Source organism: Sceloporus occidentalis, unplaced genomic scaffold, assembly GCF_023333645.1.
Source record: "Sceloporus occidentalis isolate IW3139 unplaced genomic scaffold, rSceOcc1.0.p SCAF_5, whole genome shotgun sequence".
NCBI lineage: Eukaryota > Metazoa > Chordata > Lepidosauria > Squamata > Phrynosomatidae > Sceloporus > Sceloporus occidentalis.
In genome coordinates, this window is record NW_028316985.1 from 125832266 (window position 1) to 125940067 (window position 107802).

Here is a 107802-nt window from a genome sequence, read left to right on the forward strand (position 1 = left end):
GAGCTCATTATCACAGTGAAAAAAACATTAAAGTTTTGTCAATATAGATACCAGGTTTTGACCAATGTTGGCTGGTTGTTGGTTCCCATGCATTGGTGAATCCTCTTTGGGCTTTAGTCTAAAGTTTAAACAAGTTGTCTGTCATGTTGAACTCTTGTCTTCAAAATACATTTAGCACTTTGGATAGCTTCTTTAAAATTTGGACTATATCCTGCATGGATTTCCCTTCTCACTGCCTTGAAAGCCATCAAACACCATTGGCTCTGACTGAAGATATTGGAAAGTAGTGATGCTACTTAACCCAGGTTCTAGGCTCTAGCCTTTTATACATACCTTTTATTCTAGAATGCTTTCTAATTCTCAATCCTTTCCCACTTGGAAATATTGTACTTAAAGGCAGATCCCCTCATGTGTATCATTAATACTTTGTGTTCATCTGGAAAGTCTGGGGTATGTGATTGTTGTAGGACCATCCTTTTTTTCTGGGTTACTCTGATCTTGCCGCGGTGAGTGTAGCGTTATCAAGAGTTGCTGCAGACTGGGAAACTGCACTGCAGCTACAGAATATGTACCAAGTTTCCTGCTAGTGTAGACAAGCCCTAAGACCACTTACTTGAAATCTAGAGTTTTGTAATATCCAAATCTATCTATTACAGGCAACTAACATTTGCAGTACATTTTTATTCAGCAAAATCAAGGTTTCCTTGAATTACCCAGTAACTTTAATTACAACCTCAAATTAGACTCTTGTAATCTGGTCCCTATAGTAATTTATGAGAGCTGCCTCACCACATTTGAAAGTATTATAGGAATTTAGCAGAACGGGCCATAGACCACACCATGTGATTTTGGTAAAAACTTTATGTATGAAGCAATTTTGCATCCTAGATGGACTGGAGTTAGGATTATTGTCAGTCTTAAATTTGGCAGCGCACATCTTGAAAGCAAGCTTCAGTGAACTCGGGAAGATTTACTTTAAACTGATTGGGCTGAAAAATGTGTTACTTTGTTTTTGCTGTTCACTTCTGAAAAGCTTTTTCTATTGACATTTATATGGCAAGATCCCTAGGGCAGGTGTTCCCCCCCCAGTTACACAGGACACTGATGGTCTTCTATAAATCATAACCCAACATACTGTGTTGTATCGTCTCAGTGCACATTAGTGAAATGTGTTATGTGGGCATGAAATCATTACCACAGGGTGTCACTAGAGATAATGAAGTAATGTGCACAAGACACAAGAAGCACAGAGAGTGTCTGATATGAAACTGAAACACCACCTGCTCTGTCAAATGATCTCATTTTCAGTCTAGAAGTATGTCTCTGGCTGCACTCCAGGGTGGGGCTCATTTCTGAATATAGAAGAGTGACCCATTCGCAACAGCAGATCCAATCATAACATTCTCTTTCCCAGCATGCTAATTTATGATATTTGAGCTAACAAGAAGAAAAGAGAACCACAGTGCCAGTTTAAATGTAAATTGTTTTCGCTGCAACAGACTAAATGAAATAGCTTCCTCTCTAGAAATGGTTACAGACCAGAATTAAGTTAGTGAATTATGAAGACATAAATTGGATTCATGTTATCACAACTTCTTTTTATGCTAATTGCATATCTGACCCATGTAACCACCTAAATTCCCCTCAAATTCACCTTATAAGCAACACAGCACCCACGACAACACAGCCATTTCCATGTTATGGAAGAATGAGGGAATATGCATAGATATATAGAGCTATTTTATGTAGCTGGGCATGCATCAAGAACAACATCTCAGAATGCTCACAAAAAGCCATTGAGGTCTCTGCAGATGCTTGTTGTAGAGCGTCCAGCTGCAGAAAAAGAGCTGTTCACACACACTCTCATTGTGTGCTCTTCAACAACATAGAAATGACAGTGTTGGGTGGGGGGCTGCACTATAAGTACCTAAAGTGAGTTTTGAGATGCTAACATTGGAAAACATAAACAAGAGGACATAGTTATGTGATAAATATTTCTTCTGATGCACGATAACAACCCATTCCAACCCCTATATTTGGGGGCAATTGTATGTTGGAGAATATCTATGGAAAGGGCATTGGCCTGATGACTCCATAGTAACCTCATGTATTAACTGCTGACTGGGAGCAATGGCATCCTCAACTCATATTGTGAGAGGTCTCTAAGAAGAAATGTAGGTAACATTTACATTAAAGGTAGGAAACATATAGCCTTCCAGATGTTGCTGAACTATATTTCTCTCCATTAGTTATACTGCCTAGGACTAGGGGGAAGGGGCTGCATGATTCTTACCTCTGAGTTACATCATCCAGACCCACTGGAAGTGGACATTTGGGAAACTCTAGCAGTGTCAATCTGGATCACAACATTACAATGGATATACTGTATATCACTATTTCCCCCCTAAAAAAACATAGACCACTCCTTTCAGTTGTCACCAACAGTGTATCATATTATCCATTTTTATTGATATTAATATATGATCATTTCTACCCTGGCTGTCCAATGCATATGCCTTGTTAAGTGCAGCCTATAACATTTCTGAATGGGTTCTTATCCTACGTAGGTCCTATGCAGAACATAAGGGTTCTTCATAGAAATATCACAGACCTATTGTGCAATTCTGAGAGGCAGGATGGTGTGGTTTGAGTGTTGGACTGAAACTTTGGAAATCAGGTTTCAGTTTTCTGCTCAACCATGGACACCCACTGGGAGACCTTGGGCAAGTCACAAACTCTCAGCCCCAAAATGACGCGAAGGTAAATGACAACTATACTGTGCATTTCATAACCTTGCATTCTGTTGACTTTTTCACATAGTTCTGATTTTAGACAGGGGTAGGAACTATGAATTTCACCTCCGGATGTTGAATGCATTACCTAGAATTCCACACCACTGGCTGTGTTGGCTAGGAGTCACAGTCCAATACCATCTGGAGGACTGCATGATTCTTGCCCCTACTTTCAAGAGAAAGATGTTTGCATATACAGAAAGCAGGATAGTAGTTGGTAAGAATATCCAACCCAGGCTAAGGAAACCCAGAAACAAACTGCTACATTTCCAAGAAGTTTACTTGGTGTGGCCTATGTTACCCCAATTATCTTAGGAGAAAAGCAAAATAATGCATAAGACCATCGTGTGACGTGACACAATGTGTAGAAAAGGGCTGCTGGATTAATCATATCCCTGAGGTTGCACAGTCTCTCTTTGCTCCTCCATCAACACCCATATGTTAGGTGTAGATGTGGTAACCCCAGGAAAAAGCATTTGCTTGTAGGCATTTCACATATGGCAAAATCCTAACTATGCAACTGATGCAGAAAGCCATGAGGCAGAAATTTGTCAGTGTCTTATGCATGGGTAAATCCTTCTACAGAAGTGGTGGGACATTTTTGTCTGATGTGGAAGGTCTCCATTCAATTCAAAGTTGCAGAAGTAGAGTTGCCATTGTGCACACAGGTGTACATGAGCATGTAGACATCCATATGCATTTGGGTGGGTATTCATAGAATCATAGAGTTGGAAGAGACCACAAGGGCTATTCAGTCCAACCCCCTGCCATGCAGGAAATCTCAATCAAAACATTCCCGGCAGATGCTATCCAGCCTCTGTTTGAAGACCTCCAAGGAGGGAGACTCCACTAGCACAAAAGTTGTGTGGCATAATCAAAAGTTGTGTGCCACTCTACAAGTGGAGGTTTACACTATGCAGCTCCAATGTGGGATCTAAGCCCATGTGCGTAGGCTATCATATTCAAACATCTATGCCTTAGGTATGGTCATGAGGGAAAGGGCTAAGGAGCTGTGTAAACTGGAGGGTGCCATTGGCATGGCCCTGCAGACCCTTTCTATGCACAAAGCCCCTTGACACAATTCACATGTCGAGGCTGATGTAATAGAAAGTCAACGAAATATATTGTATTTATCTTATGGGATCAGTTATGGCCTACAAAAGCTTGTTACCATAAATCGGTTTTCTGTTAAAGATGCCCCAAGACTGTGGCATTTTATAGAAATGCCTGAATTCATACTATTTAGCTCAGCTCAGATGTTTTTCAAACTCACCACCACCAGATGGCCTTCTAACACCTGGTTTTTGCTCCATCCTGTCTTCTCTACGTTTCAAAGCCATTTCTTTCTCTGTACCTGGCAAGTAAATGTGATATAGTACAATAAAACTCATAGAAGTTATGACATGTCTTTTCAGCAGAATCTTCTTTAACAAATATCAAGCTTTGTGCTGCTGCTTGAGTGTGAGTATATTTATGTGTATGATATCCCCTAACAGTATTGTACTCCTGCCAAACTAGCCAGTAGAATATTACATCTGCAGACTTTACTAGTACACTCGTCCCTCCACATTTGCACCTTTGACTTTTGCGGATTTGATTATTCATGGATTTTATTAATATGCTCTCTCTAGGAATATCTAGCTTGTCCAGTGCAACTCTATGGGCAAATTTAACCAAAACACACACTGAAGGACCTAGAGATTCCTAGAAAGAACAATCCACTAGGCATCTGTAGGTCCTCCAGCACACTTCTACAGTCAATGTCTGACAGATGTTGACCAGAGTTGCACTGGAGGAGCTAGAGATTCCTAGAGAGGTGTTCTCACAGGGGAGCCTGTGCCCCTAAGCCCTGTGAAAGTGGTGGGATGAGTGTATACTCAAAACTCTATCACAGTAAAATCTGGTTTATAGATTTGTACATGTACATACATATTAAAAATATGTTTGCAGACTCAAAATAGGCAACTATAGTCCAAAACACACTGCAGAAACAATCCATTTTCAGACCGCTTTAACTGCCCTGGCTGAGTGCTAGGGAATTCTGGCAATTCTGTAGTTTTCTGATATCCCAGCTACAGAGAATCAGCACTCTGTAAATTCCCCCTTCTGCTTCTAAGTAGCAAAATAAATGCTCACTGAATTTGATGCTGAAAATAACACTGTACAATAAGTCTATTTATAAATAAGACTTTCACTAAGTCATCTTCTACCCTTATGACTTTTCTGAAGAAATACTCATGATGTAACAGTGTTTTCTCCAGCAAACATGCAACACATTAATTTAATGTGTGTGCATAGCACTTCAAGTCACCTGGCAAATTATAGCAAACCCATGAATTTCAAAGGCAAGGAATACTCAGAGGTGATTTTGTCAGTTCCATTTGCTGAATGGTATTAATTGGTGGTCTCCTATCCAAGTACTAACCAAGGCTGACCTTGCTTGGCTTCTAAGATTAGACAGGAGCTGGTGCCTTCAGGGTATGTAGGCTCTACATTAATTTCATATGGAAGGGTGTATGTGTATTTAGACTTGATTATACATGAAACATGGGCATGTACTTTATATTAATGTATATCTGAAGCAAACATGTGGAGAGTAGTGTAAATATTGTTCTTTCACCACAATGAACATGTAATGTTCCTTTTCTATCTGACATTGCTATTCTCTCTTCATAAATGTTTGTAGAGAATCCAAACCATGCTGTCACCAAGTCATTGTAGTCCTGAATTATTTATTATTATTATTAACCTTTATTTATGAAGTGCTGTAAATTTACACAGCGCTGTACATACAATCTTTTTAATTAGACGGTTCCCTGCCCTCGGGCTTACAATCTAAAAAGACATGACACAAAAGGAGAAGGGAGTGGTGGAGGGAAAGGGGATGAGTTCCAGCAGTTCCTCTCTACCTCTGAGGCCTGGACCAAGGCAGATGGACTGGAGGGAGGGCTTGGCTTCATAATGGATGGTTAATCTTCTACCAGGAAAAATACATACTCTCAAGTAGGATAATACATATACAGTACATAGCAATACAGGAAATGGTTTGATAAACAGGCACCAAAAGAACAACATCAAATAGTAAGCGACAATTATGCAATGCCTGGGAAGGCTTCTCTGAACAGGATGGTTTTCAACTCTGTTTTGAAGCTGGTTAAAGAAGTGATGGCTCTTGCTTGTGGGGGAAGAAGGTTCCAGGAGTGAGGGGCAGCAAGTGAAAAAGGGCGAATCCAGGATGGGGCAGAGGAAATCCTGGGCTGAGACAGCAGACCTTGACTACCAGAACGGAGGGCCCGAGTGGGAAGGTGAGGAGAAAGAAGGTCTGATAAGTAAGGAGGGGCCAGTCCATGGAGGGCTTTAAATGTTGACAGCAGGAGCTTATACTGAATGCGGAAAGGGAGAGGGAGCCAGTGAAGGGATGCCAACACAGGAGAGATGTGGTCAGAGTGCTGCGTGCAGCTGAATGCTGGACAGAGATTAAAGGACGGAGGTGAGAAAGAGGAAGCCCAGCCAGGAGGACGTTACAGTAATCAAGTCGTGAGATCACTAGGGCATGGACCAGGATCTTGGCAGTAGAGGCAGAGAGATAAGGTCGGATTTAGGAAATATTGTACAAAAAGAATCTACAAGCCTTGGCTGTGGTCTGGATCTGTGGGATACACGACAGAGAGGAATCAAAGATAAAACCAAGACTGCGGGCTTGCTGGACTGGTTGAATAGAAGTGTTGCACACAGAGACAGAAAAAGAGTGTTGAAGGGTGGGCTTAGGAGGAAGGACAAGAAGCTCCGTCTTGGACATGTTGAGCTTCAAGCGCCGATGGCGTATCCGCTGCGAGACAGCTGTGAGACAAGACGAGACTTGCTGTTCAAGTCTTGGAGAAAGGTCAGGGGTGGAAAGATACAACTGGGTGTCATCGGAATACAGGTGGTAGGAAAAACCAAAAGAGCTAATGAGTTTACCTAAGGACAGTGTGTAGAGTGAAAACAGAAGGGGACCCAGAACAGAGCCCTGGGGAACTCCAACAGAAAAGGGAAGTCTGACCTCCTGCAACTACTGCAAAAGATCTGCCAGACAAGTAAGTATCCTATATGTTTGTTCTCAAACCTGATTGGCAAAGATATTCTGCTCCTCCATAAGATGCAACTGCATCTCCATACTGTCCAATGCCAATTGGCATTGTGCAGTTGAGGTTTTGAGGGGCTGCTTTGCCGTTTGTTAAAAGCGTCTTCCACATAGGTTCTAATCCTTTTTATTGCTTCCATTTTAGCCCATAAAGAATAATGAATTCTCTAGTTTTTAGTGCCAGAGAGGGCTACTGGTTATCTTTTAGTATTATTTTTATGTAATTCATTTTATGGTTAAATAGATCACATTTTCTATAGAAGAGACAAAAAAAAAAAAAAATAGAAGAAAAACTGAACCTGCTTCACCACATTATCAGGTGTTAGGTCTGGTTTTACATCAATGATCTAGTCATATTTGATATAATGTGCATATAGCCCTGAATCCAGTTTGACACCACTTTAACTTCAATGGCCCACTGCTATGGAATTCTGGGATTTGTAATTATTGTGGCACCAAAGCTCTCTGCCAGAGAAGGCTAAATGTCTCACAATTCCCAGAATCCATAATTAAAGTGGTGTCAACCTGGTTTATTTCTTCAGTGCAAATGCAGTCACTGATATCACAACAGAATTGCACTGCTGAAAATCAGTTGCTGGGCTTTTTTCTTTTAATGTTTGCATCATCTTTTCTCCTGGAATGGAAGGAGACATTCTGTCCTGCTTACCTGGAATATTGCATCCAGCTCTGGGTACCACAATTCCAAAAGTATGTGGAGAAGCTGGAGCATGTCCAAAGGAGAGTGACTAAAATGGTGAAGGGTCTGGAAGCCATGCCCTATGAGGAACGACTTAGGGAGCTGGGGATGTTTAGCCTGTTTAGAAGAGAAGGTTAAGAGGTGATATGATAGCCCTGTTTAAATATTTGAAGGGATGTCATGTTGAGGAGGGAGCAAGCTTGTTTTCTGCTGCTCCAGAGACTAGGACCTGGAACAATGGATGAAAGCTACAGCAAAAGAGATTCTACCTCAACATTAAGAAGAACTTCCTGACAGTAAGGGCTGTCTGACAGTGGAACACACTCCCTCAGAGTGTAGTGGAATCTCCTTCCTTGGAGGTCTTTAAGCAGAGGCTAGATGGCCATCTGTCAGGGATTCTTTGATTTGGATTTCCTGCAAGGCAGGGGGTTGGACTGGATGGCCCTTGCGGTCTCTTCCAACTCTATTATTCTATGATTCTATGATTCTAATGCTCTATGATGCACTTCCTGCTGAAATTTGAAAATGGCAACAACAAGTCTTGGCAGTGACTGCTAAAACTTGATAGTGGTATGAGAAACTACAATGGTGATGCTGACTCGAAGTGATCCTATATGGCATGCTGCCATGGACAACCCTATCCCAAATTCAGGAGAAGTGAATGAGGCAAGAGATATCAATGTTTTCTTGGCTGAACAAATTAAATAAAAGAACATGAAGCAGCTGTCTGAAAGTGCTTGGATTCAGTCATGTTTATCAAATGGCAGCTGTTATACATGGCACAAAATAAGTCCACCATTCCTCTTAGATGGACCACTATAAAAGCATCTGAGGGGAAATAGCATTAAGGGTACAGAGAGATATTATGTTTTACCAGCAGCAACATCTCACTAGAAACAAGCTATCAAATAACTACTAGTTCTAAGTTACATTTTGTAAACAGCAACACAGTTGCTAAAATCAGCTATGGCAGCATAAACCCAGCCAATCTTGAACATGCTACTCAATAAGGACTGCTGAAAACAGTAAGAAAACCTTTCAAGTAAACATACATAAATGGGCTGTAAATTCCTGGAGGTTGGGCCTTAATACTAAAATTAAATTTAAAAAAGTATATATCTAACACAAGACACTAACCACTTTCATTTCCTATCTAGTTGTGACTTTTGTTATGATTAATAACAGAGTCAAGTACATCTGAATATATTTGTGTTTGTCACATCACCAAAATGCCATATACACCTACATACATTTCCATAGATATATTTTCACCATGTATATATTCTAGTAATTTCCTCTCCCAGGTTTTGATGAAAGCATCAGAATACATACAATAATTATTTAAAATCAAGATTAATTCTGTTGGAAGGAATTTCCTGGTACAATTTCCTTTCTACCATCTCTAGATGTATTGCTTAATGCTTGCCTAGATTTATTTTAACTGCAGCCTAGACTGCAGATTATCAGTTCCTCTTCCTCTTCTTCATTTTCCAAAACAAAGCCACTTTTCCCTGACAGCTTATTAAAGCCACAGCAGACAACCTTTTATGTTTTATACAATGAACAGCACTAGCAAAGTAAATGGAGGTATATGATCCACAAAGCGATTCCCCATTATGTACATGGAGAAAGAAGAAAACATTTGGGAAGGGCTGAGATGACTTGAGAATAACTTGAGTGCACATATCATAAGAGCTGTTTACCAAAAGCTGACACCATTTTGATCTTGTCAGGAAATATAAATATTTAGTCTTGAAGCCTTCTGGCATCATTTATTTCGGACAATGAAAGGGTGACTCAATGAAACTACAGTAGACCACTGTATGAGCAGGTTACTTATCTGTGGACTGGAGCTCATTCAATATTAGTCAATGGTAGCACATACCCATGGTTGCTTTGACTAGGAGTGTGCACATGACCACCTATTGACTAATATAGGCTGCATCCACACTGGAGAAATAAGCCAGTCTGGCACCGCTTTAACTGCTCTGGCTCAAGGCTATGGAATTCTGGGAGTTGGAGTTTGTTGTGGGGTCCAGAGCGCAGCTCTCCGCTCTGGGCCTGCAACAAACTCCAACTCCCAGAATTCCATAGCCTTGAGCCAGAGCAGTTAAAGCGCTGTCAGACCGGGTTATTTCTCCAGTGTGGATGCAGCTATAGACTTGAATTCCTGCATTTTTTCCATCTACAGGGTGGCCTGGAACTGAACTCTCATGGATGGGAAGGGCCCACTGTATTTGATCAGGTGCTCTAATTAATTATGTTGTTTTGCAACATTAGAACCAGGGTGCAGAACAGTTAATATATGTGTCAAAAGGTAGATCTTGGATAATAATACTAAGTAGCAAGCTGAAAATAATTTAGAAACCAAGGTTACTTATAGGGAGACTACAAATCCCTTGTTGGAACAGTTTCACTGGCTACTGATCCATTTCTAAACTGCTGGTTAGGATCTATGAAGCCTTATTATACAGCTTAAGTCCAGACTATATGAAAGCTTATTATCTCTCCATATGAGCTAGTCAAGTCTTATGGTCTTTGGAAAAGACTTTCCTTCTGTCCTATGACTCTCACGGGATTGTCTGGTGAGGACATGGGAGGCAGCCTTATCAGTTGCTGCTCCTAGGCTATTTAACTCTGGTCCAAAACACACTGCAGAAATAATCCAGTTTGAGACTGCTTTAACTGCCCTGGATGAATGCTAGGGGATTCTGGGAACTGTAGTTTTGTGAGACATTTAGCCTTCTTGGCCAGAGAGCTCTGGTGCGACAATAAACTACAGTTCCAATAATGGTGGCACACTGAGAACAGGAATTTTGGGAAGAGATGAACAGGAACTAATCTTTGCACTAGTCTATCAGGATTCTTCCCACTTCTGCCATTATTTTTCAGGTTACTAATTCTCACTGTATAAATTTTGAAATTTTGCATATTAAATAAGCCTTTGGTTTTGATGCATCCATTCAAAAAGAAGAAAAGAGGAAGTGGTAAAGTGACAGAAATGAAAACAGAAGTAAAAACAAAGAGATGAATCAGTCATCAACGTCTGTATTTCACAAACAGGGCATCTAGGCCAGAAGTCATAGTTTGTTTTCTTAAAATAGAAAATGATTGGGCTGCAGAAAGAAATATGCTATGAACCATACAAATCCCAGCTCTACTAAACTGGAAGATGTACCTGCTTTATTGTTGTTGTGGGCTTTTGAGTCGTTTCTGATTTATGGCGACACTAAGGATAATGGATCATAGTTTTCTTGTCAAGATTTGTTCAGAGATTGTGTGTCATTGCCCTGAGGCTGAAAGCATGTGACATGCCCAAAGTCACTCAGAGGGTTTTATGGCCGAGTCTGGAATCGAACCCTCAGTCCAACACTCAAACCCTTATGTCACGCTGTCTCTCTGAAATCACTCTTTAGAAAGACAGATGAAAGTTCTATATGAAAGAAAGAGTACTTGATAAATTATTGCAGTCATTACCTTAGATGGCTTGAAATAATTAAGATAAATTAATAATCAACCATGACTGGTTGGTTGGATGTTTATTTCATGAATTTTCTACACAACCCTTCAGAAGGACATGACCGGAGGTTTGGGTGGCATGGATATGCACAGTACGATAAAGCCAAAATAAATATAGATTTAACAATCATTTTGTGAGATGTGCCTTATTAAGAATATGTAATAGATACAAAGCAAGGTTATGCCCTAAGATACTTTTACAGTCTCACCATAAGAAGCCTTTTATAGGGAAGAAACAACAGCAAAGAATGGTGGGTAACTTACTATGAGCTTTCGTAGTTTGAGCCGGATCAGTTCTTTCTTGGTTGCCTCCCTCCAACCATGGAGCAAAGACAGGGTGGGAAGGGGCTTGGACCAGGGCCCTCATGGTGCCTACAGAAGGAGAGGAAGGAAGGGCACAGAAGAAGAGGATGCTGCCACCATTGTGATGCCCAGCTTGATGCCCAACTCTGACCCTGCAGGAAGCATCAGGTGGGGAGAGGGTGGTGGAAGGAGATAATAATAATAATAATAATAATAATAATAATAATAATAATTTGTATCCCGCCTCTTCCTGTATTAGATCGAGGCGGGAGATGTGGCAGCAGGCAGGAAAGGACACTTGCCTTCTCACCTGAATGCCTTATAGCCCTCTCTGACCTGGCCAGGCTAACTGACACAAACCCCAACTGCTCCCCTCCACCAGCCAGTGTGCCTTTGCCCTCTGCCCGCTGTGGGTGCTGGTCGGGTACTATTACCACCCGGCAGCACCTCCTGCTGGCCAGGTGGAAAAGGGAGGTGATAGTGGTGGGTGCCCACAGGCACCTATCTTTCTGGGGAAGGAGAGGAGTTTGTGCCCCCCTGTCTCCCTTTCCCGCTTGACCAGCAGCCCTGTCAGACTTGAAAAGGGCTGCCAACCAGCAGCCACAGCAGGTGTAAGGCAGAGGCACTATGGCTGGCAGAGGAGGGATGGATAGTGAGCGACTGCCCCACTGGGTTTTCAGGCCCCTCTGAGGTTTCACCCAATGCAGTCTGCACCCCCACTATACACATTTTAGTAAAAAAACCAAAAAACCCTCCCCGATGAACATTTGATTTGCAAAGTGTATAAATTTTTGTTAAAACCTGAGTTGGAAGAGGAACAAGTCAAAAGCTGTATGATAAAACGGGCTCAAAATTTTGGATATTATATACAAATGAAACAGATGTGGAAGATTACTATAATAAAGGACCATGACAGCAAGATTATTGTATGCACAGAAATTGAGAAATATTGCAACCCGAACCAAAAAAAAATCTTTTTAAAATAAGAGTTTTATAATTTTTTTCTCCTTTTTTCATTATATAAAGACTAAATTTAGATAAGATAGCAAAAGCTAGGTTTTGTTTTTAGGTTTCAACTCGGCGGAATACAATATAATGTTAAAATTAGTTAAATACACCAAACTGTGTTGGAAGTACTTGAAGGGACAATTTTAAGATGAAAAATAAGCATGTATGTTGTTTTTTTCTTGTTACTTGTTTTTCCTCTTTGTTTTGTTGCGTTAGTTGTTGGTATTGTTGCTTATGTCCTTATTTGTTTGTTATGTCCCACTGTATATTCAATAAAATAAAATAAAAAAATAAGAGTTTTATCTTTTTAAAATATGTTTTATTCTTTTCATAACTATCTGTTTTAATACTGTAATAATTTAATTCCTTTTTAATGTACTTTTTAAAAAATGTTTTTAATTGTACTGTTTTTAATGCTGTCAAGCCGCTCTGAGTCCCAGTCCTGGGAAAAGAGCGGGATACAAATAAATATAATAAATAAACATTTAAAAAAAGAGTGACAGCTAAAATTGACTTCAGTTAGTTGAAACGGACTTGTTATCTATTTTGACTGGAGAAAAATCATTGGTGACATTTTTGAAGGACTGGGAACTTTTGATTTTAATTTCTTTGCAGAAAAATGATAATAATAATAATAATAATAATGAGTGCACCCGGCTTTCTATATTCATGGATTTAAGCATCCAGGGCTTGAAAAATATATTTTAATAAAATGTACGCACCTTGCAAAGTAAAATGGTGTCCCTTTTATATAAAATGGCCAAACCAAGGTTTGTTGTTTGGAGTGTGTGTGTGTGTGTGTATAAATTCCGAGCAACAAACCTTGATTTGGCCATTTTATATAATGAAACTTACTGGGTGACCTTGGGTGAAAGTCACACTCTCTCAGCCTCAGGGGAAGGCAATGGCAAAACCTCCCCTGAACTAATCTTGCCAAGAAAACCCCATGATAGGGTCTCCATAAGTAAACTTTGGGCAAGTCACACTCTCTCAGCCTCAGAGGATGGCAATGGCAAACCCCTCATGAAGAAACCTTCCAAGAAAACCCCATGATAAAAGGGGGTCACTTTAGGGTCAGGGTGACCAGCCTTCCTCATTTTCCTGTCCTACATTTCCACCTTCTGCCCAGGAGGAGGGATTCCAAAACGTCCTCCATTTCGAGCAGGACTAAGAATCCACATTTCTATGATGAGTGTTTTTATTTAGTCATGGCCTCCATTTATTTCCCCCCCCTCTTGAATGTCCTCCATTTTGTGGTGCCTTGTCCTCCTTGGCAGTGAGGACCTCTGCTGACCCTAAAATGGATCCTAGAGGCTCCTTTTATTTCCCCTTCTCCTCCATTTCTTCCATGAACCCGGAAGAGGCTTTAAAGTGGCGCCATTCTAGAACAGCTTCCGTCAAAACAGCAATGGAGGGAGGAAGTGTGGGCTCATAGAGAGAAAGAGAGAGCTCCAGGACACACTGCAGAAATAATCCAGTTTGAGACCGCTTTAACTGCCCTGGCTCAGGGCTAGGGAGTCCTGGGAACTGTAGTTTATTGTGGTACCAGAGCTACTACTACCTCCGACAGAGAAGGCTCAATGCCTCACAGAACTACAGCTCCCACAATTCCCAGTTTGAGAAATGCCTGGGCTCGATGGCAAGGGAACCCTGGGAATTGTAGTTTATTTTTGGCACCACAGATTTCTGATAGCGAGAAGGCTAAATGCCTCACAAAACTGCAGTTCCCACAATTCCCTAGCTTCGAACCACGGCAGTTAAATTGGATTGTTTCTGCTTTAACTGCAACGCTTTAACTGCCCCAGCTCAAGGCTAGGGAACCCTGGGAACTGTAGTTTTGTGAGACAGCTCTGTCAGAGAGAGCTCTGGTGCCACAATAAACTACAGCTCCCAGGATTCCCTAGCCTTGAGCCGGGGCTGTAAAACCGGTCTCAAACTGGATTATTTCTGCAGTGTGTTTTGGACCGGGGGGGGGAGAGAAATAACCTGGTTTGAGACTGGGGTCCAAAACACACTGAAAAAACAATCCAGTTTGAGACTGCTTTAACTGCCCTGGCTCAGTGGCTAGGGAATCCTGGGAACAGTAGTTTTGTGAGACATTTAGCCTTCTCTGTCCGAGATAGTAGATCTGGTGCCATAATAAACTACAGTTCCCAGGATTCCCTAATCTTGATCCAGGGCAGTTACAGCGGTCTCAAACTGGATCATATCTGCAGTGGGTTTTGAACCAGAGAAGACGTCCAAAAGATACTGCACAAGTCATCCAGTTTGAGACCGGTTTCACTGCCTGGGCTCAATGCTAGGGAATCCTGGGAACTGTAGTTTATTATGGCACCAGAGCTCTCTCCGACAGAGAAGGCTAAATGTCTCATAAAACTCCCAGGATTCCCTTCCATTGAGCCAGAGCAGTTAAAGCAGTCTCAAACTTGATTATTTCTACAGTGTGTATTGGACCAGAAAGGGAGAAAAGACAGGGGTCCTAAAGATACTGCAGAAATCATCCAGTTTGAGTCTGCTTTAATTGCCCTGGCTCAGTGGCTAGGGAATCCTGGGAATTTTAGTTCTGTGAGACATTGAGCCTTGCCACAATAAACTACAGCTCCCAGGGTTCCCTAGCCTTGAGCCAAGGCAGTTAAAGAGGTCTCAAAAAGCTGGATTATTTCTGCTGTGTGTGCTTTGAAGGGGAGAAATAGTCAGGTTTGACTAAGAGCTCCATGCTCTGGAATTCTGGGAATGGTAGTTGTGGCACCAGAGTGAGAGCCTTTCCTGCCTGCCTGCCTTGCTCTTCCTGGAGGGAAGTGAAAATGAAATCGACTTTTCAGAGAAATGATGAAAGCAGCAGCCTTGGTCTGCCAATGAGAGGCTGCAGCAAACTTCCGCACTGCTTTGCCTATTGCCTGCCTGCCTGCCTCCCTCCCTCCCTCCTTCTCTCTCTCTCTCTTGTGGGCTGCTGCTGCCTTGCTGCACAAACAGGGCCCTGGGAAGGAGGTGGTGGAAGGGGGGGATTTCCAAGCCTGGTCTCGCCTTGTTTTGCTTTCGATCTGGCCTCGCAGGAAGAGGAGGAATAACTACACCACTTTGAGTTTTTTTTTGCCACCCTGCTTTTCCTTTCCATTTCTGGTCTCTTGGCAACCCCTGATATAACCTTGAGGAATTTTTACACAGGAGGAGCAGCAGCTTTCCAATTGGTAAGGAAGAAGAACAACAACAAAATAATAATGATGATATCATAATAAATAATAATAATAACAACCTCAATCCAACCTTTGCAACAAAACCCAGATAAAGCAGCCGCAGCAACAACAACAACCATCACTCCAACTCTCTTCTCATTCCCCACCCTCCTAATTCTGCATTTCTCTTTCTCTATCATGAGATTGGGTTTGCAAACCCAAAATGCAAAATAGATAAGGTTGGGTTGTGGGGTCATATGATTTTTTAAAATTATTATTGTTATTATTATTATTATTATTATTATTAGAGGCTGCAAAGAGAAAGTGGCAGGTCTTTTTTATTTTTAATTTCGCTTTTGGTATTTGCAAAGGGAAAGGGAAAGGGAAAGGGAAAGGGATCATCTGCTGGAAGGAAGTGTTGTTTTTCTGTTCTGCTCTGGGCTTTGCTGGAAGGGGCTAAAAATGCTTAAAACAAAGGCAGCATGAAGAGAAGGAGGACATTTGTGTGTGTGTTGTGTTTCTTTCCTTGGAGGTTTTTTATTGGGGGTGGTCAAGGAAGAAAGTGGATCCAGGAAGGAGGCATTAACCCTGGCAGATCTCTTTAAGAAGATCTCCCCTATTTCCTTCAGTGTCTATATGTTTTTATTTATGGGGGATCTCAAAGAAGGAACTTATTTTCCCCCATTTGGACTCTTAGGGGAGAAGCCCATGGAGCTGCAGAGCTGGACACTTGTGGGTTTCGACCCCTGGGATCCCTATATATTTAGGTGAGAGGCTTTTTGGCCCTTCCCTGTCTGAGGGATGGCTTCTTCCCAGGCTTGGTCCTCCTTTTTCCAGGACGAAGCCCTACATTTCCACCTTCTAACCAGGAGGGATCCCCAAATGTCCTCTGCTTTGAGCAAGACTAAGGAGTATGGGTTCAGCTTTCTATGAGTGTTTGAACATTTCTTGGGGTATGTCCTGTATTTTTCCTCAGTGCCCTCCATTTCACAATTTTGAGGACTAGGAAGGATGAGTATTTCGACCTTTTCTTGGGTCATGTCCTGTATTTTTCCTGAACGTCCTCCATTTTCAGACTATGAAGTATGGATTTATATTTCTTAGAGTGTTTCCAGCTTTTCTTGGATCATGTCCTGTGTTTTTCCTACATGCCATCCATTTTGAGGACTAAGAAGCATGACTTTATATTTCTTCAAGTGTTTCGACCTTTTCTTGGGTCATGTCCTGTATTTTTCCTGAATGTCCTTCATTTTGAGGAGTAAGAAGCATGAGTTTATATTTTTGTGAGTGTTTTGACCTTTTCTTTGCTCATACCCTACATTTTTTCCTGGATGTCCTCCATTTTGGCCAGGACTAAGGAGCATGGATTTATATTTATTTCTGTGTTTCAAGCTTTTCTCTTGGGCCACGTCCTACATTTTTCCTAAATGCCCTCCATTTTGAGCAGGATTGAGAAGCATGAGGTTATCTTTCTGTGTTTCCAGGTTTTCTTGGGTCACGTCCTTTATTTTTCCTGAATGTCCTCCGTTTTGAGGACTGAGAAGGATGAATTTGTATTTCTATAAGTGTTTTGACCTTTTCTTGGATTATGTCCTATGTTTTTCCTGAATGCCTTCCATTTTGAACAGGACTAAGGAGCATGGATTTCTCTTCCTGTGAGTGTTTCCACCTTTCCTTGGGTCATGTCACATATTTTGTTCCTGAACATCCTCCACTCTGAGAAACATGGATTTATCTTTTTGTGAGTGGTTCTTATTGGATCATGCCCTCCATTTCCCCTGAATGTCCTCCTCCCTTTTGCAGTGGGGACCTCTGCTCACCCTGCTCTTTTACCATTCCAGGCATGGCTCTTTCCTCTCCTCAGACTTTGCACCCAGCCATGGAGGCTCATAGAGGCTCAGTGGAAGGAAAGGAGGGCCTAGGTGAAGGGGCTGCCCTTTGGGGAGGCAACTGGGCCTTGAGCCTTGGCTTTGAGGTTGGGGAAGGGGTGCCTGCGGGGGAGAAGGAGGCACAGGGCTGGTGCTTGGGGTTACCTTTTATTTCCCTCAGTCACAGGCCTCTTCTTAGGAGGAAGAAAGCAGCGGCCTTGGAGGGAGAGGAGGCAGCTAGAAATTATTCCCCCCCCCCCCCCTTCACCCTCATTTTTAAGCAAGCAGAGCCAGGGTCCAAAACAGAAATAATCCAGTTTGAGACCATTTTAACTGCCCTGGCTCAATGCTGGGGGATCCTGGGAACTAATTTTTTGAGGGACATACTAAAAGAAATGACAGTACTTGTCCATAGGGAAACCATACATGCCTATAGAGAATAATTGAATACTTGCCCTATGTTTCCCTATGGGCAAGTAGTCTGCAATGATTCTCTGTGGGCAAGTATTCCCCAATGATTCTCTATGGGCAGGCATTCCCATATGTTTCCCTATGGGCAACTATTCTCCTGTTTCCCTATGGGCAAGTTCTCCCCTATGTTTCCCTATGGGCAAGTATTCTGCAATGATTCTCTGTGGGCAAGTATTCCCCAATGATTCTCTATAGGCAGGCCTTCCCATATGTTTCCCTATGGGCAACTATTCTCCTGTTTCCCTATGGGCAAGTACTCCCCTATGTTTCCCTATGGGCAAGTATTCCTCTATGTTTCTCTGTGAGCAAGTATGGTTTCTTTATGGGCAAGTACAGTACTGTCATTTGTTTTAGTATGTCCTGTTTTGCAAGACAAGTAGCCTTCTCTGTCAGAGATAGCTCTGGTGCCAAAATAAACTACAATGCCCTAGCTCTGAGCCAGGGCAGTTAAAGCAGTCTCAAACTGGATTATTTCTGCAGTGTGTTTCGGACCCAGCTGTTGGAGAGGAAAAAAATGGAGGACATGGCCAAAGGAAAAGTTCAAAACGCACTCATATACATTTCATGCTTCTTGTGTTGTTGTTGTTGTTGTTGTTGTTGTTGTTGTGTACCTTCAAGTCATTTCTGGCTTGTGGAGGCCAACTTATCATGGGATTTTCTTGGCAAGTTTCTTCAGCAGGGGTTTGCCCTTGTCATCCTTTGAGGCTGAGGGACTGTGACTTGCCCAAAATGGGTTTCAATGGCAAACTCTTGTCTCCAGAGTCAGAGTGCAATGCTCAAAGCATGCTGGTTCTCTCATAGGCTTAGTGCGGAAATAATCTGGCTTGACACCCCTTGGAGTGGCCTGGCTCCATGCTGTGGCATTCCGGGGGTTGTAGTTTGTTGAGGCAACAAGCTACAACCCCCAGAATGCCACAGCATGGAGCCAGGCCACTCCAAGGGGTGTCAAGCCAGATTATTTTGAAAGAGCTAAGTGGAGGGGTGATGTTATGTTACGTTATTCCCTCAGTGTCCCCACCTTGACCCACCCCAAGGCCCCTCTGGCAGCCTCTCCCTCCAACAAGGCAGTTCTCTGTTACACAAGCCTTGATGGCTAGTGCTCACTTCCTTTTCTAGGCACCCAGGCCGGTAATTGTGACGTTGCTTTGCAGCTGGGCCAATCAGGAAGCTCAATGGAAAAGGGGGGGGGGAGCCCTTATGGAGGAAGGGAAAGTTCCCTCCTCATCTTTTTTGCATTTTCTTCCAGGAAGGCAATCTTTGAAGCAGTCAGGGGGCTTTGGGTGGTAGGAGGAAGGGGGGCTCTCTTTTTCTCCCTAGTGCCAGTCGGCCTTTACTCAGGCTCTTGTTGTTGTGTGCCTCCCAGTTGTTTCAGACTTATGGTGACCCTATCATCAGGTTTTCTTGGCAAGTTTCTGCAGAAGGAGTTTGCCATTGCCATCGTCGGAGACTGAGAGAGTGTGACATGCAGAAGTTTATATGGCTACCCTATCATGGGGTTTTCTTGGCAGTTTTCTTCACAAAGGGGTTTGCCATGGCCTTCCTCTGAGGCTGAGAGAGTGCGACTTGCTCAAGATTACTTATGCCAGCCCTATCATGGGGTTTTCTTGCTAAGTTTCTTCAGGAAGGGATTTGCTATTGCCATCTTCTGAGGCTGAGAGAGTGTGACTTGTCCAGGGTTATTTATGGTGACCCTATCATGGGGTTTTCTTGGCAGGTTTCTTCATGAAGTTGTTGTTGTTATTGTTATTTGCAACCTACTTTCCCCTCAAAACTGGGACTCAGAGTGGCTTCACAATATTAAAAAATATATACAGTTAAAACATAGAAAAGTGATACATTGGCCTGTTACAGACTGCCAAAATAAAGCTGCTTCGGGTCTCTTTGGAAGTATGCTATTTAAATGAAGAATGTATTCTAAGAATCCGGAAGCTGCACCAAAAGCTGCACTCCGGTGCTTAGGAATGGAGTGTGGCTTTGGTGCGACCTCTGGACTCTTGGGACCCATGCATCATTTAAATAGCATACCTCCAAAGAGACCCGAAGCAGCTTTATTTTGGCAGTCTGTAACAGGCCATTAAAACAGGATTAAATTGTTACATTGTTTCCCTTGCCATCCTTTGAGGCTGAGGGAGTGTGACTTGCCCAAGGTTACTTATGGCGACCCTAAAGTGACCCTATCATGGGGTTTTCTTGGCAGGTTTCTTCAGAAGGGAGTTGTCATTTACATCTTTTGAGGCTGAGAGAGTGTGACTTGGCCAAGGTTACTTATGGCGACCCTATCGTGTAAAGTTCCCTCCTTTTCTTTTTTTTGCATTTTCTTCCAGGAAGGCAACCAGGGAAGCAGTCAGGGTGCTTTGGGTAGGTGGAGGAAGGGTCTCTCTCTCTCTCTCTTTCTACCTAGTGCCAGCCAGCCTTTACTCAGGCTCCTGTTGTTGTTGTTGTTGTTGTTGTTGTTGTGTGGCTTCCAGTTGTTTCAGACTAATGGCGACCCTATCATGGGGTTTTCTTGGCAAGTTTCTTCAGAAGGGGTTTGCCATGGCCATCCTCTGAGGCTGAGAGATTGTGGCTTGCCCAAGATCACACAGTTTACATGGCCTAGTGGGGAATTGAACCCTGGTCTCCAACGTCACTTAAACCACTACATCACACAGTCATCTTACTTCCACTCTGGGTGACTAGATGTCCTAACTGCAAAGGAGGAAAAGGCAGCAAAAATGCAGTCAAGAAAAATCTCTAGGATGAAATAAAAGCCAAAAACACTCATATAATAATTCATGGCATGTGGTTTATTGACAGCTATATTGTTGTTGTGTACCTTCAAGTCATTTCTGACGTATGGCAGCCCTAAGCCCAACCTGTCATGGGCTGAGAGAGTGTGACTTGCCCAAGGCCACCCAGCCGGTTTCCATGACCCAGCCAGGATTCAAACCCTGGTCTCCCAGAGTCCTAGTTTGGCACTCAAACCACTTACTGTGTTTTTATGTGTGCCATTGTATTTTTTTCTGATCAGCTGATCTTTGTTGGCTTGCAATGTACTTATAAAACTCTGACATGCTTAAAGTTGTACTTTTGTTGCAATAAACCCTTGACTAAATCGACATTTAAATTATTCCTTTCATTTGTCCATTGTGCTGAAATGAAGGAAAAGTCCCTCTTAGCATTTGCACTGTGTCCTCCAGCGACCCATTGCCTATAAATTTCGCTGTCCTTTTCTCCTCAGAAAAACAAACGTGCCAGGAGCTCTGGGTGTGAGTCTTGTCCGCTGCTGCTTCTAGGAAAAAAGAGCAAGGATCCATCATATCCCCCTCTTTGCATCAAGGACAGGCTGCCAAATAGACACATTTCTTGAAGGAGAAGAGCAGGTGTGGTGTTACTCAATGGGCTGTTTAGTCGTGCTCCAAATGCAGGACACTTTGGAATCCTTCCTGGACAGAAGGCTGAAGTGTAGGACATGTCCTGGAAAGGGAGGACATCTGGTTACTCTGGTCCCACTGAATAGCTTGGAACCAGATCATTTGGAGAGAGACTCTTTCTTACTCCAGAGCTTTGCAGTGAGCCCTTGATATTTCCAGGGGTTTGGTTCCAGAATGGATTCTCAAGTCTCACTATATACAATGGGATAGTATAAGAGTTTCCCTTATATAAGATGGCAAAATCAGGTTGTGCTTTTTGGAATTTTAAAAAATATTTTCAAGCCTGGGCTGGTGGGATCCGTGGATGCAGAATTCATTGATAGGGAGGACCGACTGTAATAATAATTATTATTATGTTTATTATGTTTATTTATATCCCACCTTTCCCCAATACAGGGGGGACTCAAGGCGGCTTACAAATCTAAAGCAGTCCAAGTTAAAACCCTATAAAACATGCAAAATACAAGTTTAAAAAACAATTAAACAGTTCATTAGATTAGCAGGACACTATATTGGGAAAGGCTGCACATCCTTTTGGGCCACTGTACTCCCAGCTATAGGCACTTGGGATTAATTTACTTTTGGGAAAACACTGTCATTCCAAAGTGCTAGGATGCCACATGGGTTGTTACCTTTTTTTGTTAACCTAGGGTAGTCCTATCCCTTATTTATGTTTTGCCCACATATAGGGGCTGATTCTAAGAATTTCTAGTAGTTTTCTGTGGGTTTTCCGGGCTGCGTTCTGGAGGAATTTATTTCTGACGTTTTGCCTGCATCTGTGGCTGGCATCTTCAGAGGTTGATGGCATGGAAGTGAGTGGGGTATATATACTGTGTGACCCTTGGTTGGGAAGAAGTGATTTACATGTTAATCTGTGTGTTGGTCTGTTGCTGAATAGCAAGGCCTCAGGGTGGGAGGATATGCAGTAGGATATGTGTGTCTATTTAACTGGCAATCCATTGTCCGCGGGGAAATATCTGGTAGGGTTACTTGTTTGATGGTTAGAAAATTTGTTACTTATACGACTGGCAGGTGACCCTTATTACAAGATGTGACCACCGTCGGTTTAACAGGTTTCTTCTCTCTTTACTTACAGTATACTCTGAGGCTTTTCTTTCATCAGAACTGTCTCTTTAACCCTTGGTCCTTTTACTGTCCCCACTTCCTTTCCTAGTCCACTCACTTAATAAATGTCTCGAGATGGGCTCCCAGTATCCTTATCTATCAAGTGTTTTAATATTATTGGGAGCATGCTTTTGATGTTGTTGTTTATAAATTACTTCAAGCCACTCCTTTGTAAACAAGAATAAATATAAGCTTCATTTACAGACAGAACTTAAGTTAGTATCTTTTCATAGTTGGTTCTCAAATGGTGTGATTACATTGTGTACATCGCTTCACTTGCTACAAACTGTCTTTGCTCCAGTTCTTTCACTGACTTGGTTTCCATTTGAAACTGTGTTTTATTTCTCTACAAGTTTCAATACAAGTTCCCCTTCATCAGGACTATGAACCCTGCAGGCATATGGCTCAATTCACAACATTCCCTCAGAACAAGGGGGGGGGGGTATGAGCCACCCTGAAGTAGCTCGTCACTTCTCACAGGACATGACACATTCCTCCTTTGAATGGCTCTCTCCCCTTTTATAGTCGCTCCTCAGGCAGCCTCCACCTTTGCAGCCAGCCTAAGTGATTGGCAGTGGCAGAAATGCCACTCTCCCAATGACTCTCCACACAAGGGATGCCCCTTGTTGGAGGGCTGGAAAGCTTATCGCTTATACAACTGACAGGTGACCCTGATTACAAGGGATGCCCCCTGGTTAAGGGCTGGAAAGCTTGTTGCTTATAGGACTGGCAGGTGACCGTTATTACAATGGATGCCCCTGTTTGAGGGCTGGAAAGCTTTTCGTTTCATTATAGACTGAACAAGTTGACAAAAAAATTTGTATGTTTGAGTTTGAGCATTTCACAAGAAATATGCGCATCATATAATTTATGGATGTGGTCAATATGTTAATTTTACAAGGAAGCACATAGTTTAGCTGAAATAATTTTTAAGTAAATCAAAAACTTGTTTAATAGCTGCCTCTCAATTGTCAAGGCTGCATATCATGAATTTTGGCTGTCCTTTATTGCTATTTTGGGAAAAAATGTTGACCTCACAACTGTGACAGCCGTTTCTTAGGTGTAGTGGTGCAGAGCGTGGAAGAATCAAAATTTGCACTACAGCTCCCAGAATCTCCTTACCACTAGGGCTGGAGGATTCTGGGAGCTATAGCCCCGAAGAAACTTTTCCCATCTCTGCAATGGCATGTATGGATGCACTGGAGGGCAGGTGTAACATGCAAAGAACCAAGCCTGTGTGCCCTTTTACTATACCACTCAGGCCTTTTGGAGAACTGACAGTAAGCTGCCAAAGATCACAGTGGCCTCCATTCTCTGTGTGTCATTGTCATTTGTCTCCAAATATGTCAGTGCCAGAAACTGCCACTGATTACAGGAAATAATAAAAATCTAATATTGATTACAGTATTTGCCATTATAGTATCTGCATGTATTGTGATTCAGATTTAAGGGATTTAGATGTTCTTATTGCATCTAAGGTCTACCTGTGAGAAAGGAAGCAAAAATGAGTGTGCAAACTCTGAAATTCCCCTCCCACTCCATTGGCGATGGCATCTGTGTAGATAGCAAAAGGCTGAAAGGAAAACCTTGATTTGTGAAATTATTCCTACAAGTTTTTGAATCCTTGAAAACTGACATTTTGAAAAATAAAGGGGAATTTCCATGGATAGAGAACATTGTCTTCTTTAGGTGGGCACCCTGCTGCACCCATAAAGGCAACAAGAATGGGTGAGGGACAGAGTTTAACATACAGTAAGTGCGTATCCCTACTCCCTTCCTTGTGAGTACAGTTTACACATGAGAACTAGTTAAAAGGGGTGCAAATGAGTTTGAGTTGGCGTTCTTCATTTTCAAATGTTATGCCCTGCATTATGATTGCCATCTGCTTTATCTGGGTAAGGCTATGTTGGACACTGAAGATTATTAGGCTATGCCCAAAATAAGTATAAGTTTTAAAAACAGTATATTGCAAAATTGATGTACTGTATATACATTTGTAGTGTGGAGATGGGATAGTGCTGTTTCAAACTGAAACTTAGTCCTGGTTTGTTAGAGGGATGTAAAAAAGATCTGTTCCAAATGCTTCTTAAGGGTTTGTGGAATTCTAAGCTTTGTGGTATCCCACTTGGGATTTAAAGCAAATTATCTTCAATAAAAAGACATTCTTCATATAGATGCATTCATTATGGCAGTGGCCTGGCAATCTAAATTTGAAGAAACGAATATCAGTTAAAATAGCTGTGTGTTCTTTGGGTACACATTCTCATTATAGGAATCCATTGACTCTGGAACCCAATTATTTCAAACAGTTCATTATTATGGAGATGGAAGCAAAATTACTCACTTCATCTTCTTGCCGAAGATAGGTTTGGGCACCCAAACAATTCTCAGTTAATTGTACATTGGGCCATTGGTATCTGCAGAGATTTGGTTTCAGGACCCTCCATGGATAACAGACTCTGTGGATACTTAGGTGCCATTAAATGTAATGACATAGTAAAATGGTGTCCTGCATATAAAAATAGCAAAATCAAGGTATCTTTTTAGCATATTTTCAAGATGTGGATGGTTGAATCTATAGATAAAGAATCTGTCGATATAGAGGGCCATGAATGTTGACTCCAGTGTTTGTTGGGGCAGGAACTGAGCTTGACCTGAAACATACTAATTAGGACACAGGGCAGATTTTGCTTGGAACAGAGTTTCACATAATGCTGCGTATAACTATAGAAAAGGCCCCTTTTAAATAGCTACCTGCCTAAGCTTTGTCAGCAAGAGCACCTGGAAAGTGGCCACTGATCTCAGCTTCTGGCCAAAGTTATACAGGAACAAACAGTTCTTCCTTTTGGTTTCAGACTGTACAATTCAGTATGGCTTACTTTCTGTAATGAAAGCCAATCTGATAAGGTTTGTTTATTTGTTTGTTTTGTGTATCCTATGCTGCTTTTAGAAAGTGCCAGTCAGCTTATGCGAGTCTCCCACTGATGATCAAGTTAAACTTTCCCTAGCTCCACCATTGCTAGGAAAACAAGTATAAACATACACAAAAGGTATATACAGGTATCTTGAATTTTCAGGGCACTGTGCACTGAATTTTGTATAATGAAATCATCTTGCATAACTTTTAACATAATTGTTTTAAGGAGTAACTTTGCCAAACTTTGAGAATGGTAGGGAGTTAAGCTGGGCAAAGAAATTCCACACTCCGACAATGGCATAAACTGGTTAGCTTCCCTTGTTGTGTGTTTGAGATATTACCAAGCATTCTGCTATATATGATGAGACTTGGGCCTGGCAACTTGGTGCTTTTGTATCTCCTACATAGCATAGCTGAGGCCTCTGAAAATTGCAGTCCAAAATAATAATAATAATAATAATAATAATAATAATAATAATAATAATATGTTTTATTTATATACCGCTATTCCAAAGATCATAGCGAAATATCTGGAGATATTCCAGAAATATCTGGAAAATAGAGATCCTGAGCTTAATACATTTTCGTCCTAACACTAAATTGTGACATTGCACTAAACACTAACTAAATTGTGGCATTCCATGGTAAACTCATGGAATACAAGTGCCCTGCAAGTTTAAATGAAATATTTACTGGACTACTCTTAGTGTCTGTAGAGAACTGATAGTATTTCATGATAGAGTCAATGTCCTGATGAAGCAAAATAGCTTCCGACTCCTAATAATGTTTAAGGAATATTCCTGGTCAATGTTTTCTCTATCCAGACTAGGCTATTCACTTTATTCTGTTGAGAAACAGAGAAGTGGTCAGAGGAAGTTGGTAGGTGTTTCAGTTTCTTCTGTAGCTCTCACCGAAATAAATATTTTAAAGAGGGGGAAGAGTAAAAAATAGCTATTTAGTCTGATCTCTTTGCTAATGAATACATTGTTGTTGTTGTTATTCTGCTTCCCCCAGCAGCTCAGTTTGAAAGAAAGATACAATTAAAATCATACAAAAAGAGAGCATTAAAACAGAATTAAACTGCATGCAGTATTAAAACAAGTCAACTTCAGTAAAATAAAAAATGTGATTAAAAAGATAAAAAAAGTTTTTAAAAACAGTACATTGCAGAATTGATGTATACACTTGTAGTGTGGAGGTGGAATAGTACTGTTTCAAACTGAAATTTAATCCTGAATTGTTAGAGTGGTACCTTGACTTAGGTGTCTTAAATCCTACCTTCTATGAGTTTCCCACCTTTATCACCACTACAGTGTTTATTGCTTTTCTGAGACCACTAAAAAGAAACAGTGAAGGTATTTTTGGAAAGCAGGGATGGGAACATCTATCTCCATCATTCTTCACTACTCTCTGTGCTGGTTATGTGTGAAGTGAGTTTCAGTCCAACAACATCTAGAAGTCTGTGTAATGTTATAAAGCGTCTGGAAAGCCCCATTTAACTTGCTGGTTCACACACTGTGTAATTCTGGGTCAAGTTATGGGTTTTACCTCCTTTTGTACCTTCCCTTCTACTCCCAATACATGTTAATCAGAAACTATAATACACCCTTTCCCAAGCAGCTGTCCTCCAGATGTTTTGGACTTAAGTTCACAACACTTGTTCACACTCGCTATGGGCAGCATAGCAATTGTAAACGAATGTTGGTGAATTGTAGCTGATGGAGTTGTAGCTGATGAAAGCTGACAGTTAAAACATCTTCCAGCTACCTTGTTGGGGAAGACTGTTGTAAAAGATGCAGCTATTCTTTAGATAGCCTCAACAGTGTTTAAAAATGGGACATGATGCATGTTTCAGGTTGTCCCATTTTATAGATGGTATTGATTTATTTTGTGAGCTTATTCATTTATTAAATCCCAAGGATAACTCTCAACTAGTGTGCTGTGCAGGGGCCCACAAGCCCACTTGCTATGCACAAAGTGGCATATACCATTCTCCTCACACACATGCCTCAATGGGTATCCTATGAACTAGCCTTCTTCACAGCTTTGCACAAGAAAGGAGACTGAATGTCACTCTGGAGTGCTTCAGAAGCATAGCATGGCAAATATACACAACAACAGCTGTCTTTACAGGCTTGGAGCTATGGGGATAATCTTTTGCCTCCTCTCCAGGTCTAATGGTACATTTACAATGTAAAAATAATGCAGTTTGACACCACTTTAACTGATGTGGCTCCTTTATGCGTAATCCTTTGATTTGTAGTTTTGTGAGGCACCAGCACTCTGTCAGGCCTCTGTCAGAGAAGGCCTTGTAAAACTACAGATCTCATTATTCCATATGATGGAGCTACATCACTTAAAATGGTGTCAAACTGGATTATTTCTACAGTGTAGTTGCATGCTGTGTTGGTGTTAGACCTTTCACAGTGTTATTGGAAACAAAACCTCCAAGACTGCCAAGGGGAGTCAAAATAAAATTATTTTCAGAGGCAAAATGAGAGGTTAGTGAGAAACCCACACCAATGTTCTGGCAGCCAGAAAGGTTTAGTTGGCTACTGAGGACAGCCAAAATGTTGAACCCACTTTGGTCATGGTCAGAAAGGAAGGGAGCTCTAGGCCAACAATATCAAGGATACCGGACTTTTCATCCCTACTCTTCCTTTTATAACTACAGTATCTCTGTGCCCATCAGATTAAAAGCAAGCATTCTGCCTGGGAACAAGATCATGTCATCAGACAAAAGCAACACCCCTCAGTTCATTTCCTCTGTTTTCTTTCTGTAGATGCAGAGGGAATCTGAAGGATGCGTTTGTGTTGTTGTTGTGTGCCTTCCAGTTGTTTCCGACTTATGTCAACCCTATCATGGGAATTTCTTGGCAAGTTTCTTCAGAGGAGGTTTGCCATTGCCATCCTCTGAGGCTGAAACAGTATAACTTGCCCAGGGTCACCTAGTGGGTTTTGTGGTGGAGCAAGGATGTGGTAGCCTGGAATTCCTACCCAGTTGAGATTTTCAACAGGATAATATGTCTGAGCAGGCCCTTATTCTGATGCAGATCTTGGCTTTGCCAACATTGACTAAATACCCTGAACACCGTGTCTTGTTTACACAACAAGGTTCAAACCCCTGAATTGGGTCCGGATGTCTTCATGATGCCCACCCAATTTGGTGTCTCCACCCCCTAACCTACAGTTCCCTAACTCACCTTTTAATGCAGGCTTTCCAGTCTCTTCATAGTGATGACAGAGACTGCCTTCACTGATGCAGTCCTAAACTGTCTGCTGCTGCTTTGGGTGCATCACTCTGGGGTCAAAATGAGGCACCCAGTGTTGTTTGCATGACTGGGTGCCTCATTCTGGCCTCTGAGTGAAGCATTTGCAGTGGTGAGTATCGAGACCTGAGCTACCTACCACTGCTGTTGTGGGTACATCACTCTGAGTTCACTACAAGCTGGGTGCCTTGTTCTGGACTCAGAACAACATGCCTCAGGAACACATAAGTGAAGGCAGTGTCATCACCATGAATAAGGTAAGGACCAGATTCAGGGCCAGAATATTCTGGGGTCATCCTGGAGTATTCTGAAAGGTGTAGATGAGCCCTTAGAACACTGACTATTTGCATCATAGAACACTATGAAATTAGGAGTAGATCAAAAACAGTGCCTAGCTGAAGATAGTAAACTTTTCTTGTGGGTTGGGATCACTTCTACAGAAAAAAAATGAGACAGATATGGGTTGTATTTTTCAACTATTATTTTTATTATACACACATACACAGAGTATATATACAATCAGTAAAAAGAAATTACTTTTATACATGCAAAGCTAATAATTCTACACATTATAGTATACCATGCATCATATATATCACATATCTTGCAGTTTGTTTAATGTATTTTCTTCCAAGTGTTATATCACTGTTGACTTTCTTCCATTGTTGTTTAACTGAACATTGTTTTGTTTAGGACCTGAATTTGCAATCATGTTTTCCGTTATAATAAAATTCACCTTATCCACTTGGTGTTGACTACCTGTAAGCATGAGTAGCTTCATCATAATAGTGCAATAATTATACAGTGGATCCTTGTTATACGCTGGGGTTTGGTTCCAAGATCCCCCGTGTATAACAAAATCCGTGTATGCTCAAGTCCCATTAAGTATAATGACATACCAAAATGGTGTCCCTAATAAAAAATGGAACATCAAGGTAAATTTATACTTTTTTGGAACATTTTCAAACCGTGTATGCTTAAAACCGTGTATAAAAAATCCGTGTATAAGAAGGGCCGACTGTATCTACTACATGAAAGGATGTGTATATACATCCTAATAGTACAATGTTTATATACAGTAGTTATATCTATCTATGCGTATATCTGTTTAAATATATATAAACAGGTAAATATATTTGAGTACCATGTTGTATATTACTAAGTAGAGTGGGAGCAGAAGAATATTAAATACTGTAAGTAAATCTAACATCATAATTTAAATCGGTAGTAAATTATGCACAGAGTAGCTGTTTATGTGTTGAGGTGATGTAGATCATAGGAACTGGTTGTCAAGGTTTTAAAAATGTAAGTAATTAAATTAGATTACGTATGATTAAATTAAAATTGAGTGAGAGAGTTTTCATACAGTTGTTAGGGCATCTTCAAAACATAAAATAGACAATTCGACCAATCTTTCTCCCTCTAAAATCTAGTTAATTCTTTCCAGTTTTCTCCATGGCTATTTAGTTTCTTTGTCCCATATCATTGTTGTTAGTTTGTCTAATTCAGCCATTATGTAGAGTTTCATTAGCCATTCTTCAGGAGTTGGTGTTTCCATTCTTTGCCACTTTTTTACATGTCCAGTTCTTGTAGCAGTCACCATATAGATCAGTATCTTCCAATACTGTTGTATTAATTAGGGTTGTATTAATGGTTAGCTGAACACATAATGAGATTTATGCAACCTGATCTTATGTATGTGGAATAAGACATTTTTGTCTAACTCTGTCTGGTAGCTATTGATTTGTACAATTTCTTGGTTTCAGTCAGAATGGGTTTCTTGACAAAAGTATTGATTCAACCCCGTATTTCCACCTATACAAGTGTCATGCCCTTCAGTATTATTTTTACTGTGCCTGCTGAGGTGTAATTTTAGGAATACTCATAGCATCAAAACTGCATTGATGTCTGTTTTCCTTTACTGGCACAAGAGCTTTAAAAAAACCAACCCAAGATACTAATGGACAAGCATGAGTCATTCTTCCAGTGTTAAACAAGAACAAACTGTGCTCCAAACATATTGTAAAAGTTCTTTATAGTAACGTGCCCTCAGCATCTCTCTCTGTGTGTGGCAGGGAGTTCACACTGCCTACTGCTGTGGTAGTGAATACTTTTTAAAAAACCTCTTCCCAAAGAGTTTTGTTTCTGCTCAGAAATGATTTTTTTTCTTGAATGAAGATAAGGTACAGATTATGCTGGCATTGGTAAGGATACTGGGTACATGGGCTCTGTCCAAAAAGGAAACGAATAGACTGCGCTCCGAAGGAAGAGACTTCTGCATGTCTAAAGTCTTGTGGGATTTATATTTTTCACTTGTTTTGTTTGAACAGGAGGCTTTCATGCCATATCACAAAGTACTTTTCAGAATCCCTAAGTTTCAAAACTCTTTTGTCATATGGAAGGCCACACCCTGTTCAATAAACACAAGGCTACATTTCCCCCTTGGAGCGGCTATTGAAGAATATTTGTAGTTCTTTTTATCCTGGCCATATTCTGTGCCAAGGAATCTCAAATTATGACACTGGAGTAAATGATGCCAAGAATTTAATTCAAAAATAGCCTTTACAGAAAGAAAGAAAGAAAGAAAGAAAGAAAGAAAGAAAGAAAGAAAATCTTTTTTGTAAGGAGTGAAGTATATTAAGGCTATGGTGTGGAGAATGAATATGGGTGGCTTGCAGACGCTCTGACTGTGATTTTATTCTTACCTAGTGGTAAGGTCTCAGGTCTAAATACCTTTAAGGCACCAGATCTCATCTGAACATGGAAGCTAAGCAGAGTCTGACTTGGTTAGTACTTGTATGGGAGACCATAAGGGAAAACCAGGTGCTGTAGGCCATATTTCAGAGGAGGAAACTGGAAAAACACCTCTGAGTATTCCTTGCCTAAGAAAATGCTGTGAAATTCATGGGGTCACCATAAGTGGGTAAGCAACTTGAAGGCACACATACACACAAGGCCTCTTGAACTCAGCAGGTTTTCTTCAGAGAAGACATGCACAGGATTGTGCAGTGAACACCTCCGTTTTCATGTCCTCCTCTCTGAATTTCCAGATGGTTTACAGTGTTAAATCCGTTGCAGCAAAAGCACTAGAAAGTATTGTGCTACCTTATAGATTAGCCAGTTTTTCAGTCAGGTGCAGGAAGTGTGACACTGCAAATTACCGGTAAATGTGCATACACATGTGGCACAGTTGGGCAGGTTAGATGGAGGATATAGACGTTGAAGCCAGGAGGTATTCAAATACAGAAAGCAGAAGCAGTGACAATTATCTTAAGAAGAGTGGCCTTTCACAAAACAGTTCTTGGGCGATAAAAGCTGCATTCTTTCATTGTTAAGTTGACTAAACAGGTAGTGTGATTCTAAAAGCATAACATGTTCAAGACATAGGTAATAAGGATGAACCACTAGATGGACTGAAGTTCAGTTGTTTTATGCTGGATTCTGTCTTTGAGATTCATACATTCAAGAAAGGCTATCTGAAGGCTGTATAAGGCTGAAGTGTTCCCTCATTTTTTGTAAACAGTATCATTTGTGATTTGTGTCAAGATTTTCTTTTGCTTGCAAGGGGGTCTGTTTGCTCTGTCTTGAACACAATAGGGAATTACTGGTAGGCAATCTCCTATATCACTTTGGATGATGATCAGAGATACCTATGTTGTGGATGTTATTAGTTCCTCAAACAGTAATGCCAGAGTAGACATAGGGGCAGAATTGTTATCTAGGTCCACCACAGTCTGGTTCTTGTGTTTGTGTCTCATTTATAGGGTTTGTTGTTGCTGGTCAATATCTATTGTAGATTGGGCAGCAGTCTGTAAAAAATGTAGACCTACCACATAATGTCTGTGAGAGGGATGTTAATTGTTGAATATGGGTTGTAGGTTTGATAGCTTTACCTGGATTCTGTAGGTGACAACAAATTGTACTCTCTTATTTTCTTTCTTAATCTGTCCTGTGATAAATGATTCTGCTATGTGGTCCTGCTATGTGGCCTTTCTGATACATTTTTCCACTTAATGGAATGGATATTGCCTGGTCTAAATCCTTGAATTGTGAGTCCCTCTATGAAGAGATAATGTTGCTTCATGGCTATAGACAAGGGGTGAGACATATGCTGTTCTCTGGATATTGTTGAACTGCCGTTCCCATCAACTTTAGTCAACTGAGCTGACTACATCAGGAAGACTACACATACACATGCTATAGACAACCGATTTTATGGACTGCTCCTGATGGAACATAGAAGGATGTAAGAATGTGAAGCAGTCAGTCAGTTTCCAATGTATGCTTGTTATGAAATTCTAGATGCAGAACTGGATAAAGATATCATATCTGTATTCTGTACAAAGGAGAGGTTTTTGGAAACAGAAACTGAGAAAACAGTGCTCTGTAATTCAGTCATGAATATGTTGGCACCTTTTGGTGCCATACAAGTACACATAGCAATGCCATTGATCTGAATACATGTTTTATCTCCAGAAGTATTTCTGGGTAAGTACAGTGAGGCAGGGTTTGGTGGCAGATATGGGTTATGATATTCACTATGGCTTATAATCTTATTTTTGTGGGGAATGTTGATGAAAAGGGCCTTAATATTATTGGTAGACAAAACAATGTCTTTTGCGAGATCATCAATGGATTTTAGTTTCCTCAAGAATTCAGTGGTAGCCTGAGTGAATTGGAATCATATACAGTAGTCTGAATTTGCAATCCATCAAATCAGACAGCACTATCATAGCAGCAACACCTACTGTTTGTGTAAGATATCAAATTTTGTGCATAGGTTTCAGCTCCATGGAATATAGACATGATTCTGGTTATCTGTTGCAAGTTTGATGTATATGGTCCAGGAATCTCAATCCTGGTACATGACTGAGAACAAAAATGGACCCACCTTGCTAAAGCTAGACAGGACTGGATCTAGTACATACATGAAACAGAGACTGCTTAGAAACTCCATGTAGGCTGTCTTGAATTCAACAGTTGGAAAAAGGTGGAGTTTAAATGGGATAAATGAATAAAATGTATGAGTATCAGTTTGGTCTAACCAGTTGATCTCATAATATTCTACATGAAATGCATGTGTTCTATTCCAATTATTTATAATTTTAACTGATTTTTTTAAAGGTCCATATTTATGTCATAGAATCATAGAATCGTAGAGTTGTATATATTTATTTCAAACTTGATTTTTTTTATCCTTTGGGAATGTGTTATTAGTGGCCAATCTAGTGACTATAAGCAACAACTATGTTAGTAGCTGTATGAATGCATATACTACTAGCTCTGTTGGCATATACCTCATATACTTGTGTATAAGTGCATAAGTCAACCTCATGTATAAGTCGAGGACAGGTTTTGGGGGGGGGAAATGATGGATTTTGATATGACCCATGGATATGTCGAGGGTCAAACTCAGGGGCATGTAACAAAGGATCTAAATGGAGGGGGGGGGAACACCACTTCGCTCTGGACCTCTCCCAAGGGTGACAGTCTGGGCATGCAAAATGTGGACACAAACCTCCAATTTCCCTCCCTTCCCCACAACTTTCCCCAAGGCTGATGGCTTGCAAAAAGGGTACAGACCTCTGATTTCTCTCCTCTCTCTCCTCCCTCCCTTCTCCACAGATTTCCCAAGATTCATGGAGAAGTATTACCATATTGACCCATATATATGTCTATCTAGGATTCTGGAGCCCATTTTTGGACTTAAATTTTTTGATTTATAGACAAGTATATATGGTAATATGGAATTAGGCCTTCTGCATGTTCAAAATGCTGTGTTTGTGATTAATAATTAGTGCTAAAGATTTGTATACCATGCTCCCATGTCTGTCACCAAAAGACAACACTTCTAAAGCATTACACTTCGAATCAAGTAATACTGTCATTTTTGTTCTCTGAACAGCACCTAACACCCAGAAAAAGTGAGGTAATCTGCACATAAATATTAAGAGAAAAGACAAAGCAAAAAAGAAATGTTGGTGGAATAAGCTGCATTACAGAGTACCTGATTCATCACAGGAAAGTCCAGCATACCCTATCAGACAAAATTCCCCTTAGTGATTGTAAATATATGTTTATGGAGTGCAAGATTATGCTTTAAGATCTGATATTATAAGTTACAGTACTGGACTTTTGCTCTCTTTCCCCACCACACATGTGACAGTATCACGGAGCAGTTAAGTTCCCAATGTAATACTTTAAAAAAACCCTCACCAATCTCTGATCGTAAGCACGCTTCAGGATAGCTTCTCCAAAAACTGTGGATCAATGATAGTTTAGTAGTATAAGAAGGAGTTTTTAAGGAACTTTGCTTTCACTTTCTCCTTACCCCTGTGAACTTAGTAATTCCATCTTTTCTTTACTATTTCCAGAAAATCATTATTTGTCATGTTATCCAAACAAAGGTTTGTAGTTGACCCAAAAGCCAGGATCAACTTCCTACTTTGAAATTCTGTTTGGAGGGAACTTTCCCAGTCATCATTTGCCAGTTTAGATGAAAAGGCAAATTGTGCTTGGTTCAGAACAAGAAAGGGAAAACACACACACACATATATGGGGAGGGGAGGATGAAATGCACAAGTTTGATGTTCCCTGCAGTTATTGTTCTCATAGCTCCAAACCACGCTTTCTAAGTCAAATCAGTGACTCACAGGATATAGTAAAATGTTCCTAGTTCTTACATAGATTGTTCTTTGTACCATTGTACCAGTTGCTGTTGCATAATAGTTAAGTTGGGCAATTTGAGGTCCGGGACTGAGGAACATTATCACAACTTGTTGTCACTGCATTTTTCTAATTGGTGCATGGTTCTTAAGCATAGACAGATAGATTCTTATGTCCTCTTAATGCATCACACCTGGGACAAAAGTATGGGCTAGGTAATTGTCTAGCCACTTTTAAACCTTGGCACATAATATTGGTACCTAAATGTTAACATGGCACTCAGTATCTTGAGTATACATAATTCAAACACAAGCAATTATACAGGTTCATCTTCTTGCTATGCCATCATAACATTGCTTCAGTGCTACTTGAACTTCATTCTTTTGTTACATGGATCTGCAAGAGCAAGCTGATGTTTATCATCCTAATGGTTTGTTTGTTATACGAGTACATTTCATAATGGCACAAGTTCTTTTGAGCTGGATAAGTTACTGATATCACAGAAATTAGGGAAGTTTCCTCTTCCTTTGTAATGTGAGAGGCAAGTATAGTCAGAAGTGGTTAGGAAGCTGCTTGTGCTATCTGAACAGGCTTAAAGCTACCCTTGTGCTAGTATAATCCTTTCTGCCAACTGGTATCAGAGATCAGCTAGCAAAGGAATCTTAGCAGCACAACTGCTTTGCTAGCTGGGCTTAGCCTGTAGAAGAGTTGAAGTAGGGGCAGAGAAGCCGTGGAGTGAGAGAAGAGCCAAGGTATGCCAGATCCAAATCTCCTCTAGCATGGTCCCAGTCACTGTGCCAACACAAAGTTAGGGGAGGGCATGGTAATCCTAAATTATTTTTGGCATCTCTTAAGATGAGTGCGGTTTCGATTCAACACAGCTTCATCTGGCCTTTTGTTGGCTAAGCCATCTTTGTCAGAAGTTTACTCTTAGTTACGTATTTTAATGGATTTGGCATTGTGGCAAAAGTTATATAGGCTAAACTTCCTGAGTTAAATTGTTTGTGGATTGCCACATAAATTTTGGAGCACTTTAACATTAAGAAAAAAACTTTTCTTCATGCTGTAATACTTCCAAGAACAGAATTTTAGAGCAAATGTGCATTGCCATTGGTAACTTCCATTTCCACCCAATATCCACACGGTTTGAATGGCTCAATGGATTATTTCCATCCATGGCATCATGGCAAAATGCTGCTATACTTGGGGGGGGGGGGCTGTATATTTTGAAAATGCTGAACTGTATTTTTCAAAATGCCTCTACAATTGCAACTGGATCGTGTCTACTGTATATGTGCGTATAAATTGATCTCATGTATAAATCAAAGGCAGGTTATGGGGCCAAAATTAGGGATTTTGCTATGACCACAAATAGGTTGAGGTCTTGTCCATTAAATCCACTGGGTGATCATGGACAAGTCGCGTATTTTCAGCCTCAGGGGAAGGCAATGGCAAACCTCCTCTGAACAAATCTTGCCTAGAAAACCCTATGATAAGTTCACTTAGGGTCACCATAAGTCAGAAATGACTTAAAGACACACAACACACCAAAAGCGTAGAGGCATGTAAGAGACAAGTCTTTTCCTCTCCTTTTAAAAATGCATAGAGGAAATATACTTAGGAAGTGCTACAGAAGGAGAGGATCTGTTTATTTGAGAGGTTACAGTTGGGTTGTAAATGGCATTGCTGATCTTAGAATGCCTACATCTATATAAATATAGATAGGGAAAGGAATATAAATCAGGAAAAAAGATTGAGAATAATAATAATAATAATAATAATAATAATAATTTGTTTTATTTATATACCGCTATTCCAAAGATCATAGCGGTGAACAGCAATTAAGCTAATTAGCAAGTAAGCTAATTTGCCCCCAACAGTCTGGGTACTCATTTTAGCGACCTCAGAAGGATGCAAGCTTGGGCCCTTTTGCTGGTCTTGAACTCGCAACCTTGTGGTTTTGAGTGAATGGCTGCAGTGGCCTAAAAGGTGGGACAAAAAAGGAGTGGGGAGAAGAGCATAAAAGCAATATACCTCTGTTAGGGAGCAATGCAAAGGCAGTCAGATTTTTTCCTTTGACTCTGTAGTAACAATTTTTTTTTCATTCTCAGTTCACATTTTAGTTGAACTTAAACATTCAGGTGATTGTGGAGTTGTATTTACTGGGAAATTAAGACTTGGCAAACTTCACATTTGATGCTGAGAATAGTCTGGCGTTTGTTTTCCTGGTTTGGCTGAAATGATTGTACTCTGTAACTTATATTTTCTGTGTTTGCCTGTAGAACAAGTTGGTCTTGTGTGTAATGATATTCTTTTGTTTTAGAACTCCTTTAGTTAGAATAAAGCTTTTCTTTAAGTGCTCTGCCTCTTTGCACTCTTTTTCATATGCCTTAGCGTGACTAGTTCTTCACTGGGTTTGAAATACCAGCGGAATTCCCCAGCAGCATCCCAATGATTTGCTAAGGTGTTAAATATTCATTGGGTGATGGCATTACAGTCTTGGTGTTTTTTAGAGAAAACATGTTCTCAAGTGGTCCCATTCAGTTCAGCAAGAGTGGACAGGGACACACAGAGAACCTTCGTAGATCCCACAGGGCTAGCTGGGAAGTTCATACTGCAGGACCGTTGTTTGGTCTGGGTGGGTTTTAGTACACTTTGTGGAGAAGAATGTATGCATATGAAGCTCTGAACATCTTAACAGGTATCTGGAAAAAGGAAAGCAGGCAATGTTCATCTTCACAGAACAGTTAAAAAGAAATTTTGTAGAAGAATGTGGAATTGAAGCAAGTGTATAGGTCTTCTTTACATAACAGTTATACACAGGCACTGGCTTAATGTTTATTTTTATGTTTCAAGAGCTTGGCTGATGTGTCTCAAAGAAGAGTTGCTCAGCTTCACTACTTTCTCTGTAGCACTAATACAGGTACCAGAGCAAGGAAATGGATCTCTATTTGACAAGAACTCTAGAGGTTGCCTAAATTAGGAAAACACATGAAAGTCATCTATTTTATCCCTCTGCATAGTTCAACTGTTTTTTTGGGTGTAACCCTTCCATCCCTCACCTCTTCACAAGCTGCATCAGGTTAGGTGAAAGTGACATTAGGGAAAATATCAAAGTAGCTGGCTGGTACATTTTCCACGATACAACAGAGTTCGCCCAACAAGCCATAAAATATAGGGTTCATTTTCCAGCTCGACCATGAATCCCATGTGGTGACCTTGGGTCTCATGCTCTCAGCCGCCGGGGAAGGCAATGGCAACTCCCTCTGAAGAAACTTGCCAAGGATACACTGTGATAGGGTTGCCATAAGATGGCAATGACTTGAAGGCCCACAACAACAACTACAGACTTACAGGAAATATTTAAGGCAATTTCTTAGAAAAATTAAGGTTGGGCATGTCTTAACGCAGTATGCTTAAACATCTTGGCTAGACAAAATTGAGAACAAGAGAAATATAATTTCTTAAAAACAGAGAGCAGAGGTAATACATTTTAAAATGGCTAAAAAGCCAATTTGCCATTGCCCTTTCCTGATGGCTTTTCAAGACTGGTTGGAAATTGGATCCGTAGTCTCTCAGAGTCATGGTCCAGCATTCAGAGACTTAGTCCTGCACACTACACAATACTCTTACTTCTAAAAAATTAGTTCTTTTTTGTACAACAGACATAATTTACAAAAAAATTAAAGGATATAAAAATCACTGTGCAGAAAGCTCAAAGGAGGAGACCTTTGTTTGTTCTTTGCTTAACTGGGTTGTCTTCCAAACTTTCATGTTAAAATTCAAGTCATACACTTTTGTACCCCACCATTTATCTGTGGTACCAACAGGGAATGCAACAACAATTTTATCAGGTATCATAGCTCTGTCTTCCCATTTTTATTGGAACAAAGAACATGAGAACATTTGTAGAAATTAAGTGCAATGAGGAAAAGCCAAATTTAATGGACAAAAATCACAAATAAAAAGCTGGAATAGATTTAAATGAAGCACCTTTGTTATGGTGGAGTTCTAACTTTTACTATTATTGTAGCAAAACAACTGTAAGATGATATAGAAAATTATATGTATTTCAACCCAAAACATTTTAAAAAAATATTCCTTGACTCTTGCCTGTTTTTCTATCATTTCATGGCCAGACAAGAGCAAGTTCTATAAACCTTTTCTTCTATGAGTATATTTGTAATTGTGCAAATTTTTCAGCATAGAATAATGCAGGTGTTGTGTTATTTTTAAACATTCCATCTGTCCTCTCATCTGTCATCTTCAAGGATGCATTAAATCATGTTACTGTGTCCTATACTGCTTTTTAGTTTCTCAGTTTATAGAAAGTCTAGGTTTTCGTGGGCCTTTTCCTTGTTTACATCACTTCAGAACATAGAACAAAGGGGACATTTGTATTCATGTCCCTCTGGTGGGTTTCCCAAAGGCAAGTGCTTGGGTAAACAGAATGTTTAACTAAATAAATTGAGTAAACTAATGTTTAACTAAATAGGCCTTTAGTCTGATTCAGCATAGCTCTTCATATCTTCTTATGCTATTAGAATATGAGTCCAAAAATAGCACCTGAGCAACAATGACTGGAGCAAAGTATCTTCTGTTAAGCTTTCCATCACCCGAATTTTGAATTGTGCCAAGAGTTGCAATTAATAGGAAAAGCTACCTGCTTCAGAGTTACTGTATATACTCATGTATAAGTCTAGAAATTTAGGTAAAAAAATTGAAAAAAACCTGAGTCGACTTATCCACGGGTCAATGTAAGTACTGTACTTTAACTCTTATTTAAAAGAATGAACCATCCCCTGGTGAAAGCAAGAGTATAATCTGTCCTGGGGGTACTGAACCCTTCTACTCTCTCATCCCTCCAACCTTAAGTGTGAGCACAAATAATTATGTCTGCTGGAATTTTATAAGTTCTTTGGCATTGCTTTGCTTTGCTTCATCCTTTAGATTCTTTGCTATATGCCCCTAAGTTTTACCCTTGACTTATCCATGGGTCATAGCAAAATCCATAATTCTGGTCCCAAAACTTGCCCTCAACTTATACATGAGGTTGACTTATAGTATATAAGTATATATAGTATATATGATATACAGAACACAGTTACAGTGGGGTCTAACAGCATCCACATAGGTGTGATTTACCACTCTTAGCAGGTAGAAAACACTTCTGGTCATGGCCACTACCTTCCAATCCAAGAGCAATAGTCAGTACAGGTTGAGTATCGCTTATCTGAAATAATTGGGACCAGAAGCGCTTTGGAGCTTGGCTGTATTTATTTATTTGGATTTTGTAATATTTACATATATATAATGAGGTATCTTGAAGATGGTACCCAAATATAAACATAACATTCACTTATGTTTCTTGTACACCTTATACAGATAGCCTGAAGGTAAGGTTATGCAGCATATTTTAATAATTTTGTGCATGAGACAAAGTTTATGTACACTGAACCACCAGAAAGCAAAGGCATCACTATCTCATTCACCCATGTGGACAATTTTGGAGCATTTCAAATTTTGGAATTCCAGATTAGGGATACTCAGCCTGCACAGATCCTAGTTGTGTAGCATAATCCATGTTTGCATTAGTCTTGAGAAAACATGTGTGTGCACGCGCGTGTGAACACAAAAAAAGGAGAGATGATCTCTCACATATTTCAAGCCTCTCCCTTCATGTCATGTGTTTAACATACTGTAATGAGGGAATCCATGCTCCATATTTAATGTAGAAATTACCATGAAAACTCATTGTGTACAGCTGTGGGTACAACGAAGAGTCACGGTTCAGTGCATGTTGAAAGCTCAGAACTTCCTTGTGTTCTCTGTTCCTTAAAATAGGGCTGGTGCCTCCTTATATTCTGGAATGGCTCCAAATTCTGGATACATCCAAGTTCCTTGAATCCTATAATTAGAGTAGAGGTTCATCTTAGTAATTCAATCTGGTCACACAATGAATGTGAATGTTTAGAGGGAGGCTGAGTTTCTCTTACTTTGCTTTTTCATGTTGTAAACCATGTTTCTCAAGGTGAAAGCAGAGCCCTCTTAAGTTCCTGTTTAGCTGACCTTTTGCAGCATGCCTTGCTTTAGGCCCAGGGTGAGGAATGCTTGGCCTTGAAGAATTACTACTCCCATCATGGGTAACCATTGGCCAATCTGCATAGGGCTATTGGGAATGAAAGTATCTTAAAATTGGGAAGGTCCTGGGCTCTTGAGACCTGTTTTAGGCCTAGCAAATGGTCCTTTCTGTATGAGCCATTTCAATTAATGTCAGGTGTCAAAGAAGCATGGTCAAGGGTGTGGTGAAATGTGGCTCACTGGGGATGGGAAGGAGGAAGTGCATGAGTAGCATATTGTGATACAATACATCTAGTGGAGCTAGTTGCATTGTAGTAGAGCTACAAGTAAAGGACTAGTAAAAACTTGCTGGCTGGCAAGTTTCTATGTATATAGCACAAGGCAGAATATGGTTTTCACTTCCTTCCAAAAATGCCACCAGGGGATTGAGTTGAAGCCCAACATAATTTGCTCAGAGTTTGGAAAGGTTGCCTTTTTGATCTACAATTCACAGGCGCCTCTAAGCCAGCTTGCTATTTGTGAGAGTCCTAGCCCCAAGAAATAATATTTCCCAACTGAATTTGCTCCATTAGAATAGACTGGAGCAATGATATTCAAATTTATGACCCCCTTTACATCTGCATGTGGATGTTATGTCTCCCCCACACACACACACACACACTCAAGATAGTACAAGAATGAAAATATTTTGCTTATTTAGTATTTTCATTTGCACATTTGTGTATATTCATATTTTAACATTTTATAAGGAAATAACGTCGTTCAAATTAGAACCCACAAGCCACTCCCATTGGTTCTTCTGGGAGCTGTAGCCCCCAAAGTAACTTTTTTGAGTTCTGCTAAAAAAATCTTTTATAAACCAGGAAGGTATGATGTGTAAGAAGGAACAAATACATGTGTGTTTTTTAGTGGGACTACTTCCCCCACAAGGTCAGTCCTGTATGAAAGACTTAAAAGTCCATTACTCAGCCAAGCATGTATTTTACCAATAGTGGCTTCTACCTCCCTCCCCCATTCTTTGCTCACTGAATGCCTCTCTGAAATGTTTTACTGTTTGCTACTAGAAGGGATCACCTGCTCGACAAGGAACAGAAAACACAGTTATAAAATATGGAGGTTAAATACCCTTAGAGACAAAGGCCATTAATTACAGCATTAACATGGAGGCTGGAGAAAACAGAAATGTCATTCTGTTACTGTTGTGGTTCCAACATAAAATATTTTCCAGCTGCGTGCTGATAAAAATTGAAACTAGTTGAAGCAAAATACCCAACACACAGTTTCATTTCTAATTTCTTCTCTACATTACTTTCAGTTTCTGTGTTGCTTCTCATTTTGACAAGATGTCTGGCCCCAGAAGTTGCAGTTCTTCTTCGTGGTTGTTCTGCCTCACAAATGGCTTTCATGCCTGCGCAGATCCACACATAGAAAGTTCAGAGCTGACTATCTTTTGGGAATCCCACCCTCTTTAGTCATGGACATAAATAGCGCCAACAGCTATTCCTTAGCTCATTTTCAACCATTGGGGTGTTGATACCTTCAAATAGCTTCCAGCATTGAACAGTTTTTCTTTTCCCTTCATTGTTCTTCCCTTTGTTGCTTCTCATTATTAAAAATAGTTGTTAGTTTGTTTCTCCTCTCCAACCCCAAACTCTGGTTAGTGACCTATTAGTTCTTTTGTATGGTCTCAAGGGTTCTTTTCAAGAACTATGCTTCCTGTGTCAGGAAGACTGCTAGTTTGGACAGCTTGTTTGGCCTGGGTGAGGGCCATTTGGTCCATTCCTGCTCTGTTTGTAAGGGGTTTACAAGCCAAGGACTAAGAAACTGGCTCTCCACCACTTACAGAGGTTAGAGACCAGCATACAGCTCAGTCTCCCTGAACCCCAGGCAGATCCATTTCTCTACAGCTTGAAGCCTGGCAAATCTCCCAGGGGTGCCTTCAATTCGACATTTCCCTTTAAGAATAAGAGAAGGAAAAAGGAAAAGCCAGACTGGCACAGTTCCCCTGTACCAGCCTCTGCGTTGACTTCCATTTTGGTCCATCTCCTGGGTTCAGCCCCAAATGTGGATCTAGCCCAGATTGACAATCTCACTCAGACCCATTCTCCCAGACCAATCCACTCTCAATGGAACAATTGGTTCAGGTTGTGGCTACTCAACCTCCTTCCTCTCAGAGCCCACTGGTCCCAGTCTTCCAGGAGAGCCACTTACCAGGCCACCCACCACTTCGTCTCTCATTTTGTTCACTTACCTCCCTACCTGGTTACCACTCCAACTCCTTGGTTTGCTTACGTACCCCTCAGAGCCTCAGATTGTGCTCGGTCTGACACTATTCTTCTCCGGATTGTGTGAGCCATTGATCATGCTTGGTTCAACACCATTCTTCTTTCCCAGACCATGTCAGTGGTTATATGATGTTGGCTTAGACCATTCACATCCCTCTTGGTATCACTAGCATCATCATTGTCTTGATGATTCCTTGACTTCATCTGGCTGTTGTATGTATGAACCACCATGGATAGAACCGCCATAGGCCTCCTTACATGTACCATCCCAAGACAGCCATTACCATTATTCAGAATATTGCCACTGCTCCTCTTGCCACAACACAGACTATTGTAGGGCTTTCTCCTACCACAATTTGCCAGGGAAGCATCAGAAACCACAGTCCCCTCATTGTGCCTGCTCATGCCCCAAAACTAATTCCAGTGACTACCATATCTAAGACCCCAGACTGAGAGATCACTTCAGTTCTGGCACAACTTCATTCCATGCATCTGAGGAAGCAGACCGAGTCTACAGAAGTTTATGGTACAACGTCTTTCACTAAGTCTCAAAGATGCTACAAGATCCCTTTGCATACTGATATTTCACATGATATTGTCTATATCTCTGAATTTTAGTCTCAGTTTAGTCATCTTGGCTTCTAAGGAACATCCAGGCTTGATTTGCTCTATGACACATTTATTTGTCTTTTTTGGCAATGTTATCTTGCCCCTCTTATTAGCAACAGACGATATCTGGAGGCACCATTTCCCTGCTAACTAAAGCCAGGAGTTTGCCTTTGTTTTAACCTGGAGTGTAAAGGGGACGAGATTGAATGAACCTCTCTCTTATGAATCACTGGCCTGTTACAGACTGCCAAAATAAAGCTGCTTCGGGTCTCTCTGGAGATATGCTGTTTAAATGATGCATGCATCCTAAGAATCCGGAAGCTGCACCAAAGCTGCAGTCGAGTGCTTAGGAATGGAGTGTGGCTTTGGTGCGACCTCCGGACTCTTAAGACCCATGCATCATTTAAATAGCATACCTCCAAAGAGACCCGAAGCAGCTTTATTTTGGCAGTCTGTAACAGGCCACTGGGAACCAAAATAAGTCATCTGGAAAGCGTATTATGAGGTTTACATTCTATAGTCCTACCTAGTTCCCACCTACACCAACATAATCTCTTTTAACATATGTGGGTAAGTGTAAATGTATGTTCGGGCCAGAGGGAAATCAGTTACCTACTCTTACATTATCCAAGCCCACTTCCCCCTAGGGCATTTTACTTAGATAGGGTTCTCCCCAACACAAAAAGAGGGACTGTGGTGAATGACCTCAGAGATGATTTCATGGAGCTTGGTGTCCCATTCCAAATAAGAAAATTTTCGCGGGTTACAGACCGCCCCTTTCCCCGCTGTATTGGGGCCTCAGCTGCCAGAACAGCAGCCTCCGAGACCCCGATCCGCCACTTTCCAGGCCGTGGGGAAGCGGCAAAAGGCCGCTTCCCCAAGGCCTGGAAAGGGGTGTCCTTGGGGCTTCATGCCTCAAGGACACCTGATGGCAGCGGGGACGCAAACCTCGTGTAAAGCCATGTAAAGCCGTGTAAAGGCTGCGCCAGGGACGCAAACCTCAGAAGGAGCTTCGTTTCGGAGCTCCTTTTCGCACCACGGAAAGGGCGCTCTAGGCACCCTCACGCAGCGTGATGTCACGTCCGCGCGGCCTTGTTTGGAGGCGGCGCATTCATGACGTTGTAATGGCGGTGCCCGTGTGCATAGGGCACCGCCGTTTTGTGCGCAGTCCACGCGTGCTAGGGTTAGGGGCGTCCGGAAAGGACGCCCCTTTATAACCCTAGTATGCACGGAACGTGTACTTTTAGGCCCGTCTGTAACGGGCCTTTATGTCATTTCCTGGGTCATGGGAAATGGGAAGTCTTTTAATATAGAAAACCCATGGGACTGTGCCACACTGGGAGCATTTCTAGATGAAGTGTTCATCACACTAGCAATCAGGAGATGCCATTCAGCTTTTCAAACACACTCCATGGATCATTGGTTTAAATGAAAAAGAAGTGGTAGGAAAACAAGGGCAAATTGCAAGTGAAAGAAAGCAATTTATGAAATCCTGGTAAAAGGTAAAAATGATCTTAATTATACATGCTTAATTTCTTGAACAGCATACATAGTTTCATGATTTGATGTTAATAACTTCTGAGATCATTAGATTTGCAAAATGTACAGAGAACTTTAACATTCATCTTGTAAAAGGAGGTGGAATGAAGAAAAAAACCTATATGAAATGACTAATTTCATGAAGGAACCTACACCTGGTTGCATTTATGTTCCAGCTTCACACACCTAACTGTAATTGCTTTTGTGATGGTTTCATTTGCTGTTTAAAGTTCAGCAGTAATAGAAGCCCATGTTCTCTCACCTTTGGCTTTGGGTAGCTGTGGTTTGATGAGTTAGCTTAAAGTAGCAAAGCTGCTTCAAGTACAGCCTCCCCCACCCTCTTCTAAACCAGAAATGATATCTTTTGGGCACACTGCACCATCTGTGTGCTGAGGTCCTCATACACATTCAAATGCATACGAAGATAACTCCTCTTTTCCCCTTGGAAACGGAATCTGTCAAGCACAGAAAAGGTAGTGACTGCAGTGTCATGCCTCAGCTGATAAGTGACTAGGGTGGGGAATGTTTTTGGCTGCCACATGTTTCTTCCATTCCTTGACATTTGCAGGAATGGGATGAGGAGGAACAATGTCTCACAGCATTACTTTTTCTCCATTTTTCTTAGACACAACAGCAGCTGCAGCATATAAGTCTTGGCATTGTTTAAAGTACCCATACTTCTCTCTGTCTTATAAAGCCTTACCTTTAAGCAGCTCTGTGAGGAAACTCAGGCTGCCTCTGAAACTAGCTTATTGTCCAAAGTTGGGTTTTCTCATCCTGTAGTCATTTCCCCTTCAGTCCCATTTTGACTGCTTTTTCTTAATTCTCAAAATACTGTATCTAAGGAAGTGGGGGGGGGGGGGGCAACACCATTGTAAGAGGAAGGTAATGAATGGGCAAAGGGAGAATGATTTGGGGTAATTTCTGAGTTAGCATCAGTTTGGGGGGGGGGGGGCGATGTACTAATGATACAGCAAGGTGATTGGCTTTTGTATGCAGAATGTGACTGTGTTTTTGTTTCACTTTTATTTCATTGTTACAGTGCGATTGTGCAACTGTGCGGGAGTATAGATCACTATAGTGCTATGCTTCCGGTATCTTCCAGTAGTGCAATGGTTGTGGAATTGGCCCCTAGCATGATGATTTCCATAATGCTACTTTGGTTTTTGTGGACAAACAGCAAGAAGAAACTGCAGTGATTGACTGTAGGTCGTTTAGCAATTTCTGCCTTTACACAATTCAGCTTATACCTATTACTAGTATATTTGTATGCATGAGGTGGATGGCTCCTCTTACAATTCTGCTGTCCCTGAATTAAATCCCACTGAGAAGGTGCTTACAAAAATAATGAAAGCTTTGGTACAAAAGGCCTTTCTCATACTGCAGACTAGAGCCTCTGAACTTCAGCACCACTTCAAAGTCTTGCCTGGGAGTTGTTGTTCTCCATATCAGATGAGTCTCTTAGAGATGGTACAAGACTACAGCCAGAGGTTTCTTGACTGGACCACAAGCCACATTACTAAGTAACCTATTTTGCAACCAATTAATACCATGCAAGGGACTAATTATCTTTTGATAAGCCAGTCAGCAGGAGCAAGCCTGTTTCCCTTTCTAAAGCAGAGTATTTCTTTCATGCTATTAAAACATGTTTTCAGACCTTTGCCTGTCCTGCCCATTCTTTCCCTTTTCTGTGTTTGCGCACACGTAACTGATACAAGATGAGTATCCCTTCTGTGAAAACCTGAAGTGCTCCAAATCCAAAACTTTTTGACAGCCGACATGAAATTTCAAGGGTTTGATTTTGGAATATTTTGCATTTTGGAATACACGTTGCACATAGTACTCTATTTATGAGGTTGGGGAGAGACACAAGGATCTGTGAAATGGTGGAAGGTGTAGATTCACTCCAAGCACTACTCTTGGATTTCCACCATTTCACAGGTACATATTTTTCTCTCCTGCCTTGCGTCTCTCACATCTCTCTCTAGCCTCACAAATGCAGTATGCACTTTGCTACTTGTATTCCTTTTATATATATAAAAAATATTGTGGATCTACAGCTTGCACACTTGGAAACACTTCTGCTCCTGAGTATTTCAGGTAAGAGATATTCAACTTTAATAGCAGACACAACTACGAATTCGTTTCACACCCTCCCCCAGGAGCTGCTCACCTTTGTTGCCTACTTATGCTATCTCAACTAATTGTGATGGCCTGCATAGTGGATACTGAGCTGAACATGCAGCTGCTGATCAATGTGTTTAATTTATTGTGGATCTACAGCTTGCACGCAAACACTTGTCTTTCTTTTAGCCTTAAAATCTCCTGATGCAGAAGCATGGTGCTGCACTGTACGGAAGTACTATGACAGATGCCATTTCTTCTGTGGGAATAGTTTTGTCACTTTGATGCATTCAAGCAACTGTGCTTTGATCCAAGTAGTAAATGGCAAGGCTGAATGAATGAATTCTGCTTAGGGAGGCTGCCTATGGGAGCATTTGAAAACCTCTACTATTAAATGTTATCAGAGAGAAATATGTAGCATGACTCATTAGACTTCTTTGGACATAAAGGTAAAGTATAATTTATTTACCTGAGCAAATACACAAATCATTATTAAGTTTTGGGTTCCTCCCCACGGTTGCAAGGGGGGAAAAAAGAAGCATCTGTCTCCACCTTTGAACCAGCTAGTGTCCTTCCATTATACTCAAACTGGGCATTATTGAACAGTGGGCTCTCAATATCCACAGGCTTGCTATCTGTGGATTTAAACATCTGTGGAAGGCAAGCCCCATTGCTTTCAATGGGCACATGTGTTGCCTCTGCTATTAAGGACAGTGGGACTCAAGGTCCTGCATTTTTCCTTCTTCGTGTGGGGAGTGCAGAACAGATCTCCTGCAAATATGAAGGGTGGACTATAATAGCATAATTAATGTTAAGTAATACCATTAGTAAGTCATGCCCACAAACTTCAGTTAGGTTCTTACTTCTTTGAACACATTATAGTCTAATAATTAAAGTCCTCCTGGATTCAGACATTATTGACCACTCAGTTTACAATCAGAAGCACATGCTTCCAGATCTCTTCCTAGCTGTGCCAGAGGGAGGAAGAGAGAGTACACAAAATGATTACCTTTTGTGTATGTTCATGCAAGCTTGCAATTAATATAATGGACTTTATATATATAGTATAAGCCAACAGGAGAACTGAGCTTACTTTCCTATTTTACACATTTCTTATTAATTTTTTACTTAACTGCGTAGGCTGATAATATATCACTGTAGTTGATGGAATATGGGTTCACATTTGCATTAATTGTTTGGTTTATGTTATGTTATGAGTTAGATATGTTATGGTTGATATGGATACATGAGAGACAAATTGTGTGGAAAGGATAATCATACAATTTAAATACTTAATAATATAAGTACTCATTCACACAGAGTTCACAGCATCATAGAGAGGTGAAACCTGGTCTTATAAATGGTGTTGACATACATATCAACAAGATTTAAGAAGTTCTAGCACAAAAGCGACATACACAAAAATATCACTGAAAATAGACTCCCAGTACTATGTTGTAGCTTCTTGCCTTTAATGTCTAGAATGTGTATTAGCAGTGTCATATCAATGATTTCCATACTCAGGCTAGATAGATATCAGTAGGGGCATGACCTCATATTCTTGCACTCGTAATATTAACATGTTAGTTACAATGGTCATGATAAACTGTTGTAGCTGAGGCATACCCCATCTATATTCTACATAAATTGAGAAGTTGCTTGTATGATACAGAAGGAAAAGAAAAGTTATTCTAAAAGAAATATCCAATGGGACTTCATTTTATTTCTGGACGCGATAAATTAAGGTTGTTGTTGTTGTTGTTGTTATAGCTTTCTATTCTTGGTTACTGGAAGCCAGGTTCCACAAATGCTGGTTTAGTTTACTAGTCTGACACTAGCAACACACTCCAACCCGCCCCCCCCCCCCCCAAAAAAAAAAAATTTCTGGTATATACAGAAGGCTACAGGGAGAGGCAGTATTTTCTCTGATTTGCACTATGGCTTGGGAGCAAATAAAAAAACTCCCAAGAGTTATGTTTGCTTCTTATTATATGCAAATTTTCATTCAAGTAGAGCTAGATTTAACTCCCTTGAAATATATGTTACTTTCCTTCTCCAAACTGTAATGTTAAAGTTGTTTGAGATAGTTAGATATCCAGGGACATGTGCACCTGGCAAACTGTTGAGTGGAATTATGGATACCAGGTTATAACACAAGTACATTGTGATTTATATTATATTTATTAGAATCAAGGTTCTGACCTGTGAAGATGATACTCTATAACTCTGTTGGTTGAACATTTTTAAAAAGTCTTTTAACTCTCAGTTTTTCCTTTTATCTTTCTTCCTCTTAGGTCAATGGAATAATTAGTGTGACTGTGTGCCCTTTCACACTACACAATTAAAACAGTATGATTCACCTTCAGTTGCCATGGTTGCATCCTATGGAATCCTATGGGGTGGGGTGGCAGTTTGGTGAGGCACTAGAGTTCTCTGACTGAGAATTCTAAATACCCCTTCCTAAACTGTAAATCCCAGGATTTCCTAGGATGTTGCCATTGTAGTTAAAGTGGAATCATGGTGCTATAATTGTCCCTAGCTCTATAGTATTTCACCCTATTTTTCTTTTTTTACTGCCCCTACCACTACCACAATTTTTAGTGCTCTATATGTATTTCCATTTGAGCCCCAATATCCAGCAGGAACAAAAAGCCAATAATCATTCCTAGCATTGCTGGTTTTATTGCTGGTGAAAATATAGGAACACAGACTTGGAAATGATTATCTTCATACGAGCCTAGAAAGCTGTCTTACAGTGAGTTAGACCATTGATCTTTCTAGATTTGTCATTAACACAGAGCAGCAGTGCCTCTCCAGGATTTTTATACTGGATTTTTCTCAGCCCTACTTGGAGATTATGGCCTTCTCTGCATAGGGCAAGAGGGGCCTGTTTTGCACCCATTCTGATGTTGTCCTATTTGGACCATGCATGGCCCAAACCCCAGTTCTGATGCAAACAATTGAGATGAAGTCCAGTACATTCAGCACCAGAACCAGGGATAACACCCTTAAACTGCATTTTAAAAAATTGTTTCTTACTTCGAATCTTCTGGGAGTATTGTGGTCATGGAGCAACCCTGCTCTCTCCTCATTACCTGGCCCCCTGTTCCCATATGGGAATGACTGTTTGCATGGGTATCCCACTGAGTCACCCAGGATGAATCTGCTGCCATTGCAGGGTTCTAGTTTCTGAGGTCAGAATGAGATGCCCAGCAGTGTTCGCATGGCTGGGGGCTCTGTTTTGTCTTCAGAGCAAGTGACCTGCGGTGGCAGAAGCACCAGGCAGCTCAGTGAAATGCCCATGCAGACAGCCATCATGGTGCGAGAACAGGGAACCAAGTAATGGCGAGAGGCCAGGCCAGGATACTCTGGACTACCCCTGGTGTATCCAGGGGTCCATGCAGATAGGGCCACAGCTGATGGAAAACCAGGAGATTTTGGCTCCACAATGTGTCACTCATACCTCATATGCTCCAAGAATTCAAAAGGAAATGGTAAATATATTTAGAGATTTGTAAAATGACACTAAGAGCACATGTTGCTGGGAGTTTTGTACAAAGTACAAATGTTCTTCTGAAAATTAAGATTTCTCCCCAGGGTCTTAAGGTAGTCATCTAATAATTTGAAATGCTTATGGTAAACTATCTGATAGGGTTCAAATAGTATATACCATGGTAAGCCCCCAAAATCTGTTCATAGGAAACACTGTTATTCTTTCTTCTCTCTCTCTTTCTTGAGAACAATGCCATAATTACTGGTTTACTTTTACCATTCTGTTGACTGAGCAAAAAAGCACATAAAATTTCATTCTCAAGAAGCTTTTCTAGCTCTTGTAATGCTAATGACCTGAATCCTACTTGGATTTGTTGATTTGGCCTGAAGTCACTTCTATATTCAGCCCAGCGTAGTATAACATTCTACTTGATGCCTAATAACACCCATTTAGGGGGCTACGGCATTCCTGATTCATGAAAACATAATATGTGGTGTCTAAGATTACATCAGCTTCATTTTATTGACATACTATATTGCAGGCTCATAATTAACTTCGTGGCATTATTTGTTCATTGGTCACTGTTACAGTATGTGATAGCTAATGTATGATTTCAGCCTTGCATAAAGTATAAAGCAAATAAAAATAGGTGTGCATAACTCAGCCAAAGTGTAAGGTACACCACAACCTGATCTTTTCGATGTCTACTGAGAAGGAACTCCAACTGAGTTCAGTGGGGCAACTCCAGTTAAAAGTGCACATGAATACATGGTTACCCTGAGCTTAAAGTGATTTACCCAAATCTTTGTGCACCTAAAGTAGGCAAAGGTCCTGCTTATCTCTCCTGCTGGTCTCAGTGAGACTGATATCAACTTTTAATTTTGATATGAGCACTTTCTTAAGATGATAATATAGTGACAACCACTGGCAATTTCAAGGAATTGCCAAGTCATGCTAGTAGGGGATTCTAGTAGGGTATGTGTAATCCAAAAATGAGTTTTCCAAACTTTAGGTCAGCTGGGAAGAAGACCTCCATTGCTACTATTATCAGCTGTGTCTGCACAGGCCAAATGCCACATCTTCCCTCTGCCTAACCGTGGGTAGTCCAGATGATGCAGGGCTCAATCCCCAGTTCTGGTGCAAACTTTCCAGATGATATCTGTCCCATTCGCCACTTCAACCTGCAGGATATCCCTCTGAAACTGAATTCTGAAACGTCATATTTTGCTCCAGAGTGACAGTGGGCAGCTGTTTGCAACATGTCCCACTGTGCTGCCCACTGTGAGTCTCCCTGAGGTCAGAATGAGGCACCCAGCCATGTGATCTGACACTGGGTGTGTCATTTTCGGCTTCAGATGGAGCAACCTGTGCGGCAGGTGGCACAGCAGGACACGTACCAATAACCACCCACCATTGCTCTAGACTGCCAGGTAACAGGAACAACAGGGCAGCTTTGGGCCCAGAATACTCCAGGCTGCTCCCAGATTCTGGCCCATGAATATACAATCATTGTTGAACCTATTCTGTGAACGAACAGGACCTGGGGTGGCTTGTGGTCAGAATGGGGAGCGTGTCATCCCAAAATTCCAGGGTGAGGTTTGATGCTCCCTTCACTGCTTGGACTATGGTTCACCAGTGATAGGACCTTTGTTGCCCAAACTGTCAGGGTTGGAATGAAACTTAATCATACATAGAGCAGACATATGGAAACAAATGGGATTTAAGTGAGTCATGACTAACGTAAATGCCATCAGTTTTAATGGGTGTGTTTTAAGTAGTATCATTTTCAGATCTAGCCCATAAAGGTTGCATGTAACTTGTTCATTAGTTTTTATTTGTACTGAGTTAATTTCACTTTTGTATACAGAAACATATAATATAATAATATTATATATAATAAAATACAATAAAAAAGAAACATTACCTGGCTTTTAGAATAATTTATCAATGCTTTCTCTTCTTGCAAAGAAAACAATGCCGGTGGAAAGAATGCGAATGCGGCCATGGCTAGAAGAACAAATAAATTCAAACAAGATACCAGGTCTGAAATGGCTAAATGAGGTAAGGCCTGTCTGCATCTTTAAACAGTGATAAAAATAAAACAGTTTTTTTTATCTCTACTAGCTTGGTGCTGTGGGGAATGACTTCTGTACTTATAATCCCGGTTTGCTGGGCAAGTGCAAGTCAGTTCTCTGTTTCAGATGTAACCATAAAGAACTTTCTGCCAGCCAGGAATGTGAACAGGGGAGGATAGAGTTGCCTGGTGGAATAAAGGGCAGGGTTCCTGTCCCTTTGATAGTTGTGTGGGGCTTTCAGCAAATGTTGCTTCCATGATAACCAACACATGCTGAAATTCATTTACTGAAATGACAGTTTTCCCATCCAATAGTAGCTTAGAATATTTTTTAAATATTAGAAACAAATTTTGCAAAACAAGTATATACATTTTTTAGTGTTTTTCTTTACTGTCAGTAACTGTTTTAATTACTGCTGTTTAGTCATTGACTTGGTATTTTAAGGGGAAAGATGAGCCAGAAAGCATGCATGTGACAGGAAAAAAATGCACAGAAGGTACAGCTGGAGTCTATTTTGTAAAATAAAAAAATCTGAAGACAATTTCTGTGTTAATTGTTGTTTGCATTCATTTCCTGTTTGTTTCTGTTTTTCAGGAAAAGAAAATTTTTCAGATTCCATGGATGCATGCTGCACGCCACGGGTGGGACGTTGAAAAAGATGCTCCCTTGTTCAGGAATTGGGCCATTCACACAGGTAAAAGAAGCTCATTTGTATTAGGCAAATGTACTTAGTAATAGCATTTTCTATTTTGCTTTCCCATGTGATCACCCTGATGGATGTCTGATGAGAAGTGCAGTTAGCACATGGGCTGTTACAGCTATAAGCACTACTTCCCCTATTCGGTAAACCAGAGGAAGTAAATCCAGACACACATTCTTTTGCCTTCATGGAGCTGTCTTCCCTGTTCAAATGACTAGTGAAGCCCTATGAGCCAGAGTTGTTTAGGTGCCTTGCGGGTCATTACTGATTTTATAGATAAAGATGGACTACAGTTGAACAAGTTGTTGGGCACATCATTCACAGTATGAAGAGCCTGTTTTAATAATACAGTTTAATTATGTGTTTAATTACAGTTTAATAAAACTATGTGTACTATTGTTGTTGACCTAAAATCCAATTTAGTATCTGTGGAGTGAAAAATCCTTACTAGCACAGTTGTTCTTCTAGATTACACCATAGCAATTGGACAACTAGCAATGGCATGCCTGATGTCACCTGGTACAGGGAGGTGCTGGGGCGTGTGACAGTGGCAGCCAAAAGGACACACTTACCCTTTTCCTTTGCCGTGGCGGTAGCTTCTTCCTTTGGCAAAGCCTGGAGGGGGTGCTTGCCCCTTCTCACCCTGCAGCAGGAGGAGGGCCCGACTGGGCTAAATCCCTCCATCCACCTAGTGACGCAACTGACAACTTGTTGTGGGATTGCTTTGCACAAAAAAATGTGCAAGAGATACACAGAGAGAAGAGATTCCACAGGTTGTTTTGTAATTGCTTTGCACAACTGCTTCCTCAATATAACCGTAAGTGGTAACATCCTTGCATTGATTCTGAAAACATGCAACCACTAGCACAATGAGGCTTTCATCCACGTGGTGATATAACTGAATACATTCCCATATGTTTGTTTTGAGCCATTTTGAGTCTCCATTCTGGGAGAAAGGCAGCGTTAAAACCAAATAAATGAATTATAAAATTCTCAAGTCAAATTGTGAAGATTTGACATGGAGGGCTACAGTATTCTGCTTTGTAGGCATGATACCATAGATCCCAGATTTTGAATTGTATTGTGTTGTCTGTTTGGCATTGGAAGATTGCAGAATTGTTTTTGAAGAAAATCCACTGAGGACACCCAGACTCAGGATTTTGTGAGCTGTAGCCACGATGTGAACTCAACTGAAGGCTCATTTCTCTAGCTCAGAGTTTGAGTATTAGACAATTAGACAATGACATCTTCGATTGACTGGTGATCACTTCATTTCACACTCAAATTGCTCCAAGCGGTCTTACATATGGGAATGATATTCAGTAATATTAAAAATAAATGACAAGGAAGGATTCATTTTGTGCAGTGATAACATACATCAAAGGTGGGGAGAGTGCAGTCTTCCAGAAGCTTTTGCATAGTAACTCTTATCAGTCCCAGGCAGCCTAACTAGTAGTGAGGAATGCTGAGAGTTGCAGTCCCACAGCATTTGAAGAGCCACATTTTAGCCACCCTGCTAAAGCCACCCTGCTCAGTTGGATTTGCAGTCTTGGCAAATAGTGTTTCTCATAAGCTTTTATGTTTCCATCATCCAGAGGTGTCCGCTCTTCACAGTTCTTTTCTTTTCATAGACTTGCCTCCCAGTACCTTTCCTTCCTCATAATGAAATTAAGTCTTGATATTAAACTGTTCTTACAAGAGAATTTTCATTAACTCAGTGACAAAGACCAATTTTACAAGTACTTTCCTCTTTTTTCCTTAGGGAAGTACCAGCCAGGAGTTGACAAAGCAGATCCAAAGACATGGAAAGCAAATTTCCGATGTGCAATGAATTCCTTACCTGATATTGAAGAAGTCAAAGACAAAAGCATTAAGAAAGGAAACAACGCATTCAGGGTATACCGAATGTTGCCTTTATCTGAGAGGCCTTCTAAAAAAGGTAGATGAACGTTGTGGGCTTGACCAATCATTTAGTGATGGAAGCTGTTATTCTGAAAATCAGAGAACTGTGCTTTGAACACTGCTGTTCATGTTGTATCAAGAATGGATTAGTTACAGATGAATCGGCAGCTGTTTCCCTTTGTGGTAGGCACAAATGGTCTGTAAAATTGTCTGTAATAATAATACATTGCATCATGTATTAGTACATCATGTTTGAGCTGAGGCAAGAAGCAATTGCTGTCAGCTGAATGATGATACTAGCCCTGTTTTTTCCACCAAGTGCTCCACATGATGCTGCTTTTTCCCCTACCTATGGCCAGTGAGAAGAGGAACAAATGAGAAGATGTAGCTCAGCGGAGGGGAATATGCTCTGCATGTGGGTAGTCCCAGGTTCTATTCCTGGCATCTCCCAGTTTAAGAAAAAAACATTCAATTAACAGACAGTGTGAAAAGAATCCTGCTCAAAATTGAGCGAATGTCAGTCAGTGTAGACAACAGTGGACAAGATGGACAAATGGTTTGGCATGTATTTTGGCGGTCTTTTGTGCCAGTGATATAAAGCATGGACAGAGAAATGTACGGAATAATGATGAAGCATTGTGTTTTGCTAAATGGTCCCAGGAAGTGAGAAGCGGAAAAGGAGCAGTGGTCTGTGGCTCTTCTTGCACTTACTGTATATACTTAACTATATACTTGCTCTCTTGTGTGGGCGCTTTCACTGTCTCTCCCTCTCTCATACACACATCCAGCCTCTACTTACCGTATATACTCAACTATAAGTCAACCTCATGTATAGGTCGAAAGCAGGTTTTGGGGCCAAAATTATGGATTTTGATATGACCCATGGATAAGTCAAGGGTAAAACTTATGGGCATGTACGAAAGAATCTAAAGGATGGAGCAAGGAAAACACTGCCAAAGAATTTACAAGATTCTAGCAGGCATAACTGTTTGTGCTCACACTAAAGTATGAATGAATGAGAGAATAGAGGTGGGTCAGGTGCTTCCAGGACAGATTTCACTCTTGCCTTTCACCAGGGAATAGTTCATTTTTTAAATAAGAGTTAAAGTGCAGTACTTATATTGGCCCATGGATAAATTGACTCAGTTTTTTTGGGTCCTTTTTTTAACTAAAATTTCTAGACCTGTACATGAGTATATGCAGTATTTTAATTTTGGACACTTATTTTTTTCCAGTTCAGTTCAGTGAGGTTGTGTGTGTGCGTGTGCATGCTAACCAAAAGCCACAACAAATACATATACAGTGGTCCCTCCACATTGGCTGGGGTTAAGGGTGTAGGAACCCCATGAATGTGGAGAAACCACAAATAAAAAAGCACTATTCTTTTTACTTGAGAGAACACCTCTCTAGGAATGTTTAGGTCCTCCAGTGCAACACTGTGGTCAACATCTGCCAGAAGTTGATCATAGAATCATGCTGGATTACCTACAAATGCCTAGAGAAGTGTTTTCTGCTGAAACTTCTAGGTTCTTCAGTGCAACCTTATTGTCAACTTCTGGCAGAGTTGTGCTGGAGGACCTAGAGATTCCTAGAGAGAACATATTTATCAAAGCTGCAAATGTGGAAGACCAACTGTACATGATTTATTGAAACATCTACTCCATAGCTCCTCATTTATGTTGCTGGGTTTAACGAAGTAAATAGCAACCATTGCTGCTGTAGAGTTTTACTTAATATCAGTATGTTGAATGGTTAGATTATTTCAAATAATACTGAAATGATTATGACAATAAATGGTTTTCTGATATTTGGAGATGCTGGTTTTGTGCTAGCATTAAGCAGAATTGGCTTGTCTGTAAGGAAATAATTTCCTTCCATGTCTACAGGAAAGAAACCGAAGCCAGACAAGGAAGACAAGGTGAAACAAATTAAGGTAATTATTTTCATTTCATGGACAAAGGCATTACAATTTTTGGCTAGAAGCTAATGGGAACCTTTGCAAGTACTAGTATCAGCCAATATGTTTCTGTTAGAGCATGCTAAAGAAGGACTTGCTGCCATTATAACAGCAGCCCTACTCAGCTAAGAACTTTATATCAAAGGGCTAAACTACATATTATGGACTGAAGCCAGTTATTAGTTCTAACTAGAGTTGATCCACTGAATCAAGAGTAACTTCCTAATCAACAGTTATCTAAATTTCATTGATTAAATGGATTTACTGTAACCAGGACTGATCCTCACCTGCAATACTGTGTCCAGTTTTGGGTACCACAATTCAAGACAAACTGGAACATGTCCAGAGGAGGGTGACCAATGTGGTAAAAGGACTGGAAACCATATCCTATGAGGAGCAACTTAGGGAGCCTGAGGAAGTGAAGAGTAAGAGGTGTCATGATAGCTATGCCTGAACAGACAGGCCAAAATAAAATTGCTTCAGGTCACTTTGGAGGTATGCTGTTTAAATGACACACATGTCTCAAGAGGCCAGAAGCTGGGCCAAAGCTGCGCTCCAGTCCTTAGGACTGGAGCATGGCTTTGGCACAGCTTCTGGCCTCTTAGGATGCATGCATCCTTTAAACAGCATACCTCCAAAGTGACCCAAAGCAGCTTTATTTTGGCCTGTCTGTTCAGGCCCTACGTTTAAATATTTGAAAGGATATCATAATGAGGATGGAGCAAGCTTGTTTTCTGCTGCTCCAGTGACTAGGACATAGAGCAATGGATTCAAACTGGAAAAGAGATTCCACCTAAACATTATAAAGAACTTCCTGATGGTAAGACCTGTTCAACAGTAGGTCATCTTTTGGGAGTACTTTGATTGTGTATTCCTGCATGGCAAGGGGTTGGACTGGTTGGTCCTTGTGGTTTCTACCAACTCTATGATTGTATTATTCTAATTGAATTAAGATCTGTGAAGTTATGTGGAATGGTATAGCCATGTCTCTGTTTTACTGTATTTGTGGGTATGCTTTGTATGTTATGGGAGAGGGGAAATGAGAGATTCTCATTGGTAGTGCTGTATGAAAGCAGAGGTTTATCCCTCCCCAGTGCAACTAGAGCATTCCCAGTGTGCTACATTACTGGCTAAACTATTTTGGGCCCCCAGGGTTTCCCCCTTTCAACTGTTTTGCTTAAATTGTTTTAGTGACTTTTCTTCATTGCCACTGAAATTCAGTGATGTGATTTGTCTCCAAAACCTGGCAACAGCAAAGTCTGGGTCTGAGGAAGGGGGAGCAAAATTCAGGCTTGCCCACACCTTACTTAAGATAAAAATGAGGTACTGTTATGTGTTACACATTAGTGTAGATAACAGGTCAATACAGATAATCATATTGTGATTACTGATGTCCGTTCTGCTGTCCCAAGAGTTTATGGCACAAAGAGGAATGCATGCAGTGTGAGATAACTATGGGAAATGTTGCTTAGTGGACTCTGTGTATTGTTGATGTTCATCAGGATTCTTGCCTAACATTTTGTTGTTATGTTTTGCTTTTACTGCTTTGAGCAAGAAGTGATGCATGCCATTGAATCTTCCTGTGTATGTGCCTTCAATTTGCCTGTCGACTTATGATAACCCATGAATTTCATAGGGGTTTCTTGGACAAGGAATACTCACAGGTGGTTTTGCCATTTCTTTCCTCTAAAACATAGCCTACAGAACCTTGCATGTGTTGGTGGTCTTCCATCCAAGTACTAATCAGCTTCCTGCTTAGCTTCCAAGATCAGATAGGACCTGGTACCTTTAGGATTTTTATGGCCTTTTTGAATCTTCCTACCTCCACCCAATTGCCCACATGCTTTCAAGGAATAGAAAACTCTTATGGTGTTTTGCCATGTGACAAAAAGCGTTCTAGTTCAGTCAGGAATTTTATTGGATAGATAAGCTTTTATCTAATGACTGCTCTATTTGCTCTATCTGTGTCTCTTTCTTTATTATACTGTGGTTTTTGTTGTTGTTCTTGACAGAATTAAGTATTTGGTTTTATGGTTAGTTTAAATGGTAGACACCCTGGGTAGTATGTGAACACCAGAATACATAGTCACATTTTGCTTTTTGTATAAAACAAATAAATAAGCAAATTGCTTTTTAAAAATGAAAGCTGAATTTCTTAGGAAGCCCAAGGGTCCAGAAAAAGTACCACAGGATTGCAATATATAATTTACTAGAAATGACAGTTGCTTCTCAGTTAGTGGAAACCATAAATGAAGTAAACATTAATTCTAGTCTTTTCCATCTTTGTCCAAATGTGAAACATAAGAGCTAAGTAAATCCAGCACTGAAGTGGAAAACAAATATTTCTAGCTAAACAGGGTTCTCAGTTCTTTTTGCTGGTAGTTAGTTTGCATCTTCTTGTCTGTGAGAATATATGCTATTAAAAGACATTTCTGGGGTAAAAGGTTCAGATACTTTTGCAATTAAGCTTATGCCCAAAGAGACATAGATAAGTTTAATCTGTGGAGTGGAACTGTGATCATGCATTCTGTGTTCATTGCATTTCAGTGTTCATGAATGTACAGTTGGCCCTCAGTTTTTGCAGGGGATCCGTTCCGAACCACCCCCACCCCCAAAAACAGAGACTCACCAATATTCAAGCCCCATAGGTTTGAATGGGGTGTGTGCCCACGAGCATGTGCAGGGTGCACCCCATTGAAAATAATGGAGGTCACCTCTCTGTGAATATTCAAGACCATGGACCTCAAGTCCATGAGAAAGGAGGAGTGGTTGTAATCTGTTCTGAGTATAGTAGGCTCTCCGTATTTGCAGCTTTGCCAGTCTTGCCTGCATCACACCTCAGCCAGGTTTAAAATCCCTCAGCCTTCTTTCCTGTCTCCACGCGTACCTCACCCTTATTTTGATTGATTCAGAGGAGGGAAAGCAAGTGAGAGTTTGGTGCTGTTGGGAGAACAGGAGATTGAGAGAAAGAGTATTGGGAGGAAGAAGAGTGGGTGAGGAGGTCAAAGGCTAGGAATGGGTTTGAAATATGGTTGAGGCATTGCGCTGGCAAAAGTGGGTGATGGGCTGGTGTTAATTATTGGAGTCTGTAGCATGCATGTTTGAGGGGGCTTATGATATTCACACTTTTTTCACTTTCGCAGGGCTCCTGCATCATTACACCCCATGAAAGTGGAGGGCCAACTGTATTTAATAAAAAGAAACATTTGTGGCAATTCTTCATTTTTGTGACCCTTGATGTTAATTTTTCATTACAAACCACACATTAATATTTCTTGGAAGGCACTATATAAACCTCACCCCTTGCTTTTATGTATACTAATGAGATTTATGAAATGCTGGGTTGAGTTGCCATCTCAGTGTCATCCAGCTACTTAGGTCATGGCAAAAAAAAAGACTTTATGAGACTGTAAGGCAGGGGACAGGGCTAAGCATGAAAAAGCATGGTCATGGCATGAAAAAAATAGTTGGTCATCTCTCCTTCTCTACAATCCTGACACTATCCCCAATGTTTTCTTTCTAGCAAGAACCAGAGGAGTCATCTTATGAAATGAGTAATGGAATAAGTCAAGGTTTTTCTAATTACTGCTTATCTTCCACAATAAAATCTGAAGTCGACAGTACAATAAACATTGTAGGTAAGCAGTTCCAGCACATTCCTTTTCATGGTTGGCAAACTTCTACAGCACTAGCTTTGGTCTTTACAGCTTAGCATCTCTATATTGCCAGTAACATGATGAAATTATTATAACAACAGGTTTAGTGCGGAGCTCTGATAAAAGGTAGATGGCACAACTGCAAGCTGAAGATTTAACTGTTTGTCTACCTAAAACGTATCGTGATAGTAACCTGTGGGTTGGATCCATCTTGGCTTATGTTTAGAATAGGCTGACTAAAATCAGTGGGACAACTTTGTTGTGGATAGTTTTATGTCACAGTAGGTCCACTCCCTAAACATAAGCCTGGATCTTCCCCCTTTGTCATCGGTGAAAATTAGAACAGCAACTTTGACAACATTCAGCTAGAAAAGTTGTCCTGATTATATGGAAGATGAGATGGAAGGATTTTTATGGCTTCTGAAGCTAAGATTCTGTTCAGCAGTGTAGCATAACTCCATCTTAGCTACCAGTATGTTGGAATTATGCTACACTGGGTTTATAAAGTAGGGCACCATGGCACAACTGATCACAAAGTGGGCAGCCATGCCTTGTACTTTCTGCATCCTCTAGAAGTATAGTTGGTAGCATGTCGGCATTTGTGCTGGTATAAGTCACCAACAAGACTCCAACCACGCTTGTAGTTATATACAAGGTCATTCATTTTGATGATCCATTATCAAGGAAGGAAGGTATGTTTTGGATTTGACATGTAAAGTACCCAATGTACATATGATAGTTTCTGGCAAATGATATCAAAATTCTGTCTTGGGACTTTCCCCAACGCCAGAGTCTCTTTTAACCAGGTTTTCAAAATTTGATAGCAATTGAGACAGTTTGCAGTCATACTGCAGATACATTGCTGTGCATTTTATGAAGGAAGTACTACTCCTTCCCAAAAATAGGGAGCAATGTATATAGTAAAGTTTTTGCTTAATTTGACAATCATTATTCTTGTCTATTATCATACAAAGTTGTAGGAGATGCACACTTTGAGGTTGGTCCTGGGGATCATATGATAGTTCCCAATCCTCCAGATGTTTGCCAGGTAGTGGAAGTGACAACAGAGTGTGATGATCAGCCCAGCAGTATGAGTCAACTGTACCCACTGCAAATCTCCCCAGTTTCATCCTATGCAGGTAAGCAACCTTGTAATAGAACTTGTCACCAGGGTTGAAGTAGAAGCAATATCTAAAACATTGGGAGGTGCATATCTTATCTGTTTTAGGATATTTAGAGATTTTGTTTGTGCTTACAGTGAAAGGATGAACACAGGTTCTTTTTCCAGCTAAGCAACAATAGAGCTAATCTTACTTAATATATCGAAACAGAAATGTGAATTAAAATTGAATGTACCCTTAACATGTATCTCCAGTAAAATTAGTAGACAGATAATTTCTAAATAGGATGAAAGCTAAATTTGAAAGGTTAAAATGGTTACTATTCTGTACACACAGACATACATATACACTCCACATCCTTTTACTGTGACTAGTGAAACTGAATAAAACATTAAAAACTAGATCAAATGAGAGTATTGCAATACTCTAATCCAGATGTTGCTCAAACATGATTAACAATTCCTTATCCAGGAAAAGTCACACCTGGGTCCAAAATACACTGCAGAAATGCAGCCTGAGACTGTTTTTACTGCCCTGACACAATGCTAGGGAATGTAGCCACCTTGAGTCCCTGTAGTGGAAGAAAGGTGGGATAATAATAATAAGAAGAAGCAGAAGAAGAAGAAGAAGAAGAAGAAGAAGAAGAAGAAGAAGAAGAAGTAGTAGTAGCAGCACCAAAACTACAGTTCCCATAATAATAATAATAATAATAATAATAATAATAATTATTATTATTATTATTATGGGAACTGTAGTTTTGTGAGACATTTAGCCTTCTCTGTCAGAGAGCTCTGGTGCCACAACAAACTACAATTTCCAGGATTCCCTAGCACAAAGCCAGGGCAGTTAAAGCAGCCTCAAACTGGATTATTTCTGCAGTGTGTTTTAGACCCTGGTAAACCAGCCTTATTTAGCCAGTGTAAAGGACGCTTACCTATTGATATAGTGGATCAACCAACTACAGTGGCAGATGCAAGTGTAGCCAAGCTGCAACACTTATTCCTAAGGAGAGACCTAACTTAATTGAAAAGAAATTGAACTCCCAAGCACAGATTAGCAGAACATGAAAGAAAGAAGATGCTATTTTTAGCTTGCAGTGTGTATTCCAGCCTTCCTCAACCTGGTACCTTCCAGATGTATTGAGAGCCAGGTTAAGGAAGCTGCTTTGTCCAAAAAGCAAGGAAGAGTCCTTGGGAACTTCGGATTTATTTCAGAAAGAATGGAAATAATATGGAGAAAATACAGGGACTCAGCCAAGGAAGTGAAACTCAAGTGCTCCAATAGCAATAGCAACTTCATTTATATACTGGTTCATACCACACTGAGCAGTCTCTAAGCTGTTTACAACTGTGAGCTAATTGCTCCCTTCAAGCAGGGCACTCATTTTAGCAACCTCAGGGTTATTGATCATTTCCCCCCACCCCCAATTCCAACCCCTGTCTAGTATGGTAAGGTGTTTTGTAGACATGGAATATAAGCATAGGTAGGTTTCTGGAAGGAAAATATGCCAAATAATTAGTAAGTTGGCCCTCTGCATCCAAGGCTTGAAATTTTAAAAAATCCAAAAAACAAACCTTTATTTTGCCATTTTATATAAGTTACACCATTTTACTATGTCATTGTATATAATGGGACTTGAGCATCCATGGATTTTCGTATCCATGGGGGAGGGGGGCTGTTTGTCCTTGAACCAAAACCCAATGGATATCAAGGGCCCACTGTAATGATCACAAGAAAACTAAAGGAGATAAAAGTTCTTATGGGTTGAGCATGAGAAGCCTCACTTCTAGGCTGCATTGGTTTTTTGTGATCTTGCGAGGTCCCATATAAATGTTGTGCTGAGTACGACTTCTTTCCTAAGTGAAGCTTTATTATATCATGTAACCCTCAAGGGATTCAGCTGAAAGCACTAAAGATACTGGATGCCATTCTGTATTGCAGGAACAGAATTCCTGTCCTAGAGTTACAGCTCTATAACTGCCATGTATTCAGTAAGCCTATGTAGTCTTACTGTATGACTGCATAAATGACACCCCCAATCCACTTTACTAGCCAGCAGCTCCAACAGTTGAATGAGGTATGTTCTGCTGCTGTTTGGGGTGCAAGGAGGATGGCATTCAGGTTGCCTTTCACCATCAAGCAAGTTTGCAACAATCAGAAGCAGGAACCTTGTTGCAATTTCCTACTACAGCCGTGCTCACAGGTGGGAAGAGGCCAGAAGCATCCTCCTCCTTGTCCCACTATTGGAAGCTGAACAGATTTCTTTCACCCAATTTAACTGCTGGCTGTTAAGATTGGCTGGGGGCAGAACTGTTCAGGTCAGGATCTGCTACTTACTTACACATACATAACTGAGTAGCTGATCTAGATTGACTGTTCACAATCCCCTGTTCACTTCACATACACTCAACCATTTGTCTTAATTTATTTTTTCCAATATGGCCTCTCAGACTGTATTGGGGCTGTGATTGTAGAAGTGTTAAAATGCTTTATGTACATGTGAGTGTGTTTATGGGTTTAAGTCCCATGCACAGCTAAACCTTACATAGTGTAAGATGGCATGAGCAAGATGTTTATGTGAGTGGCTTGTTATGAGAAATAGCTTTGAGCTGGCTTTTGGTCAGATAAATTCCAATACACCTGCTTACGTGCAAATGAATGAAGCAGCTTGATATGTGTGGGAGAGGAACAGAGAATAAATATGCTTTTGCTTGGCATTTGGAAGAACAGAGAATTTTCCTGCCTTCTAGTGGTACTGCTGCATCTAGGAATCTTAGGTCCATCTTGTGTAGAAAAATCTATTATGTAGTGCATAGAGCAGAAAAATTGTGAAAGTGTTAACTGTACTGTATTGCAACCAAAAACTGAGTTCTGAAAGAATACTGTATATGAGGATGTTGATATATATCATTGCTTAAAAATAAGGCCTTGAGGCCTAGAGGTCTAGATAAACATTATCAAGTGAAAAAAGTTTCATTGCTTCTTGAATGTGGATACTGATAGCTTTGCTTGGTGGCACAGGACACTGTTGTGTGATCAAGGCAGTAGCTGGGATTGTGGGTTGAAAAGAGGCTGCTGACCTTGAAGCTGGCTGACAGTAATAGCAAATTCCCCCCTTTGACCCTCAAATAGTAACGGTTTTTACATCACTCTTTTTGTAGCGGCTTCTAATTAATTATCTACCTGGTTTCACACTTGAGTAACTGGTTATGCACTAAGTCTCATAAGGCTGACATAGACTCCATTCCTGGATAAGAGAACACATTACTGTATATACTCATGTATAAGTCTAGAAATTTTGGTCAAAACATTGACCCCCCCAAAATTGAGTCAACTTATCCATGGTTCAGTGTAAGTACAGTAGTTTAACTCTTTTTTTAAAGGAACCATCCCTGGTGAATGACAAGAGTGCAGTCTGTCCTAGTAGCACTGGGTCCCCCCCTTCTTATCCATCCAGCCTTTAGGGTGAACACAGACAGTTAAGCCTGATGCAATTTTGTAAGTTCTTGGGCATCATTTTCTTTTGCTTCATCCTTTACATCCTTTGTTACATGGCCCTAAATTTTACCCTCGACTTATCCACGGGTCATATCAAAATCATTCATTTTGGGTCCAAAACCTGCCCTCGACTTATACATGAGGTCGACTTATAGTCGAGTATATACGGTACTTATCTCCCAGCAAAACAAGCAAGCAAAACTTTACAGCTGAGGTTCACAGACTGTGCCACCTGGCTGTTCCCTGTGCAGCCCCAGAATCAGCCCCAGCTGATCAACTCAGTTAATGAGAGGAATCTGTTCCTTGATATCTTAGACAGTTATTTGCAAGCAGTAATCTCAGTTGCAGAATTCACTAGAAAAGGGGGGAAGCTTTCTCCTCCAAAACCCAGTGATTGCTTGAGTTCAGTGGACAGTAGCAAAGGTTAAGCTTCATCATCCTTGCATGCATGTCTGTTTGCATATGTGTGTGCAGGGAAGCATGTCCAGCTTCTGCCCCACCCCAGTCAATACTTGATGCAGCTGTCAGGTCCAAAGAGGCTGTAAAGCCCTGTTTTTGAATGTATGAAGTACTCATATTTTTCTTCTCCTTGTGTTCCACAGAAAGTGAAACTACAGATAGCATCCCCAGCGATGAAGAAAATGCACGGGTAAGCAAAAGAATACAAAATACCTCTCAGGTTTTCTTTTCTTTTCTTTCTTTCTTTCTTTTTGCTCTCCCTCAATTTAGCAGTATTATATTCTTATAACCAGTAGTTCCTTTATCTTATTTATTTCAATTATTTAATTTATATCTCATCTTTCTTGTGACAAAGTTGCTTACAACACGGTTAAAAAATATCACTAAAAAGCTGATTATACAAATGTTAAAAAACAAAAAACTATCATATTAAAAGACTACTAATTTAAAACAGTATACAGGACATCCGCACTAACTGCGGGCTTGTGCAGACGGCAAGCCCTGGCTTTTTCAATGGGCGCGTACACATGTGGTGGTGTGAGCGGGAGCATGCCCCCATTGAAAAGAACAGGACTTAAGGTCCCGCCTTTTTTGCTGTCTGTGAGAGGGTCCTGAACGGATCCCCCATGAATAGTAAGGACGCACTGTACAGGTTAATTCTCACATATCCAGAACTCCAAAATCCCCCCAAATCCAAAATTGTCCATATTGGGGGCTGAAATAATAACACCTTGGCTTTCTGATTGTTCAGTGTACACAAGCTTTATTTCCTCCACAAAATTATTTAACATATTGGATATGAAATTACTTTCAGGCTATGTTTATAAGGTGTATACAAAACATAAATGAATTTCAATTTAGACTTGGGTCCCATCTCCAAGATATTTCATTATGCACATGTAAATAGTTCAGAATCCAAAAAACACCAAAATCTAAAACAGTTCTGGTCCCAGTCATTTTGGATGAGGGAGACTCAACTTGTAACATTTATAAAACATACCAAAAAGGATAAAATGCAGCAGCACCCATTAAAAGACCCTTAATTGTCAGAAAAGCATATCTCACATGTCCTCTTCTAATAGGTGTGCCAACAGTGATGGGGTCAAGAGAAAGGCCTCCCTTGAGGATGTTAACGTACCAAACATCCCCTGACCATAGCATGTGGAGTTATGATATGCAAGCACTATGCAACCCCCATGCAGAACAGCAATATTGTGCAACATTTGTCAATGACTAAGTACCGTTGTGAAATACATGAGATGCACAAGAAGCTATCACAACATGCAAAGACAAGGCACAGAGGAACATACTGTCTGCACAACTCCACTTCCACTGCTATCAGTAGAATACATTCACTGTGTAATGGTCACATTTTAGCCCTGCATACATATATCTCTAACTGTTAAAGAATTTCTATTCCTTTTTCTACAAAGGTCTCCAGGGCAGCTCACAGCAGACTAAAACAGTGTATGATTAAATTAAAAACACGGCCATAAAAGACAAATAATAACCAGGAATTCAAATAAATACATTAAACAAAACCTTGGCGCAGCTATAAAAACAATTGTAGCACCAAAGGGGCGGGGGTGGGGGGGGAGAAGAAGCAAAATGGAAAATCCAAACACCTAGTGAAACTAAAAGGTGTTTTCTTTGTGTTGTTGTTATGTGCCTCTAAGTCATTTTTGATTTATGGTGACCCTAGGGTGAACTTATCATAGGGTTTTCATGGCAGGATTCTTCGAGGGGGTTTGGCATTGCCATCCTCTGAGGCTGAGAGAGTGTGATTTGCCCAAGGTCACCCAGTAGGTTTTTATGCTTGAGTGGGTAACTGAACTCTGATCTCCAGAATTATAGTCCAGTGCTCAAACCATTAATTACACCATGGTCTTTACCTTTTAGTTAAAGGCTGGAAAAAACAATGGAATTCCAGAGTCTTGCCATTGTTACCGGGGAGGACTTTTTCTATATCCTAGACCATCAAACCTTTGAAAACAAAAAAATATCAAGCAATTCTTCAGAAGATGACCATAAAGGGCTGACAGGCATGTGCAGAATGGTCCATCAAGTGGCCTGGCTGGCCCCCAAATTATAGGGCAGAAAGATGATGCAGTGCAATGTGGCAACTGTGGCTGATATGATGGTCACTTTATTCTCTCCAAATCCTGTGGAGACTGCCTAGCCTGAAACTGAAAGTCCACTTCTGATTTAAAACAAACAGACAGACAGATGTGTGTGTTTTAATATTAAACATTGCAACTAATTTAAAAGGTGAACAGGTTTCCCTGGAAGCTTATAGTAGAGGCCATTCGCCTTTTGTGTGGGGTGCAGAAAAGGGGCAGTTAAGGAAGTTGGGAAGCCAGAGAACCAAACTTTGCCAGTCCCCAGGTGTAATACTTATGAGCAAGAGCAACAGACCAGACCAATCACAAAATGTGGACAGTGCAGAGCAGGGGAATTTGAAGAAGAGAAAAGAAGGTGCTTTGGCATACGAAGAGCCTGTTGAAATGTGACAATTGTGTTTACATGGGCTTGTTTTTGTTTTTGTGTACTTTCAAGTCATTTCCGACCTATGGCAACCCTAAGGCAATCCTATTAGGTTTTCTTGGCAAGATTTGTTGTCACCCTGTGAGTTTCATAGCTGAGCTGGGAATCAAACCCTGGTCTCCAGAGTTATAATCTACCATTCAAACCCCTACGTCACACTGGAATGAGCAACCTGGAGCAAAGATGAGCTTTTCTCATGATTGCTTAGACTGGGCAGCGTATTTTCACAGAGTTTTGAAACTTGCAGTTTTGGACTATAACTTTCAGAATTCTCAGACTTTCTGACAGTTGTAGCTGAAAAATGTAAAGTTTCCAAGCTTTGCATATTCACACCAACAGCAGCAGCCCCCTGGGAGGTGCAGGGGACCATCCAGTCTTAGTGGCATATGTAAAAAGTAAGGAAAGAAACTGTCGAGTTCAGCCAATGGCTGTAATAATTTTGTTTCAGGTGAATGATGCAGAACCAATAAGGCAGAATATTGAAAACATAACCACCATGAGGCATATTCATGTTCCATCTCCAGTGCAGCAGGGAAGTATTTGTACACAAGAAAGTCTGGAGGAGATGACTTTGCAGTAGCTTTGGCAGCAGATACTTTCCATTGAGCCAGTGTGTTATAGTGGTTGGAACATTGCACTATGAATCTGGGAGAGCAGAGTTCAAATCTCCATTCAGCCATGGAAATCTATTGGGTAACCTTGGGCCAGTCACATTCTCTCAGCCTCAGAGGAAAGGTGGCAAACCCCTCTGAACACATCTTGCAACCAAAAAAAAAAAAACACACTCAAAAACAAACCCAAAACACCCTGTGATATGTTCTCTTCAGGGTCACCATAAGTTGGAAAAAACCTGAAGGCCCCAACAATAAACCTTTTCATTAGAGAAAGTCAATCTAGAAAGTATCACAGCTCTTGTGCAGCTCCAGCAACAACAAAGCCTTCTTCAGTTAATGAACGCATCACTCCACAATCATTAAAACTGTTCCCAGCTCAATCCAAATCCTCATATTCTAGTTTAGCTGGGTTATCCTAGCTGACTGGGCTGAGTTGCAGCAGCTGCTGCTGTCAAAATCATCAGTTGGCAGTAGTATAGAACCAAGCTTATGGTACCAAGATGTTATTATTAGCAGGGGCGATGGCACCATCTGCTGTTCTCCTCAGTTCCCCTGTTTCTTCTGTATTTAGGTGCAATCTTCAACATAGCTGGAAAGAGAAAAGTGAAATACTGTATATTGTTGTGAGCTATTCCTATTGTTATGAGAGTATACTGGGACGGCTTCGTCTTGAAAGGGCAATTAAGACCAGTTAGCTTTAGAAAAGTTCTGCTTCCTGGTAGAAATAAAAACTGCAAGAACTGGCTTGTTAATACATAGTGGTTTGCACTTTTGATCTGTTCTTGGTGGCATGGCTATGATGAACACTTCAAAATCTATCTCTGCACTACAGTGTAAGGGTCCTGGTGTCAGTTTTAAGGGAAGAATTTGTCTCACTATTTAGAATGCAAAAGGATCTTGTAGCACCTTTGAGATTAACTGAAAGAAAGAAGTTGGTAGCATCCACTTTCAGAGACTATGATGTGTGAGAGAAGTTGTAGCATAAGCTGTTGTAGACTGGGTTTTCTTACTCAGAGGCATGGAATGAAGTGTTGCTCAGGAAGGACTTTTATAATCAGACTATATGAATAGTCATAGAAATGCTAAACTTGTGGGTATGGTGATGAGGTGACAAGTTCAGTTTTAACTATGGTTACTAAGGGGCAAAGGCAGGTGGAAAGATGTTGGCTAAGGCAAGGGTTGATAGATAATCATACAAATGGTGGGGAGAGTTTTGGAAAGTAGTGTGTGCAGGCTGGGGGCCAGAAAGGAGATGGGATAAACTGGCTAAAGGCAGCTTCATGAGGCTGGGGTGTTAACCAGTGTTATAATATGTGCAGCATGCCAGGAAGTAATTTTCTCTGTTCAACCCACTGCAGATGGATTGGAGTTTGTGAATATGTCTCTGAATTTTATAAATATTCAGACTTGGTGCTGGCACCTAGAGAGCCAGTGTGGTGTAGTGGTTTGAGTGTTGGATTATGACTCTGGAGAACAGGGTTCGAATCCCAGCTCAACCATATAAACCCACTAGGTGACCTTGGGCAAGTTACGTTCTCTCAGCTTCAAGATAGCAGTGGCAAACCCTCTTTGAAGAAACTTACTAAGAAAGACGAATGATAGGGTCGTCATAAGTCAAAAAGTACTTGAAGGCACGCAACAACAGCAACAAATGCTGGTACCTTCCTTCAGTGTTGCTGGACCGGGTCTCCTTCTTAGCTCATGTGTCCTACTGCCCAAAGGCTTGCTTTATGACTGGAGACCAGCAAAACTTAAGCCTGTCTGTTATTCTTGCCTCCTAATGGAGAACTCAGCAGTGCTTTTCTTGGGCCCAGAACAGCTTTTGAATACTTGCACAAGGCATAGCTTTGCTGCAATATGTTTTTTCTACTTCAGCTTGTTTCTCCTCATACTTCAGACACAATATTACTGCAATTTATGATAATCTATGGGATAATAGTATATGAAATTTCATTGCCTTATGAAAGTTGGCAGTAAAGTCTTACTGAAGCAATTAAACCTCACAATTGGGAACTTGAATGAACAAGCAGCTGGGGCCAGCGTTTTGTGTGTATAACATAACAACTACAGTGGGAGTGTGCATTAGTTACAGCTTGTTTGTTTGTCATATCTTGGTCACAAGCTGTCACTTTTGTATTTCCTGAGTTCATATGTGGTTGAACACAATGGCAGGAAGTTCTACTAACCATGATAGAAAGATGCTTACATATTTGTTACCTTTGAGATGAAAAAGTATTTCTGTCTGGCTTCAGTCACATCTTGCATGAAGGAAAACCCAGTGTGTGTGTGTGTGTGTGAGTTGTGTGTTGTGTGTAAGTATTTTCACTATAGTTTCTATTGCTGCTTTTTATTTGTATCTCATGACTAGTTTTGGTGATTACAGATTCTTTATTTTCTGCAAAGCGTAGCCAACATTAAGCACTTTGGTGCTGAGATTCCACAGTGTTACTGCCAGAGCATAAATCTCTGACAGTGTAATTCTGCTGGCCTTCCACTCTTGCCAGCTCTTAATCTACCTTTTCAATTCCTGGGTGCATCCTCTATCCATCCTCCGCCACTATCCAGTTGCACAGCTGGGAAAACTAAACATCCATTGTCTTCCCAGTTATCTCAGATGTCCTTGTAGTTCCCTTTTCCCAACAGTAGAACTGCACTAGGCTGAGCCACTTACCACACCTCTTCCAACTTAACCATAATTTGGGGGCCAAAAATAATTTAAAAAGAATTCACCTGATTAGAGGTTCTAATATATAGAGTGTTAGTAAAATTGACAAACTGTCTCTTCTCTCCAGGGTCAAGTTCAATGGCGAAAGGAAAATATTGGCAGCAAACAATATTATAGCAACTTGGGGACAAGGAACTCCCCTTACCCACTTCCCAGTATGGCTACTTTTGTGACTTCTAACAAACCTGACCTCCAGGTCACCATCAAAAAAGAAAGCTGCTTTCAGCCTTATAACAGCTCGTGTCCTCCTTTCCCAGAGCTCCCCCTCTCACAAACAGTGTGTTTGGCTTCCACCAGTTACAGCAGCAGACTGCCAGATCATGAAAATCGGGCAAGTGTCATCAAGAAAACATCAGATATTACTCAGTCTCGAGTCAAGAGCAGTTGAGCCATGATGAACTGTTAGGTTCTTAGAAAATTCTGTGTTGTGGCTTTGAGGAACTCACCTAATGTACATTCAACAAATCGAAGGAAAAAAGCCTTCCTAATGCAGAACATTACTGTGTCCAACCTCCAGCAGTGGAGCATTTCAAACTCAGGACTCCAGAATGCAGATATGAAGCAAGTTGGAACCCCAAGGTTACAACCCAGGGAAAGAAGGCCTGCAGTAGTATGTTCCAGAACTTCATCAAGAGGACCAACAACACCCGTAAATGGAGTCACTGCAAATCTTGCAGTCAAGGCCATCATAGAAATGAGAACCTCAAATTGGAAGAAGACAATGTGAACTAGCTGGATTATTTTTTTTTCCAGAATGTATTGTGAATATATGTACATAGTGCAGTACTAGCAATATTGCAGTCTGCTTTTGCACCTTATTAAAAATAAAAAGCACTTGCAGAAAAGGCCTTTCATTATCTTGCTCTAAATAATGGCACACTTAAAAGATATTCTTCCTGCTCCTAACTCTTCTTTTCCAAGGCTGTTCTGGCTAATGTGGCCTTAGGCTATGGAAAAATGAATTAAATAGGGAAGCAAGAATCTTCCCATGTACATTTCAGAGATTGTTTTTAAGAGTGCTTGTCTTATGTGTCTAATCTGCTATGCTTGAAAGTTGTGTGGTACAATAGAAGAAAATCTATTACAGATATATTATGCAAATTCCCAGGTTTTAAAAGAGAGAAAAAATACTCTAATTCTAACTAGAGTAAGCTTTTTTATTTTTTATACAGTGGAATATTTTATTCAAAGTAAAAAAAATCTAAAGTGAATATAATTATTTCAGGTTTTTTATCTTTTCTACAGCAAATTTATAATTTTACAATTCAGTATCTTGGTTGTCAGCAATTATTTTCTCTTGTGGCACATTTTATTTCCTCTCTCTCTCTCTCTCTCTCTCTCTCTCCCTTCACTCCCTCCCCCCCTCTCTTTTTACATTTTGTAAAGGTGAAATAGCTTTTAATGAATTTTATGTAGCAATCAAACTATCCTGTGGATTGATAATAAATATTATATATAGTTAAATTTTAAAATAAATATGTTGTCTGTATTTGTGGGATTTTTTTTAAAATGATTGTTATAGAAGACTTCCAAATGTGAAAAAGGATAGTGTTTGCCCTTGGGGAGAAAGAAAAAGATTGTCTACTTTCCCAAGAAATGATACACGTTGTGTGAATTGAGGCAGAAGAAAGCAATGAAAATCTGATCTTAAAACAACAGACAACCCAACTCAAATAAAATATATTTTAATTCCTTTTGATTTAAGTGGCGCATGCTCAGCACTTCCCCATAGAAGTCAGCGGACTATCATAGTACTTAACATTTGCAAAATCACATCCACTGTTTTCAACATGATCTCTTGTATGATACATATCCATGTTAAATGTGATTTACAAAAGCTCCCTTCTAGAACCTCAGATGAATACTTAAAATTCAAGCATGAAAAGGCTTCTGTATCCCAGTTTTTCAAATCCCCTGAGGAAAACAATTTATGCTTTAAAAAAGGAGCCAAAAAAGAAAAGAAAATACAATTTCTATGCCTAATAGGCAACCTTGTATCCTTAATTTTACACAACCTTGAAGGGAGGGAGCATAAAAGGTTTCAAACTTCGTGCTTTCGTATCTGTTTCTGAAGATGGTTAAGAAACCCATATTAACAGGGTGTCAAACTTGGGCTGCATCTCCACAGGAGAAATAATTCATTTGATATCATCTTTAACTACCATGACTCAATGCTATGGAATTATGGAAATTGTAGTTTGTTGTGGCATCAGAGCTCTCTAACAGAGAAGGCTAAATACCAAACAAAACAACAAGCCCAAGAATTCCCCATATCACTGAGCCATGACAGTTAAAGTGGTGTCAAACTGCATGAATTCTGCAATATAGATGCAACCACACTTGTCCCTCAACTATGGCTAACCACCTCACTATTCCCAGAATTTGCTTCCATCCTTGTTTTTCTTCTCACCTAAGTTCTGTGAAGTGAGTATAGCTGGTAGAAACAACATCTGGAAAAGAGGAATGGAGAGAAGACTCAGTTCCCTTCATTTGTTGTATATCTCTTTTGTTTTTAATATAATCAAAGCCTCTGCCTCCTAGTGTACAGGCAACTGGAGTAGATCAAAGTTTAGAACCTCCTGATATATCTAGTTTCAGCCTTGATTTGTTGTATTTTCAGCCTTTTCCTCCAAAGAATTTTTTGAAGGTGGTCTCTGCTTATAATACAACATAAAATGAAAAAGAATATTGGGACCAAATTGTCTTTCAGCAAAGTCAGTGAAATGGCCTTGATTCTCAGTCTCCCTCTGCCTGACAAAATTACCGCCAGCACTGACATTTGAAGAAGATGTGCTCTTTTCAATATGGCTGATAGAATTACAGGTAAACCTCATTTAACAAAGTAGATGTGTTCCTGGATCTCACTTCTTTAACAGAACATTTGGTACCAGAGGCCGAAATAACGGAAATAATAGTTAGAATCCCACATCACAAAAACCGAAAGGCTATTTAGTCTATTTCAGCAACCTTTTTATTTAAAATTAACAATATGCATATTGCAATCAAACAACAAAGTCATGTATGCCTTGCATAGGTAAATTAAACCATTTTGAACTTTCTAGAGACCACCTGAATGCTTCTTCCTAAATGCATCCAGGAATGGTTTTTCACAAGCCTCCACTTTTCTTATGATTTGCATTTTTTGGTGGTTAAATTTATATGCCTATGCTTTTTTTAAACAAGTGGGGGTAGCTGGTGAAGAAGGCATATCTGCTTCACCCTTTTCTCTCTGTTTTGGTGCTCAGTAAGGGATTTTGGAGGCAGCTGCTGTTTACTTTCACTGTAATAGGCTACCACAGGATCGATAAGAGTAAAATCCATACTTTCCCAGCTCAAGCTTTATTGCATTGCATACTGCAGGCACACTTGCAGCCTGGCATAGAAAGTCTGTGATTTTTTCCAGTCCTACACCATCTTCCCAATGCTGTTGCTGCTTTTAAAAAACTCAGCAACACAGAGGATAAGGAGGAAAAGGGGGACTGGGTAGGTATAAAAAGACTTTGTAAAAAGGAGCTTCATTGTCAGAGGCTTTTCTAAATGAAGTACAGTGAGCCCACACCATACACGGGGTTTCACTTCCACGGCTTTCAACATACACTGAAGCTGCAGGACAATCTAATGAATAGTGTGTGTGCCTGTGGTGTGCATGGAGCGCCACGTGCACACGCCACACCATGTGCATGCGCCCCATCATTTTGAATGGGGGACGGGCATACACAATTTCCCCCTTACACTGGGGGGTCCAGAACAGATCCCCTCGTAAGGGAAGGGAGCACTGTATGTCTGTATCTTGTTTCTCACCTTTATGTTCTGTCAGCTACCAAAATGCTTTATATGTAGGGATCTATGATTATGTTGATGGTGGTTCTTCCAAGACACAAGTTTAGACAATGTCTACTCAGATTTCTAGAGTGGGTAATTTCTTAATCTATAAATTGTAACTCCAAATCCATCCATTTATGTGTCAGGGCTAAACCCAATTTTAACCTGAACTTCAATGGATTCATCAAAATGAATGGTACTTTTTAATTAACAATTACATAAGTCCCACAAATGGATGGATGGGTGATAGTGACTATACTCAGTAAAGTGCAATGCCCTAATCAGAGAGTATCTAAGATGTTTACTCTTGACGATGAGATAGTTGATTTCTAAAAAAACTTTAACCCATTTAATTCATCCCCTCCAATGTTTACAGGAACACATATGGCTAAGTAACATCATTGGGTGGACAAGTTGGCAAAAATTATTAATGAAGAAGAAAGATAAAAGCAGGAGAGACCTGAGCTTACTGGGAAGAACAAGATTCTGCCTGCTCCTCCCTTCTTTTCCTTCCTCCTTTCCTTCTAGTTGAGTGCAAACTACTTTTGTACTTTGAACTCAGTTGGCAGCAATGGAAATAAGATGAGGACAAAGGGGGAAAGTGGGAGGAGAAGAGAGAAACATTATAGAAACAGTTCAAGAAGAGGTGACAGGGATTGCCCTTGCCAAATTGGAGGCTATGCTAATTAAAGTACTTGAAAATTAATGTTCACTAAATTCTGTAATGGTATTGGATAATCTTGAATATTCATGATGATACTGACACAGCAACAGAAGCTGGGCAAACTGCCACCCAACTGAACCATGGCAGAATCAGTGAGTTACACATACACAACAGGGCTGGTGGAGCAGGGAGGAAGGGATGAGAAGACCACTTCTACCAGTCCTGTTACATATGTGACACAATGGCCTAAATGCAATTGTTAATTCCAGTTAGAGCAGCCTGGTTGAATCAACAGGAACTTTGGAAGCCAACATTGATGTGAGTTCCATTGTTTCCATGGATTTATACTACTTGGGACAAACTGTAGGCCTCTGCTTAGGTCCTGAAGATTCAGGCCTGTGGTCTTCCTGACTGAGTCTGTCCATCTGGTGTGCAATCTTACCCTCTTTCTACTACCCTCTACCCTGACCAGCATTATTGTTTTTTCTAGTGAGTCATGTCTTCTCATTATGTGACCAAAATATGACAGCCTCAATCTTGGCCTCCAGGGAGATTTCAGGCTTGATCTGCTCTAGGACCTATTTGTTTCTCTTTCTGGCTGTCCATGGTGTCCTAATCACTCTTCTCCAGCACCACATCTCAAATAAGTTAATTTTCTTCATATCTGCCTTGTTCACTGTGCAGTCCTCACATGCATACATGGTGATGGGGAATGCAATGGTTTGGACGATTTTAAATTTAGTGCTCAGTTCTGTATCTTTAGCAATAGCAGCTTCATTTATATAACGCTTCATACCGCCTAAGCAGTGTCTTAAGCGGTTTACAACTGTAAGCTAATTTCCCCCAGGTAAAATGACCTGGATACTAATTTCAGCAGCCTCGGAAGGATGCAAGCCTGAGTCGAGCTTGAGCCCTGGCTGGTATTGAACTCGCAACCTTATGGTTTATGAGTGAGTGGCTGCAGTACAGGCATTTAACCATTACTCTTTTGTAATCTTGTCTAGTTCTTTGATAGCTGCCCTCACCATTCCTAGTCTTCTTCTGATTTCTGCAGTCTCTGTTGTGATCAGTGTTTGATTCAAGGTATGGGAAATCTTTAACTATGTATTCTGACTTCCACATCGTCTAGACTGAATTTCTGTAGATCCTCCTTGGTCATTATTTTTGTTTTCTTTATGTATTCCACTTATAACAGCAAGCCTGCCTTTGCGCTTTCCTCTTTGTCCTTCCTTAGTAATTGTTCCAAGTCTTTGTTTACTGCACAGATAATTCACTTTGTACCCTAGATGATACTTTCTCACCTATTTTTATAACTTTTCCTACTTATCTATATTTTCCACAATTTGCTTCTGCAATTTATCCTTTATATTTATAAAGTTAATACACCTATATGTATGTAACAGAAATTACTGTATTGCGCTTATAATGTTGTTGACACAAAAGGTTTTAGCATTTAGGAAGAGAGAAAGAACTCCAAGTAGCATATGAAAATTATCCTGTCATTTTGAGAAAGTACTTGTGGGCTGGTAATTTATCATATAGTGCAGAGCCAGAGAAAACTAGGAAACCACAAGTTAAGTAGGTATAGGCCTCATACTTCTGGCTGTTACTGATAATGGAATTTTTCAAATATCTGTTATTCCCCCCAATACATTAACGGTATTATTATAACAGCACTGCATTTTAACACTTGGGACAAGAGGTCCAAATGATTATTTGTTTGTTTATCTTTTTAGATTTATATCCTGCCTTTCTCCCAAAATGGGATACATGGCATAGAATGAATCTATGAACCTTTGAGGATAGATGGAGTGCTATGAAAGCTTAGGGCATCTTCTTTGGCCCAGTTTTCATAGCTCCTGGTTTTCAGGATACAACTACATTTGAGAGTTTTTTTCTGAACACCAGAGTGTGGCCTCTAACCCAGAGCTTAGAAAAGTAACTTTCTCAACTTCAACCCCTAGTACAGTTGCAGAATTATGGAGTAGTCATCCAAAAACTACATTTTAAAAGGCCTGCCTCTGCCCCCGGTCTCAGAGTAGATATGTGTGTTGATAAAATAAGGATTCAGTCTTACTTATACAACAGAGTTTATGTGAGTTAACCAGCAATGAAGGATATTAAAAAAATTCTGAACTATCAAAACTTCTAGCTACTTTCTGGCCAGTGCTACATTTCCATTGTCCCTGCAGCTGGATGATACACACAAAGCTTTTTTTCTAGGAGTTTCTTACATGGCCACATAGCTAGATAAGAGAGTAGAAATTTACTTGAGATCAGAGTTGAGCAACTAATGTGCAAGCATTGACAATAAAACATAATAGTGTTAGTTACTTTTCTTTGAAATATACTCTGACTTGCATCTAATGATGAGTATCATGAAGACGTACAATGAGGAGGAGGAGGAGGAGAAGCAGGAGGAGGAGGAGAGAGGAATACATGTCTTAAGATAAACATCCAAACATAGATAGGAAGAAAACTATGCTGGCTGGGGGAGTACTGAAGTTTTAGTCCAGCCCATCTGGAAAGCGTGAGGCTGGGGAAGAGTGATACAAGGTGTTTTAATGGAATATTTACATTAACACCACCCTGTTGACTCACACTAATATCCTTGTGAGCATCTGGTACAACAGGAACAACTTCAGCTATGTCAACAAGGCATCAGTTCCAGACCGGCTAATCTGAAACAAACCTGTAAGAAATAAAAACAAATAGCTGTTTCAAGAAGTACTGGCTCTACAAATAAGTTGTAAGCATAAAGAAAACCTTGGAAGAACAATGAACAGAGCCAAAGAACGTCTTTATGACCATTAAAAACATTGGACACACTGTAGACTCGCCAGCAATTTTATTACATTATTATTCATTTCAAATGTATGTATAAATGGAGGTGTCTAAATTGACTCACAAAGCCATAGGTAAGCAAAATTAAAAATACTAAGTAAAACAAGAAAGGATAGTGGTATGAGACATTCAAATTAATGAACTTAAAAACACTTAATTTATACAGCAACTAATGCAGTGGTTCACAAACTTTGGTCCTCTGGCTGTTATTCCCAGAAGCCCCAGCCAGCTTGTCCAACAGAAATTTTGGGAAGTGAAGGCCAAAAACACCTGGAGGACCAATGTTTGGGAAGAACTGAACTAATGGAAAAGCTTTCTGAAAAATAAGTCCCAGATGGAACACAAGATTGGAGACACTTAGCCTCCCAGGTCTCATGTATTGCTTCCAATCCAACGGAACCTCATAAAACAAAGAATATACAAAAATGTCTCTGTGACTGATTTCAGAGAGTGCATAAAATGAAAGAGAGAAAATATTTTTCATCTCTTTGATCTAACAGCTGTAACCAGTTATGAAGTTTGCCATAGTGGTTCTGTGATTTCCCCACTAATTCCAACTAACAAAACAAAAAAATAAACCCACATTCAGTTGCAAAAGCTTTTGGTAAAAGACTAAAGACTTTATCACACAAGGCTAGTAAATCAGAATTTTAGCAGGAAAAAATTCTTTAGCAGTGGTCTTTGGTCACTACGAAACACAGAATGGTTCAAAACACATTGCAGAAATAATCCAGTTTGAGACTGCTTTAACTGCCCTGGCTCAGTGCTAGCGAACTGTGGGAATTGTTTATTGTGGGATCAGAGCTCTCTGCCAGAGAAGGCTAAAGGTCTCACAAAACTACAGTTCCCAGAATTCCCTTGCCTTGAGCCAGGGCAGTTAAAGCAGACTCTAACTGGATTATTTCTGCAGTGTATTTTGGACCCAAGTCATGTCTCTCCTGTTGCCACTTTGCATTTCAATCGTTGCAGGACCACACCTTTTCATTGACAGGAAAAAAACATCAATAGCTTCCAAGATCATTGCTTTCCCACAGGACAGATAATGCAATTGGTCCTTCTGCTGCAGTTCTGATATTCTGGCAGTCACATGGAGTTAGTGGGCATGATTTACCTCCTCTCCTCTGACCTCCCCCTTGCTGTTCCCAAACAGGCATGCAGACACCGGGTAAAGTATACATGAGGACAAAAGGCTAGTGAGATGGTGCAGAGGAATGAGTGCAGACCATGGATCTCCAAAGCAGCATAATAGTGCAACTGGTATGTTCCTGATTATTTCAGCAGCACAGTTGCAGTGATTCAATAGGCTGCTGTGATAAAGTCCATACTTGCTACTATTTGTTCAAACACAAGGTGACTTTGTTGTTAAAGTGTGCCCATGTCCCAAAGGGTGCATGCACAAAAGTATTAAATTGTAATGGTACACTAACCCTATTTTGTTTCCTCTGTGCATGCCCAATGAAGCATTGCCCTACAGAGGGAAAGCATAAAGGCAGAAAGGAATCTTGTTCTGAGGAAACACAGTAACAAACAAACATTACACTCTACTACTGCTTTAGCACTAAGTCTCTACAGAACATTTGAAAAACAAAATTAAGGAGCTATTAATGGAGAAAACAGAAGACGATGTAAGGGTTGCAAGGGTATTGAAAAACATCTGGGGAATTTGAAGGTTTGGATACACCTCTTCTACTGTCACAACCCACTTCAAGGGCAAGATGCCACCTTTCTATTTACATTTTTAAAGCAGGAATGCATTTGGATGGGGAATCATCAAGAAGCAACTTAAAATGGTGGGGCATAAGTTGGCACTAAATACTAGATTGGATGAGCCACTGTTGCTGTTGCTTGTGCTCCATGTGGCCTAGAAATAGCACGGATTAGTCATCATGTGAGTGCAGCAGATCTGCCTCCTTGAACTGAAAAGGGCAGGCATGTTTCTGATTTGGAGGAAAAGCAACACACATGCCACAAGAGTCAAATTGGACTGAAAATAACCCAAGTTGAGATCAGGAGGGTCTTGATGTAGATACGGCTCTCGGGGAAAATCTTGAATGTTAAGTCAGAATAGACATTCACTCACAGGAAGAGACAGTACTATCCTGGCTATCTTTTTTTTTAAAAAAAAACCAAAATTACTGTGTAAATTAGAAGCAGCATCAGCATCACACATACCTTTTCATGGGAAGGTACTTGTAGCAATTGAAAATGGAATGGTATATTGATAATTGTTCTGATTTAAAAAAAATTAAAACCCTTTCTCATTTACTGTTCTCACCCTCCAACTGTCCCAATTTGGCAGGAACAGTCTTGATTATTCCTCTCTCTCCTACTTTTTCAACATACTTTTAAAACATGTCAGTTTCTCTCTCTTCCTCCCTGTTTCCCCTTTTGTCCTTATCTTACTTCAGTGGTTGCAAACTGAGTTCAAAGTGCAAAAGTAGTTTGTACTGAACTCAGCAGCAATTTTAAAGAGTATGCCTTCTTGCCTGACAGATGAATTGTTATTTATTTAATATTTTATTTACTTATTCACTTTATAGCCTGCCTTTCTCCTGAACATGAATAATATTTTTAAAACTCTGAATACTGAGAACCATCAAGTCTAGAAACAATTTAGCCGCTGTGTTCACATAAGGCAATACCTACCAGTTATGCATCGATTTCCTTTCTGCCACTAAGAAAAACAATTATATAGCTTCACAAAGCAACTGCTTCCGCTAGCAGTCAAAGCAATATTTATGTCCTAATGCAGTATTAAGATAATGTATTTTGTAACTGACTATTCACATCTGGACTTCTTGCATAGCAAGGGCATTGCAGGGGGTGGGGGCAGAGACTATATGAGAATTGATTGCTTTGCTTCTCTTTTAAGATTATTTTTGTGAAACAGCTTGTGAAATGCATACAGTACCTCTAGACAGCCCTTCTTGGTTTGGCATTAGAAAATGCCTTTCAAGATGGCTCTTAGAACATGACAATCCCTCAAAATAAGGGACACCTTGTAGCAACTCTAGTTGGAGATAACACAGTTCTTTTCTTTATACACTTGGATTTTGGAACAATTTACATTTGCTCTGGGCCAGGAAGTATACATAAGTATTCCAGATCAGCAAGTGTTAATTGCTAAAGTGTACACAACACTCTGTAGACTTTGAACTTAAATAACAAAATCCACTATCTTACCATGAAAGCTCACATAAGTCATGGGATCACAAAACAGGCCAACTGTAATTTCCTTTGAACTTTAGAACCATTAGAGTGAATTAAATGGATAGTTATAAAATTGTATTATAACAGTTTTCACTTTAGGCCTCAGTCTGGAGGATTTAGCTTTACAGAAAATGGCAGCATATATAGAGAATGAGCTCTCAAACCACCCTGCCTTTCACTGGTTGCCATTACTGGCAGCACCTCTGCAGAATGTAGATCTTTGTCCTTTTACAAGAGATTGTTTTATTGGTGTAGTGGTTTGAGTGTTGGACTACGACTGGAGATTGGGGTTTGATTCTTTGCTTGGCCACAGATACGCACTGGGTAACTTTGGGCGAGTCACACACTCTCAGCACCAGAAAACCCAGTGATAAGTTTGCCTTAGGGTCGGAAATGACTTGAAGGCACACAAAAAACAACAATAACAAATGAGCATTAAACAAGGAAGCTTTGTGGCAAATAATGAATATATTTGTTATAATATATCATTTTCATATATGTAATAACATGTAACAATATATATGTTATGTTTATTTCTTACATATATTTATTATATTCAAAAACCAAAAAGGGGCACTTTCTGTGAGCAGTACCCTGTTTGTAGAAGCAGCTTCTGCCCAGTTTTGGACTGTCCATCCCATTCATCAGATGCCGTAATCATTTGCCTAGCATTTGGGAGGCAGTTGGAAAGTTTTGTGGAGCTAGGGTTTTGCAATTTCAACCAATCTAGCTGCATGCACTTAGACCTAGACCCAACCCCTTGTAACTGATGCTGCAGAGTTTAACAATAAATGCGAACTGTTGGGAAATAGATAAAATGTGCATATTTTTCTAGGCTGCATTGAAATGTGCTGTAAAAGAGTTTTATGGAAAATATGGACTGCTAAAAAGACAAATACATGGGTGCTGGAGTAAATGAAGCATGAACTCACCCTAGATGCTAAGATGACGAAACTGAGACTTTCTTATTTTGGACCTATCATGAGACTTGACTCACTAGAAAAGACAATAATACTTTGTCTTCCTTCCAATGTAAAGCAGAAGGTCATAGGAAAAGAAGAAGACCATATTCCAGATGGATAGACTCAATCTAGGGGCAGATCTTCACATTTAAAATACATTCCATTCAAGTCAAATAGAAAGTAATCTGGCCACATGAAATTCACCAGAGTTGGCTTTTTGTCCCCACCCTCTGAAAAACTCTCTGGAAAAAGGCTTTATGGTTTTTACCAACGTATCCACTGAAATCTGCCAAAATCCACACTATTGTATGTATGGCTGTCCATTTACTTCACATGCATTTGGGTGACATTGTTGTTGTGCCTGTATTATAACAGTTTTCACTTTAGGCCTCAGTCTGGAGTGTTTAGCTGTCTTATGATTTAATGGTGACCCTAGGAGAACCTATCATGGGGTTTTCATGGCACGTTTCATCAGAGGGGGGTTGCCACTGCTATTCTCTAAAGTTGAGTGTTACTTGCCCAAAGTGACGCAGGGGTTTCCATGGCTGAGGAGGATGAATAGCTGCAAATAAATGCAAATTTGCATAAGAAAGTGAAGACAACTAAATGCTGATGCGAATGTGCAAAATCGCAGCAATTTGCATGGTACACTTACATTACACTAGCCTTAGGAAGCCATGGCCCTGAATCTGCAAGACCTGGGCAAGGTTGTTGATGATAAAGTGATTTGGAGGTCTCTCATTCATCGGCTTGCCATAAGTCCAAGTTGACTTGACGGTGGTTAACAACAAGGGTGCATTCTGAAAGCTAAAAGCTTTAAAGAGCACTATGGTATTAAAAAGAATCAGCAGTTCAAGTATGACTAAATAAATACCTGCAGCCTTCACATTTCGCAACTCCTTCAAACTGTGTCTTTATAGGTAATCAAAACTCTTAACACTTTGGAGAAGCTGACTTCTTCAGTACATGGGTTTATACTTTCAGTTTACACAACAGCTTGCTCAACCAGTCCTGGATCCAAGTTGCCATAGTAACAATTTACTTGCCATGGTAACTACATATTATTCGCCAGTACCTGAATGACCTTTGAGCTATGGAACATTTCTTAAAGAAACAAGATAGAGTGTTGTGTGCACAGGAGAAAACATATTCATATACAGTGGGGCCACCACATTTGCTGGAGTTAGGAGTTCAGGACCACCATGAAAGTGGAAAAAACGACAAATAACAAAAGCACTATTATTTTTTTACTGGTGAGAATATCTCTCTAGGAGTCTCCAGGTCCTCGAGCACAACTTTATGGTCAACATCTGCCAGATGTTGACCATGGAATTGCACTGGAGGGCCTATAAATGCCTAGGGAAGAGCTCTTTCTAGGAATCTCTAGGTCCTCCAGCACAACCTCTGGCTGACGTTGACCATAGAGTTGTGTTGGAGGACCTAGAGATTCTTAGAGAGAACACATTAATGAAATGCATGAATAATCAGATCAGCAAAGGTCAAAGCTGCAAATGTGGAGGGCTGACAGTATTCCAGTTCAGTGATTTCTAGGGGCCATTCCTGAAGGGTTCTCCACTCGCTGCCGTTTGGGAGGTGGAGATGCCAGGCCACACATGCTGGGAGATATCTGAACAAAAGCATTCTCCCCACCCTCAAGCCCTCAGTGACATAGGAAGCCCACAAGCATATGACTGACATGCCCACTTCTATTTTGGCTGCATCTGCACTGGAGAAATAATACCATTTGATACTGCTTTAACTGCCATGGCTCAATGTGATGGAATTTTTGGATTTGTAGTTTTGTGAGATACTTAGCCTTCTCTGTCAGAGAGCATTGGTGCCACGACAAATTACAAATCCCAGGATTCCATAGGGCAATTAAAGCTGTGTCAGACTGACCACATTAGTTCTGCAGTGCAGACGCAGCCTATGAGCAGGAATGGGGAATGTAACCCCCCAGATGCTGTTGGACTGTAACCCACATGACCTTTGATTACTAAGGCTTACTGGAGTAGCGGTCTGGCATTATCTAGAGGCGCATAAGTCCCTCCCACCTTTAATTTTGTAGCTTTAGTGTTATACACAGGAAGGTAAATAGATGCAAATAAATGCAAATTTGCATAGGAAAGTGAAGACAATTAAATGCTAATGGGAATGTGCAAAATTGCAGCAATTTGCATAGTACACTTAAATGTAGACTAGCCCTAGGAAGCCATGGCCCTGAATCTGCAAGACCTCTTTAGTAATCCATAGTTTCCATAAAACTCTTTTCCAACACCCCATTTCAATGCATGCTAGAAAAGTATCCAAATTTTATCTATTTCCCAACAGTTCACATTTATTGTTACACTCTGCTGCAATCAGTTACAAGGGGTTGGGTCTGGGTTTTCTTTTGGTTAGGGATGAGAGACATTGGATCTCTAGATGCTGCCACTCTGCAGGTCCCACCAGCTCTAGCAATCAAAGGTCTACTAGACACTTAGAGAGGTACTGTCATACCACGAGGATCAGCATAAAGGCCAACCTAAAACAATGGGGGGGGGGGGGGGAATATGATTTTTGGACTATAAAGAGTGATATTTCCGTGTATCCAACCAATGGGTCACCCAGACTAGTGAGACAGTGTCGTGCAGTGGTTTGAGCACTGGACTACGATTGTGGAGACCAGGGTTCAATTCCCCACTCGGCTATGAAACCCACTGGGTGACCTTGGCCAAGTCACACTCTCTGAGCCTCAGGGGAAGGCAATTGCAAACCTCTTCTGAACAAATCTTGCCAAGAAGACCAGAAATATGGCAAACTGTTATTTTACATGACGACTGCAGCCAGAACATTAAAAGCATTCAAATAGAAAGGAAATGAATGTCCAAATAGAACGACATGACTATTGGAATTATTTGACTATATGGAGATAGATAAATCAACACATTTGTTAAAGGATACATCTTTAGAAAGATTTAAGAAGGAATGGGAGCCTTTGATACTTTATTTCAGGAAAGAATGGGGATCAGATTTCATTATAGGTTTGGAATGAAGCCAATTGAGATAGAAACACTATAAGACCTAAAAGAGTATGTGTTTATAAATATGTAGTCATAGGTGGTTTACAAACCGCCATGAAGGTACGCGCAGAGCGCGTACTAGGGTTAGGGAGGTGCGGTGCTTCCGCACCTCCCTAACCCTAATACGCGCTCTGCGCGTAAAAAATGACAGCGGCTGTTCCAGATGGCCGCTGTCATGAGGACGTCATGGCCGCACCGTCTCTACACGGGGCGGCGCGGATGTGACATCCTCACTCCGCACCAGGGCGCCTAGGGCGCCCTTTCCGCGGACCAGGAAGGAGCTCCGTTTCGGAGCTCCTTCCTGGTTTGCGGCGGCGCTTTGCTTCGCTGGGCGCAGCCTTCAGACGGCTGCGCCCAATGAAGCAATGGAGAAAGGGGCCAAGCGGCCCCTTTCTCCTTCTCCCTGCCACCGCGGGGTGTCCTTGGGGCTTGAAGCCCCAGAGACACCCCTTTTCAGGCTGCGGGGAAGCGGCGTTTTGCTGCTTCCCCGCAGCCTGAAAAGCGGCGGATTGGGGCCTTAGCGGCTGCCGTTCTAAGCAGTCTATAACCCGCCATAATTAGAAATAAGAATTTCTGAAGTAAAAGATGTATTGGGGGAAAAACAAAAGAAATGACGAGATTAGGAAGTAACTGTCTTGTTTAAGTGGTCATGTTATTTTTGTGAGGGGCAAGGGATAATGTTTGTATTTGTATATGTAGTGCCATGGTTTAAATTTGATGTTTTGTGTGTTTTTAATGTATGAGAGAATAATTTTTTAAAAAATAAAAAGGGGGGGGGGGAGAAATGAAGCAACATATCTGAAGGCATGTACCCAATCTAATGGAAGTGCAAAATGGCAGAAAACACTTGCACACAGTAGAAACACTTTTGTACTGATGTGTACATGATGGAGGTACTGTATGGCCTCCCAAACTAATTTCAGTTTGGATTAAAACAGGTGCATATAGCAGTAAAGGGTCACACCAGGGGAGGATGCTGTGCAGCAGAATTGGGATACAGCCCTCATGTAGATTCAGTCTTAGAGGTCTCGCCTATCTCCTATATACATCTGTCATAAGTCAAAGCTGACCTGACAGCAATGAAAAACAAGGTGAGTTTCTGGCAACAACACCAGAAGAGCCAAAGATTTCCCACCTCAGCTTTGGATTGATCTCTCTGCTGCCATTGTTTGTTAAACAAGCCACAGTTCCCAGGTGAGTTGTAAGAAGAAATTGTGGTTAGTGTGAATCAAGAAGTGGCCATGCTACTAATATAATGCTAAATAATTTAGTATTATTTAGAGAGAGCCAGTGTGATGGAGTGGCTTGAGCATTGGACTACGACACCAGAAAGCAGGGTTTGAATCCTCGCTCAGTCATGGAAGCCTACAGGGTGACCTTGGGCATGTGTGGTGGCTATGGAAAAAAAGTGAGATGATTTTAGACCCACATTCATAAACCGATATGTGCAAATAAAAACAAAAAAGATCTAAAATGTATCTATTAGGAATATTAGACAATGAACTGGAGAAAAAATATGGAACACTGTTCTTTTATATGTTAATAGTCACTAGATTAATTTATGCTAAGAAATGGAAAAGTGAAGAAATTCCACATACATATGAGTGGATTTGGAAAATTTATGAGTATATGGAAACTGATAAATTGATACAACTGATAAGAAACAGGCATATAGATAAGTTTAACAGAGACTGGGAAAAGATGACAAAACATTTAAATTCAAATTATATAAGTACAGGTAATAACACTATATATAGAGTAAATGTTTGTAGTTGGGTGCCTCTAAGTCATTTCCAATTTATGATGCCCCAAAGGCACAGGGTTTTCTTGGCAAGTTTCTTCAGAGGGAATTTGATATTACCATTCTCTGAGGGTGAGAGAGTGTGACTTGCCCAACGACTCACAGTGGGTTTCCATGGCTGAGCCAGGATTCGAACCCCAGTCTTTCAGTGTTCTAGTCCACCAACTGAGATGAATTAATTTATTTCAGACAAAGAACAATTATTGTGCTAGATAACAGATTATCACATTTTGACTTAAGGAAAAATTTACAACTGAATAGAATAAAGGAAAAAAGTTTCAATTTACAGCTAATAAAAGTGTTTGTATATATAATAGATTTAGAGATATAATCAAGCTGTAGGAATTAGTAAGTCATTTTATTGTCTTTGTGGATCAACATTATTGATGTTCTCTATGCTGTTTTTGTACTTTTAATTTTTTTGTGGTAGATGTTTGTTGAATGAATTACAGTAAAAATAAATAAATAAATAAATAAAAATCCTGGCCAAGAAGTTGCAGCATTCTGTCTAAGGTCAAATCAATGAATGTGGACTGTAGCTTCTCAGCCTTTGCCTCTCTTTCCTTTGGCCTTTTGCGCAGACAAATAGCAGCTATGATGCAACCTCATCAAATATTGTGTCGTGGAAACTTTGCCAATTTAAAAATAAACCACTTGCACTAAACTACTTCAAAGATTACATCAGACTGTTTTAAACACTCCCAAGTATGCCTCTGAGATTAGATAAATGAAGAATCTCAAAGGGATTTAATAAACCACCAAGTTAACGAAAGCAGCTATTTAGTTAAACAATGTCTCTGCCACTTTTCTTCTGAAGCTCTCAAAGCCGTTAACAACAAGGATAATATTATATTTTGACTCTTTATACTCTAAAATTGCACCAGGCAGTACCACAATGCAGTGTCATTAGAAATATTCAAACATCAGACACATTTGTCTGATTTATCAGCCACTGATTTGATCCTCATCTAGAAGTATATTAGAAAGCAGGTGAGAAGCCTCTATAGAATAAAGTTCCACAGACTAACTGTAGTCACAGAAAAGACCCTCTTCCTGGTCCTTTCACAATATTAATAAGGTAAGTGTTGGAAATGTAAACAGAAGATAGGGCTTTTTTCAAATATGGTGGTCCTTTGATGAAGCACAGATATACCTGACCTGACACAAATTCATTTAATGATAGAGGGCATTTTTATTGTCAAGATACAATTGGATCCAGAGATTTTTCTGCTTGGAAAGCTAACTGATCAAACTGGGAAGAAACGTGAAAAGTTATTACAATATATGATTATAGCAGTGAGAATAATATAAGCCCAGAAATGGAAAGGATACACCAGCATAACAAGATTGGGTGATGAAGACTATTGATCTTGCTGCAATTGACAAATTGGCAATGTTGATGAAAGAGAATTCTTTGAATTATTTTAAGAAAGCTTGGTAATTATTTATTACTTATTTACGACCTTATTGGGGATATGAATCAGTTTTAGGCTTTGTGAAGCAAAAATGTGTTGATATGTGGTAGAAGCATAAACATTTTATCATATATAAGGAAACAGAGGTATAGACCCATCAGTTGGGGGGGAAGAGTTTAGTAGTGTATGTTTATTTTTGTTTAGTAGTTTAGTTTTGTTTATATTGTTAGTGTTTGTCATGTTTTTTTGTGCTTTAGGTATATTCATAAAATTGTTTGTGGCTGTGCTTATGTTTCATAGAAGGATGAAAAAACAATGTTAGTAAGCCCATTGGGATACAGAGAAGGTGATGATCTCAAAAGCTGGTTTCATACAGGAAAAAATGGTCCTTCAGCTATCCTAGTTAGAGCTTGTAAAAATTACCTTTTTAAACAACTCTTTCCAAAATTCCTCAGTCAACATTGCTACTGTCCCTGGTCACTGTTATGTATAGTATCCAGAAAGAAAGTCCTTGGTTTCCAACTCATGCCCTGTCTCTTTCATTTGAAGAAGCCCACACTGGCTGAAGTGAGCCTTTCCCATCCAGGCACTGTTGGAAAGAAAGGCCGAATACAAATGAAACTGCTTAGAACAAGATTCAGTCTGGGGTATTATATTAATTTGTCATACCGACTAGCACAAAGAATAGATTGCAGAAAATCACCCTTTATCTTCTCCTTTCTCCATGAAGCAAAGAGCTTTATACTCTTGCTGCATCTACACTGCAGAATTAATGCAGTTTGACATCACTTTAACTGCCATGGCTCAATCCTATGGAATCCTGGGAACTGTAGTTTTGTGATATCTTTAGACTGTCAGAGAGCTCTGGTGCCACAACAAGCTACAAATACCAAGGCTTCCATAGATGAAAGCATGATATTTAATTCTTCCATGTGGATATACCAACTGACAGGCTTTTGGCCTTTAATTGGTTGTTTCAATGGATTTCTGTGTGCTACACTTTTTAATCTCACTATTATGTTTGAAATGCACCCAAACTAATTTACATGATTACATGTTTTAATAAGATAGTGTCATTGCTTTTAAATCTATTTTAAAAAAATGTCATGATTTTAAATGACTGTAGTACGGTTTTTAGCAGTGTTTTGTTTGAATCTATGGTGTGAGCCAAATGGGTCCCATACTGGGCGAAAGGAGGGACAGAAATAAAGATAATGTTTAAAAAGACAGCATGGAGGAAGGAACAGGAAACTTTCCTTCCACTCAGTTTCTGTACCTTATTTTAGGAAATAAGTCTCAGCGTAGAGGGTTGGTCTTAGATTGTTAATTTTAACTTTGTATGTTTTAAATTTTATATTTGTAATTTTTACATGTTTATGATTTTAATTGTACAATTTTAATTGTTGTGTTTTATGTATGTTAGCCGCCTTGGGTCCCACTTTGGGAGAAAGGTGGGACAAAAATAAAATTAATTAATTAATTAATTAATTAAAGAATGTGCCATTAAGATCAGTTAAGCCCACCTCCAAGTAGTCCTTCTACAAATGATTCACTTTTATCTAGAAATATAGGCATCTAGCATCCAAAAATCCAGCAGCAGCATCTTGTAGCTATGTTCCCCTATGCTGCCACCTCTGATTTTGTTTTAAACCATGCAGTCACCCAAACATGTCCATTTCTGAGTTACAGGAGAGAGAGGGCATGAACAATGAGCTTCCAGTCCACTTCTTGTCAGAGAGCTGGAATATCATTGCTCATCCCCACTTTCTGGCAACTTGCAAATGGCCATGTTGGGGAAGGCTGTGCAACTTAAACATCAGGTTTTTTTTTTTACAGGGAGGGGAATCTTTTCGTTAATGCAATATTTCAATGACTAGAATAGTGAACTGTGATGTTGCAATTCAGTCTTACAACATCATCATCATTTCTGGCCAGGATACCAGTGACAATTTTATTTTTACTTTCACTTATGTAGGGGGAAAAAAGGCAGTACCGAAAACAGAAAGATGACTCTGGGCACAAGTCCAAGACACTGAAAAACATTCTGTGAAAGATCTGTGGAAGGTAGTCATTTCTAGTGGTTTTAAAGCAAACGTTTGCTTCAGTACTATTAATAAATATTTGTGAGTCAGTTGGAATTTATTGCTGATTTAAAATATCCATTAAAAAAAAAAGTCTGCAGTTCAGTACGTATCTCATTGCCCTGACTTTGGGTGGCTTTCTGCATTATATATATTTGAGTAGATATCTTAAAACCTTTATGTATGTGTATCAATAAAACTGTAACGTACACATTGCAAAGGAATGTTTCTGTTTGCATCATTTAAATTCATTCGGTGCAGACAGGAAAGGGGATGGAATAGGCTGAAATTTTGCCTGTTTAATTGGTGAGATCAAATTTTAATTAGCTGGGCTGCATGTGAAGGTTATACTTTTTAATTCTTTAAGCCACCTGGTAACAGAGGGTGGAGAAGAAAAGATTATAAGATAGCTATGTTTTATCATTCTTCTAATAAATGGTTTAAGTGTGACTTCCCACACTTTCTTCAATGTTGCTTAAAACTTAACGTGCCAGGTTTTTGCAAATTGCAGACATTTAAAACAATTAATTTTGATTTACAAAGAGATTGTTGCTTTGTTGATTGCCGCATCAGACAGGCCTTTTCCATTCTATTTCTTGTTTCCAAATACATTTTGAAGGAATATACTACTGCAAATCTAAAACTGTTCCAGTTGTGCAAAAATCATTAACACTGTTGTAAACTAGGAACTGTAGTTTCTTGGTTTTAAGGTTGCCAAATGTGGACTATCTCTTGCCTTGAGATTGTTGTTGTTATGTGTTTTCAAATCATTTCTGACTTATGGCGACCCTATTACAGGGTTTTCTTGGCAAGTTTCTTCAGAGAGGGTTTGCCATTGCTATCCTCTGAGGCTGAAAGAGAATGACTTGCCCATTGTCACTCAGTGGGTTTACATGGCTGAGCTGGGATTTGAACCCTGTTCTCCAGAGTCATAATCTAACACTCAGACCAATACGTCACACTGGCCCTGAGATATCAAGGGCCAAATTTGAGACCTTTGTCATTTTAGAAGATGCAGGTTGTAGTGATGTTACAAGTGTGATGTTACAAGAGGCAGCCACTGGCGATATCATGGAGTTTATCACACAGGGGCAAACTGCAAAAATCCTGTGCAGAAATGGGATTTAAAAACCAGAAAAACTTGCAAAAGTGGGTAGTTTTTCACACACAACAGGGTTAATGCGACATTAACCCAAACAGAAAGTAGACAAAACCCACCCCTTTTTACTTTTGGAATTTTCTGAAAGTAAAAAGGAGCGGGTTTTGTCTAGTTTCTGTTCAGGTTAATGTCGCATTAATTCTCATTAACGTTTAGGCCATCTGAAAAACAACTCGTGTTTGCAATTTTTTTCTACTTTCTGTTCAGGTTAATCCCAAACATCATCTGAAAAACTACCTGCTTTTGTGGGGTTTTTCCAGTTTAAATCCAGTTTCTGCACAGGATCCGTCCCATGTGATAAAGTCCTATGATACCTTAAGAAGTAATCACAGTTGCACAAAGTTTGCTATTCCAGTTTAAAAAAAAAACACTGTATGTATATTAATGGGGAAAATATGCATATACTATTCTGTCCAACTGTCCCAATTTGGCAAGGACAATTGTAATTAATCTTTTGTCATCCCACTTTCTCAACTTTTTAAAAATGTCCCTGTTTCCCTCTCTTCCTCCCACTTGAAGCACTTAAAGCAGCGGTTCTCAGCCTTTAAGTCGTGACTTCTTTGTGGGTTGAACGGCCCTTTCACAGGAGTAGCCTAACACCTTCGGAAAATGCGTATTTCCGATGGTCTTAGGAAGACCATTAGTTGGAGGTCACCACAACATGAGGAACTATATTAAAGGGTTGCGGCATTAGAAAGTTTGAGAACCACTGACTTAAAGTATGCTATCCTCAGCTTACTTCAATTGCTGCAAACTGAATTCAAGGTGCAAAAGAGGAGAAGAGGGGAAGGGTGGAGCTTTACTCTTCCTGGTAGGGTCAGGCGACAGCAAACTGTTTCAGCCTCAGTTGGATTGTGTGTTCTTCCTCTTTAGTAACATTGGCTGTCTTGACCATGCTCTGATGTTGCTTGGCTGCATGTATCCTGTTTTTTGTCTGTGAAATCTTGGAGGATATGTGAAAGTTTCTACCAGGCCGAGATAGCAGAAGGAAGCAAAATTGCCATTTTCCTTCCAGGGTCACAGCTCTGTCTCTGAACTTGAAGGAGGGAAGTCAATATTTTCTGCCACCTTGGAATGGCACCCTAGGTAGCATACCAGTGAACTGTTACTATATCTAAACAAACTCCAGTGTGTATAAAGCTCTTATGGCTGACAATGGGATGCCAATGGTTGGATGTCCCTGTGTACCAAGTTCCCTTCTTAGTATGACCTATGAATATTTCTCATTTGCATGCAGAAAATTGCTGATAAAGAAGGCTGGTGGAACTTTTGTGAATTAACCTAGCTCAATGAAGGGTAAACACTGCTTTCAGGATTGCTTTTGCCTCTCCTCAGCAGTCATGACAACAGTCATTGAGACTAAACAGTTACTAGGATGCCAGAGAAGCGCTCAGTTGGAGGAGAGGAAAAGAAGGAATGCTGACATTATTTAACTGAAATACAGTGAAGTCTTCTTTTTTATAGTGTCGAACTATTTCACCAGCATCTCTTAAAAGGAAATCTTGCATATATTTTATTCCTCCAGAACGAAATAATTGTGAAACTTCCTGGATAAAATCAGGCTAACCTAATCCATAGACAGAACTTAGAAAAGTTATTTTTCTGGATGGCATAAAAAACTGGGAGAGGGAAGGGACTTTTTTTAAACTATGGAGGGCTGGAGGATTTTTAAAAAACATATTATTATTATTATTATTATTATTATTATTATTATTTGGAATTATAGTCCCCAAAGTAATCTTTCCTAGCTTTGACCATAGGGTCGTCATGTTGATAACGGAAGATAAAGCAGAAGTCAGTGCATCGTCCAAAGGAAGGTTTGTACTAAAAGATAGATGGACGATGGACTGCGGGGGGGGGGGGGGTGTAATGCTTACTGTCAACCTTTTTTGTGTTGAAGTGTATTTTTAAACTATGGACTTTGTCACATGAGCTTCAGTCTCAACTCAGTCTTGCTACACTCACATTATTTAAAGAGAATGGAAGCATACCAGTTTGGGAGTTTTTATTATGATGCTTTTCTTCAATAATGTGATGCAGGCTTTTTGTGTGATTCACAGCCCTGCATGCTCTCTTCTGCATTCCCCTTTAATCCCACCCAGCAAGCGCTTTATTTTTATTTATTTTTTAAAAAAATATAACATAATTTTGGGAATGCAATGTAGTAAAAACGGAGAAGAAAAAAAGAAAACAGGCTCTTTTGGAATAGCGAGGGGGAGGAAGGGAGGGGAAAAGGAGGAGACTGCCTAATATCAAGACTGCAGCGGGGGCAACTTATTGAACTTGTGGAGGTGGCAGCATGGTTGGCCATTTATTGATGGATTTTCCTGTCAATGAAAAGAGGCACTCCGGCAAAGTTTCAGAAGCATAGCAGCAATGAGTTGGAAGTGACGTATGCAATAGATATTGCCAAAGATGCTGTTCTCTTGCTAAAATTTAAAACCCATGTGTGATAAAGTCCTGTGATGTGCTTGTGTTTTTAACTGTTTTAAATTGTTCTCTGGCATCCTCTTAGTGAATTGCAATAGGGTAAGTCAAATCTGCTTACACTATTGCAACTCACTTTTTTGGATGTCAAGGTTGGAAAGCTCTACTGACTGCAGGAGGACCAAAATTCCTTGCAACCCACCTTTTCTTAGCTTCAGCCCCTCCCAACTTCAGCAATTTTCTGGCCAGTGGACAGCAGAAGACCCCTGTTTTTCTTTAACTGGATGCAAAGCAAAGACATCATCCACAAGGACCTTTAGTGGATCCTGCAGATGCCCATCACTGTGCATTTAGCTGTAGGAAAATAGCAGAACACTTGTCTGTCACTGTGTCCGCTTTCAGCCAGGAAATGGCCAAGTTCAGGGGGGCTGCAGTTGAGAAAGTGGAAGGGGTTGGATGGGAGCCTTGTTCTCACAGCGAAGCTGCCAAATGCAAGATCAAAGCCAATGTTTTCCTTAGATTGTTTGTTTAATTTAAAAAACCCACTTTGTATTCAATATTCTTTAAGCTAGAATTTGTTTTATCTTATATTGTAAACCACTTTGGATCTCATATTGGGAGAAAAGCAGGATGCTAAACAAATAAATAAAATTCCCAATACAAACTGCCGTTCAACTTGCATCCATTTTCAAAAAGGCAGAAAAGCGTAAAAGTAATACGATGGCCGCAATCCAACATCTCCTTGGCATAGCTTAAATTTCTGCTTGCAGAGATATGCCATGCCAGCCCTACTCAAACTTCATGCAGCATAGCAACATTGTGGAACCCATGTCTGGGTCAGTCTGCATGCACAATATTGCTGCAATTCGTGTAGATTTTGGGACCTCAGACTGCAAGCACACCTTGACAGTTATTTGGGAGTAAAGCCCACTGAATTCATTGGGACCTAGTCTCACAATTAAACAGGCATATGATTCCACTTTTAAAGCACGGGATGCGCAATCACAGCTACAGCATTCAGATAATAAACAAAGTTCTGGATTTTTACCTGACAATGTGATGTCACTTGTCTTTGCTACACAAGGCCAAAACTAACCTATGATTAAGAAGCAGTTTTAATTACAGCCATTTGAAATAGATTAATCTATTTTAATCTATTCAGAAATGTTTTATTTCTTTGCTTTCTGAAATAACCAGCTGTAGTGCAAGGCAATCAATCAAATGCATTGTGTCAATATGTGGTACATACACAACCAACGAGCAGCAAGCTTACACTAAAATAGTCAAGGAAAGAGGGAAACAACAAATGATATCTACAAATGATTGGAATAACTGCAACAGGGACGTGTCTCATTCACAAAACGTATACATCTATATTAACAATATCGAGTCTCAATAGTCACAAACAAACAACAGTATACACATGAAAAACACTGTGTTGTATCCTTGTGAATGTCAATAGTGATCCAATGTTACATCTTGATGCTACTTTGCTGCAAGTACCATCAATGATCTTTTCCCCAGACTTTTGATTTGTTGTAGCAGTAGAATAATTTTACTGCCAACACTGTATATATTTATTTCATGGACTTGGATCACTATTGACATTCACAAGGATACAACACAGTGTTTTTCATGTGTATACTGTTGTTTGTTTGTGACTATTGAGACTCGATATTGTTAATATAGATGTATACATTTTGTGAATGAGACACGTCCCTGTTGCAGTTATTCCAATCATTTGTAGATCTCATTTGTTGTTTCCCTCTTTCCTTGACTAATATGTGGTACATCCCTTTTAAAGAAAGGTGTGGATGAGTCTGAAAGGACTATTGGCTTCACCTTTACAGTTGGGATAGGGAAAAAGACCTGTGGGGAATGTTATCAATTAATTTTTTAAAAAATTATCTATGCTTTTTATTGAGGAAACCTAAACATATATTGAAACAATGCTGACACCTAGTGGTTGCACACCAATCTTTTAAAACTGCTTGGCTGAATCGAAATCAGTAGTTTTCCAAGAAAGATAAGTTATAAATATACAAAGCAAACATGGCTGACTGTGTTCTATAAATGCTTGCCAAAGTAATCCATTTATTTTAAAGGAAAGAAGTAAATCAATGTAGTGAACCTATCCCTTTGGATTAAAAAAATCAACTTGGATTTTTTTTTAAATACTGTAATGCTTTTCATATATTATGGACAATATGCATGATATACCAGACATCATTTGTATGTTCAGTAAATTTGTATGTTTGATACAGCACCTTAAACAGTCTTTTGTCAGGTAAAATTTATTTACTAATAGAGAAGTATTTACATATTATACTCTTATTGATACTGCTGCGGTTTCTAAAAAACGTCTAATCTCCATTCCCTTTAATTTATTGTTCCATGGCTGAAAAAAATTGCTTATGATAGCACAGACATATTTAAATAACCAATTTAAAAGAAAAAAAGATCAAAAAATTTGATTTCAAGACTGCCAAAAAACCCACACATTTCAATTGGATTAAGTTATGAATGCTCACTGCTAAAAAAATGAAAAAAAAGAGGCACTTTGCACATGTTCAAAGTCACGGCCTCATATTCACATACCATGTGGACCCCTAGCATGAGGGGGATCCTTGTGTGCAATCCAGGACTGCACTATTTCTCAAATTAACCTTTCCCTAGATATAATGTTTGGTTTTACATTACATTTGTATATTTGTATTATAGAATATAAAATAGACTGGCTTTAATAACAACATTCTTTCTTTCTTTCTTTTCTTTTCTTTTTTGGTGATGCAATGCAATGAAAAGTTGGGATTGACATGTAGGAAAGGCTGGCCTTTGTTATGCCCACACATCAGTCTCTGTCACTGGAAGAAGCTTTTCCAAACAGTTTCTATCATCCTCTCTGTCCAGCCAACTGTTTAGCTCATTTCTTTGGTTTAAGGATTCCCAGCTGTATTTTTTCCCAGTTATTCACCAATTAAAATCATGTGCATCTCATGCAATTAATGAATAAATAAATGGAAAAAAATTATTTTTAATTTGCAGGCTTTATTAGAGTGATAATCTGAGGGATATTTCATATCCAAGCCAAGTGATTTAAGTTTCTTAATTACCTGAATTCACAACGGATGAATTACTTGAATCCACATATGATGCCCATGTCACATCACTGATATCTTCACTATAATTTCCCAAGCATCACTTTGTATGCTTTTTTCAACTAGGATAATATATTGTATCTATACATTTTTTTTATTTTATTAATTCCTTCAAATACAACAAAATACAAATTAAAAAATTATAAAATTATAAAATCCATCATTTGCATATTATCTATAAACTATTATCTTCTTATTCTACCATAGTCTACTATATCTTATCACTTATTTCTTTCTTCATCACTCTTCCTTAGGCTTTACACCAAAGTCCCCCACCAACTACTTCTACTCATTCTTTCACTAACTCCTTTCCTTATATCTTTATATTATTCACTAGATCTATTAACAATCCCAAACGGTACCGGTGATAACCTCTGCATTCATCCTTACATCTCTACCCTACAGTTAACCTTTTTTTCCCATTTTTCTTTTACTAATCCCAAATTATATGATATATCAGTATCTTCCACTGTCTAAAATTCTTCCTTCTTTCTGTAAATAACTTCTCCAGGGGTTCCATATTTCATAATATCTATCAAGAGAACTTTTCCCTAATAAAGTGGTTAGTTTATCCATTTCTTCATATTCCATAACTTTGAGTCTCCATTCGTCGAGTTTCGGGGTATCTTCATTTTTCCAGTATTTGGCAAAAACGATTCTTGCAGCGACTATCAGATAGAATATTAGTTTATCCTGATTCTTATTAATACTTAGATTGTCTGTCATGTTTAGAAGATACAGCTTAGAGTCTATTTTCCCTATATCCTTTACTATTTTTTTGATTTCTTTATGTATTTCCTTCCAATATTCTTATGCTTTTTTGCATCCCCACCAACAATGATAATATGTGCCTACTTTCACTTTGCATTTCCAGCATTTGTCACTTTTATTCTTAAACATCTTCGCCAATTTGTATGGTGTCAAATGCCACCTATACATTATTTTATATATGTTTTCTTTTACCAAAACACAAGGTGTAAGCCTAATTCTCTTTTGCCATAATTTTTCCCAGGAATCTAATTGGATCTGCTCTTTCAAATCTTTTGCCCATTTTATCATAAATTCTTTTCCTGTCTCTTGTTCTAATTCATAGTTCCTGATCAAATTATATAATCTCGAAATTTGTTTTTTGGGGTCCTTCAATATCTTTTCCAATTCTTTCTCCATCAAACCTATTCCTTTCCCCTTCAAATCCATCAGAAATCTTTCTTTTATTTGTCTATATGTAAACCAATTACACGATAGTTCCTCATTATTCATTTCCTCTTGTGTTTTCAGAACTATTCCCCCCTCTTGCATTTTTGTCAGCTCAATATATGTTACCCAGTGATTCTTTTTCAAGACCTCCCTTTTATATAATGCTTCGTTTGGAGAGGCACATAGTGGAATTTGGGTACACCAGTATCTTTCATATTTCTTCCAAATTTTAAAGAGATTTTTCCTTATCAAATGATTATTAAAATTGCCATCTAATTTTAGTTTGTCGTAGAATAAGTAACCATGAATACCGAATTTTAGTTCAACTTTTTCTAAATTTATTATCCTTTTTTTTTTTTGCAATTTTATCCAATCTATAACCCAATCGAATACACATGCCTGGTAATACCAAATTAAATTTGGAAAGGCTAATCCTCCTCTTTCAATTGAATCTTGCAAAATTTTTGCTTTTATTCTAGCTTTTTTATTATTCCAAATAAATGTTAATAAATCCTTTTCCCATTTTTTAAATGTCGAATCCTTATTAATTATTGGGAGGTTTTGAAAGAGAAACAAAAATTTTGGCAAAATTGCCATTTTTACCATTGCCATCTTCCCCATCAATGAATTATTTAGTTTTGACCATCTATCTAGATCCGTCTTTATGCTATACCACAGTTTCTCATAATTGTTCTTAAATAAATCTATATTTTTAGTCGAAATTGAAACTCCTAAATATTTTACTTTCTTTGCTAATTGAAACCCGGATTTAAGTTGTAATATCTCTTTTTCTTCCCTTCCCAAGTTCATTGTCAAAATATTTGTTTTATCGAAATTAATTTTATAACCCGCCACTTTTCCAAATTTTTTCAAAATTTTTAATAATTGTTCAATACTATCATTTGGGTTTGCTATAGTTAGTACCACATCATCAGCATAGGCCCTGAGTTTATACTCCTCCCCGCCTAATTTATAACCCTCAATATTCTGTTGCTCCCTTATTTGATTTAACAGAATCTCCAATGTCACTATAAACAGCAAGGGTGAGAGGGGGCATCCTTGTCTAACTCCTCTAAATATTTTACAAGGTGCTGTCTTTTCCCGTTTATTACAAACCTAGTTTCTTGTTTTTCATAAATCGCTTCTATTGCCAATTGAAATTTTTTTCCAATTTCTATTTTTTAATACCTCAAACATGAAATCCCAATAAACATTATCAAATGCTTTCTCTGCATCTATAAAATATATTGCCAATTTTCTATTAATATTTTTTTCATGAATTTCTATCAAATTTAACAACACTCTAATATTATCTTTCAACAATCTACCTGGGAGAAAGCCACTTTGATCTGAATGAATCCAATTAACTAACACTTTTTTCAATCTTTCTGCCAATATTGCAACAAATAATTTGTAATCCGAATTTAGTAATGCTATTGGTCTATAATTTTTAGGATCATTCAAATCTTTACCTTCTTTTGGGATTAAAATTGTTGTAGATTGGGACCAGGTTTGAGGTATTACCCCTCTCATACCTTCATTCATCAACTGCACCAAGGGTTCAATAAAAGATTCAATACATAATTTGTAATATTCATTTGTATAACCATCGGGTCCTGGTGTTTTCCCAGATTTGCTTTTTCGTATGGCCTGGGTCAGCTCCTCAGCAGTAATTTTAGAATTTAATAAAATTTTTTGATCTTCCAAGATTTTTTGTAAATTTAACGAGTTCAAAAAATTTATTATTTTCCCCTGTTTAACTATTGGTTTTTTAAATAATTCTTTATAATAATTTAGGAAACCATTTTTGATTTGGTTTTGATTTGTCAGCATCTTTTCTCCTACCCTCAAGGATATAATTGAGCGTTTAGCTCTTTCTTTCTTAATTTGATGAGCTAAAAGTTTCCCTGACTTATTTGCCAATTCGAAGAACCTTTGTTTAACAAATTTTAGTTTCTTTTCCATTTCCTCTACCAAATTATTCGAAATTTGTCTCTGTATATATTTTATTTCTTGTTGAATATTTTTATTATTTGGGTTCTTTTTCAACTTTTTTTCTTTCTCTTTCAATTCTTCATTTAGTCTGTTTATCTTTTCATTATTCCTCTTCTTAATCTCGGAAGCTTTCTTGATCAACCAACCCCTTATTACTGCTTTATGGGTGTCCCAGACCGTCTGTAATTTTGTCCCTTTATCCATGTTATCTTTAAAATAATTTTGAATATTTTCATTCAATTGTTTTACCACCTCTTCATTTTTTAAGAGCGTATTATTTAATTTCCAATCATACTCTTTCCCCCCAAGTTTCACAATAATTTGTACTGGATTATGGTCCGACCAAATTTTTGTCAATATTGTTGCTTTTTGAACCTTTGAGAGCAGATGAGTAGAAGTCAGAATCATGTCGATTCGTGACCAAGTTTTATGGGGGTTAGAATAGAAAGTAAAGTCTTTATTCAATCCATTCTTACATCTCCATCTTACATTTTTATTATAGTTTTATTCTTATTTTTATATATTTTACTCTCATGTTCTTTTATATAACTCTTATTTAGAGTTTTACACAGAGTTTTATATAGAATTTTATCTTGTTTTTTTATTTTGTATTGTGGTACTTTGAGATGGCATATGGGCTAATCAATAAATATTGATTGATTGATTGATTGACCTAGGCGATTTTTCTAGAAAGGTCAGTAAGCAGAAGAGATGGACCCCAAAATACAGCATGGGATATGCAGGGGTGCTTAATACTGTCTAGTTTGGTTTGTGGTACAATACATGGATACCATAAAGAGGAAATCACTACTATAATGTGATATAATGAGAACTACAAAAATAAAAGCCTGCTTGTGCAATATAGTAAATCTGCTTTGGCCACTGGAGTTGGATGACAGCAGAAATTCACACCTTTAGTCATCCAGGTATGCCTCCTGAAAAACTGGAGAAAGCAGAATGCTAGCCATGAAATATGTGAGGTTTCCTGCAAGGCAGCAGTTCTGCTCTTGGCATTTTGCCTTGGCCTTCCTCTTACTTTTCACTGCAAGCTACTCTCACTCTTTCTTGACACATCTCTGATTCACATTACTCAGTCAGTTGGTGTTCTAGTTTTGACACTTTGACTGCTTAATACTTGTTTCTGACAAATCCTAATTCTTGGCTGTTAAACTCTTTGTTTTGGCACTTTTCTGGATTCTTGAACTTTGCACAGGCTTGTCTCCAACCACATTAAGTATGATCCAGTGTGCTCTTGACAAAGAACATTGCCGTAAGTGCTGAAATTGTTCAGTAGATAAAGAACCACTTTTAGTTGGATGTCTTATCTTTATCTTTTCCTTTTTCCAAAAGCATATTCTGAGTTTGCAGGATTACCTTGCAATTGTCATAAGGGCCAATATACACACTAAACCCTGGTAAAGGCACTGCATGAGGTGCATGCCCAGTTCCACATTCACAGAGAGGGCACTACCACTAACAATGACTCAAATTTTGTCAAAGCCTTTCAAGTCTTCAAGACTCAAGGACCAGCAGTGGATGCTGTAGACTTTTTACACTCGTAAGGCCAGAGATGGAAATCCCATCACACCAGAAACAATTTCAATTTGAAACACACCCACCAGAAGCCAAACATTTTCACCTATCAGCGCAAGACCTATTTCTTTGTGAAATCAATTTTCTTCTACGGTGCTGGTGTTTCTGCTTTTGGAGATCTTTCAACCCTATCCTTAACCCTAAACCCTAACTCTAACCCCTACCCCTAACCTTTAACCCCTTATCCCTAACCCTAACCCTATGGTGAAGTGGGAGGCTAGAGTTCTAAACTCTAACCCTGAAAGTATCCACCACCACCTACACACAAAGCGCTCTCTCCTTTTGTTCTCTTTTATTTTTCAAAGCAAAGCTGTGGGCAAAGATGGGGGGGGGGGGCATCATCCAAACAAAGGAAATAGCCTCTGGTAAAACCCTGTATGAATGATAGCTTTACTTATGCAAATCCTGGCCATTGAATTGTCAGCTGAAAGGTCCCATCCTTTCACTTCATTTGGAAAAAAATCAAAATTCTTACTCATTCATTGAGAAGTGCTCATAATTTCTTCTCTTTAAAAAGCTTTCAAAATCTTCGAATAACAGATATTTCTACTGTTTTTCAAATTATGATGAATATTATGATAAAGAGGACAGAATGAATTCTGTGCACGTCTCTGAAATACTAAACAAATGGAATGTGGAAGATAAAGAAGAAGGAGAAACTGAGGCATACCTCAGTTCATGGAGGCTTTGCTAGTGAAGCTTCTTCTTTTTTCTTTCCTTTTTCTTTTTATTAAAGCTTTTGGGAACATGGGTTAGGAGAGGCTTCTTCCCACTCAGTGGTGGAATAAAGCATTCCAGTGGCAATAACCACCCACCAGTCATGAAGCTGTAGTCGTGAAGCAGCTCCCAGTGTGTAGCAACAGATTGGACAGGAGACTAACTCTTTAGGTTGCCAACAAAGGTTTACTGGAACTAAAACATATTTACAGTGAAGAACAGATTAACTCTGTCCTGAGGGAGGGAGGGAGGGAGAGTGGCTGTAGCAGATTTCCAAAATGTATAAGGCAGATAAAATCCTAAAATGCAAAGATATAAAACCAAAGACTAAAGTAAGGATAGTACAAGCCATTGTTTCCCCCCCCATAAACATGAATGGATGTGAGAGTTGGACATTGAAGAAAGCAGCAGCAGATAGAATCTACTCATTTGAGATGCTGTGCTGAGAATACCATGGATATTCAGAAAGTCAAACAAATGGGTACTACAGCAGATCAGGCCTGAGCTCTCCCTAGAAGTCAAGATGACCAAACTGTCATACTTTGGCCACATCATGAAAAGACATGATTCATTGGAAAATATAATAATGCTAAGAAAACTAGAGGGAGTAGAAAGAGAGGAAGGCCACATACAGTATGAGATGGATGGATTCAATCCAGGAGACCATGGCCCTGAGCCTGCAGGACCTGAGCAGAGCAGGTGAAGACAGAGAGATTTGGAAATGTCTCATTCATGGGGTTGCCATGAGTTGACTTCGACTCAAGGACAGTTAACAACAACACAAGGTAACATATTGTATTTATTTATTTATTTTTAGTTACTCAACTGGGAGAGTTGAGCTTTCAATGGCTTTGGAGAACTGTGCTGAAAGCTTCAGATTGCTACAGTGACATTGTTGATAAAAGAAAATGGCAAGGTACACATTGCAGAAGAAGCCTTTGCATGACATGTAGAAGGCTTGCTGTGTTTTTGTTTACTTATTTAAAATTTGCCCGACCTGATTGTTTCATTTCACACATGTAAATGGTTAGTTCTTAGTAAAAGGTCTCCTGAAATACAAATTGCTCTTCATTTTTATGGTGCAGGGATCTATTCTATTTCTGCCTCTGGTACCATATTTTCTGTTTAAGAAGCAATGTCCAGGAATATACAGTATCTGCTTAATTAAGTGAGACAAGACTGCATTCTTTGCATTCCAGTAAGATTCTTTTATTGCAGAAGTGTAATGTAAACTCAAACATCAAGTTATAATTAATGTAAGTGAAATAAATATCCAGTGATTCTGTATGATTCTATGGTTTTAGTGTTTGACTAGGACTCTGGGGAGACCAGGGTTTGAATCCCTGGAGACCCATGGGATGGCCTTAGGCAAATCACACACACTCAGCATTACAGGAAGGCAATAGCAACCCCTGCCGAAATCAATCATGGCCCCCAAATCCTATGATAGGTTGGCTTTAGGGTCATCATAGTTTTGAAATGACTTGAAGGCACATAACAATAAATTTATCCCTTTCAATGTAAATGTTTTAAAGGGTTTTTTTTTAATTGTAAATTTAGTGCAGTGGCATTTTTTTTCTGTAACATTTCTATTTCTGACTACTACAAAGAAAAGTAAATACCGAGGTAAAATTAGTTGGTTACTATCCAATAACAGCATACTGTCTGAGATCCTTACAGTTTAGTATAGTTACTAGGTCCTTGATATATTTATTAGCTTTGTTCCTGTTCTGGAGCACTAATTATCTCGGGTGTAGATAGCAGTAGCCAATCCACAGTTTTCAGGATAATGGTGGGTCTTCTAAAAATCTTTCAGTTAAGTGTACCATTTTACACTGATACATCTATACAGAAGAAACTTGAAAGTGTTAGAGACATGGTTGGACAACTGTTTAGTAGCTTTAGGTGGGAACTAGAAAATCATCTCATCTTGGTATAACTTGTGACCTAAATAATTACAAGCACTTGGTCGAGTCAATGTACTTCAAGATAATGGGACAAGAAGAATCAAATTAAAGTCTACCTGTGATAATGTTACAAAATGAACTTTCTATATCAGTGCAATGGCTAGCAATAGAATTTGTTACCTTTCCCTCCCCCCCCCCCCCCCCCGTGAGCTGATAAACAATTTAACATGCACAATACTTTTGGAAAAAAGTTTGTAAGAAGCAGTTGAAAGTAAAATTAGCCAGAAAAGATCAGTAAGGAGATATTTAAAAGGTTATAAAATTGCACAGTGACACAAATAAAATGAATGCAAAATAGAACCAAAATCTAATACACTACACTGTAGTTTCCCTTAATGCTAATAAGTCTGGAACACTTTTTAAAATAAATAGTTGGCAACTGATTTAGAACTTCGTAATTATCTTACAATGTTCTGTATTTCTACCCAACAGAAATAGTATATTAGGTTATTCTGTAGCTCAGAATGGTCATAACCACTATGTAGCGAGCTAGCTGCATATATAGAAGATGTTTTAATAAATTAACAAAAACTCTGACATGGTGAGCAATCTTCACTTTCAAAAGGTGTTTACTAAATGTTCAGCAATACAATTACTTTAATGCTGTCTTAAAACACATTTAAAAAAACCTTCAATATAAGTAAACTGGTATGGGCAAAGTACAAAATGCAAATCTGTGTGTTTATTTAGACACACAGATTTGGTGTCCGCCAGGCTTTGGTTGTAGGGTCCCCATGGATACCAAAGTCCATGGATGCTCAAGTCCCATTAAATTTAATGGAATAGTAAAATGGTGTCCCTTATATAAAATGGCAAAATCAAGGCTTTCTTTTTTGGAATTTATATATTTTAAAAATGTTTCCAAGCCATGGATGCTTGAATCCATGGATGAAAAAAATCCATGGCTATGGAGGACTGACTGTATAGTTCTATAACAAAATGCCTTTTCTGAGGTATTTAAGTGAATACAGTAGTTCTAAAACTACTGCTTGACTAGGAAAC

The 107802-nt window shown here is 39.7% G+C and overlaps 1 protein-coding gene and 1 long non-coding RNA gene across 5 annotated transcripts; one reads left to right on the forward strand and one right to left on the reverse strand.

The window, feature by feature from the left end:
* Positions 1–4074: 4074 nt before the first annotated feature.
* Positions 4075–13782, reverse strand: LOC149312797 (uncharacterized). Its single transcript, XR_016281307.1, has 3 exons — positions 13737–13782; positions 11396–11503; positions 4075–4146 (listed from the first exon to the last, which is right to left on the reverse strand). It is a non-coding gene; the product is annotated as an uncharacterized LOC149312797 (long non-coding RNA).
* Positions 13783–15388: 1606 nt separating this feature from the next.
* Positions 15389–74215, forward strand: IRF2 (interferon regulatory factor 2). Of its 4 annotated transcripts, XM_089525401.1 has the most exons (10): positions 15389–15630; positions 21175–21316; positions 53444–53536; positions 54145–54244; positions 56013–56189; positions 58039–58085; positions 61633–61747; positions 62740–62904; positions 66987–67033; positions 72794–74215. In XM_089525401.1, the coding sequence occupies exons 3-10, from the start codon at positions 53450–53452 to the stop codon at positions 73112–73114; spliced, it is 1059 nt and encodes a 352-aa protein (XP_089381527.1). In that variant the 5' UTR covers positions 15389–15630; positions 21175–21316; positions 53444–53449; the 3' UTR covers positions 73115–74215. The 4 variants fall into 4 exon arrangements, with proteins under 4 accessions (XP_089381527.1, XP_089381526.1, XP_089381529.1 ...); XM_089525400.1 differs by lacking the exon at positions 21175–21316; XM_089525403.1 differs by lacking the exons at positions 15389–15630; positions 21175–21316 and adding an exon at positions 17159–17270.
* Positions 74216–107802: the final 33587 nt, after the last annotated feature.

Excerpts from the sequence above, each read along its gene's own strand:
- IRF2 (XM_089525401.1), top strand. The coding sequence starts at position 53,450 with ATGCCGGTGGAAAGAATGCGAATGCGGCCATGGCTAGAAGAACAAATA. Across the intron at positions 54,245-56,012 it reads GAATTGGGCCATTCACACAG|GGAAGTACCAGCCAGGAGTT; the intron begins GTAAAAGAAGCT and ends TTTTTTCCTTAG. Across the intron at positions 67,034-72,793 it reads GCGATGAAGAAAATGCACGG|GGTCAAGTTCAATGGCGAAA; the intron begins GTAAGCAAAAGA and ends TCTTCTCTCCAG.